The sequence below is a fragment of the Choloepus didactylus genome, chromosome 8, assembly GCF_015220235.1.
Source record: "Choloepus didactylus isolate mChoDid1 chromosome 8, mChoDid1.pri, whole genome shotgun sequence".
Classification (NCBI taxonomy): Eukaryota; Metazoa; Chordata; class Mammalia; order Pilosa; family Megalonychidae; genus Choloepus; species Choloepus didactylus.
Genome location: NC_051314.1, coordinates 43276615 through 43420793, shown reverse-complemented (window position 1 = coordinate 43420793; position 144179 = coordinate 43276615). Strand labels below are relative to the sequence as shown.

The following is a 144179-nucleotide window of genomic DNA, read 5'->3' as shown; positions in this document are numbered from 1 at the left end:
TATCACCTTGCAAGGTTGACTTTTGCTTGTTCTCTCTCATAAAAGAACGTATTTGTACATTTTATCACAATTGGTGAATACTCTAGATTTCACCAAGTTACACAGTCCCAGTCTTTATCTTTCCTCCTTTCTTGTGGTGTCTCACATGCTCCCCATCTTCCTCTCTCAACCGTATTCATAGTTATCTTTGTTCAGTGTACTTACATTGTTGTGCTACCATCTCCCAAAATTGTGTTCCAAACCATGCACTCCTGTCTTCTACCACCCTGTAGTGCTCCCTTTAGTATTTCTTGTAGGGCAGGTGTCTTGTTCACAAAGTCTCTCATTGTCTGTTTGTCAGAAAATATCTTGAGCTCTCCCTCATATTTGAAGGACAGCTTTGCTGGATACAGGATTCTTGGCTGGTGGTTTTTCTCTTTCAGTATCTTAAATATATCACACCACTTCCTTCTTGCCTCCATGGTTTCTGCTGAGAGATCCGCACAAAGTCTTATTAAGCTTCCTTTGTATGTAATGGATTGCTTTTCTCTTGCTGCTTTCAGGATTCTCTCTTTGTCTTTGACATTTGATAATCTGATTATTAAGTGTCTTGGCGTAGGCCTATTCATATCTCTTCTGTTTGGAGTACGCTGTGCTTCTTGGATCTGTAATTTTATGTCTTTCAAAAGAGATGGGAAATTTTCATTAATTATTTCCTCTATTATTGCTTCTGCCCCTTTCCCTTCTCTTCTCCTTCTGGGACACCAATGATACGTACATTATTGTACTTTGTTTCATCCTTGAGTTTCCGGAGACGTTGCTCATATTTTTTCATTCTTTTCTCCATCTGCTCCTTTGCGTGTAGGCTTTCAGGTGTTTTGTTCTCCAGTTCCTGAGTGTTTTCTTCTGCCTCTTGAGATCTGCTGTTGTATGTTTCCATTGTGTCTTTCATCTCTTGTGTTGTGCCTTTCATTTCCATAGATTCTACTAGTAGGTTTTTTGAACTTTTGATTTCTGCTGTATACATGTCCAGTGCTTCCTTTACAGCCTCTATCTCTTTTGCAATATCTTCTCTAAACTTTTTGAATTGATTTAGCATTAGTTGTTTAAATCCCTGTATCTCTGTTGAAGTGTACGTTTGTTCCTTTGACTGGGCCATAACTTTGTTTTTCTTAGTGTAGGTTGTAATTTTCTGTTGTCTAGGCATGGTTTCCTTGGTTATCCAAATCCCTCTGTAACTTTTTATCTCTCTCTCTCTCTTTGGCCTTGGGGAAACTGAAGACTGGTTTTAGAGGCTACAAGGCTTGCTTCCTCCCAGGCTTCGCAGCATTCTGGCTGGCTGGCTTGCATTCCTTGGGCTCCTTGGTTTTCCCATCACATGGTGATGTCCCCGCACACGTCCTCCAATTTATTCTTATACTTAGATTTCAAATTCCTTTTCTTGGTCTACAAGGCACTTTGTGAGTTGACTCCAACTTACCTCTTCAAACTCATGCTACTCTGCTCCTTGCTTACCATCTGTTGAAATTCGGCAGACTCTGGAATATATCAAGATCCTCTTACCAATACTGTTTCCTGCTTTCTGTTTCCTTTGCCTGGATTGCTCATCATTTCTGCTTTCTGCATAGATGGTTCAGTAGCATCCTTTAAAATGTAACATAAATATCACCTCATCAGAGAAGTTTCACCTAATCAATGGATCTAAGTAAGCCAACAAATGCTAAACTATAATTAGAGTCAAGAGTTGTATAGCCATAAAGAATTCAAATTAGGACATTTGCCTTCCAATTCTTCACTAAAAATAAAAACCAATAAACAGAAAGGTAAAGAAATGGTCAACTCCATCCCTTGAGAAAGCAGTGGTGGACACCTATATATCAGTTATGACAATAATATTAAAAGGGCTAAACATAACTATTAACTGTTAAAATACATGTAAAATATTAAAAACTGAACTTGTATATGTTTTCATGGAGCAGTTCCAAACCAAAATTGCATAATTAAAATTAAAAGGCAGATAAACTCTATCAGGAAAATGTAAATGAAAAGAATGAGAAATATGGATTTTATAGCTACTAAACTAAAATTCACAATGAAATCATTAAATGGAATTAAGATGAGCCCTTTTTATTGATGAAATATATAGACCATCATACAGTCATAATAATAATCCTATCTGAAATGAGCTTGGCACAAATACATTTATAATATTTAGATTTAATACATTAGTATCTAAAAAGCAAGTGAACAAAAATTTTTCAAGTTATAGAAAAACTGCATATCCATAAATTTGCCTTAAAATTGAAAAAGAAAGAAAAATATAAACTCAACAGCCTACAAAAAGCATTTTCAAGGAAAGCATGGAGATAAAAATAAAAGTAAATGCAAATTTTGGGGTACCAATAAGGAACAGAAAAATAGTAGACTTGTAATCTGTGCCAGTTTGAGTGTATTGTGTCCCCCAAATGCCATTATCTTTATAGTTTTGTGTGGGGCAGAAGTTTTGGTGTTGGTTAGATTTGCTTGGAGTGTGCCCCACCCAGCTGTGGGAGATAATTTTGATGAGATGTTCCCATGGAGGCGTGGCCCCGCCCATTCGGGGTGGGCCTTGATCAGTGGAGCTATATAAATGAGCTGACTTGGGGGGAAAAAAGTGAGTGCAGCTGGGAGTGATGTTTTGAAGAGGAGCAAGCTTGCTGGAGAGGAACGTCCTGGAAGAAAGCCGTTCTGAGGCCGGAGCTTTGGAGCAGACGCCGGCTGCCTTCCTAGCTAGCAGAGGTTTTCCAGACACCATTGGCCGTCCTCCGGTGAAGGTACCTGATTGCTGAGGTGTTACCTTGGATGCTTTGTGGCCTTAAGACTGTAACTGTGTAGTGAAATAAATCCCCGTTTTATAAAAGCCAATCCATCGCTGGTGTTTTGCATTCTGCAGCATTAGCAAACTAGGACAGATTTTGGTACCAGAGAAGTGGGGTGCTTTTGCTGCTGAGTTTGCAAATACCAAACATGTTGGAACGGCTTTTTAAATGGATAAGGGGGAATTTCTGGAAGAGTTGTGAGGAGCTTGATAGAAAAGGCCAAAACTGCTTTAAAGAGACTGTTTGTGGAAATATGGACTCTAAAGATACTTCTGATGAGGACTTGAACAGAAATGATGAATGTGTTGTAAACTGGAAGAAAGGCGATCCTTGTTTTAAAGTGGCAGAGAATTTGGCAAAATTGAGTCCTGGTGTCAGATGGAAGGAAGAATCTGGAAGCAACAACTTGGAATACTTAGCTGAGGAGATCTCCAGACTACGTGTGGAGGACGTATCCTGGCTTCTCCTTGCAGCTTATAGTAAAATGCGAGCAGAGAGAGATAAACTTAGAACTGAACTCTTGGGTTCAAAGAAACCAGAAGTTGATGGCTTGGAAAATTACGGGCTTCCAGTGGGTAGAATCCCAGAAGCTACAGCCCAACCTGAGGACAAGCCAAGATTGGATAAGGAGTTAAGCAGAAAGGATTTGTGGAAACTCCTATTGTCTGATGGCTTTGACCCCTGCATGCTTCATGCAAAGCCAACAGAATTTTTGCGAGATCTTTATAGACAGAGCCATTGCCGGTCTGGACTGGAGGAGACAGACAAGGAAAAAATTAAAGGAAAAATCTCTTCAAAGACAGAGCCATGGAGGTTGAGGTCTGGAGTCAAGAGGTTTGGGGCTGGGAGAGCGGAGCAGCCCACATGCATGGAAAGGGTGAGTTTGCCCTGGAGGTCGAGGGTGGGCCTTCTGCCTCGATGCTCTGGAAGAGTTTTGCCACCTCAGGTCCCAAAGAGGGTGGAGCACATTTCCAGGGAATTGGGGAGAGCCTGGCTGCCACCACACTGTTCTGAAGGGGTTGAGCGTGTGACCCAGAGATGGAAGGGAATCCGGGAGCTGCCCCGATGTTTGAGGAGGGTGGGGCCGAGAAGGTGGTCTCCCCAATGTGTGGAAATGTTGGAGCACTCACCTAAGTGTTTGGAGAGGAACGGGCTGCCGAAAAGGCCCTTGGGAAGGGTTAGGCTCCCGCTCTCTCAACCCCAAGGAAATGACTCTCGGACTTTGAAATCTAATGGACTTTGTCCTGTGGGTTTTAGGAACTGTTTTGCTCCTGTTAACCCTGTTTTCCTTACTGTTTCTCCTTATGGCAATGGAAATGTTCATCCTATGAATGTCTCTCCTTTGTGTATTGGAAGCATATAACTTGTTCTAGGTTCACAGATCCACAGCTAGAGGGGAATTATGTCTTAGAACTGACCAAGCCTAAACTGATTTTGATGGGATTTTGTACTTAACTTTTGTTACTGAAATGATTTAAGTTTTTGTGAAATGAATGTATTTTGTATTTGGAAAGATAATGCCATTTTGGGTTCCAGGGGGTGGAATGTGCCAGTTTGAGTGTATTGTGTCCCCCAAATGCCATTATCTTTATAGTCTTGTGTGGGGCAGAAGTTTTGGTGTTGGTTAGATTTGCTTGGAGTGTGCCCCACCCAGCTGTGGGAGATAATTTTGATGAGATGTTCCCATGGAGGCGTGGCCCCGCCCATTCGGGGTGGGCCTTGATCAGTGGAGCTATATAAATGAGCTGACTTGGGGGGAAAAAAGTGAGTGCAGCTGGGAGTGATGTTTTGAAGAGGAGCAAGCTTGCTGGAGAGGAACGTCCTGGGAGAAAGCCGTTCTGAGGCCGGAGCTTTGGAGCAGACGCCGGCTGCCTTCCTAGCTAGCAGAGGTTTTCCAGACACCATTGGCCGTCCTCCGGTGAAGGTACCTGATTGCTGAGGTGTTACCTTGGATGCTTTGTGGCGTTAAGACTGTAACTGTGTAGTGAAATAAACCCTTGTTTTATAAAAGCCTATCCATCTCTGGTGTTTTGCATTCTGCAGCATTAGCAAACTAGAACATAATCCAAGACCTAATTCTTTGGAAATAATATATTTCTAATATACTTCAGAAAAATAAGAGCATAGATGAATAGAAATTTTAAAGAGAAAATGAGAACATAATCAACAAAATAGAAGGATTTAAAATTATAAGATAGTACTATGTACACAAATCTGCATCAATACACATGAGAATTTCTGTGAATTGGGCAATATCATTCATTTTGGCATGCTTAGTAAAAAAAACATGACTTATCTGTGATCCTGAAAATATGTACTGTTATAAGTTTTGTATTACTGTATTACTATGTTGTCTACATATGCCCACAGAATAATCAATGATTTGTGGGAATTTGATATGTATCTCAGTTGGCTCAAAATATATTATCCTCAATTCTCTGCAAATTAAATTTTAATTTTTTTCTCTGATATGAGCCATCCTTTATGCCAGTGCAGTACCTATCTGCTGTGTGATAGGCAGAAATAACACAAAGAAATTAAAGGTATATTAATATCAATTTATTTTCTGAAATAGAGTTGGGAGTACCAATTCTTAATAGGCAAAGTAGATGCTTCCTGGGTATGTTAAACACCTTTTATAGTATATTTTTTTTTTTTTCTTTTCTCAAAGTATTTTCTTTGTCAGGTTATCATCCTTTAAATAGTCCTGATTTTTTTTATTATTCTCCCAAACATATATAGATTGATGCGGTTCTTAACTTATAAAATATCATTCCAACCCCCCAAACACTTTCAAATATTATTTATCCAGTATATAGCTAAGAGAGTACAATTGAGGTTAACCGAAAAATATAAAATCAGAGATTTAAAAATAACCGAATTCATTAAAGTTTCTTGCCCCAATCATAGCTAATTACAATTATCTGAATAAAGCCGTCATCCATACTCTATCTGTCCCTTCCACAAATCTACCCTATTCCTTCCTCTAAAATTAAAAATAAGAAAAAGGATTCATACTTTTGTCATTCGCATGCCAATAACAAAAGGAAAAACACATTTAGAGTATTACATATTGTCTTGTATTACTAAAATTACTAATAGTATTATAAACCTAGCTGATTCCTCATAGAATAATTCCGGCTTAAAAATGTAGAAAGAATTATAGAATTTGTAAAATCACTGTTTTATAACCCTAATGAAATAATTGACTCAGACAAAAACATGAATAAATATTAAAATAATATTTAAAAAAATAATGGTTAATGAGAAACCTTCTAATGGAATTGTTAGGCTATCACCACTTGAACCCACTGAAGACTCTTAAGTTTGTTATAAGTACGTCAGTGAGGTGTTACGCTGCCTCCTGCTGTGATACACCATGCAGCAGAAGTGCCTACACAGTACTCTTGTTAGCAAGTTCCACCTGCATCTAATCAAGGCCTTAGCTATAATTTCCAAAGTGTAGGAAGTATGGGAAGCAGACAGATACTTTGACACCACAAAGAAAAAAATCAGACAAATCAGAATATGATGCATTCTATGAGACAAGAAATCCAGTTTCTTCAATAAGTAATGAGGATAAAAAGGGGTGAAGGAAGGACGAGTGTAGTAGAAAAAAGGATCACTTTAGCTTAAAAAAGACATACAAAAACCTAACATAAAGTGCATCACTGGTAAATCACCAAACTGAATCAAAATGAAGTCTTCACTAAATTTTCCCTTTGTAAATTTTAACATGACTCAGCCCTGTGATAACCTGTTCTATGACTACTCCACCCATTCATCCATTGTTCTAAGAAGCCAAATGTATTCATTTCCTAGGGCAGGTGGAACAAGGATCCAAAAACTGAATAGCCTATTACAGAAATTTATTCTCTCACTGACTTTGGAGTCCAAAATCATGTGTTGACTGGTCCAGACACTCTCAGAAGGCTTTAGGGGAGGATCCTTCTGTACCTCTTCCTAGCAATTAGTGTTTGTGGGCAATCCTTAGCTTTACTTGATTCTAGACACATCACTCCAATCTTTGCTACCTCATGACATGGCCTCCCTCATGACATGGCATTCTCCCTGTGTTTATCTGTGTCTTTGTCTATTTTCAGTGTTTTTATAAGGTCACCAGCCATTGGATAGAGCTCACAATAATCCAATGAGATCTAATTTTAACTTGATTACATTTGCAAAGACTATTTTCAAAAATGTCACATTCACCGATACCATAAGTTTTCACTTGAACATGTCTCTTTGGGGGACACAAGTCAAACCACATCACCGTATTTCATGGTAGATTGTGCCAGTTTGAATGTATTATGTCCCCCAAATGCGATTATCTTTGATGTAATCTTGTGTGGGCAGACCTATCAGTGTTAATCAGATTGTAATTCTTTGTGCCCCACCCAACTGTGGGTGATTAGATAATTTCCATGGAGGTGTTGGCCTGCCCATTCAGGGTGGGTCTGAATTAAATTACTGGAGCACTATATAAGATCAGACAGAAGGAGCAAGCTTGCTACAGCCAAGAGGGACACTTTGAAGAAAGCACAGGAGCTGCAGATGAGAGACATTTTGAAGACGGCTGTTGAAAGCAGACTCTCGCTCAGAAGAAGCTGAGAGAGGACAAATATACCAAGTGCAACTAAGAGTGACATTTTTGAGGAACTGCAGCCTAGAGAGGAACGTCCTGGGAGAAAGCCATTTTGAAACCAGAACTTTGGAGCAGATGCCAGCCACGTGCCTTCCCAGCTAACAGAGGTTTTCCAGACACCATTGGCCATCCTCCAGTGAAGGTACTCGACTGTTGATGTGTTACCTTGGACACCTTATAGCCTTAAGACTGTAACTGTGTAATCAAATAAACCCCCTTTATAAAAGCCGATCAATTTCTGGTGTTTTGCATTCCGGCAGCATTAGCAAACTAGAACATAGATGATCACACAAAATTGACTTTGCCTCCAAATACCTCGGATGACTGAGCTTCTTATGATATGAGACAATTTAAATAAAAAATACAAATTTTAGAGGAATTTAATGATTAATCCATATGTATCCTAGCTAATGAAAGTGAAAAAAATTATTAGTCTATATTTAGCTAGCCTCTACTGCTGAGAAAGGCTTGCAATATTTATTCATAGAGAAGCTTATATCTGTTATTCCTGTTACATATTCTTTCTTAACAACCCAAGATCTACATCTTTTACAACCTAATTTATGTGCCCAGTACTCAGCACACAAGTTTAATGTCTCCTCATTGATTACCTCCTAACAATATACAAAACTCTTTTCTTGTTTCTAATTCTTTTTAATACTATGCTTTTACACTATTAATCAGCACCATCTAAATTTCTTCTTTCCTCTGCCAACATTTCCTTGCCTGTCCTCCATTAGACCTTTCTTTTTAATTAACTTTCCTCAACTCTTATACATATCTTCAACCAATGTTCAAGTTTAGATTTCCATCTCCTCTTTCTATAGGCATGAGTTTCCAACTGCCCATGTTACAATTTTGTTTGCCAATTACTGAACTCATCAGTGTATCTGGCTTCAACTTTAACATAAGTGTGATGACATTAAATCTTATTCTCTTACTCTTTATCTAATAGTCTCTTCATAGTAGAAATTCAGCAATTTTTCATAAACAAATGTGAAACTATTAATACTTGTTTTTATGCAATTATAAAAAAGTAAAATGTATTTTGGAGAAAAGCATTTTTTGGAACAATTATTTTTTTAAAAAAATATATAATTTCCTTCTACTTATTCCTAGACTAAGAAATCTGAAAATCTAATTAAGGAAGCCAGTCTTCAACTTATGTAAATGCTTTACATTATCAGTTCCTTTTATCTAATAAAATCATTATTAACATAGAAAATAGAGATATAGAACTTTCCACAAAGAAGAAAATGATATCAAATGACTGTACACAAAAATATATTCCTCTGAATATCAAGTTATATATTCTTGTTGCAAGAAAATTGCCTTATAGAGAGTAAACATAAACTGTGATAGTTATAACTTTTTATGGAAAAAAAACTACATCTAATTTATTTATAAATGCCTATTTCATATATAAAAAAATTTGATTTGAATACTTAGGAATTAAAGTCAAGTATCCATATTCTGTATTCATATAAGCTTTTAAAGAGTAATTATCTGTACTATTGTCTAATTAGAAATTTAAAGATATTCCACTTCATAATGTAGTTGAATGTAATACAGTCAAATGAACTCTCATTAAATCCAAGAACAATCAAAGTATTTTAAGTTCTGGACACAGTTAAATGAATGTTGAATTAATTATTTCTTCAAATGAATTCCCAAAGGATCTATAAAATACTCTAAATGTCTTCTTTTACTCCATTATCCACTTGAAACTTAGAAATCGTTTCTCATTTTGTTGTATACTATCAAGCTATAAGCTCCACTTTGAAAATTGGTGAGTTAAGCAGTTACCACTTGGAAGGATTTAATTAATTTTAATATGATTTGTTTTATTAATTGATAAGCTGTAGAACTAAGATATATGACTCCCTAAAGTTCCAAAGAAGATCATTCTCAAGTCTACATTTTTGTCTCATAAAAATATTTTTAATAATAAGAGCAAGAGCAAACCCAACACTAGGAGAAATGGCTAAAACTTATTGACTGCTTACTAGATGACAGACCTGGTTTAAACTTTACAAGTGTAACCAGAATTAATTCTCATAACAACTCTATACAGGAAGGTATCATTACCATCACGTCTTGCAGATGAGAATGAAACATGCAGTGATTTTCCAAGGTCCCAAAGTTTGTTAGTGGTAAAGCAGAATTCAAACTCAGGCCACTCAAATCTGGAATCTCAGCCAGTAACTATTAAATTCTATGAGCTCTAAACCACCTTATCCATTTTTCAAATATAAGCTCATATATACTATGTCCTCAATGTCAAAAATTATTTTTTTATTTTTTAATGTTTTGTCAATCTTGTTTCCTTTAGCCTTGAATATTTTAAAAAATTTTTGCTGCAGTATTTTAATGTAAATTCCAGATATCATGTTACTTTATCAGCACAAATTTCAGTACACATCTCTAACCAATAATGGTATTATTAGACATAATCACCGTATCATTAGCACAGCTAACAAAATTAACCACTACTTAGTAGTATCTATTATACACTCCATATTCAAATCTTTTGATTGTCTCAAAGATGCCTTAATATACTTGGTTCATTCCAAATCAAGAGAAAATAAGTTTCACATATTGCATTTGGTTGTATGCCTCTTCTAAGTATCTATTATTTCAACCCCTCCCTTTTTATCAAAAAATAAAAATGTTTTTGGGAAGTCAAAACAGTTTATCAATGATGAAGAACATCACTATAGCAATATAAGTGACTCTCACTAGTTATAACCATCTGCCACATGCCTATTCCTGATGATAAAAAAAATGTTTTCTCAAGAACTCTATTATGGGTATTGAACAGAGAAAGCACTTTTCCGTTTTTATACTCTTGAACTCTAAAAACCTCTATGCCTTACCTATAATCACGGTTATCATATTCTCCTCATAACGATAATGTATGAACAATATATACTGCAACTTGTCCAAGGTCATAAAGCTAAGAAGTGGGAAATCAAGAAAAAAGTGAGATCTTACCATGAATGCTATGGTCTTTCCACTACACCATGCTGTATCTTTCATGAGAGCAAATTTTCAACATTTTTTACTTTATATTCACCAGCAAAATTAATGATATCCATAGTACATGTTGATCCAGAAACTTAATTTGCCACTTAAAAAAAAGTGTGGAAACATCACAGAAAATAATGTGAATGTAATAGTACAATGTAGCCAATTCAAGAAATATTTTTTAAAAATGGAGACTGATCTAGAAGTCATAATCTAAAATGACTTAAAGGCATTTGGTTGAAAGATAGTGGCATTGTGATGATGATGAAACTAAGAAAATTCAAATTAGCAATTCTAACTACAGCTTCCCAAATAATACAACATGTTGGCCAAAATAATCCCAATGGTATTAAAGCACACACATACACACACATTCACATACATAACGTACAAAACTGTCCACCTTTCAAACTGAGACATAGTGCAGAGCTGCTTTTCAAAACACAAGTGAAAACTAAAACTACTGGACATTCTAACAATATCTATGAAATGAATATTTAACTCACAACAGTCTTGTGTTTAGTAAAATTAGAAAGGTTTTCCAAGACTATTCTGGTCAATACTCAGCACACACTATTCCATGAGTTATCTTTTTGGTTCATTAAACTTTTCCTGTCAGACAATGCCAAATAGAGGAACATTTTCCTATTTTTTGCTTTATTTCACTGCAAACATTGACATATCTATATAATTATCAAGAACCAAAGATTCCCCCCCCTTTTCATCTTCCTATTTCCAATTCCACCCTTGCTGAATCCTTTATGAAATAGCTCTTATTAAAAATTCTAATTGCTATATAAGTACTTGTTATATTTCTCCTTCTGGACAAGAGTAAATAAAGTTCTCATTTAAACTTGCATATGCCTGGTACATAATAGATATTAACAAATATGTCCTGAAGAAATGAATAAATTCACTTTAATATTTCATTCCACTTGTAAAAGATTATGTAGGAGGGTAGCAAAGGGTACCAGTTCACAGAAGCTCATGATGTTTCAGAAAAAAAGTGAGAAACAAGAAGAATCAAAGCTTTCAGCAGAGAACATCACATTACCTCTACCACATAAGACAAAACACCACAGAGAGCTAAAAATTTTCTCCACTCTGATATAGGTAATGTTTTCTTTTTAGGTTAAGGGATGTGGTTAAGGTACACAGGGCATATATTCCTCTGTCAGGCTGGAGGCTTGAGTACCCTAGTGTTCCAGTTTGCTAATGCTGCTGTTTTGCAAAATAACAGAAATGGATTGGCATCCATACAGGGGATTTATTTGGTTACAGAGTTGTAGTTTTAAGGCCAGAAAGTGTCCAAGGTAAGGCATCACAATAGGGTACCTTCACTGAAGGATGACCATTGTCGACTGGAAAACCTCTGTCAACTCAGAAGGCACATGGCTAGTACCCGCTTGCTCCCAGATTGTGTTTCAAAATGGTGCTCTCCAAAATGTTGCTCATGGGGCCTCTTGTTCTCTCTGCTGCAGCTACTCTTTGAAATGTCACTCTCAGTTGCTCTGAGGTCCCTCTGTGAACTCTTCTTATAGGACTACAGTGAACTAATCAAGAGCCACCCTGAATCGGCTGGACCAACCTCCATGGAAACAATCCCATCAACAGGTCACACCCTAATGAAGTGTTACTAGTCACATCTCCATGGAAAGAATCAAAAGGTTCGAACCTAATTCATTCTAATATGTCTGTCCCAACAAGATTGCATGAAAGAACACGTTGTTTTGGGGGACATAATCCATCCAAACTAGCACACCTAGGGTCCTAGTAAGAAGCAATTAAGATCTTAGAAACAAATTCAATTCATGCCATTGAGTTTGTTCCACTGGTTAAAGTCAACTTTAAAAACAGGTGGCTGATGAATTGACTTCTGAGAATATTATCTTGAAGAAAAATTAGACATCTCAATACAGCTAGTTTATTTCATCCTTAAAACCAAGTTTCACTATTTATTCTTTAGAAAACCTGTTTAATGGTTTAATGAAATGTCAAATTAATATTAAATGTATTTAAATCAAATTAATATTAAAACAACTTGAAAAATATACAGTACTCAATTAGAACTTAATCAATGCTGTGGTTTCCAGTGTGAGATCATTCTATTCTTTAAAATACGAATGAAATATGTATATAATTGTATAGGAACAAACATTTTTCCATGAAATCTTCCAGGAATTACATCATTGCCTTCCTATAAAATAATTGCAGAAGAAAAGCTTGAGACCAGCCTAATATTGGATCTTTGGTAAGTAGCATTTGTTTTCTGCCTGGATACGTATACAGGCTTTCTCTCTATTTTTTAAATAAAAGGGGAAAAAAGGAATAGTGTACATTTTAGGTCAAATTCTGTACCCCAGAAAGACATGTTCAAGTCCTAACTTTGTGCCCCCAACTTGTGAATGTGACCTTCTTTGGAAATAAGTTCCTTACATATGTAATTAACTAAGATGAAGTCATATTGGATTAGGGTGGGTGCTAATCCAATATAACTAGTGTCCTTAAGAGAAGAGGTTAAATTTGGACACAGATACACATACATACAGAAAGACAGAGGGAAGATGACCATGTGAAGATGAGGCAGAGATTGGAGCTATGTTGCTACAAGTGAAGGGACATCTGGGGCTACTGGAAGAGGCAAGGAAGGCTCCTCCCCTACAGGCTTTGGGAGACCTTGATCTCAGACTTTGAGCCTCCAGAACTGTAAGGAAATAAATTTTTAATCACCCAGTGTTTAGTACTTTGTTACTAAATCTCCATTGTAAAAGCCAACCCATATCTGGTATATTGCAATTTGTCAGATTTACCAAACTGAAACAGACCTCTTTCTCCTAGATTGTATGGTGTTTTAATTCATCTTTATGAGAAATGTTGGCGATTTAAAGGAAGACATATTAGCCAGCCTAATTTTTACCAAAAGGTGATGTTAAAAAAGATGTTTCACTTTCTTTCCCTCTTTAGAGAGATGATGTATTAACCCTCTTCTCTCACTTCCATCACTACTAATCTGCCATCCCCCATCTCAATGAATTATTCTACTCTTTCCTCATCAGGAATTTTTTGGAAGTATAATCAGAGAGTGAGATCAATTTGGAGCTTTAAAACTCTGTTTTCCATTTTATAAAGTAGGCCTTTATAAAATGTTTTTCTATTTTAATACTTCACAAAGGAATACCTTTGTAGTTTGCTGATGAACTTTTCATTGAATTCCAAGAGAGCTTACAAAATTCATTAAGGTTTAATTTAAAAGAGGCAAAACACTTTGGCAATAGCACACAAATAAAAATATTGATTTATTTATAGCACTATGTATATCTGCTCAGCTATAAAAGTCCAGCTGTTGAGATTCATTATTCATTGACAGTAGAATTCTTTCTCTTTAGAGATGTAAATGAGAACAAATGAATTTCAGTTCTCAAGCAAGTTTTATGCACCTGAATTACTAAAGTCAATAAAAATTAACATAGATATTAACCCTTAAGTGGATTTTAAAAGAATGGTTTATTAAACTACTCTTTCTTTTTGTTCTCAGTATACCATGTTTCGTAATCAGTAGACCATGATTAATTAAGGCAGTTATCTGTGGTAAAACTAGAGTTGGACTAAAAAAATGATGAAACTTGATTTCTTATCATGATTTTATTCATGAACTAGCAGTTATGAGCCCTTTGCTTCCTTATGTAACCTGCTGGGCCACATGATGCTGCCCTATCATCCCATTCAACACGCTTGCTCCCTTGTTATTCATTAATTTAGATACTGTACAACAACTATTGAAGCATATTGTGTATTAGGTCCTGTACTGGGCAATGGGGGGTGCATAAGCAAGCAAGACCCTAGATTTCACAGAGCATACAAATTCTCAGAGGTTAGAGAGACCATTTAAAAAGCATGGTAAAAAATAGACAAAAGTAAATGGTAAAGTAAGAGCTGGAAACCAAGGAGAAAAACAACCTAAGGGTAAAGGGAAAACTTTCAGGAGGAAGTGATTTCTAATATACTTCAAAGATCAGATGGTATTCGATAAAGAGTGATGAAGGGTCTGTAAAACTGTAGAGAGCAATGGCTGATGTCTGGAAGTGAGAAAGATCATGGTCTATGTAGGCAACTGAAATAAACTTCAGTGAGTCTACAGTGTAGAAACCGTCAATGGTGAACTTATCCAAAACTTTAACATTTCCCCTCTTATGCCCAGACTACTGGCCATTAAAACATTCTTTTTGGCTCGTACACTTGAGAAGTATGCTGTCATATACCTAATTTGAGGTACATTTTAATTTTTTTAGGATTCAGAGGTGAAATGAAAGAAAGAGTATAAAGTAAATCAAATGTAATAAATAAAAAAAAAATCCTTGGCTTATTAATACAATGTATTTGCCAAAAAGTATGAAATGACAGTCATTCATCCTACAATTTTGTAACATCTTTTTAAAATACACCATTTTCATAACATCCCTTCCCAGTTGAAGTCATCAGTAAAAGTGGCAACCCCCTAAATTTGTGACTTAACTTTTGTTATCTTATGGCAGTGACACATAGATAGTGAGAAGGTTTTGAAGTAGTAGAGTAGTTAAAAACAGAGTCAACAATTCCAAAACAAGTAAACAAACAGAAAGTAACCCAATTCCAAGGAGAGCTATTTACATTCAGTGACAGAATCACTGCATTTCAATGAAGATTGGACATATGAAGAAAGGGAAATAGAAAAGGGTATGAAAAGATATTTTTGTCCAATCCAAGAATACAGGTGAAAATGAGAAATACAGCTAAAGAATGGGGTGTTGATAAAAATGGATTATTATCCATAAGCCAGCAGATAGTTCGAGCTGATTAAGTCAACTAAATGTCTCTAATTAATATAGATGGTGTTTAAAGTTAATAATAATAAAAATAATAATATTCAAATAATATAAATGATGCTTTATTATAAAACACCTAGTATGTTCCAGGCATTCCACTAGGTAATTATCATTTGTATTACCTCAATTACAAATTGCGGTCGCAGTTGATTCGTTTGGCGGGGGGAGGTGGCGGCCGGTTACCAAATCCTAGGCTCTCAGGATTGCTTGGAGGGTACCGGCGGCGGGGGTTCTTTCCCGGAGGCGAGGGCGAGGCGGGGGACTGGGCCCGGTCCCTGGCGTAGGCGTGCAAAGTATGGAGGGCGGCGAGAAAGGAACAAGCGGGACACGGTTTTTTTAGGGTGAAGAAGCCAAGAGAGTTTATTAGGGGAGAGTACAAGCTTATATCGGGCGTTTAGAGGGCGGGGTAGCTGTAGAGGTTAAAGGCTTGGATTGGTTTTGAGAGGGCACGGAGGTTGATTGAAAAGGGGCGAGAGTTGCTCCGGTAACGGTGTCTGGCAACAATGTATGCTCACTGGTGGTGATGGGAGTTGCACTGGCAATGGGGAGTGTCCGGGCAAGATAAGGGGGTGGGGAAAAGGCGGTTCCCTCCGGCAAGCCTCCCCTAACAGTGGTATTTTGGGTGAGGAAATGGGGCCTGCCTCCGGCCTCACTTTCCCAGGCCCGGGGGGCTGCGGAGGGCGCTGTCGCCCGTGCCCACCACCCTCCCCAGGGGCTGATCAGGTCCCCCAGCCCAGGCCCGCCAAGTTGAAGCACGTAATCAGTGTCCCGCATTTCCCCCTTCTTTTCTAATTAAAGGAAGAAGCTTACCGGAGAGGCCCGCTAAGGGATGAGGGAAGGGGGAGGCCGGGGAGGGGAAAAAGGGGTTGACGGTGGCTCAGCGAGGCTGGAGCTCGGCGTTGGTGTGGCGCCCGGGCGCTCGACAGGGGCCTTGCTGCTTGCGGGATGGACGAGGGTGGGGGGTTTAAAGTTGGAGGTTCAGAGAAGCTGGAGCTCGAGGTTGGTGCGATGTTCAGACGATCGAGAAGGGCCTCGCGGTCGGCGGGTTGACCGGTGGCGGTGAGGTCGTGGAGGGTTGGTTGTCATCTCGGAGTAGGGAGCGTCAGAGGTGGCGAGTCGCTGGTACTGGACTTGCACGAACGAGGAGAAAATAGCATCCGTTTGTTTCCTTACAAGCTGGACAATTCTGCGGATAATGCAGGGTCCTAAGGTGAGAGCTAGAATAATCATTAGTAGGGGGCCGAGGAGAGGGAGGAGGTAAGGGAGGAGGGGGGTAAAGATGTGGGACCAATAGCTGGTGGCTTCACGGTCTCTTTTGCGTTGTTCCAGTCCCTCTCGGACCTTCTTTAGGCTGTCCTCGGCGAGACCCGTGGAATTGGCATATACACAGCACTCTTCTCCTAGGGCGGCGCAAAGGCTTCCTTCTTTGAGGAGGAGAAGGTCGAGACCTCGGCAGTTTTGGAGCACTACCTCAGAGAGGGAATTGACAGAATTTTTAAGATGGGAAATAGCGTCTTGTAGGTGACGAATGTCCTTGTCAACAGCCGCCCGGAGGTGAGTTAGGGCGGAGCCTTGACTGGCTAATGCAGCGATTCCGGTGCCAGCGCCTGCAAGACCTAGGAGGGAGGCAATCGTGAGGACGGTGATGGGCTCTCGCTTTTGCAGTGGGGCAGAAGCTGCAGTTGTTTCCAGGCGGAGGAAGAAGTCTTCCTCGCTGTGGTATAGGACCCTAGGGATGAGGACAATTAGGAGGCAAGTTTCATTAGTTGTATTGAGGGTTTGCACGTTAAGGCAGGGGGTAAGCCCTGTAGAGGAGCAGAGCCATTGGGAGGAGTTATGAGGGATGAGAAATTTTGCAGAGCTGCTGGGAGATGAGTAGTCGGCGCAAGTTGTGAGGTTGGGAGAGTTACTTGAGCGAGGGCGGATGCACTTTCCTGTAAAGGAGACTGAATGAAAGGTTAGGGGGACGGCAGAGGTATTCCAATTGCATTCCGAGGGGCTGTCCTCTGTGTTTTCTGAAAAGGAGAGGTTGGAGGCAACTGGCTCATACAGGGGGGAGGAAGTGGAGAGGCAAAGCCAACAAGAGGAGGTAAGATTGGGGTTGGAGGAATTCACTGAGGTGATGGCTGCTTGGATAAGGCTGAGGAGGGGAGAGGAGTAGCGAGAGGAGTAGCGAGAGGCGGGTAGAGGAGGTCAGGGTGGTGGGGTTGGCGATGCATTGTTTGCAGCTGAGGTGCGGCTGGTTGGAGCTGAGGTGCAGCTGGAGGGCTTTCGAGCGCAGGTTTCTTCGACTCTGGAGACAAAGGTGGCGAAAGGCTCTCTCGGCTCCTGGAAGAGCTTGGTGAATTTATTAGGCCGACAGGCAGAGCAGTTGGCAAACGCTCGTAAGGCGATTCCCCAAAGGATAGGCCAAAAGGTGGCGGGTGCATTAATATAAGCAGATGCATTTATAAACGCTCCCGTGCCTAAGTAGGCTTCGGGGTGATGATAGACTCCAGTGGCTGCGTCTTGCTCGCTTTGCTTAGCTGCTTCCGCCTGGAAGTGAGCACGCCAATCAACAAACTGGCCGGGGTTAAGAATGGAACGGGCAAGCGAGGCCCAGTCTTGGGGGAGGCAAAAGTCCATGGCGAGATCCTGCAGTATTTGGGAAGCGTATGGGCTACCTAACCCGTCCTCCTTGACGGCCCTGCGAAGCTGCTTGATAGTATCTGAGTCAATGGGATACCAGTCGTACGGTTTCTGCGGTGTGGGGGTAAGGTTAAGAGGAAAGCAGCGAAAAGCACGAGAGAAAGGAGGACGCGCTTGCAGAGGGCTTGGCGCGGGAGTGGGGGTAGGGGGAGCGTTGCCCCAAGGGTTGCCTTGAGGTGTAGAAGGCAGCCAGGGGTTGTTAGTCGGCAGGGTGGGAGGAGCGGTGGCAGCTGCCGGTAGCGGCTCCGAGGGGGAGCTCGCCGGAGGGGGAGGCGGAAGTGGGAGGCCCCAAGCGTCGCAAGACGGCGGCGCGGTGGGAGTGGCTAAGGCATAAGATGGTGGACTAGCTCCGCCCTGTGAAAGGGCGGGGTAAAGCGCTTGCGGTTTCCGGCCCAGCTTAGGGCTGACGTCATCGCCGGAGCACTTCCTCCCCTCGATGGAAGAAGAAGGAGGAGGAGGAAGTTCGCCATCTTGGCGAGGCTCAGTGTTATTTTGTTTTTTGGGAGTTACTTCGAGCGCGTTGTTAATCTGCTCGACTAAGGACTCTGTGTCCGAATCGTGGTCTACATTAGTATCGCTGTCTGAATCTGTTGACTGGGTTGATAGGGCCTCCTTGGATTTAATGGGGCCTCGATCAGGGGGGAGGGAGCCTTGAAGGCAGGAGCGGACGGTTATTAAGGTGGGGAGCAAGCCGGGAGGGAAGTGCTTGCTCTCATGTTCCATGGCATTGGTGACCCGATCAATAAGGTGATCATAAGTAACAGGGTCCCAAAGATGGCAAGTGGTGAGCCATGGGTTAAAGGGCAGCAGGAGGTCCCAGTATACTTGCAGCTGCCGGACAGACACCTTACAGCGATGTGTGTCTAGGAGACCAGCCAGAGCATGAACTTGGGGTGCTTGGCGTGCAGATAGACGATTACCCATAGCGGAGTGAGAAAAGAAAAAAGGGGGGTTGATTATTGAGTAAAGAAAATGAGGTAAACCGAGGAAACGGCGAGAATAGAAGGCAGGAGCCTCTAGTAGCGAGAGCAGTTTGGGGGGGGGCGGTCGCAAAGAGGCACACCGCGCGAAACAAAGAAACAAAGACACAAAGGACCACAGCAAAGTAATGGAGGGGAAGAGGGAAAGCTACTGGAGGAAGAGTGTTAGGAGGAATGGGGGGACATAGGAAGAGAAGACGAAAGGTAGTCGGGGGTAAGAGTTAGGTTAATGCGGGAAAGGAAGAGCGGCCCGGGCGCGGAGCGGCGTGGGAGAGGCGGCTCCGGACGTGGAGCGGCGAGGGAGAGGCGGCTCCGCGGGGCGGCGAGGGAGAGGCGGCCCTTACTTTGCAGGCGAGGAGAAGGGGAGCTGGAGAGGCGTCCGGGCGAGCGGGTGGTTTTACTGGACCGCTGCGTGGAGAGGACTTTTAATTCCAGGGGCCCCACGTTGGGCGCCAGTTGCGGTCGCAGTTGATTCGTCTGGGGGGGGGAGGTGGTGGCCGGTTACCAAATCCTAGGCTCTCAGGATTGCTTGGAGGGTACCGGCGGCGGGGGCTCTTTCCCGGAGGCGAGGGCGAGGCGGGGGACTGGGCCTGGTCCCCGGCGTAGGCGTGCAAATTATGGAGGGCGGCGAGAAAGGAACAAGTGGGACACGGTTCTTTTAGGGTGAAGAAGCCAAGAGAGTTTATTAGGGGAGAGTACAAGCTTATATCGGGCGTTTAGAGGGCGGGGTAGCTGTAGAGGTTAAAGGCTTGGACTGGTTCTGAGAGGGCGCGGAGGTTGATTGAAAAGGGGCGAGAGTTGCTCCGGTAACGGTGTCTGGCAACAATGTATGCGCACTGGTGGTGATGGGAGTTGCACTGGCAACGGGGAGTGTCCGGGCAAGATAAGGGGGTGGGGAAAAGGCGGTTCCCTCTGGCAAGCCTCCCCTAACAGTGGTATTTTGGGTGAGGAAATGGGGCCTGCCTCCGGCCTCACTTTCCCAGGCCTGGGGGGCTGCGGAGGGCGCTGTCGCCCGTGCCCACCACCCTCCCCAGGGGCTGATCAGGTCCCCCAGCCCAGGCCCGCCAAGTTGAAGCACGTAATCAGTGTCCCGCAGAAATGAAAAGATAAAATTGACTACTCAAATTTAGGCAAAATGGAGACTACCACCACTGCATCTTACCAGGAAATTGCTTAGACATAAGATACATGTTCCTTGATTACTAACTAGGTCAGAGAATTCTTACCTGAATCTGTGATTGGAACCACTCTCTCTGCCTTCTGATCCCAAAGCAGTGGTTTTCCATCAGTTATGAAAGTTCTATAGCATCAAACTGCATGCATTTATGCTATATCTTTTTATTGCAATCAAGAAACATCCCGAGTGTTTTATTTCTTTCTTTGCTTCCTCCCGCTTCTATCAGAGAATATCAACTGATCCTACAATGTTTAACATTGCATCTTAAATTGATAGCGTTTCTTGGATCTGAGTACTATCTTTCCTTTCTCTTTCCTGTTACATTCTGGCCCAGATTCTGTTTTTCTAACTTTCACCTCTAAATTCAGTCTTACAGATGTTCCATAGTGAGAGATATTAAGTCAGTGAGTACTGGATTTGCCCAAAGCATTGACCAGTCAATGGAAATCTTCTCAATGTTACCTTCCACTCAAGCTTGTCATGGAGAGTGAGGAATGAGCAGTCTTCCTTGGCAACAAACAATAAGTGGATGCAAGGTCTGTAGATAAAACAAAATCAAATCAAATAAACAGTCATTCTGCATTTTCTTTATCAACATGAGCCAACAATTTTATACATTGTCAGTAATAAAATACTTCTCCCTAAGAAAATATTTTGTTAGTCTAAGTTCCAAAAAATTTCTATGGTTACAGTTGATTTTGAAAATCATATGTATGCTACCAATTTGCACATTTTTGTTAGGTGCCTTTCATTAAATATTGTATTAAACATAGATGTTAATTCACATAATTCCTGATTAAGTTAGTCCCCAACACAATTGGATACAGACACAGTCATTCTTATGCCTTCAGGCACAGTTAATGTCTGCAAAAACTGTAGTACTGATATTACTGTTTTTCAATAGTAGATTCAAAATAAACAATGATATCTCGATGACTGTGTATGTGAAGAAATAGAACTTGAATTATTTCAGTTCTGTCATTCCATGAGACCACTGGAAATTTTGTTTGTATCTTGAAACCTAATACAGTGAAATAATGCATGGACTCTGAATGCACAATTATTGTTTGCTAAGTGCAAATTAATTCATTTATATTTTATTGATTTGAATATCTTTAAAATACAATTTTATTTTTTGTTTTAAAGCAAAAGTAAAAAACATGAAAATAAAATATCAAACCAGTGGAGCAATTTAGTAGTCCCCCAACTGTACATTTTGATTAAGATTTACTTTTAATGAAATGTTCATATGAGCTTCTGGAAAATTATTCACATAAAATCTCATTATAGCAAACTTTAGCCAAAGGATCAAAATCCCTGCTGTTCTGTAAATAAGAAACTATTGACTACATAGTTGTGCTTTTTTTTTCCCCTTGCAGGAACATGGAGGAGCCTGAAGCCATTTGTAGTACTATTGTGAAACTAATAATTCATAGTTATTCTAAGTTTTATAAAGAACTTTTTAAGTGGGGTATGCTTATCAACATGAAACAGCTTCATTACAGTGAAGCTCAAAAAAAAAATAAATTGGAGGTAGTTGCATCATTGAATGTATTTTGAAAAGTTTAATGCCTGCAATATTGGCTATATCTCAAGAATTTGCACATCCAAAGCACCTATAAAATAAATAAGGTAAGATCTAAATGATACAGGTAAAAGATACAATGAATTATTTTCCCCAAGTCCTGATAATGTTGAAGAGAAAGGAAATATTATGATGGGTCAGCACTACAACATTAACAGTATAATAATAACAATAATAACAATAATGGAGAAGAAAAATATACTTGCAAAGATCAAGACTTTGAGGAAGAAGATATGCTAAATTATATTTTCATGTATTCCAATGTCACTGCTGATCATTAATGGATCCAAGTGATTGGGAGTTAATCTGGTTAAGCAGAATAGTGAATCACTTCATAATGAAATTGCTAGGCAGTTGAATGTGAAAGAGAAAAGTACAAGAAAAGAAGTCACTCTTGACAACTTTATGGTCTTTATAATCTTTGTCATATGATGAAAAACTATTGAACGAATATACGTGTCATTTGGAATCAAAGAATTGTTTCTTTTGTTTTATCTGTTTACAGACAATGAGAGAAAATCTGGAATAACTAGCTTTAGAAGTGATTTTAAAACCTGGTGGAAGGTATACACTAAAATCCCTGACCATGAGAATTCTAAATCATCTCTTTGCTTCTTACAAAACAGAAGATTTTGCAAATAGGACTGAAACTCCAAAAATCCATTGATAAAAATCAGTCATGTGCACATGGCTAAAAAGAAAAAGACATTTTATAACATCTTTTGGATGTAATCATGGTTTCAGCCTCACAAAGCTTTCCTACCTCTGGTCACAAAAAGTGTACATCATCAACAAATAAAGGACATTGTTTTGGACTGAGGGAAACTACTCTCAAATTAGTTTGAAATAATATTTTATAAAAACTAGTCATATTTTTTTTTATGAAGAAAGATGGATTCAAATGAATTCATTCAACCTCTGGGAAATCATATCAAAGAACAGATTGTTACAGATATTAAAAATGCAAAACAGTTTGAAATCCTTGACATCATTCCCAAAGCTTCACACCCCGGTCGTTTGTACAACTTGCTCAACACATCAATATGGAGGATGGTCAAGACGTAATAAAGGAAATACTTTTGGACTTTTCCCCTATTTCCTGGAAGAATGAAACTGAATTCCTTGAAAGAATATTGAAACAACTGTGTAATGGTCAGGAATATGATAACACTACAGAGATGGCCAATATCCATAGTGGTGCTCTGGGAAAAAGTCAAATAAATGAATTCCAAGTTTTCACTTGCTCCTTGTTCACATTATTCCCTGAAGCTTCAAAGAATTCCCTCGTTTAGAAGCACTTTCTCATTTTGATATGTTTTGGAACTTTGCAAAAGTAAATTCATTCTTTCTGTTCTCATTTCACGTGATGGAAAATGTTGTAGAGTGTAAGTATGACCATGTAAATATTTTCTTTAACAAGATGGAGGGCTTGTTACAAAGTTTTGTGTACAGAAAAGACAAACTTTGAAAATTAATTCCATGTTTGGAGTAAAGGGTGATCCAAAGGGAAAGACAGCACAGGGGGATCATATCAGATGTTCCTTTTTTGCTATATATGGCTTTTCTTTTCTGAATAAGACTTCAATAATTTGCAGTGATACACTAAGCTTTGAAATCGATCCTTGAGGTTTGGCCCACTGGAATAATAAAGGCTGTTAACTTTGCAACAGAAAAATGTAAGAAAATGGATATTTGCTTAGAAAAAGTAATAAAATATAGCAGAAAAGTGCCAGGAGAATTGATAATAGATGGTGGTGTTATATCACCAGAAGAAATTAAAAGGGTGATGTTTGAATGCTTCTATTACCTTTATTAGTAACTAGTAAATTAGTGAATCAAATGAAGTCAATGTGTACTAACATTTAGTTACTTTCCCTGGAAAATAAAACTTCAAGCAGTTTTTCCTTTGTCAAATTTAATAGAAATACATTCAATAGATTTTGAAAGCTGCTAGAATTGAGCTTGAACTGATAAAGGCATGGACATTATGGGAATGTCTGGATTTTATTTGAAATGGAATTTTTATGAATCTCTACAAAACTGAAAGCTATATTTAACAATTTTCCTTTTGGATGACTGTGCACAAAATTAAAGACACTATATGGGAAGTAGAAATTTATAAAAATTATTTTATCAACTATGAATGAAGATGGATTGAAAAACCTGTCCATACCAATTATTGAGCATAATAGTTGAAGAGGATAGATTTCAATGAAGTCATTGACAGAAGTCAAAGTCTCAAAATTAAATGTAGTATCATTCATTACTGTAATGGACCAGTATATAGATAAAAATAATTTTTTTGCCTTTTATCAAAATACAGACTTTGTAATTAAAAAGTTTCAATCGTGACTTTTTCCCCTTTTTGTTGTAATATTTACTTTATTAAATATTTCATTTTAATAATATGACTATAAATATGAAGTTTAATAAGATAAAATCACTGCTGACTTTTCTTTTTTGACCATTATTATCATTTTTTAATTGCATAATTATTCCTGAAAACAATTTCATCATTTAGAGAGGAAGGGTGTTAAAAAGTATAGGCTCTGATCCCAGATATACTAGTATAGCACTGCTTTTGAAAGATAAAAATCATTAAATCTCTCCTGACCCCACCTCACACCTCCCAGAAACATTATCACTCATCAGACAACATCTATTTGCAGCCTAGACTCAAAATATTATTATTGCTCTGACTGGCTACCCTCGTGTATCAGACAAGTCTTGTGTACTCTTTAGAAATCCTCTTGCTGCAGCAAACATATACATAGAAGTCTCAACCAGCTTTTTGCAGGTACAATCCCATAGTGCCTTGCCTGCGGCCAAGGATTTTACAATGTGCTTCCTGCCCTATAGCTTCTCTGAGACCCATATGGGAAATGCCAGCCAGTGAACTTTCTCACACCCAGACACTCTGGAAATATGATGAATTAATGTTCCAGAGGCCTTCTTGTACCAATGAAAAAGGGGAATGAAGGACAAATACAGAGAACTGTTTTATATTTGGATTGACAATCCTGTGATACATTTCTATAAGCTCCTCTGATTGTCCTAAGTGTGAATGAGTAAGAGCTGCCTGTAAGGCATCCAACTCAGTAACACATCCTTGCATTGGTGTTTCCTCATTCCCTTTTCACTCTTCCTGCCTGCATTCCATCTACTCCCTGAGATCACATTCTGAATAAATTAATCTCACATAAGATTTTGATAAGGTGGGTTCTGGTTTTAGGTTCTACTCAAAGCTAAGGAGCATTTAATGAGTCATCTTGGCCATTTCTTCCTTTAAACGTTAAATTGCATTAGTTTTCAGGCATATTTCATGAGAAAACAGGAAATTCCTGTTTCTCCATCTAGAATAAGTGTTCACCTTATTCTCACAATAATTTTAAAGGTTTTTACAATGATCTGACCAAACATCCAGATGACAGCTCAGTATAGCTGTCAAATATTTAAATGGTTGGGCCCCCATTGCTTATGCTATTAACTCTCAATCTGCTACTTTAAGAGGTCACATAGTGATTTCTGCTGACCCACAGCTCCCTCTGAAAAAATTCATTCCAGTTTGTTGTCTGGCATCTCACCATTCCTCCTTTGTCAGATGTTTTTGTAATTTTTACTGTACCCAAATTCTGAAACAATTTTGACAGACTCAGGAGTTAGAATGATAGAGATGAAATGTCATCTTTATTACTGATATGAGTGAGGTCAGAAGTAGTAGTTTTGGTGTGAGGCAATAATGGATTTCCTAGTAATGTACCCAGTACAAATCTTCAATAGAGAAACTGGGATAATATATATAACCAGAAGATAGGGAAAAGCATTGCACCAAACTGGACAAATACCATTTTTCTCTGGTAAGCATTCGAAGTAAATATTTTAATTTTCACTGATTATTACTGTCTTGTTCTCTCATATTTTAATAATTATCCCTGCAAAATAGAAGAGTATTGGTTATAGATCTCTGATTTGGCCATATGTAACAGAAAGTGTTTTTGAAATATCAAAGTTTATTTTTTTTTTTTTTTAAATATGAAAGACATTTTATTTCATAGCTTTCCAGGCTCTTGGGGAACACAGACAAGTAAAAAGCTAATAATAATATAATGTGACTAGTCTTATGATGCAGTAAACATAGGGCACAAATGGGAAGTCAGGAAAAAGACATGCCATTAATATCTGAGCCAAGTTTTGAAATTCCAGGACCACAGTTATTTACCCAGCTACAAAGTGACAGAGTGGGTTCTGTTCAGAGGGAGCAGCACATGCAAGACTCAAATGATAGAGTAAGAGACCGTCAGGTAGTTCAGCATCTTGGAGCACTAAGTGGGGAACATGAAAGAGTTGAAGCAGGAGTGATTATATAAAAGGTGTATGTTCTCTGTAATCCAGTGGATGCAATGAGGAGCCACTGATAAAACTTAAGCCAAGGAAAAGACACTTCCATTCTTGACCTAGAAAGATCATTCCTGCCGCAAGGTAGAGGATTGGGACAAGGGAATTAGTTGAGACTTTTTCGGTAATCCAGGTGAGAAATGACAGAAATGGGGATGCAGAGAAGCAAACAAATTCCACAATCATTTAGGAAGTAGAGTCCATGAGGATGGGTGACTCATTATATAACTAATGGAGAAAAAGAACTGAGTAACTTTTTCTTCTTTCTAAGAGATCAAAGATCTCATTGGGATGTCAAAGCCAATTTATTCTTTTTTTTTTTATCATTTATTTACATTTATTTTTTTACTGACATCATCTTGTACATGCTTTTTTTTTTTTTTTTTTTTTTACAAATCGTACTTTCGATTGTTTACACTACCATTACATAGTTACATAGTTGTACATTCATCACCTAAATCAATCCCTGACACCTTCATTAGCACACACACAAAAATAACAAGAATAATAATTAGAGTGAAAAAGAGCAATTGAAGTAAAAAAGAACACTGGGTACCTTTGTCTGTTTGTTTCCTTCCCTTATTTTTCTACTCATCCATCCATAAACTAGACAAAGTGGAGTGTGGTCCTTATGGCTTTCCCAATCCCATTGTCACCCCTCATAAGCTACATTTTTATACAACTGTCTTCGAGATTCATGGGTTCTGGGTTGTAGTTTGATAGTTTCAGGTATCCACCACCAGCTACCCCAATTCTTTAGAACCTAAAAAGGGTTGTCTAAAGTGTGCGTAAGAGTGCCCTCCAGAGTGACCTCTCAGCTCCTTTTGGAATCTCTCTGCCACTGAAGCTTATTTCATTTCCTTTCACATCCCCCTTTTGGTCAAGAAGATGTTCTCCGTCCCACGATGCCGGGTCTACATTCCTCCCCTGGAGTCATATTCTACGTTGCCAGGGAGATTCACTCCCCTGGGTGTCTGATCCCACGTAGAGGGGAGGGCAGTGATTTCACCTTTCAAGTTGGCTTAGCCAGAGAGACAGGGCCACATCTGAGCAACAAAGAGGCATTCGGGAGGAGACTCTTAAGCACAAATATAGAGAGGCCTAGCCTCTCCCCTGCAGCAACCGTCTTCCCAAGGGTAAAACTTATGGTAGAGGGCTCAACCCATCAAACCACCAGTCCCCTATGTCTGTGGTCATGTTAGCAACCATGGAGGTGGGTTAGGCGAATACCCCTGCACTCTCCACAGACTCCTCAAGGAGGCACTACATCTTTTTTTTTTTTTTCCTTGTTTTCCTTTCTTTTTTTTTTTTTTTAAATTTCCCTTCTTTTTTAAATCAACTGTATGAAAAAAAAGTTAAAAAGAAAACAAACATACAATAAAAGAACATTTCAAAGAGACCATAACAAGGGAGTAAGAAAAAGACAACTAACCTAAGATAACTGCTTAACTTCCAACCTGTTCCTACTTTACCCCAAAAAAGTTACATAATATAGCAACATTTCTGTGAACCTGTTCCTACCATATGCATCAGAAATTAACAGACCATAGTCATTTCTGGGCGTCCCCAGAACGTTAAATAGCTTATCTGTTCTTCTTGGATTATTGTTCCCCCTTTCTTAATTGCTCTCTACTGCTAGTTCCCCTACATTCTACATTATAAGCCATTTGTTTTACATTTTTCAAAGTTCACATTAGTGGTAGCATATAATATTTCTCTTTTTGTGCCTGGCTTATTTCGCTCAGCATTATGTCTTCAAGGTTCATCCATGTTGTCATATGTTTCACCAGATCGTTCCTTCTTACTGCCGCGTAGTATTCCATCGTGTGTATATACCACATTTTATTTATCCACTCATCTGTTGAAGGACATTTGGGTTGTTTCCATCTCTTGGCAATTGTGAATAATGCTGCTATGAACATTGGCGTGCAGATATCTGTTCGTGTCACTGCTTTCCGATCTTCCGGGTATATACAGAGAAGTGCAATCGCTGGATCGAATGGTAACTCTTTATCTAGTTTTCTAAGGAACTGCCAGACTGACTTCCAGAGTGGCTGAACCATTATACAGTCCCACCAACAATGAATAAGACTTCCAATTTCTCCACATCCCCTCCAGCATTTGTAGTTTCCTGTTTGTTTAATGGCAGCCATTCTAACCGGTGTTAGATGGTATCTCATTGTGGTCTTAATTTGCATCTCTCTAATAGCTAGTGAAGCTGAACATTTTTTCATGTGTTTCTTGGCCATTTGTATTTCCTCTTCAGAGAACTGTCTTTTCATATCTTTTGCCTATTTTATAATTGGGCTGTCTGTACTATTGTCATTGAGTTGTAGGATTTCTTTGTATATGCAAGACATCAGTCTTTTGTCAGATACATGGTTTCCAAAAATTTTTTCCCATTGAGTTGGCTGCCTCTTTACCTTTTTGAGAAATTCCTTTGAGGTGCAGAAACTTCTAAGCTTGAGAAGTTCCCATTTATCTATTTTCTATTTTGTTGCTTGTGCTTTGGGTGTAAAGTCTAGGAAGTGGCCGCCTAATACAAGGTCTTGAAGATGTTTTCCTACATTATCTTCTAGGAGTTATATGGTACTTTCTTTTATATTGAGATCTTTGGTCCATTTTGAGTTAATTTTTGTGTAGGGGGTGAGGTAGGGGTCCTCTTTCATTCTTTTGGATATGGATATCCAACTCTCCCAGCCCCATTTGTTGAAAAGACCATTATGGCTCAGTTCAGTGACTTTGGGTGCCTTATCAAAGATCAGTCGGCCATAGATCTGAGCGTCTATCTCTGAATTCTCAATTCGATTCCATTGATCTATATGTCTATCTTTGTGCCAGTACCATGCTGTTTTGGCAACTGTGGCTTTATAATAAGCTTCAAAGTCAGGGAGTGTAAGTCCTCCCACTTCATTTTTCTTTTTTAGAGTGTCTTTAGCAATTCGAGGCACCTTCCCTTTCCAAATAAATTTGATAACTAGCTTTTCCAAGTCTGCAAAGTAGGTTGTTGGAATTTTGATTGGGATTGCATTGAATCTGTAGATGAGTTTGGGTAGAATTGACATCTTAATGACATTTAGCCTTCCTATCCATGAACATGGAATATTTTTCCATCTTTTAAGGTCCCCTTCTATTTCTTTTAGTAGAGTTATGTAGTTTTCTTTGTATAGGTCTTTTACATCTTTGGTTAAGTTTATTCCTAGGTACTTGATTTTTTTAGTTGCTATTGAAAATGGTATCTTTTTCTTGAGTGTCTCTTCAGTTTGTTCATTTCTAGCATATAGAAACATTACTGACTTATGTGCATTAATCTTGTATCCCGCTACTTTGCTAAATTTGTTTATTAGCTCTAGTAGCTGTATCGTTGATTTCTCAGGGTTTTCTAGATATAAGATCATATCATCTGCAAACAATGACAGTTTTACTTCTTCTTTTCCAATTTGGATGCCTTTTATTTCTTTGTCTTGCCGGATTGCCCTGGCTAGCACTTCCAGCACAATGTTGAATAACAGTGGTGACAGCGGGCATCCTTGTCTTGTTCCTGATGTTAGAGGGAAGGCTTTCAGTCTCTCACCATTGAGTACTATGCTGGCTGTGGGTTTTTCATATATGCTCTTTATCATGTTGAGGAAGTTTCCTTCAATTCCTACCTTTTGAAGTGTTTTTATCAAAAATGGATGTTGGATTTTGTCAAATGCTTTTTCAGCATCTATTGGGATGATCAATTGATTTTTCCCTTTCGAGTTTTTAATGTGTTGTAATACATTGATTGTTTTTCTTATGTTGAACCATCCTTGCATGCCTGGAATGAACCCCACTTGGTCATGGTGTATGATTTTTTTAATGTGTCTTTGGATTCGATTTGCAAGTATTTTGTTGAGGATTTTTGCATCTATATTCATTAGAGAGATTGGCCAGTAGTTTTCCTTTTTTGTAGCATCTTTGCCTGGTTTTGGTATTAGATTGATGATAGCTTCATAAAATGAGTTAGGTAGTGTTCCCTTTTCTTCAATGTTTTGAAAGAGTTTGAGTAAGATTGGTGTCAGTTCTTTCTGGAAAGTTTGGTAGAATTCCCCTGTGAAGCCATCTGGCCCTGGGCATTTATTTGTGGGAAGATTTTTGATGACTGATTGGATCTCTTTGCTTGTGATGGGTTGGTTGAGGTCTTCTATTTCTTCTCTGGTCAGTCTAGGTTGTTCATATGTTTCCAGGAAATTGTCCATTTCTTCTACATTGTCCAGTTTGTTGCCATACAGTTGTTCATAATATCCTCTTATAATTTTTTTAATTTCTTCAGGATCTGCAGTTATGTTACCTTTTTCATTCATTATTTTGTTTATATGGGTCTTCTCTCTTTTTGATTTTGTCAGTCTAGCTAGGGGCTTGTCAATCTTGTTGATCTTCTCAAAGAACCAACTTTTGGTGATATTTATCCTCTCTATTGTTTTTTTGTTCTCTATGTCATTTATTTCTGCTTTAATCCTTGTTATTTCTTTTCTTCTACTTGGTTTAGGATTGGTTTGCTGTTCATTTTCTAGCTTCTTCAGTTGATCCATTAGTTCTTTGATTTTGGCTCTTTTTTCCTTTTTAATATATGCATTTAGTGCTATAAATTTCCCCCTTAGCACTGCTTTTGCTGCATCCCATAGGTTTTGGTATGTTGTGTTCTCGTTTTCATTCATCTCTATATATTTAGCAATTTCTCTTGCTATTTCTTCTTTAACCCATTGATTGTTTAGGAGTGTGTTGTTTAACCTCCAGGTATTTGTGAATTTTCTAAGTCTCTGATGGTTATTGACTTCTAATTGTATTCCATTGTGGTCAGAGAATGTGCTTTGAATAATTTCAATCTTTTTAAATTTATTGAGGCTTGTTTTATGTCCCAGCATATGATCTATTCTGGAGAAAGTTCAGTGAGCACTAGAAAAGTATGTGTATCCTGGTGATTTGGGATGTAATGTCCTGTATATGTCTGTTAAGTCTAATTCATTTATCAGATTGTTTAGGTTTTCAGTTTCCTTATTGGTCTTCTGTCTGGTTGATCTATCTATAGGAGAGAGTGATGTGTTGAAGTCTCCCACAATTATTGTGGAAACATCAATTGCTTCCTTTAGTTTTGCCAGTGTTTCTCTCATGTATTTTGTGGCACCTTGATTGGGTGCATAGACATTTATGATTGTTATTTCTTCTTGCTGAATTGCCCCTTTTATTAGTATGTAGTGGCCTTCTTTGTCTCTCAAAACATCCCTGCATTTGAAGTCTATTTAATCTGAGATTAATATTGCTACACCTGCTTTCTTTTGGCTGTAGCTTGCATGAAATATTTTTTTCCATCCTTTCACTTTCAGTTTCTTTGTGTCCCTGTGTCTAAGATGAGTCTCTTGTATGCAACATATTGATGGTTCATTTTTTTTGATCCATTCTGCGAATCTATATCTTTTAATTGGGGAGTTTAATCCATTTACATTGAACGTTATAACCGTGAAGGCATTTCTTGAATCGGCCATCTTATCCTTTGGTTTATGTTTGCCATATTTTTCCCTCTCTCTATTAATATCCTTTATTGTACCCATACCGAATCTCTTTAGTACTGAACCTTTCTCCAAGTCTCTCTGTTCTTTCTTTGTTTCTCTGTCTGTAGGGCTCCCTTTAGTATCTCCAGTAGGGCAGGTCTCTTGTTAGCAAATTCTCTCAGCATTTGTTTGTCTGTGAAAAATTTAAGCTCTCCCTCAAATTTGAAGGAGAGCTTTGCTGGATAAAGTATTCTTGGCTGGAAATTTTTCTCACTCAGAATTTTAAATATATCGTGCCACTGCCTTCTTGCCTCCATGGTGGCTGCTGAGTAGTCACTACTTAGTCTTATGCTGTTTCCTTTGTATGTGGTGAATTGCTTTTCTCTTGCTGCTTTCAGAACTTGCTACTTCTCTTCTGTGTTTGACAGTGTGATCAGTGTATGTCTCGGAGTGGGTTTATTTGGATTTATTCTATTTGGAGTTCGCTGAGCATTTATGATTTGTGTATTTATGTTGTTTAGAAGATTTGGGAAGTTTTCCCCAACAATTTCTTTGAATACTCTTCCTAGACCTTTACCCTTTTCTTCCCCTTCTGGGACACCAATGAGTCATATTTGGACGTTTCATATTATCTATCATATCCCTGAGGTCCATTTCGATGTTTTCAATTGTTTCCCCATTCTTTCTTTTATGCTTTCATTTTCCATTCTGTCATCTTCCAGGTCACTGATTCGTTGTTCAACTTCCTCTAGTCTTGTACTATGAGTTTCCAGAGTCTTTTTAATTTGGTCAACAGTTTCTTTAATTTCCATAAGATCATCCATTTTTTTATTTAGTCTTGCAATGTCTTCTTTATGCTCTTCTAGAGTCTTCTTGATTTCCTTTATATCCCGTACTATGGTCTCATTGTTCATCTTTAGTTCTTTGAGTAGCTGGTCTAGGTGCTGTGTCTCTTCTGGTCTTTTGATTTGGGTGCTTGGGCTTGGGTTATCCATATCGTCTGGTTTTTTCATATGCTTTATAATTTTCTGTTGTTTTTGGCCTCATGGCATTTGCTGAACTTGATAGGGTTCTTTTAGGGTTTGTAGGCCTATTGAAGTCCTTATCTCTAATTTATCAGGTCTACAGCTTCGTGGAGTACACTTTCTCTAACTAACCAGCAGGTGGCGTCCACGAGCCACCTGTTCTCCACAAGCCAGTTCTCCCCTGCTTAGGCTTTTTGGTGAGTGGGGGAGTGAGTCTTGTGGGGCCCAATTGGTGTACCAAGCTTGCGTGTGTAGTTGGTGTTGCCTGCCCTGTATGTGGGGTGTGTTTCTGGGCAGTCGGGGAGGGGGGGGTGGCCCTAACAATCAAATCTCCCTGGTGATCCTAGAGTTTTAAAGCTGCTGCAATAGTCTAATCCTTCAGTTCAGTCCTGCCACAGTTTGTCTCTGCCACTGACCCACAAGTCCTTGGTATTGGCGTTTGGCTCCTGAGGCTTGCAAGTGGGCCCCTCTTCCAGGCTGTGTACCCCGGGTCCTCTGTTGAGGGATGACTGTGCTATGTCACAGGTGAGTGCCGTCCCCCCAGGGCAGTTCTGAGCTGCTGGGCTGGGTAGGGAGGCTCCCAGTCTGCTCAAATGATGGCTGAGTGGGGCTTTGTTAATTCACACTGCTCCACCTTCCCAACTCTGGGACAATCAGCTGAGGTTGCAGGGAAGGCTAATGTCCATGCCCAGTTTTGTGGTGTGTGCCTGTTATTTGAAGCACTTCCGTCACACTGGGTTGTCTGAGGCAGCTCTGGGCTATGGGGCTGGTGATGGGCAGGAGTGTTTCCTGTCCACCAGGATGGTGGCTGTGAGCAGACACCCCCCCTTTTCTTGGGAAGTTGTGGTGTTTAGTGAATTTTCTCAAAGTTTATTTTTAAGAGAACAGTTTTATTTTCTGGAAAGCCTGCTTTGAGAACAATAGGCTTGGGGAATTATTGGAACATAAAATGACTTTCATTTTCTCAGGTAGTGTCTCTCTTATTATGCCTCTTGATCTCCCTCCTAATTTTGACGACCCTCTTTGTTTATAAATCACCTCTCTTCTACAGGGATTTATGCAACTTTTGAATTTTGGAAAATCAGATTTATACAAAAAGAGAAAATAGAAAAAGAAAAAAATGAGAATACCTGGAAAGACGTGAAGTGAAATCATAGTTGGCTGTAAATTCTGAATCATTGGAATCATCTTCTTAAAAATATGATTCAACTTAGCATTTTCTATAGATTAAATAAGTACATGCACGTAAAAGAGCAGATACTTTTTAATAGGAACGTCTTTTCCCCATTGTCCTGAATGAGAGAAGACCCCCTACCCCCAGCACCAGTTCAGTTTCATACATAAGTAAAGCAGGCCTTGGTTGAATTCCATTTGGCTTTTGAGAACCAAAATCTCTACACACACACAGCGCCTAACCTTCATGTTAGCATGACTTCATTACTATTACTCTTGCTTTGTTTTGTTCCAGAAAACCATTAATCAGAAACATAAAAGATGCAAATAATATTATTGTTTGTCTCAGTAACTTCCAAAGCACTAATTTAAAAGAGCGTATGATTGCTGAACTTTCAATAGCATTCTTTTTGGAAACTTTAATTCAAAACCTTAACTTTGCACTGGTCACCAATCCTAAACTATTATATCATAAAACTTACTTAATTCTAATCAAGCCCTCACATTGAAAGACCTGGCTTAAACTATACCCACAGAACCTCATAAATATCCCAATATTAAACAAATATTGCCCTCCCCTCTCTGAAACATTATTGAGGCAATCTGAAGAAAGTGTTCAGCCTCCCTGTGCCTATCAACAAGTTGTTTTGGGTGGAATTCAGTATTTTGAATGCTTTAAAACATTAGTGAATTAGAATTGAATTAATGAAAATTTCTCCTAATTTTTATATTAGGCCAAATTTTCCATTAATTCTGTTGTTGGGTGACAATTTTCCATTGGTTTCTTGTATCTCTCCATTTATTCTGAGCAAAGGCATTAACATATTTTGTTCCACCTTATCTTCCAAAGATAAAACAAACAGTCTTGGAACTTAGAGTGCTTCCCCTCAGAGAAGAGGGTAGATTAGTTTGCTGACCATATTAACAATGATAGATGAAATCTCTCCACAGGGCATATGTTGGATAGGTTTGCTAGCAGCCTGGTTAAAAAAATATTACATTTCCTAAGCTCAGGTTTCTTCTTCTTTAAAAAAACCCATTTCATAAATAAGCATCACCTGGGCCTTGCCATGCCACCCTGGGAGATAAGCAGGCAAAATTGATGTTATTCTGACTACTGCTGTTCATGTGAGTAATAAACTGTCCTTTGTCTCTGAGAAGGCTTCTTGGATCTTTTGCCAACATCCATGAATGTACCACAGGCTAACTGATTAGCTTATAGGTAGGGTAAAATAGTAAACCTTTCACAGTTCTTGATATCTGCATTAAAGATGGCAGCTTTAAAATTAAATTCTTGGCAATTACCGAGCTTAGAGTTAAAATTTATTTTATAAGTTACATTTACTATCAGGAAAGAAAACTGTAACAATGTATAGATTATTTTCCTAAATAACTAATCACTGTTATATTTTTTTTTTCCTAAGAAAAGGCCTTTTATTGAATGCATTTTTTTTCTTTATTAGAGAAGTTGTGAGTTTACAGAAAAATCATGCATAAAATACGGGATTCCAATGCATGACCCCACCAAAAACACCTTGCATTGGTGTGTACCCATTGTTACAATTGAGGATAGAACATTTGTATAATTGTACAATTAAAGTTTATGGTTTAACTTATGGTTCACTGTTTCTGTAGTATAGGTCCATGGATTTTTTTTCTGTTTTTATTCTGTTACTGAATATATAATCTAAAATTTTCCCTTTTAATAATATTCAGATACATATTTCAGGGATGTTAATTATGTTCACATGTTGTGCTACCATCACTATCAACCATTACCAAAACATTTCCATCATTCCAAATAGGAACCCTGTACACTTTAAGCCTTAACTACCCATTCCCTATCCCCACCCTGTCGCCTGGTAACCTAAGTTCTAGATTCTGATTCTATGCGTTTACTTACTGTAATTGCTTCAAATCAGTGAGATCATACAATATTTGTCCTTATGTGTCTGACTTATTTCATTCAACATGATATCTTCAAAGTTCATCCATGTTATTGCATGTATCAGGACTTTATTCTGCTTTATGTTTGAATGATATTCCATTATATATATAAACCACATTTTATTTATCCATTCATTGTTTTTTGCATACTTGGGATTCTTCCATCTTTTGGCAATTGTGAATAATGCCTCTACAAACATCTGTGTACAAGTATCCGTTTGAGCCTCTGCTTTCATTCCTTTTGAGTATATACCTAGTAGTGGGATTTCCGGGTCACGCAGTAGCTTTCTGAGGAAACAAACTGCCTTCCACAGTGGTTGCAACATTTTACACTGTCACCAGCAATGAATGAGTGTTCCTACTTCTTCACATCCTCTCCAACACTTGTTAATTGTCTGTGTATTTTTTTTTAATAGCAGCCATTCTAATAGGTGTGAAATTGTATCTCATTGTGGGTTTGATTTGCATTTCCCTGATGGCTATGATGATGTTCCACGTGTTTCTGACCATTTTAATATCTTCTTTGGAAAGATGTCTATTCAAGTCTTTTGCTTATTTTCAAATTGGGTCATTTGTCTTTTTGTTATTAAGTTGAAGAATTTCATTATTATTGGATATTAATCATTTATCAGATATGTGGTTTTCTAATTATTTTCTCCCTTTGTACAGGCTGTCATTTTACTTTCATGATAAAGCCCTTTGAGGAAAAAAGTTTGTGTTTTTTTTTGTTTTTTTTTTTAATTTTGATGAGGCCTCACTCACCTATTTTTTCTTTCATTGCTTGTGCTTTGGGTGTAAAGTCTAAGAAACCATTGCCTAACACAAGGTCCTGAAGATGCTTCCCTTCCCTACATTTTCTTCTAGGAGTTTGATAGTTCTACCTCTTATATTTAGCTCTTTGATACATTTTGAGTAGAGGACCACCATCTTTTTTGTTGTTGTTGTTTTGTTTTTGCAAATGGAGGTCCAGTTTTCCTAGCACCATTCTGGAAGAGACTATTCTTTCCCAATTGAGTGATATTTCCCACTTTGTCACAAATCAGTTTGTCATAAATGTGAGAATTGATTTCTGAGCTCTCAATTCTATTCCACCGGTCTATGTATCTGTCCTTATCCCTGTATCATGCTATTTTGATAACTATGGCTTTGTAATAAGTCTTGATATCAGTAAGTATGAGTCCACCACGTTCATTCTTCTTTTTTAAGATGGCTTTAGCTATCTGATGCCAAAGTACACTGTGTAGGGGAACAGAAAGGGCACCAAAATCTCCAACAGCTCCCTGGACTACCCAGCAAAAGCAGGCCATTCAGATGATTGTACCCCACAGCCCTGAGGAAGCACTGTATCTTTAAACTTTCATTTCCTCCACCCCTGTCCAGGAAGAGTGGAAACAATGGCTGGTGCTGCCTTTGTCCAGAGTAGGGTTGAAACAGTGGTTGCCCTCAGAGCTGGAACGCCTGCAATCTGAATTTGCTAATCAAAAGCCATTGTCAGTTATCAGCTGTGACCACCCCTGTTCTTAAAGGATGAGGACTTTTGTGTTCCTTTCTGTTAGTAGCAGGTAGCCAGGCAGCATGGCAGCCCGATGCTAGAGCCAGGGATGGGTTGCTGGTGGTCCCATTCAGAGAGAGTCATTTACAGTTCTTTGCAGTAAATTATCAGTCCCCTCTCCCAGCTCTTCCCCGGATGCTGTACAGTGTTCTTCTGGTCTCTGGAGTTTCAAAATAGTTCTTTCAATAGCTCCTGCATGTTTAATAGTTGTTGTGGTGGAAGGACTTAGTCCTGGAGCTCCCTACTCCTCCATCTTCCCCAGAAGTTCTTCATAGTGACAATTTAATGACCATTATCCATGGACCAGGCACTTTAAAATGTACATTAGAGAAGAAATGTAATTCTATTTTCACAAAAAATCTGTTTTTTATGTTATGCCAGATATAAAAATAAGGAAACTGAGATATTAAGAACTAAATAGGATGTTCAAAGTCACATAGGTGGTAATTAATAGGGCTAAATTAGTCTTCAGGTATAACACACACACTCAAAAACAAATTCTATTTCAATACCCCAACACAGGTTCCACTATTCAACATCATAAATTCAGGTCTTCAGCTAGACTTTGATAACGATTTTGCCTAAGCTATTGAACAATTGCTGCTATTTGTCCTTTCCTATATAAATAACACATTGAACTTAATACTATCCAATAAGAAGAGATTGTGAAAGTCAAGGTAATAAATACACTGGGTTGGAAAGAAACAATCTGTGATAGAAGAAAAAAGAAACAAGGACTAATTTTTCATAAATGTCCTTCTCTTTTTGTTTCTGAAATGTTATTACCCTGAAATCAGAATTATAGCTACAGAAGACAAAGACATGTGAAGAATTTTGAGATCCAATGGATAACATTAAAACATCTTTAGAATTGTGGAAGGGCCAGAGGTAAAGACATTAAAATGTCTTTAGAATTGCATCCAGAAAAGATTATGGGCACAAAGGAGAATTAAACAGTAAACAGAAAGGGTATGAAATGCCATGTACCAAAACAAATGACTTTAAAAAATTGTCCTGCCTCTGCATCAGTGCCCAGGGGAGAACACTCAGGGTATAGACCCAGTTCTAGTAAAGTGGCTTCACATTTATGAATGATAAATATATCAATAATTACAGAAAACCTACTAAAGAAAACAGTACTATGGTTTCTAGTTTTCCACCAAGGAAACTCAGCATGCCCATTAGTAAGTTACGAGATAATTAAGATAAAATGAAGTGAGTCAAGTCTAGAGCACTATTACCTTATTGTTAAATTTAGAATATTCAATGCATTTTGTTATGTAACTTCTTGTATTTTGGGGAAGATAGCATATTTGATACTTTATTTTAGCCAAAATGTTTAAGATGATTTGATTCTCTTTCATTTTCATTTATTAGATTGATAAATTTGGATTTATGAAAAGTCTTTAAAAGGTCTTGGGAAAGAATTTATTAGAATTGTGAGTTTTCTCTGTCATGTTTCTGGCATTCCTAGAAAGAAAATAAAATGTATTTCATTTTTAAACTCAGGTAAAAAAAAGGTAAAGGAATTTTGTTAATTAAAATTATAAGTAGAATGTTTACTTTTGGTTATCTTATTTTGTTACATTTGACTTAACGGATATTATTAAAAGCCTTTTTAATAGTATTTGTTACTTACCACCTATAAAAAGTGAAGCAATTTTTAAGTTGAACTTAAAGATTCAAAATACACTATATTTGTATGATATATTTTTTCTTAACATATTCATAAAATATTTAGTAATTCTTTTTACTACTTGTGGTATATTTATACAGGATTTTGATATGCTATCCAGTCTTACAATCTTTGTCATTTAATTGGAGTAATTTATCCATTTTAATTTTATGTAGTTACTGATATATTTAGATTCAATTTACAATGCGGTTGCTATTTGCTTCCTATTTGTTCCATTTATTCATTTTTTTCTTTGATTAATCATTATATGTATATTATACAGAAAAATCATGTAAAAAAATACAGTGTTCCCATATACCCTCCCCCATTGTTGACACTTTGCATTAGAGTGGTACCTTTGTTACAACTGATGAAAGAATATTAAAATTGTACTATTAACTAAGCCTATAGTTTACATTAGGTGTATTTCCCCCGTATATTACCTTATTATCGACACCTTGCATTAGTGTGGTACATATGTTATAAAACAGGAAAGAATATTTTTATACTGTACTATTAACTATAGTCCATTATTTAGAATAGATTCTAACTCTATGAGTTTGCTTATTCAAATTATTTCATATCAGTGAGATCATATAATATTTGTCCTTTTTTGTCTGGCTTATTTTACTCAGCATAATGTCTTCAAGGTTTCTCCATGCTGCCACATGCATCAGGACTTCATTCCTTTTTAATGCTGAATAATATTCCACAGTATGTATATACCACTTTTCTTTATCCATTCATGGGTTGATGGACAATTGGGTTGCTGCCATATTTTGACAATTGTGAATAATGCCACTATGAACATCAATGTTCAACTATCTGTTCTAGTCCCTACATTCAATCATTTTGCAAATATACCTTATAGATGTATTGCTGGGTCATATGGTAATTCTATTCCTAGCTTTCTGAGGGAACTATCAGACTGTCTTCTACTGTGGCTACACCATTTTTCATTGCCACCAGCAATGAATGAGTGTTCCTATTTCCACACATCTTCTCCAACACTTGTGATTTTCTGTTTCTTTTTTTGACAGTAATTCTGGTGGGTGAGAAATGGTATCTCACTGTGGTTTTGATTTGCATTTCCCTGATGGCTAATGACGTTGAGCAAATTTTCTTATGCTTTTTCACAATTGTATATCCTCCTTGGAGAAATGTCTATTCAAGTGTTTTGCCAATTTTTAATTGGGTTGTTGGTCTTTCTAATATTTTGTTGTAAGATTTCTTTAAATATTCTAAATATTAAAACCTTATTGGATACGTGGTTTCCAAATTATCTTCTACCATTAAGTAGGTTGCCCTTGCACTTTCATGATAAAGTCCTTTGATGCACAAAAGCCTTTGAATTTGATGTGGTACCATTTACCTGTTTTTATTTTCTTTTGTTGCTTGTGCTTTAGGTGTAAAGTCTAAGAAACTATTGCCTAACACAATATCCTGAAGATACTTCCCTACATTTTCTTCTAGGAGTTTTATAGTCCTAGTTCTTAAACTTTGGTCTCTGATCCATTTTGACTTAATTTTTGTACATTGTGTGAGATGGGAGTCTTCCTTCAGTCTTCTGGATATGTTGAAAAGACTATTCTTTCCTGATGAGTGAACTTGGCAGCTTTGTCAAAAATCATTTGGCCATAATAGATAACACTTTTTAGGTTTTAATGTATTGGAATAGCTAGAAGTAAATACCTGAAGCTATCAAACTCCAATCCAGTAGCCTTGACTCTTGAAGATGATTGTATAACAATGTAGATTACAAAGGTGGCACTGTGATTGTGAAAACCTTGTGGATCACACATCCTTTATCCAGTGTATGGATAAGATGAGTAGAAAAATGGGGACAAAAACTAAATGAAAAATAGAGTGGGATGGGGGGGATGATTTGGGAGTTCTTTTTTATTTTTATTTTTTATTCTGATTCTGATTCTTTCTGGTATAAGGAAAATGTTCAAAAATAGATTGGGGTGATGAATGCACAACTATATGATGGTACTATGAACAGTTGATTGGACACCATGGATGACTGGTATGTGAATATATCTCAATAAAACTGAATTTAAAAAAATCACTTGGCCCTAGATGTGAGGGTTTGAACCATCAATTCAATTCCATTGGATTATATGTTTATCCTTGTGCGACTACCATGCTGTTTTGACCATTGTAGCTTTCTAATAAGCTTTAAAATCAGGAAGTGTGAGTCTTCCAAGTGCATTCTTCTTTTTCAAGATGTTTTGGGCTCAACGGGAACTTTACTCTTCCAAATAAATTTGATAAATGGCTTTTCCTTTTCTGCAAATTAGGCTGGTGGAATTTTCATCAGGATTGTGCTGAATCTGTAAATCATGTTTTGGCTACATTTGACATCTTAATGATATTTAGTATTCCAGTCCATGACCATGGAATGTCCTTCTATTCATTTAGGTCTTCTTTTATCTGTTTTAGCAAAGTTTTGTAGTTTTCTTTACATGCTTGGATAAATTTATTCCCAGATAGTTGATTCTCTTAGTTGCTATTATAAATGGATTTTTTTCTTGATTTTCTCCTCAGATTGCTCATTTTTAGTGTATAGAAAAACAACTGATTTTGGTGTGTTGATCTTGTATCCCACCACTTTGCTGAATTTGTTTATTAGCTGTAGTGGCTTTGTTGGAGATTTGGGGGGACATTCTATATATAGGATCATGTTATCTGATAATAGTCAAACTTGCACTTTTTCCTTTCCTATTTGGATGGTTTTTAAATTATTTTTTCTTGCCTAAGTGCTCTGGCTAGAACTTCCAGTAAAATGTTGAATAACTGTAGTGACAGTAGACATCCCTGTATTTTTCCTTTTTTAGAAAGTAAGCTTTCAGTCTTTCACCATTGAGTATGATGCAAACTGTGAATTTTTCATATAGGCCACTTATCATGTTGAGGAAGTTTCCTTCAATTCCTATTTTTCTAAGTGTTTTTATCAAAAAAAAAGATGCTGGATTTTGTTAAATGCCTTTTCTGGGTCAATTGAGATGATCACGTGTTTTTTTCCTCTTCATTTTGTTAATATGGTATATTACATTAATTCATTTTTTATGTTGAACAACTCTTGCAAATTTAGGATAAAACCAACTTGATCATTGTGTATAATTCCTTTAATGTACTGTTAGGTTCAATTTGAAAGTACTTCATTGAGGATTTTTGCATCTATATTCATAGGAGAAATTGGACTCTAACTTTCTTTGCTTGTAGTATGTTTATCTGGCTTTGGTCCTTTTTATTGCTGTGGGTAAGTAGTAATATCCCTCTTCTCATTTTTTAATTTTATTAATTTGTCAGTCTAGATAGGCTTTCCCAAATTTATTGATCTTTTCAAAGAACCAACTTTTTTTAATGCTTTCAAGAGTTTTTCTATTCTCAATTTCATTTATTTCTGCTCTGATCTGTTATTTCTTTCCTTTTCCTTTTTTGTATTTAATTTGCTCTTCTTTTTCTAGTCCCTCTAGGTATGTGGTTACTTGATTTTAGCTTTCTTTTCTTAACATAAGCATGTAGGGCTATAAATTTCCCTCTCAACACTGCCTTCACTGTAAGTGTTTATATGTTTTGTTTTCATTTTCATTTGTCTCAAGATATTTATGGATCTCCCTTGCAATTTGTTCTTTGACCCACTGATTTTTTGAGTGCATTACTTAACTTCCATATATTTGTGGATTTTCCAGTTCTCTGTCTGTTACTGATTTCCAGCTTCATTCTATTATGGTCAGAGAAAGTGCTCTGTATAATTTCAAACTTTTTAAATTTATTAAGACTTTTTTTACACAAGTGGTGGTTTATCCTAAATAATGACCCATAAGCCTTGAGAAGTATATATGTCCTGCTGTTTTGGTGTGCAATGTTCTATGTAAGTTTGTTAGGTCTACTTTATTTATCATATTATTCAAGTTCTCTGTTTCCTTGTTGATCCTCTGACTAGATGGTCTGTCTATTGATGAGAGTGGTGTATCGAAGTCTACAACTATTATTGTACACGCATCTATTTCTCTGTTCAGTTTTCCCAGTGTTTCCCTTAGGTATTTTGGGCAGCTGATTAGGTACAGAAATATTTATGATCGTCATTTCTTCTTGATGGGTTGTCCCTTTTATTAATTTATAGTGTCTGTCTCTTATAACAGCTTTTTATTTGTCTATTTTGTCTGATATTAATAAAGCTACCACAGTTTGTGTGTGTGTGTGTGTGTGTGTTTTACTATTTGCATGAATATCTTTTTTCATCCTTTCACTATCAAAGTATTTGTATCTTTGGGTCTAAGGTAAGGCTCTTGTACATTCAGTGTTATTACTCTAACGACAGTACTTCAGTCATTTTGTCCTTTGGTTTTTATATGTCGTCTTTATTTTTTGTCTCTCTTTTGCTTTATTGTAACCTCCTTTTCTGTATAGCTGATCTTTTGTGATATTTTTGACTGCTTCCTTTCTCATTTCTGTTTCTGTAAATTTTAAAAATAATCTACTGGTGATTATCCTGGAGTTCACATTGCAAAGCCTACATCTATAACCTACTAATTTGAAAGATACCAACTTAGCTTCAAGAGTATAAACAATTCTCTGCCCCCATATCCATATGTCTGGCCCTTTATGTTGTTTTTGTCCTTCTCTACCTCTTCGTATTTTCATCCCAGTGTCCGGAAATATGCCTTTTCCTTGTGAATTTTATTCTGACTCATAAGATTTAAAGAGTAGATTTATTTATTGTAGATACAGAATTATTGGGTTTTGCCTCTACCCTTTCAATTACCCTTACTGAAAATCTGCATTTCTTTACACTACTGTAAGCCACTCTCTCCTGTCTTTTCCTTTCAACCTGCAGAACTCCCTTTAATAAATATTGTAGGGCAGGTCTTTTGTTGATGAACACTGTTTCTGTTTATCTATAAATATTTTAAACAACCCCTCAGTTTTGAAGGACAATTTTGCCAGATAAAGAATTTTGGGGCTGGCAGTTTTCCTCTTTCAGTTCCTTAAATATATCATACCACTGCCTCCTTGCCTTGATGGTTTCTGATGAGAAATTAGCATTTAGTCTTACTGAGGATCCCTTGTATGTGACAAATCACTTTTCTCTTGCTGATTTCATAATTCTCTATTTATCTGTGGATCTTTGGCATTTGACATTCTGATTAGTATGAGTCTCAGAGTAGGTCTGTTAGGCTTTATTTTGCACTTCCAGGACATGTATAATTATATTTTTCATAAGAGTTGGGAAATATTCTGCCATTATATCCTCAAATATTCTTTGTGTCCCCTTTCCTTTCTCTTCTTGTTCTGGAACATCTGTGATACATATGTTTGTGCACTTCATGCTATCACTCAAATCCCTATGACATTGCTCAATTTTTTCTATTTTTTTTCTGTCTGTTCTTCTGATGGTATGATTTTGATTGTCCTGACTTCTAGTTCACTGATTCTTTCTTCTGCCTGTTCAGTTCTCTGTTATGTATCTCTGGTGTATTTTTTTTTAAATCTTCATTTTCCTGAGATATATTCACATACCACGCAGTCATACAAAACAAATCATACATTCGATTGTTCACAGTACCATTACATAGTTGTACATTCATCACCTAAATCAATCTCTGACACCTTCATTAGCACACACACACAAATAACAAGAATAATAAAGAGCAATTGAAGTAAAAAAGAACGCTGGGTACCTTTGTCTGTTTGTTTGTTTCCTTCCCCTATTTTTCTACTCATCCATCCATAAACTAGACAAAGGGGAGTGTGGTCCTTATGGCTTTCCCAATCCCATTGTCACCCCTCATAAGCTACATTTTTATACAATTGTCTTCGAGATTCATGGGTTCTGGGTTGTAGTTTGGTTCTGGGTTGTAGTTTGATAGTTTCAGGTATCCTCACACCGATTAGAATGGCTGCCATTAAACAAACAGGAAACTACAAATGCTGGAGGGAATGTGGAGAAATTGGAACTCTTATTCATTGTTGGTGGGATGGTATAATGGTTCAGCCACTCTGGAAGTCAGTCTGGCAGTTCCTTAGAAAACTAGATATAGAGTTACCGTTCGATCCAGTGATTGCACTTCTGGTGTATTTTTAATCTCTATTATTGTGCCCTTCATCTCCATAATTTATATTTTCTTTTTATACATTCAGATTATTTTTTATGCTCACATATTATCTTCTTAATATCATTTAGCTCTATATCCATATTTTCCTTTTTGAACTTTTTAATTAGTTGCTCCAAATTCTGTGTCTCCTGAGAAGTTTTAATTTGTTCCATTTACTGAACCAAATCTTCCTGTTTCTTCCAGTAATTTTTTTGCTGATGTTAGGAATCTGATTATCTTGATGAGTTATTTGAAGGTCAGTTTCTCCCTCTTGTGTAGGGTTTTACTGTTGACTACATTTGTGGTAATGCTCTTCTTTGATGTTTGGTCCAACTTATTCTAGACCTTTAGTATCCCATATTTAACTCTTCAGATTTTCATAGCTTTCCTTCATCTGATTCTTGTCCTATATTGGCAGTCCGATTTTTAAGATTGCACTTCTTGTGTAAGTTTTTCACCTCTGGAAGAAATCTTCCTTTCCTGTTCCTTCTCTGGGAGTTTTGACCTGTTCTGTTTGATTTTGTACAGAATTTTCTACCCTTCTCCTATAATTTTAAAAAATTCTCTCCTTCACTCAGTGCCCCATTCCTTATATTCCTTACACTTTTCTATTCTGTGACCCATCCAGTCTTACAGCAGCTCATTTTAAACATCCCCATTTTTTCCTCAGAGAAGATTTTTATTTTTTTGAGACACAAAACTTAATTTAATGGACATTGTGTTAGTAGTTTACATTCTATGAGAGCTGAGCTGGAACCTGCTGCCCTGCTCTGAAGTGGCTCAGTGCTAGGGGCAAAGGAAAAAGGGATAGGGTTGGAGGGATCAGAGTTCAGGTCTAATCCTTCCTCAGTGCTGGAGGACTGGGGATGTCACCCTCTTTCTTTTGCTCCCTGTTGGACTATGGGAAGGAGAGCATATGCAATCTCAAGCCTGGGGCTTCTCTTCTACACACCCCCACTGCCCCCAGGCTGAAGGGGAAACTAAGGAACAGGAAGGAAAAAATTTCAATCAAGTAAGATGAAGACCAGTGGGTAAGGGCTGATGGAGAGAGCATCAATGACAAGACACAGAAAAAAAAAAGAAAGAGAGAGAGAGAGAAAGGTGGAGCAAGGAGAGAACCCTCCGGGGAAAAAATGAAAAGTTCTCAAGTCTCATAGAGACATTATTTGGAGCACCCAGCTCTGTGGTGGGCACACTCAGGCCTCAGTCCAGCCCCAGAGGTGGGCAGCATGGCCTCTACTGCTTGTCCTTGGTTTGGCCAGTGGCAGCATTTACCTCCTCTTCCTCCTCTTTTTTCTCCTCTTTCTCCTTGTCCTCTGCTTCCTCCTGCACTTTGTGTTTCTTCTCCTCCTTTTCCTCCTCCTTTAGCTTCTGTTCCTTGTCCTGCTTGTCCTTCATGAACTTCTCAGAGGCCTTCATGATGCCCCATGTCTCACTGCCAAACCCCTTGGCCTACACCTTGTCATTGGTGATGAAGAAGTTGTCAAAGATGGTGCCAGACTTGACCTGCCAAAGGTCCAGTTCCAGCACAGCAAAGTTGTCATAGGAGTAGAAGTTGGCATTGGGGAAGTGTTCAGGGTTGCTGATCTCCTGGTGGATTCACTTGACTTTGTAATTTGGGTTGTCTATCTGCCAGGGCTTCTCCTTGCCCTTGTACTCAGGGTTCTGAATCACTGGTGGTTCCCACTCTCCATCCATCTCTTTATCCCAGTCCTTGGGCTTCTTAGCATCAGGGTCAGGGATGTGCTTGGGCTTGTCCCAGTTCTCGGGCTTGGAGACTGTGGGGTATTTATCTTGGCCCACTCATCCCAGTCTTCTGGCTTGGCACTGTTGGGATCCTTTATCTTCTTGGGTGGCAGGAAGTCCCAGTCATTGTCCAGGTTGCACAGCTCCACATGGCTGTTGTTGATATTCACCTCGTACATGTTGTCTGGCTGCACAACCACCATGTACAGCTGTGTGAAGTTATCATTCTTGTCATGGATGTCCTTGTGTATCAATACATTCTTGCCCTCGTAGTTGAAGATGACATGAACCTTCTTGGTGCTGGGGCCACAGATTCAGGCCCAACAATGATGCTGTACTCTAAGTCACTGTTCATACCCAAGTGGTCCACACATTCAGGAAACAGGCTCATGTAGCCGCCCCCACAGTCAGTGTTCTGCTCATGCTACATGGTGAACTGTACTACCAGCATCTGGCCCTTGTTATTGAAGGGTTCAAATTAGGCCAACAGAGCATAAAAGCGGGCATCCTGGCTTGTATGCAGCCCTTTATCTTTCTCCTGGTCACCACAGAACTTGCCGGAACTGAGAATGAATTTGCCAAAATCCAACTAGTGTTTGGATTCAATCCAGCAGTCAGTCCACCCATCTGTGTCCAGAAGTAAATGCTCCTTGAAGTAGACAGAGGGCTGGGCAGCGGCCAGGCCCAGGAGGTCGAGCAGCAGTGGGACGGATGGCAGCATGGTGATGGTAATGCCTATACACATTAAAGAAATGACTGACAGGATAAACAGCTCCTTATTTTCTTGTCTAAAATGACTTGCAGAGATAAAGCACCATCCTATCACTTTTACTGAGGTAGTATCTATGGATATTGTAGAATCTGACATGAACAGACCAGCAATACAAGTTGCATAGTAGACTGGAAAACCTATGAATCTCCACATTGAAAAGATATATGCTGGGTTAAATCAACTGTAAAAATTGTGTTTTATTCCTTATACAATTTACTTCCTGCAGTGGTGAGGAGCTTCCTTGTTGTCCAATTTAGAATTAATTTTCAGTTCATATAAAACAAGTAAAATGAGTTAAAAATAAAAAAGAGCAAACCATTAGGATTGCAAGTACTATTTCAACAGAAAGTCAGGCAATGGAAGAAAGAGTTTTTAGATGAAATACTGTAGCAAGAGAGAGTCCTTTCTAAGGCAGAGTAGAGTCAGCAGGGCTGCTTCTGATGGAACTTTATCCCAGAACACAGACTTGCATGGCCAAAAAAGATAGTGATTCAATGCCAGTCAGAAACTGTGTGGTGAGCTTGGCAACACAGAGAAACACTTTTAGCAAGAAAAGAGACAAGGAATGTGGCATCCCATTTACCTCCATAGGGAATGGATAAATAGCTAGGAGACTAAAAACAGACAATGCCAAGTTTTTTATTAATTAAAAATAAAATAATACCTCTCTTTCTATTTCCTTTGATGAATATTAATCACTTCTTGCTATTTTACGATTTGGAGCTGCACTAAATTATATGTGGTACACTAGGAAACCAGGTCCTAATTTTCTATATTTAAAGTACATGAGCTATAAAATATTTTCATGTTTTTATACACTTCGTATCATTCTAAATAAATTGATATAAGCACATATATACTTGTATAGCCATGAAGTAAATATTTTGTGTATATTTTAACTTTAAAAATTATGGCATACCTCAAAATCTAGTTTTAAAATACAATTTTAATATGATAGTCATTTACATGCAAAATCCATTAACATAATTCTAAATCATAATGTCCTTTCCAAAATGAGTAATGCATTTTTATTAAGATAAATTCTATTTCAAGCACTGCCAATTGTTTTTTTGTGTGTGTATTTATTCACACCTTCTAATGAAATAACAAAGGAAAGAATACAATTAATAAAAATATTAAATTGATGTGACTTTTTAAGTGCTGTATTTCAAATTATGTGAGAATGATATATGTCCGAGAACCTTAATATGTTGAGTAAAGGTGGTTTCAAAAATAATTATTTAAGTATATTTAGCATGTTTATGATCATATTAATAGTATTTCCATATCTATAAAGCTCACACTGCCAAAATTTAAGAAGAACAATATAGAGAAAGCAAAGAAACAAATGCATTTTTATAATTGTTGAGCCATTTCACTATATCTGACTTTCTTTTCAGGTCAGAGAGAAATTGTCCTTTCTGCACATCTACCTATAATAGATTTTGAGGGATCACATCACTATGGTAGTTTTTAGCTATTGACCTGTGTTTCACACACAGAAATGACATATTGTGAATGTTGATAATAATGAATACACAGACTTGATTTTGAGACTAATTGTAGAAATGAAAGCCAAAGATAAAATATATTGGCTAATTTGAGTTAGAACATGAGATGGTTACATATCACTGAAGCTTTAAATAACATTGTTTTACCCTGTGTTACAATTGAAGGAACTGAGTGAGCCTTAGGGATGTCGAGCAGTGTCAGACAGTTGGTAAATGACAGAACTAGTATTTAAACTCAGACATCCGAGGTAGTCTGCAATTTTTGCCTTCATGTTATACTAGTGGTTAGAAGGAGGGCTATTTACTGAAGATTTGGAAAAATGAGGAACTCACAAGGGCTAGGGTTATGTTGCTCACAGGCTATGAAATGAGCATTTCACAGCTCATTATAGGTGTAAATAGTGGAGTTTACAACTTTTGCAGAATAAGGACTCAGACTAGAGCTGCAGCAAAACAATAAAGCAACTAAGATGGTAGCCAATGAGATGATGAAGGTTAGAGATTTTGGTTGTAATCTCTGAAAATGAGGCAGAGTGTTATAAAACAAATCAATGAACTGGAGAGCATAACTGAACTGAATAAAAGCAAGCACTACTGAATTTCTTTCATAAAGTGAGTGATGCTACTAACACATCACAAAAGGAAACTACCCTACTGGATTTTAAGCAGAATCATCTCTTTGCTAAAAAGGAAACACCAACATAGTAATCATTACCTTAAATAAAATTTTATATTCATAATCTTTAATTATGTTCAATGCATGACATTAAAAAATAAATCCACAAATTTGTTTACAGAACAACAAAACTTTCCATCTGTATTTAAAAGGAAAAAAGTTTATGGAGAAGTAATTTTATCATCTTATAAGTACTGCAATTAACCTCCAAATCATACTTTTATTTAAAAATAATGTAAATAAGCAACCATTACAATAGTTCAACTTAATTAACCTTAATTTAATTGCAACATGTCACTAAATGTAATTATACTGCATCATTCATGGGGTTATATTTTATAATGCATTAAATGTCATGATTGTTTGTGGGCACTTTATCCTCAGTAAGTAAGCAGTATTTATTTATGGTTATTTTTATGAGATGAACTAAACAACTCCTGAATCTTTTTCTAAGGTAATTTATTTGAATGGGCTTTTGAAAAAGAATTTTTATAGCAATAGAATATCTCCAATGGCAGAACTATCACATAAAGAAACCTCTATGTTACTATTGACAATCAAGTTGGTTTCTTTTTTTTATCTTCATTTTATTGAGATATATTTACATACCATGCAGTCATACAAAACAAGTCGTACCTTCGATTGTTCACAGTACCATTACATAGTTGTACATTCATCACCTAAATCAATCCCTGACACCTTCATTACCACACACACAAAAATAACAAGAATAATAATTAAAGTGAAAAAGAGCAATTGAAGTAAAAAAGAATACTGGGTACCTTTGTCTGTTTGTTTGTTTCCTTCCCCTGTTTTTCTACTCATCCATCCATAAACTAGACAAAGGGGAGTGTGTTCCTTATGGCTTTCCCAATCCCATTGTCATTCCTCATAAGCTACATTTTTATACAACTGTCTTCGAGATTCATGGGTTCTGGGTTGTAGTTTGATAGTTTCAGGTATCTACCACCAGCTACCCCAATTCTTTAGAACATAAAAAGTATTGTCTAAATTGTGCGTAAGAGTGCCCACCAGAGTGACCTCTTGGCTCCTTTTGGAATCTCTCTGCCACTGAAGCTTATTTCATTTCCTTTCACATCCCCCTTTTGATCAAGAAGATGTTCTCCATCCACGATGCCTGGTCTACATTCCTCCCTGGGAGTCATATTCCACATTGCATGGGAGATTCACTCCCCTGGGTGTCTCATCCCACGTAGAGGGGAGGGCAGTGATTTCACCTTTCAAGTTGGCTTAGCTAGAGAGAGAGGGCCACATCTGAGCAACAAAGAGGCATTCAGGAGGAGGCTCTTAGGCACAGTTATAGGGAGGCCTAGCCTCTCCTTTGCAGCAAGTCTTCCCAAGGGTAAATCCTGTGGTAGAGGGCTCAGCCCATCAAACCACCAGTCTCCTATGACTGTGGTCATGTTAGGAACCACCGAGGTGGGGTAGGCCAATACCCCTGCATTCTCCACAGGCTCCTCAAGGGGACTCGATGTATTTTTTCCCTGTTTTTTTTTTTTTAATCAACTGCATGAAAAATAAAAAAAAAAAAACAAAATAATTAAAAAAACCCATACAATAAAAGAACATTTCAAAGAGACCATGACAAGGGAGTAAGAAAAAGACAACTAACCTAAGATAACTGCTTTACTTCCAACATGTTCCTACTCTACCCCAAGAAAGTTACCTAATATAGCAACATTTCTGTGAATTTATTCCTACTATATCCATCAGAAATTAACAGACCATAGTCATTCCTGGGCATCCCCAGAACGTTAAATAGCTTATCTGTTCTTCTTGGATTATTGCTCTCCCTTCCTTAATTGCTCTCTATTGCTAATTCCCCTACATTCTACATTATAAACCATTTGTTTTACATTTTTCAAAGCTCACATTAGAGGTAGCATATAATATTTCTCTTTTTGTGCCTGGCTTATTTCGCTCAGCATTATGTCTTCAAAGTTCATCCATGTTGTCCTACGTTTCATGAGATAGTTCCTTCTTACTGCCGTGTAGTATTCCATCATGTGTACATACCACATTTTATTTATCCAGTCATCCATTGAAGGACATTTGGGTTGTTTCCATCTCTTGACAATTGTGAATAATGCTGCTATGAACATTGGCATGCAGATATCTCTTCGTGTCACTGCTTTCTGATCTTCCAGGTATATACCGAGAAGTGCAATCGCTGGATCGAATGGTAACTCTATATCTAGTTTTCTAAGGAACTGCCAGACTGACTTCCAGAGTGGCTAAACCATTATGCAGTCCCACCAACAATGAATAAGAGTTCCAATTTCTCCACATCCCCTCCAGCATTTGTAGTTTCCTGTTTGTTTAATGGCAGCCATTCTAATCGGTGTGAGATGGTATCTCATTGTGGTCATAATTTGCATCTCTCTAATAGCTAGTGAAGCTGAACATTTTTTCATGTGTTTCTTGGCCATTTGTATTTCCTGTTCAGAGAACTGTTTTTTCATATCTTTTGCCCATTTTATAATTGGGCTGTCTGTACTATTGTCATTGAGTTATAGGATTTCTTTATATATGCAAGATATCAGTCTTTTGTCAGATACATGGTTAACAAAAATTTTTTCCCATTGAGTTGGCTGCCTCTTTACCTTTTTGATAAATTCCTTTGAGGTGCAGAAATTTCTAAGCTTGAGGACTTCCCATTTATCTATCTTTTCTTTTGTTGCTCGTGCTTTGGGTGTAAAGTCTAGGAAGTGTCCGCCTAATAGAAGGCCTTGAAGATGTTTTCCTACATTATCTTCTAGGCATTTTATGGTACTTTCTTTTATATTGAGATCTTTGGTACATTTTGAGTTAATTTTTGTGTAGGGGGTGAGGTAGGGGTCCTCTTTCATTCTTTTGGATATGGATATCCAACTCTCCCAGCCCCATTTGTTGAAAAGACCATTATGACCCAGTTCAGTGACTTTGGGGGCCTTATCAAAGATCAGTCGGCCATAGATCTGGGGGTCTATCTCTGAATTCTCAATTCGATTCCATTGATCTATATGTCTAGATTTGTGCCAGTACCATGCTGTTTTGACAACTGTGGCTTTATAATAAGCTTCAAAGTCAGGGAGTGTAAGTCCTCCCACTTCGTTTTTCTTTTTTAGAGTGTCTTTAGCAATTTGAGGCATCTTCCCTTTCCAAATAAATTTGATAACTAGCTTTTTCAAGTCTGCAAAGTAGGTTGTTGGAATTTTGATTGGGATTGCATTGAATCTGTAGATGAGTTTGGGTAGAATTGACATCTTAATGACATTTAGCCTTCCTATCCATGAACATGGAATATTTTTCCATCTTTTAAGGTCCCCTTCTATTTCTTTTAGAAGAGTTATGTAGTTTTCTTTGTATAGGTCTTTTACATCTTTGGTTAAGTTTATTCCTAGGTACTTGATTTTTTTAGTTGCTATTAAAAATGGTATCTTTTTCTTGAGCGTCTCTTCAGTTCATTCACTTCTAGCATATACAAACATTACTGACTTATGTGCATTAATCTTGTATCCTGCTACTTTGCTAAATTTGTTTTTTAGCTCTAGTAGCTGTATTGTCAATTGCTCTGGGTTTTCCAGATATAAGATCATATCATCTGCAAACAATGACAGTTTTACTTCTTCTTTTCCAATTTGGATGCCTTTTATTTCTTTGTCTTGCCGGATTGCCCTGGCTAGCACTTCCAGCACAATTTTGAATAACAGTGGTGATAGCGGGCATCCTTGTCTTGTTCCTGATCTTAGAGGGAAGGCTTTCAGTCTCTCACCATTGAGTACTATGCTGGCTGTGGGTTTTTCATATATGCGCTTTATCATATTGAGGAAGTTTCCTTCAATTCCTACCTTTTGAAGTTTTTTATCAAAAAGGGATGTTGGATTTTGTCAAATGCTTTTTCAGCATCTATTGAGATGATCATTTGAATTTTCCCTTTCGAGTTGTTAATGTGTTGTAATACATTGATTGATTTTCTTATGATGAACCATCCTTGCATGCCTGGAGTGAACCTCACTTGGTCATGGTGTATGATTTTTTTAATGTGTCTTTGGATTCGATTTGCAAGTATTTTGTTGAGGACTTTTGCATGTATATTCATTAGGGAGATTGGCCGGTAGTTTTCCTTTTTTGTAACATCTTTGCCTGGTTTTGGTATTAGATTGATGTTAGCTTCATAAAATGAGTTAGGTAGTGTTCCATTTTCTTCAGTGTTTTGAAAGAGTTTGAGTAAGATTGGTGTCAGTTCTTTCTGAAAGTTTGGTAGAATTCTCCTGTGAAGCCATCTGGCCCTGGGCATTTATTTGTGGAAGATTTTTGATGACTGATTGGATCTCTTTGCTTGTGATGGGTTGGTTGAGGTCTTCTATTTCTTCTCTGGTCAGTCTAGGTTGTTCATATGGTTCCAGGAAATTGTCCATTTCCTCTACATTATCCAGTTTGTTTCCATATAGTTGTTCATAGTATCCTCTTATAATTTTTTTAATTTCTTTGGGATCTGCAGTTATGTCACCTTTTTCATTCATTATTTTGTTTATATGGGTCTTCTCTCTTTTTGATTTTGTCAGTCTAGCTAGGGGCTTGTCAATCTTGTTGATCTTCTCAAAGAACCAACTTTTGGGGATATTTATCCTCTCTATTGTTTTTTTGTTCTCTATGTCATTTATTTCTGCTTTAATCATTGTTATTTCTTTTCTTCTACTTGGTTTAGGATTGGTTTGCTGTTCATTTTCTAGCGTCTTCAGTTGATCCATTAGTTCTTTGATTTTGGCTCTTTCTTCCTTTTTAATATATGCATTTAGTGCTATAAATTTCCCCCTTAGCACTGCTTTTGCTGCATCCCATAGGTTTTAGTATGTTGTGTTCTCATTTTCATTCATCTCTATATATTTAGCAATTTCTCTTTATATTTAGCAATTTCTCTTGCTATTTCTTCTTTAACTCACTGATTTAGGAGTGTGTTGTTTAACCTCCAGGTATTTGTGAAGTTTCTAAGTCTCTGATAGTTATTGACTTCTAATTGTATTCCATTGTGGCTGGAGAATGTGCTTTGAATAATTTCAATCTTTTTAAATTTATTGAGCCTTGTTTCATGTCCCAGCATATGATCTATTCTGGAGAAAGTCCCATGAGCACTAGAGAAGTATGTGTATCCTGGTGATTTGGGGTGTAATGTTCCATATATGTCTGTTAAATATAATTCATTTATCAGATTGTTTAGGTTTTCAATTTCCTTATTGGTCTTCCGTCTGGTTGATCTATCTATAGGAGAGAGTGATGTGTTGAAGTCTCCCACAATTATTGTGGAAACATCAATTGCTTCCTTTAGTTTTGCCAGTGTTTCGCTCATGTATTTTGTGGCACCTTGACTGGGTGCATAAACATGAATGATTGTTTTTTCTTCTTGTTGAATTGCCCCTTTTATTAGTATGTAGTGGCCTTCTTTGTCTCTCAAAACATCCCTGCCTTTACAGTCTATTTTATCTAAGATTAATATTGCTACACCTGCTTTCTTTTGGCTGTAGCTTGCATGAACTATTTTTTTCCATCCTTTCAGTTTCAATTTCTTTGTGTCCCTGTGCCTAAGATGAGTCTCTTGTATGCAACATATTGATGGCTCATTATTTTAAATCCATTCTGAGAATCTGTATCTTTTAATTGGGGAGTTTAATCCATTTGCATTCAACATTATAACCATGAAGGCATTTCTTGAATCAGCCGTCTTTTCCTTTGGTTTATGTTTGTCATATATATTTTTCCCCCTCTCTATTAATATCCTTTAATGTACCCATACTGAATCTCTTTAGTACTGAACCTTTCTCCAAGTCTCTCTGTCCTTTGTTTGTTTCTCTGTCTGTAGGGCTCCCTTTAGTATCTCCAGTAGGGCAGGTCTCTTGTTAGCAAATTCTCTCAGCATTTGTTTGTCTGTGAAAAATTTAAGCTCTCCCTCAAATTTGAAGGAGAGCTTTGCTGGATAAAATATTTTTGGTTGGAAATTTTTCTCACTCAGAATTTTAAATATATTGTGTTACTGCCTTCTCGCCTCCATGGTGGCTGCTGAGTAGTCACTACTTAGTCTTATGCTGTTTCCTTTGTATGTGGTGAATTATTTTTCTCTTGCTGCTTTCAGAACTTGCTCCTTCTCTTCCATGTTTGACAGTGTGATCAGAATATGTCTCGGAGTGGGTTTATTTGGATTTATTCTATTTGGAGTTTGCTGGGCATTTATGATTTGTGTATTTATAGTGTTTAGAAGATCTGGGAAGTTTTCCCCAACAATTACTTTGAATACTCTTCCTAGACCTTTACCCTTTTCTTCCCCTTCTGGAAGACCAATGAGCCTTATATTCAGACATTTTATATTATCTATCATATCCCTGAGGTCCATTTTGATTTTTTCGATTTTTTTCCCCATTCTTTCTTTTGTGCTTTCATTTTCCATTCTGTCATCTTCCAGGTCACTGATTCATTGTCAACTTCCTCTAGTCTTGTACTATGAGTATCCAGAATCTTTTTAATTTGGTCAACAGTTTCTTTAATTTCCATAAGATCATCTATTTTTTTATTTAGTCTTGCAATGTCTTCTTTATGCTCTTCTAGGGCCTCTTTGATATCCTTTGTATCCCATACTATGGTCTCATTGTTCATCTTTAGTTCTTTGAGTAGCTGCTCTAGGTGCTGTGTCTCTTCTGATTTTTGATTTGGGTGCTTGGGCTTGGGTTATCCATATCATCTGGTTTTTTCATATGCTTTACAATTTTCTGTTGTTTTTGGCCTCTTGGCATTTGCTTAACTTTATAGGGTTCTTTTAGGATTTGTAGACCAATTGAAGTCCTTATCTCTAATTTAGCAGATCTACAGCTTTGTGGAGTACCCTTTCTCTAACTAACCAGCAGGTGGCATCCACGAGCCACCTGTTCTCCACAAGTCAGTTCTCCCCTGCTTTGCCTTTGTGGTGAGTGGGGGAGTGAGTCTTGTGGGGTCCAATTGGTGTACCAAGCTTGCATCTGTAGTTGGTGTTGCCCGCCCTGTATATGGGGCATGTGTCTTGGCGGTCAGGGAGGGGGGTTGGCTCTAACAATCAAATCCCCCTGGTGTTCCTGGAGTTTTAAAGCTGTTGCAATAGTCTAATCCTTCAGTTCAGTCCTGCCACAGTTTGTCTCTGCCACTGACCTACAAGTCCTTGGTATTGGCGTATGGCTCCTGAGACTTGGGAGTGGGTCCCTCTTCCAGGTTGTGCACCCCCCAGTCCTGTGTTGAGGGATGACTGTGCTATGTCACAGGTGAGTACCGTCCCCCCAGGGCGGTTCTGGTCTGCTGGGCTGTGTAGGGAGGCTCCCAGTCTGCTGAAATGATGGCTGAATGGGGCTTTGTTAATTCACACTGCTCCACCTCCCCAATCTGGGACAACCAGCTGAGGGTGCGGGGAAGGCTAATGTCCACGCCCAGTTTTGTGGTGTGTGCTTGTTATTTGGAGCACTTCCGTCACACTGGGTTGTCTGGGGCAGCTCTGGGCTATGGGGCTGGTGATGGGTAGGAGTGTTTCCTGTCCACCAGGATGATGGCTGTGAGCAGATACCCCCCTTTTCTTGGGAAGTTGTGGTGTTCAGTGAATTTTCTCAGCCACTGGATTATTGCCTTTTGTCTCAGAGCTTTCTTAGTTCTGCTCCTGTCTTGACCTGCCCAAATTGCAAGTCTTTGAGGCTTTCTGTATTGGGCTTCTTAGAGTAATTGTTTTAGAAAAAGAAAAAAAGATTAAAAAAAAAAAGGGCCCTCCTCACAGATCTAATGGGTTATTGAAATGGAGAGATCAGTTTTTCTTTGGGATTTGCATATGATCCTCAGGGCCTGAGCTCTGCCCTTCCCCTTTCTACGTTCACCAGAATTCCAAAAAGTCTCCGCTTTTATTTTGGAGTTTTTCTTGCTGTTTTTTTGCTATGCCTGTCTCCTCTCTGCTGGGCTGGCTGCTCTCAGATTCTCTGGTGTCTGGTCTCCGTCTATCTATGGTTGGAGTTTGGATCAGTAGAATGAGTTTCCGATAAGAGCTGCCACTGCAGTTCTCCCTTCTCCTTCCCAGCGCTGACGGCCTCTCCTCCCACGGGACTGAGCCTGGCAGGGAAGGGCATGGGTCCCCTGGCCGCAAAAACTTACAGATTTCACTGATCTCAGCAGTTCAACGTGTTCATGAGTGTTGTATGAAGTATGCCCAAAGTCAAATTGTTCTGTGGTGTCCAGTCCACGCAGTTCCTGGCTTTCTACCTACTTTCCTGGAGGAGTAACTAAAACATACAGCTCACCAATCAGCCATCTTGCCCCACTTCCTCCCAAAGTCTATGTTTAAACCTGTTTCTGAAATAACTGCATCATCTAAACACTTGAGAATCCTGTAGCTTTCCCAAATCTAATTTAACCTGACTGATATTAGACTTTTTCTCACTTTCTCAAGCCCCATCCACCACCCATGGGAGTAGGTATGTGCATACTATAGGTCAACAGAAATTGAACAGTTCTTGAAAAATTTAGAACTCCCTGACCTGAATTAAATTGCTCTTGTATTTTCACACCAAGCAATATTTCATTTTTATAATATTCTTGCACAGTTCTTAATCCCTTCTGAAGTTGGCAGTAAGCTTAGCTGTCACTTGTTTGTTTACTATCTTTGTGACTTTAATGGTTGTCTCAGACCTAGGACAATAAAAATTAATTAATACTTTAGATTAAAGTGAGAGAAAATAGACCCAAAGTATGCATCTAATGGTCAACCATGGTATTTAAATTGGGCTAAGCCATTGTAAGCCCTGGTTAAATGCAAATGTCTTTTAGCTAAAAGGCACTTTGGGCCCTTTTGATGAACCTTTTAGTGGCAGTTTCTAAATGTTATGTTTTTAATCCTAACAACTCAATGTGAAATTATCACTTTCTACAATTAGTAGACTAGAAAACTAAGGTTCATAGATACAAGTTCCCAAAGTTTATACAATACATAAGAAATAAATCTTCATTCAAAGTGGATCTGTCCATATAATTAGGCTATGTCCTGTATTCTATGCCACCTCTCACAATAATAATGGCATCAATTACCACTGTCTATTAACAATAGTTCCAAATAGAACAATTCAAATAGAATCAATTTAGTTCAGTTTAATTCAAATCTACAAATATGTATCGAGCTCCTTCTCTTGACTAATGATTATATTTTAGACATCTGGAAAGTAGATAAGTAAGACATAATTGAATATTATCTAATAGGAAAAACAAACATGAAAGCAAAATTTACCACAGGCATTTAAAAATGTAATAATAAATAGAATATTAAAAAAGCACAGTGGATACACAGAGAAGGGGTGATTGATTTGGCCTTAGAATGAGGTCAAGACGGAATGTATAGTGTTTGAACAAAACCGTCTTAAAAGAAATGGGTTGATGAAGAAAACTTGAGGGCACTATATTGAGTGAAATGAGACAGACACATAAAGGCAAATATTGCAGGTTCTCACTGATATGAACTAATTACAATATGTAAACTCATAGACATGAAATATAAGTTACCAGGATATAGAATGAGGCTAAAGAATGGGGAGCGTTTGCTTATTATGAGCAGAATGTTCAACTAGGGTTAACTTAAATTTTTTGGAAATGGACAGGGGTGATGTTAGCATGTTGTGAAAATAACTAACGGTGCTGAAAGGTGTGTGAATGTGGTGGAAAGGGTAAGCTCAGAGTCATGTATGTCACCAAAAGGAAAGGTGGAGGTTAAAAGATGGGAATGTGTAAAACAGTGAATCTTGTGGTGGACAGTGTCCGTGATTAACTGTACAAATATTAGAAATCTCTCTCACGAACTAGAACAAATGTATGTCACTATAACTAGAGGTTAATAATAGAGAGGCATATAGGGAAAAAATATATACCTATTACAAACTATATACTACAGTTAGTAGTATTTTAACATTCTTTCATCAACAGTAACAAATGTACTATACCAAAACTGTGACTCAATAATGGAGGGGGAGGCATGGTTAAGGGTATGGGAGGATCTGAGTTTCCTTTTTTTTTGTCTTTATTTCTTTTCTGGAGTAGTGAAAATGTTCTAAAAATTGAAAAAACAAATAATTGTGTTGATGGATGCACAGCTGTATGGTGGTGCCGTGGGCAATTGATTGTATGCTTTGGATCTTTGGATAGTTGTATGGTATCTGAACAATCTCAGTAAAAAAAATGTATATAATTATATATATATATATATAATTATGTGTATATATATATATATATATATATATATATATATATATATATATATATAATGGGGTCAAGAAAGTATTCCAAGCTTGCTTTTAGAGAGCATCTCAAATTTGGGTTAGAGAAGGAGAGGAAATACTACTGGGGTACAGAAGGAGGGAATACTATTGTTATGAGCAAATGGTACTCAGGACAATTAATATAAATGAATAAAGAGAAGACAGGAATCTTCCAGAGCATAGTGAGCTGCCGAGAAGATAGTCTCAAATAGTATATTGCTTTACAGCAAGGATTGGCAAACTATGGCTTATAGGCCAAATCTAGTCTATCCCTTCTTTTCTATTGGCCCAATGAAGAATGATTTTACATTTTTAAAGGCTGAAAAAAAAAACAAAGGTCAGAGACTGCTTGTGGCCCCACAAATCTAAAATGTTAAATACCTGAACTGCTATAGGAAGATCTTGCCAATCACTGCTTGACTATAAGAGTGAAAGTACTTAGGGAATCAGTGAGGGATTGGAACAAAAAGAGATAAGAAAGCAAGAAAGAACGAAGGCAAAGTCAGGAAAAGAGTTCAGGTGCTGCTAAAGACAAAAACACCTAATTCTTAGTGTTTCCTATAAATCAGGGATTAAAGAATAAAAAGAGGATTAAATATTTGTTCAATTAGGCCAAAAAGACATTCTAAAGAGAATATCAAGTAATATTATGGATTTTTTTGCATCAAACTTTATTTAAAATGATGTCAATAATTCTCAAAGTTTTATATCCAGTTACTTTTCCACTGCGCTCCAGACATACATAGCCAATTGTCTATTTTACCTTTTCTCTAAGATCTCCACTCTGTATATCCAAAACTGAAATCATGCTATCACCTGCTCCAAAAACATGCTAATCCTCTGGTATTTAATTGGGTGAGTCATACTACCCATCTGTAATAACTACAATGAAATTTTTTCTCCACAATTTCTTCTCTCTTTCATCCCCATTTCCAAATAATCATCCAATCCTAATGATTTTATCTATTAATATCTCTCAAACCATGTTGCTCCATGTCCTCCATCATTCTTTTAAATCAACAAAAGATTATATCTCATAACATTGTAATATGCTTCCATTAAATGTAATAAGGGCAATATACCAAAGCTAAATGTGTATGAGAGGGGGATATAAGGGAGGGATAAGGGATTCTTGGCAGTGGTGTTATTGTCTGACCTTGTCATTATATTCTATTGTATGGTATTTTATTTTTTTTTAATTATTCTTTAACAATTTTTTTTCATAGTAATGAATATGTTCAAATGCTGATTGTGGTGATGAATGCACAACTATATGATGATACTGTGAACAATTGATTATACTCTGTGGATAATTGTATAGTATGTGAATATGTCTCTATAAAATTGTAGGAAAAAATATAAATAGGGATAAAAGTGCTGGAGTAAAACATGGAGAGAGGGATGCACCTATTTACTATTGGTGGGGAGGTAGAATGGCGTAGCCTATCTGGAGGAGAGTGTGGCGGTTCCACAAGAAGCTAAGTATGTGGGTGCCATAAGGTCCTGCAACCTCATTATGGGGTATATACTTGGAAGATCTGAGAGCAGAGAGGGGAATGGACATTTGCACACTGGTGTTTATGGTGGCAGTATTCATGATTTGCAAGGGGTGGAGGTGGCCTAAGGGTCATTGATTGTTGAACAGAATGGTGAACTCTGGTATATGCATACAATGGAATATTGAGCAACTGCAAGAAGGAGTGAAGCTGTGAGAAATGCAACAAAGTGAATGGATCCTGTGGACAGCTTTTTGAGTGAAGTATGCCAGACATGAAAAGACAAATATGATAATGCCTCACCAATATGGACTAAATACAGTATGTGAACACTGAGAATTGTCTTGGAGTATAGCTTATCAGGGGAATGCTTATTGTAATGGTCCCTAGATTGTAAGCTCTTACAGCAGTCACATCTATTCCTGAATTGTAATGGCTATCTCCAAATTCTGAGATGCTGATTCCTTTGTGTATAACCTGGTTGGTGTCTGGAACTTTGGGTATCTGTGTGATACCTGGAACTCAGAGCTAGAACTCAGAAGCTATGAATGCCAATATTACCACCTACAGCAACTGTTAAAAAGCTGAAAAAGAGTCCAGACTTCAGTTAGAGATGTGTATGAAGCAGATCTGGTTAGGACTAGGGCAAATCAGTCCACAGGGTAAAGGATGATACTGATTGTGTTTTAAAACTTCAACTTCTGTGTGAGACCAAGGGAAGAGATGTTTATTTGGTGCAGGATATACATCTTCTACAGCACACTAAATAATTTGACTTGTACAGTTAGTTTATTCAAATAGCATAATTACATGGAACTTTGAATAGGAAGTCAGATCTGGTAGGTTTGTACAGGTTAGTGTGAAATAGCGATACATTCCAAAGTAATTTGGGCAGAGAATAAAAATATATTTGCTGGGAAAAATGTGGAAATGTTGGATGTCCCCACCTGGGTTATTACTGATAGTCTCACAAACATTTGAGGACTGACAACTTGGAATGTCGGGCCCTTGATCTTGGGGCTTGCACTTACAAGGTTTATTACTGCAAAGGAGAGGCTCAACCTACCTATAACTGTGCCTAAGAGTCTCTCTCAGAGAACCTCTTTGTTGCTCAGATGTGGCCTTCTCTCTCTAGCTAAGCCAACTCAGCAGGTGAACTCACAGCCCTCCCCCTGACTCCCAGGGGTGTAAATATCTCTGGCAATGCAGGATATGATTCCCATGGATTAGCCTGGACCTGGCATCATGGTATTGAGAAAATCTTCTTGACCAAAAGGGGGAAGCGAAATGAAACAAAATAAAGTTTCAGTGGCTGAGAGATTTCAAATGGAGTCAAGAGGTCACTCTGGAGGGCATTCTTATGCACTATATAGATATCCCTTTTTAGGTTTTAGTGTATTGGAATAACTAGAGGGAAATACCTGAAACTGTCGAACTGCAACCCAGTAGCCTTGATTCTTGAAGATGATTGTGTAACTATGTAGCTTACACTATGTGACTGTGTGATTGTGAAAGCCTTGTGGCTCACACTCCCTTTTTCCAGTGTATGTATGAATGAGTAGGAAAATGGGGACAAAAATTAAATGAAAAATAGGATGGGATGGGGGGAATGAAATGATTTGGGTGTTGTTTTTGCTTTTATTTTTTATTCTTATTTTTATTCTCTTTGGTATAACGAAAATGTTCAAAATTTGGTTGGTGTGATGAATGCACAACTATATGATGGTACTGTGAACAGATGATTGTACACCATGGATGATTATATGGCATGTGAATGTATCTCAATAAAACTGAATTTTAAAAAGAAAGATTCTATCTTATATTGCCCTGCATTTACCTCATCCCTGGTATTTCTGTTTCTACTGCATCCTTCAATCCATTCCATAAGCTGTAGCCAGAGATATTTTCAGAAGGCATGCAACGATATCATATCTGCCTTTCAAAAATTCATCAACAAGAAAAAGTGTATCTACTGAAAACCTACATCTAATATTATACTTACTGATGAAAGATGGAATGCTTTCCTCCAAGATTAAAGATTTTGGCGAATATGCCTGCTCTCCTTACTTTTATTCATCATTTACTAGAGATCCTCGTCAGTGTGGTAAGGCAAAAAGAAGTAATAATGCTCATAATAATGTTTAGAGAGTATTAAAGTGGTTTTATTTGCAGATAGCAGCTGGAACTAATAAGTAAATTTGAGAAGTTTGCAGCTTACATTTTCAAAATAAAAAATCAATTGTATAACAATGTATTAGCAATGAACAGTTAGAAAGCTAAAAAATGCAAACAACAAATTCACTTACAAAGGTATAGAAAAAAAATACTTGGAAATAAATAGAATTAAAGATGGTCAGAACCTATAAACTAAAAACTACAAAATATCACAAACAGATTTTTAAGAAACCCTAAATAAATGGAGAAATGTTTCATGAACATCAATTAGAAAGTCAATATTTTAAAATTGCAGTTATTCTCCAGTTGTTCGGTAGATTCAATATAATCCTAATCAAAACTGTAGCAAGCTTTTTTTTTGTGTAAATTGACAAGCTGATTTTAAAATCTGCAGAGAAAGGCAAAAAAAAAAAAAAAAAAAAAAAGAACAAGTTAAGAAAACTAACACTAATTTCAAGATTTACTTTAAAGCTACAATAATCAATAAAGTCTAGTATTGGCAGGAGGAGAGATCAGTGGAACACAGTAAAGAGCCCAGAAATAGACTAATGCCTATATAATTAATTGATTAGAGAAAAGTGCCAGTTATTCAATTAGGAAAGGATTGTTTTTTAACAGCTGGATAGATAGATAGATAGATAGAGATAGATAGATAGATAGATAGATAGATAGATAGATAGATAGATAGAAAATATTCCTCAACAAGTACCTCACATTTTCAAAAAAATAATGCTTCAAAATGGACTATAGACCTAAATGTAAGAGCTAAACTTATTAAATGTCTAGAAGAAAACTAAGGAAAGAAACTTTGTGACTTTGGGATAGGGAAAAAATTTCGAAGAGGGTACAAAATAGACAAACTATAAAAGAAAAATAATACTAATGGTTTTCACGAAGAATAAAAACCTTTGCTCTTTGAAGAAAAAATGTATTGGCTAGCTATAGACCTTGCAAAACTGTTTGAAAAACATGTATCTGATAAAGGACTTATATCAGAATCGATTAGTCAAGATTCTTTAGAGAACCAGAATTGATAGGATGTATACACTATGAGATTTTTTTTAAAGTAATTGGTGACTTTGGGGATGGCAAGTCCAAATTCCATAAAGCAGGCTGCAAGTAAGGAATTCTGATGAAGCTTCTCCATGAATTCCTCAAGAGAATCTGGCTGGCTGAAGTAGAAATGGAAATTCTCCCCTGTAACTGCTGAAATAATCACTTCTCCTTTTAAGGTCTTCAACTGCTTGGATGAGACTTCTCTCAGTGTTGAAGGTAACCTCATTAGATGATTGTAGATAGAATAAGCCATAAATGCACTCAGCATACTGATGATTTAAATTCACAAAATACCCTCACACAATTAGGCAAGTGTTTTCTGGACCAAACAACTGGACACTATAACCTGGTCAAGTTGACTCATGAACTTAACCATCACACTGAATATATAAAGAACTATCACAACTCAGTAATAAGGAAACAAACTACTCAATTTTAAAAGGGCAAAAGGTTTGAACAGATACTTCGCAATAAATCATATAAAGCTGGCAAATAAACACATGAAATGATGCTCACTATCACTAGCGATGAGAGAAATGCAAATTAAAATCCCAGTCCCCTTTTTATCATCGTGATTACTTTTCCACGATCTTCATCTTTCTCTATGATCCAGCACTGCCTACATCGAGTTCCTAAAAATCTAGCTAAATTTCCTCAAATATTTACATTTTGGTAACAGTCTGTCTACAGGTTTCTTGCAAAACCCAAGGAGTCAGAACAGCGGCTTAGTGCTCAGTAAGCAAATAGGATGGGTCAGCCAGAAACTGGATATATTGATAAGAATGCTTATAGGTGATTCAACACCAGGTTCAGGAGGAAATTTAGACATAGAGTTGGAGCCTGGAATCCAGACTGTATGCTTACAGGTAATCAACAGAAATCAAAGTAGGTTTTAGTGTTCACAAAGAAGTACTAGAAATGTATAATGGTCGGAGTTGCAATAAGAAGTATAGGGCATGTAAAAAACTCTTAAGGAGGAACCAGGAGTTGATGCCATGCAGAGATTCAAATGAACTCACTGGCAGGAAGGAAGGCAAGTCACTGGACCAATAGCAGGAAACAAACTCCGATTTGCAGAGGTTAGTAAAAGCAAAGCAAAATCCCTGATCTTACAGAAACTAGGAATCTAGCAGAGTTAATTTAGCCTCCTCAGTTATCCTCACCCACATATTTCTCAGAGAGATAATTTAAACTGTTTTGATAGAATAGGGGTGTACTACAGTAGTTTCTAAAACATCTGGGTCTTCCTTTATTAAGATCATTTTAAAGCCTTTCAGAGATGTTCCTTTACATATCCTCCTGTTGGAACCATGCATTTATGTTGGGCAAGGAAAGAATCCGGTTGTTTTCTATTTAGGCAATATCTTGACATGACAATTAAACCTAAATAATTCAACTTCCTTTAAATTTGTTCTCAAAATTATAACCCCTGTGTCTTTCCCTCAAATTTTCAAAAAATGGAAAATTTTTTTCAAATTTTCCCTCAAATTTTCAAAAAATGGAAAAATGATTGCTAAATGAAATGTGTGTGCCAATGAGTCATAATGGAATATATTTTTCTATTAATCACATCTTCTCCTTGCATAACTTTTTTTTTGTCTCTTCTGAAAACATTTACATAAGACAAAAGTTAATAAGTACTTGTAAGAGAAACAAAGAAAGTTAATATTTAAAATACTCATCTGCAACTATATATGTCTTTAGTCACTGGAGAGAACAACTAAATAAGGATTCATGTTTATATGTTTGTGAGTATGTGTGTCTATGTTTGTGTGTGTTTAGTTTGCTTGCTGTTTTGTGACTATTCCCAGGGCAGTTTGTGTGGCATACCCCCAACTTCCCACCTTTTTTAAGAATATTTTTTCAAATAATACAATGTTAAAATTCAAAACTCTAAAGTGTAAAGAAAATTGCATTTGAATTACCCAGGGGTATAAAAGCTTGACTCTGTATAATTACTTTCAATTTATTTCTGTCAAACACATTACAGGTGAGTTAATCATTTATATATGTTTAAAATACTAATAGAATATAAAATACAAAAGTTACCTAGATTTTTACATAAATATATGCTATTTTCTGAAAAGACTGTTTGAGTTGGACTTTTTAGTTCAAAAATAATTTCCCCGCATTGATTACAGAATATCATTTATATAGTTTTAAAAGAAAAACTTGCAAATTTACTGTAGTTTCAATTTACACTAAATTTTAAAAATTCAGTTGCTTTTTTTTCATTTGAATGTACTCATTTATTTTTGCTATTTGTAGGTATTTCATTCAGATACTGTGAATTGTTAGACAACAACAGTGATTTTGTTACTACATAGTTTTAATACATTATGTTAATCCATTAACATTTGTATGACTTAGTAACAAATACTTGATATATTCCCCAGCTCTAGTATTACTGTAGCTATAGTTGGAAGATAAAATATTCTCTGATTACTATCAGAGATTACTCTCACAGATAGTAATCATCAACACGTCTGTGAGAAAAGTCCACAAAAGAAGTTTAATAAAAGTAATCCCTAAACTGGATTACAAATGGAGTTTACGTTTATGCTAAGACATTGCTAATTTCAATTTGTGTGGAACTTTTGTTTAGAGATTATTTTTCCCTTTTATTAATATTTATTTATTTATTCATTTATTTATGTTAGAAAACTTGTGGTTTTAGAACAATCATGCATCAAATACATGATTCCCGTATACCACCCTATTATTAACACTTTGCATTGATGTGGAGCATTTGTTACAATTGATGAAAGCATATTTTTATAATTTTACTATTAACTATACTCCATGGTTTAAACATTCACTGTGTTGTACAGTTTCATGACTTTTTTTTCTTCTAATACTATATATATAACCTAAAGTTTCCACTTCTAACCAAATTCAAATATATAATTCAGTGCTGTTAATTACATCCACAATGTTGTGTTACTATCACCATTATCCATTACCAAAATGTTTCCATCATTACAAATAGAAACTCTGTATATTTTAAGTCTTAATTTCCTATTCTCTACTCCACCCCATCCCCTGGTAACCTATATTCTAGATTCTTACTCTATAAAAATTACTTTTTTCTAATTCTGTTAAAAATTAATTAAACCTAACTACTTCTAGAGACATATACTTGCTTAATTTAGAACAAATGAACTAAATCAATTTATAATTTGGAAGTTGTGGTGGTTTGGATGTATTTTGTTCCTCCCAAATGCCATGTTCTTCAATGCAATCTTGTGGGGGTAGACGTATCAGGGTTATTAGGTTGGAAACTTTGGATTAGGTTGTTTCCTTGGAGATATGATCCACCCAACTGTGGGTAATTCTTTGATTGGATTATTTCCATGGAGGTGTGGCCCTGCCCATTTGACATGGGTCCTGATTAGTTTACCTGAGCCCTGTAAGAGCTCAGACAGAAGGATCTCAGAGCAGCTGCAACTTAGAGAAGCATTTTGGAGTGGCCATTGAAAGCTGACACTGATATTTTGGAGAATGCCATTTTGAAACTCAGCCTAGGAGCAAGCAGACACTAGCCACGTGCCTTCCCAGCTAATAGAGGTTTCCCAGATGCCATTGGTGTTCTTCAGTGAAGGTACCCTACTATTGACACCTTTTTTTGGACCTCTGTGTAGCCATAAGACTGTAATTTTGTAACCAAATAAACCCCCTTTATGAATGCCAATCTATTTCTGGTATTTTGTATAATGGCAGCATTAGCAAACTGGAACAGAAGTCATTATTAAACATTTCATATTTTGAAAATATTGTAAACTGTATAAAATATTTTCTGTGAGACTAACATTAATGAAAGTGTTTTTCTACAGAACCTTCATTAAACATATTTTAGTAAATAAATGGTAGAGAATCCTAACCCACAAGAGGCCCAAGAAACAGCAAGTCCCTAGAGGTGAAGAATGTTCTAGTGTGTGTGTGTAAAATGATCCAAAATTTCTGTGAGAGCTTTGTCAGGATAATACTTTTTCTAGATATACATAGTAAAAAACAGTTACAAGTACAAATGTTTGCATGTGATAAGAACCTATGAAAGACTGTTAATAATAAAAATGAGACTGGAAACTGTAAATGCCCATCAAAGGGCAAATGGTTAATTAAATGATGCTATATTGATGTGCTAACCTTATGCAGCCATTAACTTTAATAAAGACTTGTGTAGTATAAACATTCTTGAGAGTACTGGGTGTGTGCATGTGTGTGGGAGGGGGCGAGAAAGAGATTTAAAAAATAATCTTTATAACCAGTATAAATGTATTGGCTGCATATTGTTCATCAGAAAATGGTAAAGTTATGTGTGTAAAATGTAACTGTAAGAAAACTGGGTCATCTCTGGAGATTATCTCTGGAGATAAGAGCAGATATTAAAAGAACACACTATGGTGAAGAAACACAGAATGCTTCTCCTTGGTAACACACCCAGGTCTTTTGACAGTGATTATTGTTCTTTGTTATTCAGAGTATGACCACTCTTGTGCCCCAAAAGGAATTCAAGAATTCATAATTTTAGAGAAATATAATACTGCTTACTCTATCTAGTCACAGAGCCATTCCAGAGTTTTCACATATATTAAATACTATTACTAACTCTCTTCTCAATTTTTTTACTGCACAGATTCTTCTTATTAATAACTCCAACTATTTGTTGCCTTCTGCATTGTCTTATCTATATGTCTCTAGATGGTGCCATTCCACTGGATTTTCCTCTTTGTTTCTTACATTTAAAATCTTTCAAAGAATGTATATGGTTGGGTTGAAAATCACCATCTAGTGTATTGTTCTCACAACAGGTCCCATCAGGGTGTAATGATCAGGCAACAGATATCCAACTTTCATTCATTTGTTGACCTCTGTTTCTAATGACGTGTACAAACAATTAGGGCCCATGGAATATAATCATAATAGAAACCATATTTTTTTCTACCTCATTTCTTTATGTACATGTGTTTTCATTTCTTTTGAATAAATATGTAGGGGTAGAATTATTACATGTATGGCATGTATGTACTTAATGTTCAAGAAACTTTCATACTGTTTTCCAAAGGATTATGGTTACTTAACATCCTCATCAATACTGACCTGATCAATCTTTAAAATCTTGCCATTCTAATGGGTGCATAACTATATTTCATTGCAGTCTGATGACTACTGATATTGAGATTCTTTCTGTATTCATTGTTCAAACCATTTGCCTGTTTTTAACTAGGTTAAATTATCTTCTTCTTGGTAAGTTGAAATATCTTAACAAAATATTCTGTATACAAGTCCTTTCAAAGATTATAAATATATAACTGTGTATAACTGTATATATTTATAGATATAATTATACACAATTATATATAAATGCATTATACATTATCTTATATATGAAATAGATTATATATATACATGTATACATGTGTGTGTATGTGTGTGTATGAATGTGTATAGTATTTATTCTTAATTTACCACCTGCCTTTTCATTTTTTAAAAGTGTTATTCAAAGAGCAGAAGCTTTAAATTTCAATAAGTATATTTTTAAAATGTTCTATAGCTTGTTTTTGTAAAAATATCATCTTTTCCTGACCCAGTATCACAAAAATTTTCTTTACTGTTTTCTTCTAGAAATGTTATAGTTTATAGTTTATATTTAGGTCTATGATCTATTTCAGGTCAATTTTTGTGTATATGTTATGATGCACGGTTCAAGGTTTATTTTGTCCATATGAATGCCTACATGTTCCAGCACAATTTGTTCAAGAGAGTATCCTTCCCTTCACACTTTGGCACATTTGTGTAAAATCAATTGACTTTATAATTGTGCATCTATTTCTGGACTTTCTGCACTGTTTGATTGATTTATATATCTATACCTATATCAATCCAAAGACTCTCTTCATTGCTGTAGTTTTATAGGATATCAGTGAATGAGAGAGTGTAAATTCTCTAAATCTGTTCTTTTGTTTTTGGAATTGTTCTGGCTATAAGATACCCTTGGAATTCCCATATACATGTTGGAATTAGCTGGCCAATTTCTATAAATCTTGCCAGGATTTTGAATAGCATTTTAAGGAATTCATAGACAGATGTGGGGAGATATTATATGTAAACAACACTGAGTCTTCAAATTCAGTAACAAGGAATATAATGATTCATTATATATATATTACTTTCTTTCAAAAGTATTTTCTAACTGTTATGTATAGTTCTCATACTTGTGAAGCTAAATTTACTACTAAATATATGTTATATAATGCTACTTAAATGTTTTTTTCTATTTCAATTTTCAAATGATTGTATATATAATTGATTTCCTATATGGACCTTGCATTTTTTGACATATCAACTTGACTTATAAGGTCCAGTGACATTTTTTGGTAGATTCCTTAGTGGTTTCTATGCAGTCTGCATGGTCTCTCTCTTACTCTCAAACCCTCCCCCTCATACGTGCCTGTGTGTGCACACACACATATATGCCTTTTTGCTTTCCCTTTCTGCTTTATTGCACTGTCTAGGACTTCAGTACAACATCGACTAGAAAGCATTTCATATTCACCATTAATAATCATGTCAGCTCTAATTTGCTGTGGATTTTTGTTGTTCTTGTTGTGCTGTTACTTAATCTACCTTTTACTGTGTTGAGGAAGTTCCTGTCTTTTCCTAATTTCTGAGAATTCTTGTCATGAACGCTTGCTGAGTTCTGTCAAATGATATTTTCTGCGTCTAATGAAATGATCTCTTTTTGTTCATGATTTATTTTGTTAATATGGTGGATTACATTCCTAGGTTTTCAAAGTTAAAATAAGTTTGAAATACTGGGATAAACCCCACTTGGTCATTATGTGCTTTCATTTGTATCCGTTAGAGGATCCTATTTTCTAATATTTTATTGAAAGTTTCAAAGTTTTAATATTGGGCTCTAGTTTACTTGTGACATCATGTCTGATTTTGTTCTATCATTTAACAATGAGAGGACTATTGCTCTCCAAATTTGATTATAATTTTTCTATTTCTCCTTCTAAATTTGTCTAATATTATTTTTATTTTGATATACTTCTAAAAATACTAGTTATTTTACATATATTATTTGTATGTTTATCACATGATTTTACCACACACATTGTCAGCTAGCTTAAATACATTTTTTTAATCAATCCCTTACACCTTCATTACCACACACACAAAAATCACAAGAATAATAATTTAAGTGAAAAAGAGCAATTAAAGTAAAAAAGAACACTGGGTGCCTTTGTTTGTTTGTTGGTTGGTTTGTTTCCTTCCCCCATTTTTCTACTTACCCATCCATAAACTAGACAAAGGGGAGTATGGTCCTTATGGCTTTCCCAATCCCATTGTCACCCCTCATAAGCTACATTTTTATACAATCGTCTTCAACATTCATGAGTTCTGGGTTGTAGTTTGATAGTTTCAGGTATTTACTGCTAGCTATTACAATTCATTAGAACCTAAAAAGACTTGTCTATATTGTGCATAAGAGTGCCCACCAGAGTGACCTTTTGGCTTCTTTTGTAATCTCTCTGCTACTGAAGCTTATTTCATTTCATTTCACAGCCCCCTTTTGGTCAAGAAGATGTTCTCCATCCCACGATGCCAGGTCTACATTCCTCCCCAGACGTCATATTCCACATTTCCAGGGAGATTCACTCCCCTGGGTGTCTGATCCCATGTAGAGGGGAGGGCAGTGATTTCACCTGCCAACTTGGCTTAGCTAGAGAGAGAGGGCCACATCTGAGCAACAAAGAGGCATTCAGGAGGAGGCTCTTAGGCACAATTATAGGGGGACCTAGCCTCTCTTTTGCAGCAACAGTCTTCCCAAGGGCAAGTCCTGTGGTAGAGGGCTCAACCCATCAAACCACCAGTCCCCTATGTCTGTGAGTACATTAGCAACCATTGAGGTGGGGCAGGCCAATACCCCTGAATTCTCCACCAGCTCCTCAAGGGGCTCTGCATATTTTTTTCCTTGTTTTTTTTTTTTTTTTTTTTTTTAATTAACTCCTTTTTTTTTAAATCAACTGTATGAAAAATAAAAAAATAAAAAAATTTTAAAAAAACATACAATAAAAGAACATTTCAGAGAGACCATAACAAGGGAGTAAGAAAAAGACAACTAACCTAAGATAACTACTTTACTTCCAACATGTTCCTACTCTACCCCAAGGAAGTAGCCTAATATAGCAACATTTCTGTGAACTTGTTCCTACTATACCCATCAGAAATTAACAGACCATAGTCATTCCTGGGTAATTCCCAGAACGTTAAATTTACCCACGATAGTTTATCTGTTCTTACTGGATTATCTTTCTGCCTTCCTTAATTGCTCTCTATCACTAGTTCCCCTACATTCTACATTACAAACCATTTGTTTTATATTTTTCAAAGTTCACATTTGTGGTAGCATATAATATTTCTCTTTTTGTGCCTGGCTTATTTCGCTCAGCATTATGTCTTCAAGGTTCATCCATGTTTTTCATATGTTTCACGACACTGTTCCTTCTTACTGCCACGTAGTATTCCATTTAAATACATTTTAAATTTCAATATTTATCGTAGGACTTCTGTATTAAATATTTGCCATTGAGAAACAAAAAAATATCATTTCGTACTACCTTTCCACAAAATGTGTTTATTAAAGTTATCCGAATATGAGATAGAGTTTGTCACCACAATTCTTTAGAGTATTGTGTATAATAATAAAGTTATTTGGTAGGCAAAAGTCATAGATATCGTGGTATGGGAGTAATAGGAAAACCCCATGGGGTTGAGCTTAGGTGAAATTCAAATTAATTTTCACACTTTAGTTGCTGGGTGGTCTCGGATGACATGGCTGTTTAATCTTAGCTAGTACAGGTGTGAAAGTCATAATATGAAAACTGACACATTTAAATAGAAAAAGAGACAATATTATAATTAGGCTTCATGTTCATAGGGAAGTGTGAAAGCAAAATACTTTTTTACAAAATCTCTATGAATTATAGAAAAACTACAGGAGAACATTTTAGAAGATAAATATGAACATTATATAGCTTCCATTCTCTGCATACTCATTTTTAAAAAAGCTCTTCTTGGCTGATGTTTATATTCAAGAATTTTCATTTTACCACTGTCCAAGATCAATTTTTAGAGACATCCCAGTGATGGAAATGTGCCTAATTGCCTGATGCAAGAGCCGTTTTTTGTTTTTTTTTCTCTATGGAGAGTGTTGTTTTTAAAATAGATTTCATTCTGTCCCTTTTCCTATCTAATTAAAATATAAATATCATTTTGTTTCCTCATCACAAGAGCGGCTGCAGAAATATTCATTAAGTACCTATGAAGAGTCTTCAAAAACAAGGTTCTAGTCACTGTATTTATAATTGATAATATATATTGAACATTTTTATTATTGGATAAACAATTATATATACTGAGTATATTGTACTATGTAAGCATTCATTATGTTATGGCCTAGAGTAAATACATAGCTGTATTGGTGTTTACTTGAGCAAAATAACATTATAAAATTGAAATATATTTTATTCCATTGATGACAACTATACATACAGGATTACTGTAACTAATAATCACATTTAAAAATCCTACAGAAAAGGAGAAAAAAACTACAGTAATATCTATTGCCTTCCTCCCATTCAAACCCTTGTACTCACCTATGTGATTCATTCCTGCATGTGCAAGATACAATAAATTTATTATTTTTCATAGCAGAGGCTTACATTATATTATCACCTATATCATAAATTCCATATGTCTTAAATTGAGGCTTTATCAATAGAATCTGAAGTATAAATAACACATTATTTGCTAACAAGACTAGTCTTGTGAGTTTGTAGGCTAAAGATGACATTCAAGTATACAAAATAATTCTAATTCTTTACTATTGAAGATGTCAAACTTTGAAAATACATTGAAATTGTCTCCTCTCCAAGTCTTCATATTATGATTTCATTAAATTTTTACAAATTGAAATAAGAGGAACTTTTACAATTTCTGCTTATTTTGTAGAATGTTGAAATAGCTTCTCCTTTATTTAAAAAATAAGACCAACAAATTCAATCTTTGTTTACCTACGAGTTATCACACATATGGAAAGTTATGAATTAGAGTAAAATGTTGGCATAAAATCTGTTTAACAAATACACGCAATATTATTGTAGGATGACACATTTTGCTTTATAATAATATTTAAAAATATATTTTTAAAACAAGATGATTTTACTCTTACTAACCTTTCTATAAGCTATCATATTTTTAAATTTAAAATACATCTCCTAAGGACACTTAGTTTCATTATATTATACTGTATATAAAATCTTAGCTAAATTAAATCAGATGATATAAGCTTTGGATACATAATGCTAGCCCCTGTATATATATAAAAAAAAGATTCCATAATTTATACTGTACAAGTTGATTACTATTTCATGTAACAATCCCATATGGTTGCCAAAGGGAAACCATGCCCTTTCTATCTTGTAAACCTGTTCTTCTTAACACTTGGCAGTAGAGATGGAAGAGAGAAATAGAGGGTTGCATGAAGGAGAAATATCAATCCAAATTTAGTGAGAGTGTATAACCTGTCTTCTGACATTATGTTAAACAGAAATTCATTATTTGATGTTACCACCTAACTGTGTAAGAGGAAAGGGTAGGGACTGGAAAATATCATGTTTCTGTATTCCCCGAAGGAAAACAAAACATGTTCTGAGAATACATGGTGCTTTTTCTGTCACAAATACCAAACAAAGAAGCAGGAGGCTCAAACCCATATGCTTAAAATGTGTGTTACAGTTTGGGAGACATTTTCAGGGCAGGAGTCCTGTTGCAAATACTTGGATAAGTTTGGCAAGAATGACAAGAATAACATAATTGATAAAACAGTTATTCACTTGGGCTTTCTCATTTCAGGAAATCAAAATTAGCTTCTCAAACTGTAGACCATGAGAGCTCTACATTTCGAGACAGTGTTAAAGGCTCATTATCACTATAAAGTAGTTCATGGTGGTGGAATCACTTTTTTTTTCCTAAATTTGTTTGGTGTTTCTTCAATGAACAAATCAACTTTGCAAATTGAAAGTATTTCTTTCTTTTTTATTAATGTCAACCAAACATACAGGATCATTGTGTGTGGTTGGGTCTTGCATCATGGTTATACAAAATGATATTTTTATCAAAATGTCAAACAATTTTTCGTAATTACTTTATTTACTCTCCTTATTTTATAAAATCTTAAAACCAGAAGATATACTAAAACTTGTTAAATTCACCCATATACTACCTATAGCTACCATTAGAGGTATTTAAACAAAAATTATGAGATTTATATCTGAATGACTAATACTTTTCCAGTGCCCTAGCATTAAAATATAAATACCATCTCCCTCTGAAATAGCCTTGCAAGCCACTGAATGTAGATGAAAATTAAAATTAAATATTTTTTGTTACAGTTTTATTCAATATTGAAAATTTGGCTACCAAAATGTCCAACTTTTCTGTGTATTTTATGGATAGGCTCTCACTGTGTTTCACTTGAAACAAATATGAAGAGTATACATACTCTTGTAAAAAAAAATTCTCTAGAATTTTTCAGTCTATTTCTGTGATTCTAAGGTTTATAGAAAAAAAAAAAAAAAACAGAAAATTTCTTAAACGACCTGTCAATAAAACGTATCTCAGAAAGAACCTACCAGGTACTAGGGAAAATATAAATGGATACTGAGGTGATTATTTCATAAAGAATTCTTCATCATTATGACCAACAGCTCCTGACTTGCAACCATATTCTGGGTTTCTTTTCCCAGGTTACCTCGAGCAGGGTATGTTCATGCACTTAGGGAAAAATAAAGTAGGTTATCGCAAAGGTGTCTGAGAATCACACCTAACTTTAACTGCAAGTGCATGTAGTACATTCTGTTACTGAATTTGAAAGCTGATAACTAATTTTAAATTCACCGCTTTGTTACATAATACTAAAGCAAATTCTATTAATACATTTATCAGAAACGTTGCTGGGTATTTTATTAAAGGTCATATTTATTTTTGAAAAAAAAGTGATCAAAGTAATTTGAGGAAATGCAAGTTACATGGGATGCTTTGAATGCCTTTACAGGTGAACCAAAGAAACAAACACAATTTTACACAAAACATATTTACATATAGTCCACAGATTAAAATACCAGGATGGTATCTAGATGTTTGATGTTGCTGGATAGAGTGGTGGGGTGACAAAGAAAATTGAAAGGTGTATCAGGTTAATTCACAGTCATGAATTTCCTTGGTTAGTACACCAGATGTTAAGCTCATTTTTTTGAGATCTCAGAAGAGCTTTATATACTCAATATTATTCTCACTTATTCATAACCAAGCTTCTAATCACAACACTAATTTCATTCCATAACATTTTATATTAATGTATTTTCCAAGTTCTAAATTTACAAAGCCAGGCTCAGTAGAACTTTAATAGCAGCTCAAAATGTGAAAAAAAATATGCTCTTATCAAATACATTTAGAAAACTATGGATAAACACAAGTAAACTATTCCTTTACTAGAAGATACATCAGGATGCTCCTGTGTATTGCAAATCCTCCAGACAATTAGAATGAGTGGGAAGCGGTAAGAGATAGAGTAAGTAGGTTCTCTCAAGCTTATTTGGCCACAAAATCCTTTTCAAGGTCTACCTGTGAAATTTCCCATCACAGTATTCCTTGGATACAATTTAGAAAGTGCCTTACTAATTCAATAGCATTCTGAAGGTTATAGGGCACTGAAGTTTGAGAAAATCACTGAGGGTGTCATAACCATTATTCCTCAGATGTTTTCAGCATATGACAGGATTATATTTCTTGGCCTTTGTTGTTGGGTGAAGCCATCGGACTGATTTTTGTCAATAATTTGTGGAAAGACAAGTCTAAATGATTGTATTATCCCAAAGTATTTAAATGTGAGCATGAGATTCCCCCTTCCCAAAAGCTAAATTTTTCCCTCTGCCACAGAAAATGGCAACACTCCAGATGATGACTACAACATCAGTTTGAGTCATCAGATGAGGTCAATATCAAGGGGAGTCCCAGCTGACCATTATAGGCAGAGTGACGAAAAAGAAACCTTGTGATTCTGTGGTCGTTTTTAAAGCAGCATAATTTAGCCCATCCTGTCTGAAACAGAATCAGTACCTTGAAGTGGGGTGCTGCCTCAAAAATTAAACTTTAATATGCACAGCAGTGTTTTAGGTATTAGACAGCAGATAGTGAGGAAAAAAATATTGTCAGAATAGAGGAAAGCAGCCATACTTTGCAGTGGAAAATAGTTGGAATACTACACCAGCAATAAATTACAAGACAGATATATACCTAATGAGACCAGGGAATGGTTGAGTGGGATTAAAAACAGGATGTTGGTAGAATGTTTTTGCTATTAGCTGTGTTTGACAAGGCATTACAAGAAAGTTATAACTAAGAAAAAAAATGGTCATTTTGAAAACAAGATTGAAAGGGAATAGAGAAAGTCAAGAAATTTAGGCGTTACTATGGAAAAGGTAATTGATACTTTGTGAAAAGTTAAATGATAAAAATGAGAACTGTTTTTAATAAAGAAGGCACCACATGGAATCTATCCTTCCTTGAAAGATTAAAACAAGGCCGTGGCCATCATTTGACCCAATGTGTAAAAACTTAAAATGGGTTGTGGTGGTGTGCAGAAGCATGGAAGGAAAAGAATTATAGTTGTGGCAATTGGCCAAAGAAACTAATTGGGGAATGAAACAGGTAAGAGGCCCACTTATTTAAAGAGCTAAACTGCTTACAAAACTCCAAGATTGGCCTCAAAAAATATATTACAGTTTAAAACATAAATGGCCTTAGATTTCCAATTTTCTTTTTCAGGAAGTGAACTGAGAAGGTTGTTTGCAGTGCATATTTTCCATTTCTGTACTTCAGATGTGAATAAGGAAGATGATGGAAAAGGAAGAAGCCCTCAAAGGTCAAAACTAGGATCATGGAGATAAATGGCCTGGGTGACTCTTTCAAGGAGCAGAATGAAGCTTAATTAGAGAACATTCAACAACTTCAAGGCAAGGTGATCTCTTAGAATCTCTTAGAATGTAAGATTTCTGTGGACCTGGGACTGTAGAGGCCTTTCATTCTTCTCTTTTCTGAATGTGTTTATTTTGGTTAAGCTATCTCTATTCCTCTACTATACGTTGGGCCGAGGAGACAGATAATTTTCTTAGTAGTTTATACAAGAAGAACAAGAGGAGTCACCACATGCAGACTGGATATCAAGACTATCACACATCGCCCTTTATGGTAAGCAGATAATGTTCCCCAAAAGTGCCCACACCCTAATACCTGGACCCTGCAATATGTTTGCAATCATAATTTCAAGGAAGAATTATGATTGCAGACAGAATTAAGGTTGCTAATCAGCTGTTCTTAAAATAAAGAAATTATTCTGGATTATCCAGGGGCGCCCAATATCACAACAGTCCTTTAAGAAGGAGGAGGCAGAAGAGATGGTCAGAGTCAAAGAGGGATTTAAAGATGCTACACTGCTGACTCTGAAGATGGAGGAATGGCCATGAGCCAAAGAACGTGGGTAATCTTTAGAAGCTGGAAAAGGAAAGGAAACAGTTTCTCCCCGGTACGTTTAGAAAGAAAACAGCCCTGCTGAGAGACTGATTTTAGCCCAGTGAAACTGATTTCAGAATTCTGACCTCCAGACTGTAAGATAATAAATTTGGCTTGTTTTAAGCCACTAAATTTGTGATAACTTGTTGCAGCAGCAAGGGGAAACTAATACACCTAGGGATTTGAATACAGCAACAGGATTGGGTGAGACTTTTGAGAAATCTGAATTGGGAGTAGATGAGTTATTTTGTCTGAGAGAGACAGAGGGAGAGGACAGACTGTGGTAACCATTGGTGTTATTCACATCTATGGGAAGACTGTATCTCCTGGCTGCTGTGTGTTGAGGGATGGCCATGAAGATAGTATAGACCAATAAGTTGTGAGTGGTTGTGATGTGTTTGACTTTGGGTTGAATATATAATTATCAGCTTAAGTATGACCAGTGCTCCAGATAAGTGGAAGCTCTATCAACAGATGTATCAGTTTAGGAAAAATGTCGAGCAGAGCTTCTAATTGACCCATGATAGACATGAATTATGAGTAAGAGATAAACCTTTGTTGTTTAAGCCACTGATACCTAGGAATCTAGCCTATCTTGATTGAAAATAATGAACGGGCAATTAGAAATGTTCACTACTATGTTCCCTGAGTATAATTCCCTGGCTTATGTCCACTCTATGTCTTCCAGTACATTAATGAAATCTCTGCTATTGTTATTCCCAATATCATTCTAGTCTGTACAGAAGTCTTTTAACTTGAAGTAGATAGTCATGCCTTACTCATGCAATCCTATATTTTTTCTTTTCCTGAGTTACAAATTATTAACTAATTTAATAGTTAATTTAATCACCAGCAGGGAATTATTTACATGAAATACTCAGACAACATCACACCAGTCACACCAGATTAAAGGAGAAAAACTTCAGGAACATCTCAATATATAAATGATAGATAGATAGATAGATAGATAGATAGATAGATAGATAGATAGACAGATAGATAAACAAGCATTCAAAATGTTAAATCATTTGTTGTAAATGCTATACAATCATTTATGTTAGCTAATAAACATTGAACATAATAAACATAGATTCAGCTAAACTTAAATCAAAATATCTTTCACAGCTTCAAATAGAAATGTATAATTTCATCCCAAGCAGAATCATTTATCATTGATTGTATCAACATACTTACAACAAAAAGAGTCTGAGTCTCCAAACTAAAGTAATTTATGTGCATGCATCAGCATTAGGCCACTTTGATCAAATTCTTTAAAAATACATCAAATGTAGCTGCAATTAGCTCTCCTCTTCCCTGAGGGTACAAGGTCACAGTATTTTTCTTACTTATGCAGTTATGCATGCAAGTATAAATGCATTTACATTTCTATAATATTTGTGTATAAAACTGGAAAGTATTGAGCTCAATTGTTGCTTTTTCAAGAATTACTACTCAAAGAGCTATTGTAATTGAATTTAAAATGCAAATTAAATTTAAATTGCAAATGCATTTTCATTTTTTTAATTCTTGGTTGATATTAAGAACTTATTATAATAGGAAACATACATCCTTTATGCCATATAGAAATCTCTACTTTTAACCCAAAATAATGATGAAATTAAATAAATGGCAGGATTATATGCAGACTAACTAGTACAAATGAATTATCAATATATCCATTACATAAGAGAGTCTATTTTGTACTATACATTTTGTAACTATTTAATAAATTAACTTATTTTTCTATCCATGCATGTATTATCAATCTGATTATAATTGTGATTACCTTGTGTTATAAGATTTTAAAAATATTGTTAAGGAACATAGCTAATTTTTCAAAATAAAATCATCAAGGCTTATTTCCACACTGTAAAAATTCATCAAGAATTTGTGTGCCCAGAGTATGATCTTTGGTGACTCGAGATTACAAATCCAATAAGAAAAAATATAAAAAATAAATATATTATTTTGGAAGGAACCCCCATGGTATCTTCTGCAAGAGAAACTATGACATTATATATCAAACTTATTTGTTTACTTGTTTTTCTTCTCCAAAAGTTATCTTCTAGATATCAAGAATATAGTGTCTTATTTTAATGAATGAGTGAATATTTGACCAAGGAGTCCAAAGCATTCTCTATATTGCTTCTTTCTCACCCAAAGCATCTGAAAAGGCCTTTTCAACAGAGTTAGAGATAGCTTCTGATATTCTGGAAATGGAGGCTTTTCAGAGCAATTCTCCAAACAGGGAAGTGACTACAAAGTGACATTCTGTGACAGTTTTACTAGGGTAAGGTAGTCACAGTGTTTGCATGCCTAAACTAAGTGCATACTTCAGAAGAGCAATAGTTTTATCTACTATTCCTGTGTGTCTGTTTTCCTTGCACAGTGATCATATTTCCTTGCATTGATCAAAAATGAATGCATATAGGAAAACACTCAAGAATCCAGTGTTAGCAATATATGAAACATGTTTAAAGAAGTAAGGATGTATTGATGACATGAAGTAATATGGGGCATTTCATCCTACCAAGGTTGGCATGATATTCCATGCATATCTACCAAGCTAATAGCATCAACGTATTTGTCCACTTTGAAAAACAAATCATTTGCTGTTTAGTTCAATTTTTCATCTATATTTGAATTTATTATATGAAACAGATGACTTTATACAAGACTTCAACACAAAACAATAAAGTTTAATGTATTTTACCATTTTTCTGTGAACATCTCTGGTAGACAAATACCATGCAGAAAACAGTTCATTCTCAATCAAGTCTTGAAATAATTTTTTTAAACTGAAATTCATATTGATATGAATTTCCTTTCATAGATAATATTTTTGGATGTACAAAGTAACTATAATTACAGCATTACATTCAAACCTACACTGAAATTGAATAAGTGCTTTGCTATAAAATGAGCTGTACTTCAGGTCCATTACATATTACCATTGAACAGAATCACCAGGTCATATTTTCCATTAGGAATATTATGGTGATGCTGCCTTCTCTATTGATTAGGTTACTTTAATAATAGAGCAAGGCACACTCCAGAACATCAGTCAAAAACACATCACACAGTAGAGATCAAAATAACAGCTGTAGAATTTTATATTAAAATTAAAATGCATGAACTCACAAATATACAAAATTCATACAAGGCAACTTCTATTTGATTTAGAAGAAATAGTTATTTTTATTTTAAATAGTAATATGTTCACTCTATTGCTGAAATGATATTTTTTTTTCATAGACAAAAATAAACTCATTAAGTATTTTCTTAAGTTAACTTTTTCTCTCCAGGATCTTTTATCTTTATATTAAAAGCAACAACAACAACCACAAAAACCTGATACCCTTGCTTTATGGTAGCAGAGCCTTACAACCTTATTCACCTTATCAGGGAGCATTGCATAAAAGAAATGCTTGAAAGGGTAATGGCATTGCCGGCATTACTAATCTATTCCATCAACTGCTGATTAGCATTGAAATTGATTTTTAACTTCTTGTGACTAAAATGACATTAATTTAGCCTTTGCTGTTAGAAACATAACACCTATTTCATGTTAGCAGGTGATGACACATCATTAATTTGGTAACTTGATGATTCCAACTCTTTACAAGCCATGAAATTATTACTCCAAAGAATATCTATAGGGGAAAGGAACTGTAAATGTCTTTGAATATTAACTTCTGAAGAAGCCCACCTTTTTTCAAAAGTATTTGGTTTAGACAGGTTCAGTGTACATATCCAACCCTGGAATTCACATCAGTATCTTCTTTATATAACTCAGGGGTTCTCAACTGTAGCACAGGTTAGTATTACATAAGGAACTTTAACAAATATTGTTACCTTGGTCCCAATCCCAGAGATTCTGACTTACTGGGTCAGGGCAACAGTATTCTTTAAAACCTACTCAGGTTAATTCTACCTGCAAGTCAGATTTAGCTAAGAACCAGTTTTAATCTAGCATTTAAATACATCACTGATCTATGCCTATTATTGTGGAATAGCTGGAGTGTGTAACAAAACATTCTATAAACAATAAGTAAAAATATTAAATATTTTGGTTCTTGGGTCTCATGAATGAATTTTATGCAAGTGAAAAGGAAAGAAATCTCTATACTGAAATCAGATTTGCCTTGGAATAGCAATAATAAGTAGTGCTTCATTTTAATGCCAAAGGTTTTTAGCACTTCAGTAAAATTATTTTTATTTAAGTAGGGAATATATTAGTATACTTTTTTTCTGAATCTGCAAAGATTTATGAAAAACCACACTAACAAAAAATATTCTCTTTACCTGTAGAATTAGGATGAAATATTCATTCTCACTATTCCACATATTTCTCTTTAAAACTTTTCTTTTTTTTTCTGTTACAAATATTAAGAGTATTAAATGGAGAGAAAAATCTAGGGATACAAACAACTATCTTTCTTAAAATACATTGATCTAGATACCAGAGGATCGAGATTCTAGAAATGACTCTGCTGCTCACTTATTATAATATCTAGGTAAACTTTCTGTTTCTCTCCATGTTTATAAAACATAAGCTTTACATTAGTTTAATTCCAACTTCACTTTGAGACATTTATTTCCCTTAAATCCATTCCTAATGCAAAAGGAAAATTAAATTCACTTTAGATCTATAGCTGAGCCACATTGTTTGATTTGCACTGCAAATGTACTCAAACACATTTGTGAAATAAATGAATGAATGTTTCCCTCACTCTACTAAACATTTTACTTTAAATTCCAATATTTTCCAAAAAGTAAGGCTTCATCTTTAGCTTCTGCTACCATCTAAAATATTGCTGTGCAGGCTCCATAGTCAAACCTCATTTTAATAATACCACTATTTGACTATAATTATTTATGCTACTAATAATAACAATAATAACAGCCATGCAGCTTTACATAGTACCTCATGATTTTAACATGCTTTCTTATGTATACCTGGCCATGATGTACATAATGGTGTTTTGAAGTAAACTTCATTTAACAGATTGGGAAACAGAACCTGGCTGTCTAGAATATCTTATTTAAGGATATATTTCCCTTAAATATACAGCCAGAACTTGTCTACAGAGTCTTTTTCCTTTCTTTTTATTTTTTTCTACAGTCTTTTTTTTTTTTTTCTTGCTTTGATAAAGCAAGCCACCACATCGTAAGTTACACTGGGGAGAGGTTCACTTGGCAAGGAACAAAGGGCAACACTGGCCAATAGCCAGCAAGGAATTGAGGCCCTCATTCCAACGGCATATGAGGAATTGAAACCTTCCAATGGCTGTGTAAGTGAGCTTGAAAGCAGATCCTTCCCTAGCCAAGCCTCAGGATGGCTGCAGCCCTGACCAAAACCTTGCAGACAGCTTTGGGAGTGACCCAGAGCCTAGAGACCTAGCTGAGCTATCCCCAGATTCCTGACAAACAGAAATTGTGAGATAACAAATGCTCTGTTTTAAATCACTAAGTTTTAGGGCAATTTGTTATGCAGGAACAGAAAATTAATATAATAGATCTTCTAAGTCTAAGTAATTTGTCTCTCCACTGTGGCTCTAATTTCCATGTGCCAATCAGTTGCTCACATAACTCTCCTCAACTATTATTTTCTTTAAATACCCATTTTTATTATTACAGATGGTGCACAATTAATTCAAAAGATCAACAGAGTGGACAGAAAAGAGGAGTATCATTCAGAAATTATGTTCTCATTAAGGTTAAAGGGAATCATTATTCTTTCCACTCTCATGCCCATTTATCCTTGAAAGAAAGGTTTATTGAAAAGATAGCTCTGAGTCACTTTCTCTTTGTAACCACTGCTTTATCGCTACATCTCCTCTGGGGTGGAAGAGTAGTCGACTTAATCAGTGAAACCCCAATATCATCTGATTACAATATTACCAGTGGATGAGGTCGGTGCACTGCTATAGCAACCAAAATCTGTCTCTGATTCTCTAGTTTGTGCTGATTTATGGATGAATGTCTTATAAGAGGAGGAGGCTTCTTTCTGGTCTATGCTACCAAATGATTTGTAGCGTTGGGGTAGCTTCAGGCCTCAGAAACGATCTTCTGGGGTGGAGATATGCCATCCTCTATTGGCAGGTAATGGAACTGGTGAAGCAAAACCAAGATGCTATGTGAAGATGTCTTAGTAAATGAACTCTGAGACTCCATACAGAGGAAAATTTCCTCTGATCTCAGTTCTAGATTTGGGACCTCTCGTAAGAAAATCCCATTTTGGCCCAAGCTCAAATTTGTGTCTGTAACTTGAATTTAATAAGGAGCAATAGACTTTTGAATTTTTGGACTGCCATTAATAAAATCAAATGGTAACACTAATTTGGTTCTTTGAGTATCATTTCTATATAGTAGAAACTTATGGTGTTGTTGAGTGATTGTAAAATGAATCCCCAACAAATTCTAAATGCATCACTTGTCAGTTCTGTAATATTAGGCAAGTCCTTGGTTTCCTCACCTGTAAAATGCAGCTGACATGTCTGTTTATCTAATCTCACAGTGATATTGCAACAAATGAATATGTTTGTGTCTATAAATATATGTTAAGTGCCATACTACAAATTAGTATTACATGATGGACTAAGGAAAATCAATAGTAAGTGTGAGCGAATACATAGCATATATAGTGTTGTAAAAGACATCAAACTCGTTTCTTAAAAATGGGAATAATAAGGGTATTCATATCTCAGTCTCATTCCAAGCCCCTTTCTGCTTACTCACACTGCTCTATATTCAATCCCACCAGCCTTCTTTATGTCCTGTAAGCAGCTGTCTTCATTCCTACCTCGGGGCCTTTGTTCTTGTTCTTCCTTCTAGCCTGCTCTTCAATCTGAGGGCATGCAGCTCTTCCCTCAAACATCTGCCCTGTGTCCATCTGGGGAGAGCTCAAACGTCACCTTTTCAGAGAGGGATTGCTTGACTATTCTTCACAAATGATTACCTTGTCCTCACTCCCATCAATCTCTGTCCCTTTATCTTGCCAAATGTTATTATATAACACTCATCACAATTATATACTATATCATCTGTGCTTAAGTTTATTGTCTTTGTTCTCCCCCACAAAGGAGAACTGAATCTTACAAGACTAATGACTATCTATCATGTTCAATATGTATTTCTACCACAAAATACAGAGCCTATGATGTGCACAGAGTTGCTGAAAATATACATAGTGAATGGATGAACAAGCTACTTTCATTAATAGAAAAAGGGTGACTAAAGCATATCTTATCTCTAACTACCAAGTTACTGTGAACTTCCAGAGTCAAACCAGGAGAAGAGACTTGATGGAGCAGTTAGTAGGTGGAGACATAGGCTGAGACAAAAAGAGTCAGAAAGCATTGCAATACTATGTCCAAATAAACTGATAGTTGTTTTAAATAAAGGAGGACAGAAGTCAAGCCAGTAGTATAAAGCAAAAGACAACCTGTCAGGAAATGATATTCAGACACTATGAGTTAGCACAAAACAGATAATTTAAAACAGCATAAAACAGGGATGAACAAGGGGTACAGCAGGCAAGAGCACCAAAAGGCACTCTGAAGAAACAGCATCCAAAGGGACTTCATCAAACTGGCAAAACACAAAGGCAAGGAGAACAAAAGTCAAGGGCAAAAGACAAGGGAAGGAAACCACAAAATTTAATCATGTTTGGCAGCTACTGAAAAATGAAGTCACTAGCTCTCAGGATCTCATGACATCCGGTTTAATTTGACACCGTAAAGAACCACATATATTGCTTCTGATGCTATTTTATTTTAAATGAAACAATTTTTTCCCTAAAAAGTCAAACCAATCATGGACACTTTTAGCCCTTCCTTAAATCCAGTTGTTGACACAGTGCCTGGCACATTGGAGATGCTCAATAAGTGAGGTCTTTATAGATAGGGACAATTTATTTTCACTTCTGATGTTGAGGACAATGCACTTTTTTTCTGAGAAGTCATTTAAGTATTGTTTAAAAAGCATAGAATAGAAGAATTAACAGACCGAACATGTGCTAAAGATTAAACTCCTTTAGAAAATAAATTCAAGGCAGACAGTTGATTTTCAAACAACCTGCCATATAATTTTAATATTGTTTGATTAAATAGCATATTATGTTATTTAATCTCCTATAATAATACAGCCACTTCAGAAGATCAATATGTGTTTTACTTGAAAATGAAATACCAAAGACTGAAATACTAGCTTACTGTAAAAAACAGATTATTCTGACAATGCATTTGCCATATTTGAGGTGAAAATAATGGCAAGGGTCTATGGCACTGCCATTTTAAAATAAGTAAACTAGTAAAAAGTAATGAAAGAATCCTACAGAACAGCTTGGGGACCATAAAAATAAGAAAGCAACAGTAAAAATCTCAGGAAGACAAACACATAAGATAACTTTCACTGAAGTAAAAGAAAAATGAAATTCAAGAAAAATCTCTACAGTATGGCCATGACCTTTAAAAGTAGCTATAAAAGGAATAAAATGAATAAAAACAAGTACTTGTGTCATTAAATATTTGATTCCTCTCTAAAAAAATATGTGTGTGTGTGTAAAAATGCAGGTGTATGAGAAAAAGAGCTTCCCAATTGCCATGGTGTGGTGAAATACAAAATACATGATTGCAGCAGTCTGGCATGGTTGATAATGGCCTCTATGATTTCTGTGATTTTGAGTTTTATCATTATAAAAATGAGGGATGTTGTAGAACTATAGCTAAATAGAACAGTTTATAAATAGCAGTATACATTTGCTTTCTGATATAGGGTCTCTGCATTGAGGCCAAGAAGCCATGTTCTGTGTCCCAAATTCCTACTTTAATATTTGAGACATAGGTAAGTATTAAACTGCATTAGTTTAATGACAGAAAAATAAATTATTTCACTGACAACAATTGTGTGTATATACAGATATATGGAGAGAGAGAGAGAGAAATATATTAAGGCACCAGGCATGGCCCTGAAGGGCTGGGATCTTGATCATCTTGCCTGTAATTTCCCAATTTATACTACTGGATTATCATTGATCTCATTTAAATATTGAAAATATTATCCTATAAATTTCAGTATCAGGGTAAAAGAACCAAGAGAAGAAAGTGAAGTATTCTCTATGAAAGCTACATTTCCTTGGAATGGGTATAAATTAATGAAATATTTCAAAACTACTAGAAGAAATAAATACTAGAAGTGGAGAACATGAAAATTGTATGAATGCTGAACATAAACAATATCAATCTAAAGAAGTAAATATAAATACAATTTAATACTTTTCAACAAGAGATGATAAAATCAAGAGCTTTCTAGAGAAACTGCGAGGTCACTGTCACTTAACATTTGTTTTAGCAAACATTCCTTTAAGATTTTAAGTGTTCAAGCATGTTAACATTTTGTAAAAAACTTGGAATAATATTTCCACATGACTTGAATTTCTGGAAATTTATTTAATATGTTTGGTTTTATTTTATGGTGGTTTTGGTCAAGTAATTTTTTAAAAATGAAATTGAGTACACTGTATACAGTTTCGATTGCTGTTGAATTTTAAGTAATAGCTGGAGAAGATTCTCTACTCTCTGGTTAGAGACAAATTCACCCATATTTTCTTCTAATAATTTTATGGCTTCATTTGGTATATTTACATGTTTGGCCCAAAAAACATAAATTGGGAATTTAAGTTGTTATGGTATGAGAATGGACTTAATGTTATGTTTTTTTTTCCTAACATTGCTTATGAAACATGCCTTTCTTTACCCACTGGTTTGAGATATTGCCTTTATTTTATGATAAATTTCCATAAGCATGGTGGATTCTTTTTCTGTTAGTCTCTGTTTATGTGCCAGGCATTCTCTTTGTCCTTCATATTCCAGGGATTTCTGGATAATCTTACTTATTTGTTCTACCAAGTAAATTTTCTAACCAGCTTGTCCAGCTTAGGGATGGAGTCAAAGGCATGATAATATATTAATTAAAATTTAAAACATTTATAAATTAATTTAGGAATAACTGAATTTTATTTTCTTGATTTTGAATCTTTCTATCCAGGTAAATAAATTTTTCTATTTTTAAGTCTATTTTGTTTCTGAATGAGTTTTATAGTTATTTGTATAGGCATTTGATATCACTAATTAAGTTTATGCATAAGAATATTATTTTATTTTTGTCATCATGAATATCTCAGTATTTCATAATTCGTTTTTTGTATAGATGAAGGCTATTTAATTTTAGCATATTGATTATAAAACTAAACTTTACTATTGTACCTTAATATGCATTTTAGTTATTGATTTGAGGGACATGACTAGATTTATACTCAGATCATAAGTCAATAGAGATAATTTTATGTTTTCCTTTCAAATTCTAATCACTCTAATTATTTTGTCTCAATTGCATTAGCTAATATCTCCAAAAAAAAAAGTGTCAAGAACTATGAGGGGTCCATAGTTTACCCTGTTTCCGCACTAACAAATTAGCTGGACAGCTCCAGTGAGGCTGACAGAGGACGAGTCTCCTTCATTAGACACAAAGGATTTGAATACAACACAACAAGCAACATGAGCTTCATATTTGTATTGGTTCACCTTACTCTCCAAGTTCCGGATGGGTGATATGGAACATACTAGGTGGATACAATATACACAGTGGGTTTGTGTCACAGCTGATGAACTCCAAAATAGGATACCCCTTCCCCAATCTTTTAAGGAGGCTACAACAAACCTGTCCAAACTTTGTCACAGGGAGAGACATTAACTTTACTCTCCTGGTCAGTAAACAAATCTGCTCTCTGCTCTTTGGGATGACATTGTGACCATCTTCCAATTTATTTACTACAAAAGACCCTTGAGAATATATTCCAGAAGAAAAATTGATGCAGAAGGGCCATGGAGAATTTTCTTGCAACACAAGGTTAAATAGTGAAGATAACAGGCACTCTAATTTTGTTCCTGTTTAAGTGGAAAAGCTTTCAGTGTTTCCTCATTAAGAAAGTGTCTGGTTTTGTGACTGAGATATAGTCATCAACCTCATATTACTGACTGTTTTTTAATAAGAATCTGAGTAGTTTGTTCAAAGGACTTTTAAGAATCTACAGAGATGATCATATGCTATTTTCCTTATCTCTATTAATATGCAATAATGGATAAATTGCTCAATGAAGAGATTAATGGATTTATTAATATTCTTCCATTATTACTGTGGTAGGTAGAATACTACAATGATCCTCAATGACACATGAGCTTGTTTAAACCCCTCCAGGAGCTATAACTTCATTCTCATCAACAGAATATGGTAACAGTAATGGAATATTAATCCCACGATCATGTTCCATATATGGGAAAGTAAAGGGATTTTGAAGATATAATTAAGGCCCTTAATCAGTTGACTTTAAGATAATAAAAATGGAGATTATCCTGGGTGGGCCTGATCTAATCAGGTGAGCTATTTTAAACAGAGTCTAGAGGTTTGAGACAAGAAGTTAAAAACTAGTCACAGAAGAGATGTACTCCTGGCCATACAGAAGTCAAAAGCCATGTTGATATCTGCCTTTGGAGAGAGGTGGCCTCTTAGAACCGAGAGTGTCAGTTCTAGAACTGCAAGGAAGTCAATAATGACAGCCATCACATGATCTCAGGAAAGGAGCCCAGGCCTCAGATGAATCACTGATTGCAGCCTCATGAAACTAATATCTAAAAAGTATGCTTTTAGCTGAGTTTAGCAGTCTATTTTTTTGTATTTGTTCCCAGAAGGACATTAACCAGACCTTCTCAGTTCTGTTTACAGGAATAAGATAATAGAATACCATCAGGGACACCCTGTGGCCCAGTGAATCAGTGACTTCCTCCTCAAAAGACAAAATTTGAAAAGAGTCATGGAGACCTTGCATGTAAGAGCTCACACATCAGTATCTAAATCCAATCACTGAAGCTAAAACAAGACGCGCTTGAGACAACATAGGATTGAGAAATTGCCCATGCCCTCCTCACAAAACTCCCAAGTCATCACTGACCTGACAAGAATAAATCATGGAGCCATTACCTGGTTTTTGACCCCTACCCCTTTCCCTTTATCTATAAAAACGCTAACTCACATCCCCACTTTTAACTGGTTTGGGGAGGATTTCCTCCAGTTCCTTGCAAGTGCACTTGCAATAAATCACCTTCACACTGAGAGACATGTTTCTCCTTTGTAGCACCAGGTCAGGCAGGCCCTCTATCGGAAATAGCTGTGCTTGTGGTATCAAAACCCTGAGCTCCAGACATAGTTAACCTCTGCCCAAAATTATAAGCCATGAAAACCATGAGATAATAAAGGTGCATTGTTTTAAGCTGCTAAGCTTATGGTACTTTGTTATCCAATAATAAAAATTAGATTATATAGTGAATTTGCTCATGGATATATTGATAAATATAATGGATTTCCATTAACACTAAAATAAACTGAATTTTTAATGTTTTATTTTTAATATTTGATAATACATTTGATTTCATAATATATTATTTAATGTATTTACATAAATATTTGTAAGTGATTTCGGTTTTTAGAACTTTTTTAGGGTTGTAGCTTGCATATATTTTGGATGAATAACACTCTTGATAAATTTGATAATCATGTATTTACTCTATTGTTATGTTTATATTTTCCTTTGATGCAAAGGAACAAAAAGAATTTGGTTTAATTTTCCAACAGATCTACTAGCTAATTCCCTTTCTTCATAAGAGAAAAGATAAAATTATATGCTGATTGAAAACAGGTTTTCTTAGGGTCGCCATTAAACTTCTCACTCTTTCTCCTTTTGTAGTGTGGTTACTACTTTGTTTTGCTGACTACATAATTTGGTAATTCTTTCAAGTTAGCCTGTTGATAAATCCCTTGAATCTTTGAATGTTAAAAAAGATATATTTGTTTCACTCTGCCATTTGATTACTCATTTAGCTATAGGCTTTTAGGTTCAAGATGACTGATGAGAGAGGGCAGAGTGAAATAAGGATAGGTGTTTTTCTGTTTTCTTCATGGATGTATTCCAAGTACCTGGAACTATGATTGAAAAATAGTAATTGCTCCATAAAATTTGTTCATGAACGAATGCATGATCATTGCATCAATGTTTTCTAGTGTTCTGTGTTTGTTGTCTATGGTTAACTTTATTCTCACGCCTTTCTAGTTTCTCCACTTAGCATTTGTGTATATATGTATGTAAGCATATAATTGTTTGTTTATTTTTTGTTGTACTTTTTAGAACTGTGTAGAGTTATGTGTCAAAGTCTTTATAGTCATCCTGTTCACCACTTGGATGATATTTTCCATCTGAAACATATCTTTCTTCAGTTCTGGGAAATGATTTGTTTTTATTTCTTTGGCAACATATTATTTTTTTCTTTCATTCTCATTGTTGTAGCTCACCTTTATATCTTCTATTTTAACTTCTCCTTCTTACTTTTCTATCTCTTTATCTCTTTATCTTGCATTATTCTAAATTTCAGAAAAATCCCTCGGCTCAATCTTCCAGCTCATTATTGCTACTGTGTTAATTCTGCTGTTTACCTCATCTGCTAAGTACGCTACTAAGATTGTTATACAAATTTCTGGGAACTCTAATGGCCTCAATTTTATCTTTCACTTTGAATCTGTTCTTGTTTTTAAGGTGAGATGTCCACCATATGAACAGTGGATAGTAACCATATACTATTAATTAATTCATTCATCAATTATATATCAACAGCTTACAACATTCCACATCATCCTAAGACTTTAAGCTTCTGTACTCCAGAGGAAATACAGTTCTTGCATTAACTCAGCTTAATTCAAAGGAGAAAAGATAAAAAGAAATAAATTGTACATGTGTGTGTATGTGTTTGTGGGTAATATATATTTGGAAGGGGTTTTAACTGATAAGGAAAAACAGAGCAGGTAGAGAAGATAAGAGTTACGAATGGCATCAGTGAGGGTCTGCACTTTTATGTACAATGCTCAAAAAAGACTGTCCGAATAGGTAACCCTTCAGCAACTTTCAGCGGCAGTGAAAGAACAAGTCATGCAGAAATTGGAAAATGCTTTCCAGTGAGAGCGGACAGCATATGAAAAGGCCTTTTTAATTTATATAAGCAAGAATGTTTGTAAACTTCTATCTTTTACAGAAAATGTTATTAACAGTTTCTTACTGGCGTATTAATTTGACATTCTGAACAGCAATCTACCCTAAAACTTAACGGCTTAAAACATCAACTGTTTTTTATTTCTCATGAGTCTATGTGTTAGCTGGTTTGTTCTATTGATCTGTGTGAGGCTCCATGGATCTCTAGACTTATTTAGGTGTTTCAGATGAGCTGGTGGCTCAGCTGGAGACTCCCTATATTAGGAAATCTTCAATTAGGATGATATGGCTGTACCTACCCCCTGTTGTTCGTTATCTTCCTTCAGTCTAGCTTGAAATTGCTTTCATGACACTCACGAATGGAAAGGTGCAAGTGCTTCTTCATGACTCTGCTTGTATCAAGTTTGTTACTTACTGTCTTATTAGACAAAGCATGTCACATGGCTGAAGCCAGAGTCAGAGTGACAGCGGACTAGAAGGTTGTAGAACAAAGGACATAAATCCAACAGGACACATTAATATGGCCATTGGTATGATCACTAGTACAGTTAAATTGAGTATTACTTTGTCTGCTTGAGATCTGGAATGCTTTACAACCACCACTTACTTGGTGCTTCTAGGCTACCTATCTCAGATTTTCTGTTCACCCAGGTGTAGATCCTGTTTCTGTGTATTATGGCCTCACACTGTTAATTCTGGGGAAAGCATGCTGAGTTGTATTATGAATCTATTCTGTCTTGAGTTAATTTTTGAAATTAATTTTCTTTCCAAAGACTTCATATTTCAGTCAAGGTGGGTAAGCTTGTATTAGACTGACTTTACCACTGAAAACAACTATAAATACTAGAAAAAAAATAGACAAAATATTTTGGAAGGCTTTGGAGAACAATCAATACAAACAATTTGAACATCTACAATCCTTGAGGAAAGTAAAGCATATGAAACAATCTACATATTTACCCTATGTTTTTCCTTGAAGGTAGTCATTCTCAAAATAATTTCACATAAGAATAGACTACACGCAGGACATAGCAGTCTTATTGGCTTGAAGAAACAGAAGTTGGGGCTTGGTGACCAAAGCAATGGTGGAAGGAGAAGGGTCATGCCCAAGAAGTAGGAGTTACATAGTAAGAGTAACAGCTATACTTCAGCTATAAAAGCAAAATGAAAATAAACTAACCCTAGGAAGTCTTTAGAATAAAAAATGCTACAACAAACTTAAGCAAGGACTGATTAGTCCATAGCCATGGCTGAAAGTAGCTATCAGAAATTGTTGTTCAGTCGATCAGTGGCAACTCTTGACTTTAACAAGCCAATCAGTCAGCTTCAGTATCCAGCTTATGATAGCTAATCAGGGACACATCATTTCAAATATGCCTCTAAGTGAAAACTAATGAACAGTCTCATCTGAGTAACTACATTCATACAGTTGGAGTCTGCCCACTTATGCTTCTGAAAGTCTGCCAATCCATAAATTCCTCACTTACCAAAGACCCTACAGAGGACCAGCTTTCAACTCTACTTGGAAAGAATGTAACTGACAAGCAAATTCTCCCTTAATATAGCAAGCAATACTTTCAGCTTTGTCTTTTTATTTCAGATATCAAACTGTGGCCTCACCATACTCTGATGGTCCAAAACCAAGCCATGATAGTGTCAAAGTGATCCACTGCTACACTATTTACCTGACAGAAGAAAAATTCATTCTCTATGAAAAATGATATAGTCACTTATATCCTCTAAAGTTTTATCCACTATAGCTGGGGTTCTATCGAAAATTTGGAGGCTTGAAAATAAATATGACCAAATGACCAAGAAGCAATAAAAATCAGCCTTAGGAAAGAGACCACAGGTGATTCATATACTAGAGTTATCAAAGGGTTATTTTCAAATATTGAATATAATTTTCAAGGAAAGAGAGGGAATAAGGGACAAGATTTGAAAAGATGAAGATTTTCAACAGAGAATGTCAAACAATAAAAAAGTATAAAAGTACATTAAAGAACCGAAAAAATGCAATATCTGAAAGTAAGTCCTCATTATACGGATTCAACAACAGTTTGGAAATGACAGAAGATAAAATTAATGGAGTCAAAGGAAGTTAATTTGCTAGAATAAGTACAAACACTTTGGGCAACTATTTGGCAATTTTTTCCACAGCTAAACAAAGTAATTCCATTTCTAGGTATATATCTAAGAGAAATTAGTGACCATATCCACCAAAAGACATGTTCAAAGAAATTCACAACAGATTTATTTATAATTGAAAAAAGAAAAAAATAGGAAAAAGAATACAAATATTCATTAGCAGTAGTGTTGGTAAATAAATTGTATAAAATTAAAAGGAAAACTACACAGCATTGGAAAATGCTATTTTTAGTTGTACTATTGTTATGTACAACTAAATGAATATATCTCACAAGCATAATGAGTGAAACAAAACAGACACAGAGAGTACATGCAGTGTGATTCTTTTTACATGATGTCCAAAAGTAGAATTAATCTATGGTGCAAAGTGGTGTATATTTTTAAAAGGGGGGAAATGGAGTCAAATGACTCATGGTAAAATCACCCCAAAATCTTCAGAGTAGAAACACATCTACTTCTTCTTATACAAAAAATGAAGGAACAAAAAAAAATTTTTTTAAGAGAAAAGTAAAAAGTAAAATAAAGGAACCAGAAAGAAAACATCCTGTCTCCTCACTTTAATTTTGTTTAGTGCTTAACCTCTCCTGAAACCTAGCACCCAACTAAATGAGGATTTAAGGATACATCTGAAGTATAATATCTGAACGATGAAAAAAATCTATTTTTGAATTTCATTTTACATGTTTTCATAGAATACATAAAGATTTAGGGGAATGCTAAGTTTTATTTCTTAAAATGAATTTCTTGTGCATAGTGTTCAAGAATTGTGATATCAATGACCAAGTTCTGTATAGAGGTGATGTCCCAGGTGGTCATCTCAAAGGACTCAAAAATGAAGCAGCTGTTTCCCATTGTCATCAGCCTCTGAGGTACAAGAGTAACACTCCTTCACCATTCAATATTATCAGGTGGTAATTAGGTGCTGCACTCTTCTTTTACCATAGACGTTGCAAACCATTGTGAAGATTGATTCAACCTTGTTGATTATATTACTTCCAGTTACTAAAGTGGCAAATTGTTTTTTGAAATAACATTATACATCTGGCTTTGGTAGAGTAACTAAAATATAAGCTCATTTGAATTTTGTGCATAAATTAAACTATTGAGCGGTAAGACTGTAGCCTTAAAAATGTTTTAGAAGTTTTTTTTCCATGAAAGCTCTTTTTTAAAAACACATATTGTAAATGAATATTGATCTAAAATGACAGTAAAATCATTGGCATTCCATTACAATCACTCTGAATATAATTATATTTAAATGAAGGTGTCTCAGGTCTTATACTTTTTTAATGTAAATCCCATTAAAAGTAATGAAAAGGCTGGTGAAGTCTTACAGCAAAGTTTGCATATTGTATTAAAAATTAAGAAAGGGAATTATGCTTCTTATATCCTAATATAAGTACAAAATCAAACTTTACAAAAAATAAAAACCTTTAAAAAGGACTTATGAAATCCTCCTATGATAATAGTAATAGTTTGCACTTATATTTTTGAAAAAATAAGAGTGATCTTTTGGGGATGTACTGGTTGCTCTTATGTGTGTCTGTGTATTTGTGTATATAAATTGTATTAACAGATGGCATGTTTATTGGATAGTTAATAAAAAGGTAATTATAGGTGTCTGAATTGAAATAAAAGTACAGGATTAAGAGAACTATTATTGTTTCAAGGGATCAGTTCCCATGAGAAAAGAAATAGCTCTTGAAATAGAAATTTGTGTTTATATTCTCCCCTAAACTGAGAGACAATTATGACAATGGATGATGCTATTTTTCACTTACTTGCAAAGATTCTTCTAGTGTGGTTCTTTAAAATCTCCACTAAAAAGGCTTTTATTCTCAATAGAATTTTTAAAAGTTCATTTGGTAACATGTTTGGTTATGCTATGTACATTGTACTACCAAATTTTCAAAAGGCATTTTTAAAGGAATATTCACATCTTTCCATTGGTGTAATTTATGGATAGAAATCCAAATGAGCTCCTCTTTCAGTTAGCCAAAAGCCATATATGTCACTTTCAGACAAAGATATTGAAACGTAAGGGGCAATTCCTAGGACAGATCATCTTCTGGCTGGTCTGATAGAAAAGGTTTTGTCTTTCCTCAAAATGCTACAGAAACTGGTTCAGGCTCACAGCTCAATGAAACTCAATCCTGATATCACAAGGTATGGACACCCAGACCCCAATCCTATTCCATCATCAAAGGGAAAGATTTGTGCTTCATCAAACACGAAGGGTGATGTGGTGAAGTCTGCCACTGGATTGCTCCCTTACATGGTTGGAACCACAAGGATTGTACCCAGCACCCTGAAGGCCATTGGAGGACTGGTTGTCCCTTTAGAACTAATGCTGACCTATAAGAATGAAGCTGGAGACAAGGTTGGGACATGGACATTGCTATTGTGTGCTAGCCCCGATCACATGAGAGGAAGAGCCAATACTTCCTCAATTAGGCAGCTCAAAGCTACTCAGCTACAGGTTGGGTCCAGCACTTCCAGAACCCTAGAATGCAATGAGCCACATTGATTATTAGACTTCCCCTTCCAAAATATATGGCTCTTTAAATAGATTATATCACATATGCTAAAATTAAAATGTATTATAAACTCCTCGTGCAAGCAGCTTTGCAAAAATAGCATCATGAACTCCTACAATTAAAGGAACATATTGAAGGAAAAATAATGAGTACCAGTCAATTAATAACATATCAAATGACAAATACATTTAAAGATTTTTATCAATATGCATTACATATAAAATTATTTAACAATAAAAAGTATGTCCCCTAACTGTCCTATTTGTTTTGCCAATTGATCTTAAAAAAGATATACATATATAAATAATACGTTATATATATGTGTGTGTGTATGTAAAGTATTTACCAATGCTGCTTCTTTCTTTTAATAAACCAAGAAGACTTACTTAGTCAGATATTTCCAGAGCACCTAGCTAGGAGAAGAAAAATAAAATAGATTTTTCCAGGCAGGGCTGTTTTATTATTCCAGACAGCACTTTGTATTGATCCTCGTCTATTTATTTCTAATTTTGTTGCCAATGATTGAGTTGAGCTGTAAATCTTCTGATGGCTTACTTGCTGTTAGGATTCAGCGTTGCTACCAGAAGCACAAGGTAGCAATGTTCTCATTTCAAACTCTAATTTGGCCTTATATGCAGCCAATTAAAGTGTCTGGTATAGCATTTTAGAAACAAAAATGCTTTATCATATTCCTTTCTTTACTAACACTCACAGAAAACACAGTGTATGTTGTCAATACAAATTTGTGCATTTGCTAACTGGCATAGGAATTGTGAACTAGATAAACACACAGAAATTGCCAATCTGTGCAATATACATAGCAAACAATGTGTGCCTTTATGGTAATATTTCAAAATTTCTATGTTTAAAAGTTGCCAGAATAATAAATTGTGCTACGAAAAGGGTTGAAAGTTATAACTATCTAAAAGATTTCCTCTTATCATAGACCCTGAACCTCCCTCTTTTGGATGTTTTGTTTTGACAAGATCCCTCATTAAAAGACTATGATGGGTACATTTGCACATGGACACACATTTAGAGGTTTTGATTTCTCACATTAGAAAGTTCCAGAATACAAAAACTGAAGGAATGAAATTTATGAAAAGAACGGACTGATGAGAAAGCAAAAGAGCCTAGCAAGGGGCCAGAATGTAAGCTATTATCTTAAGTATTTAGGTTGGGCTCTATGCCTATGTGGTACAGGTATTTGCTAGGAAGAAAAATACGCAGTAGGAAAAGAGGAAAAAAATAGTCTTATAGAATTATACAAAATATTGTTAAATATGTATTATGAAATAATGGCTTTGTATTTTGTCTTTTGATGTGAAATACAGGGGCTGCTACACTGACTTTGTTTTTGTTGTTTAAATTCACTTTTATTTTTGAGTGGTCTTATTTACCTTTTGTAGAGCTTTTAGCAATTTCAATTTTTTATCAATTGAAGCCAATGGTCGTATCATAATCATTTTGTACCCTTAAAACTAGCAAAATATAACTTAACTATTAGGTCAAATTTGCTCCAATTGATGTATTACACAAAATTTTTAGTTTATCGGTCTTCCTTTTTAGGAGAAAAAATCTAACATTGGGAAGTTTGCTAGAATTCTTATTGTTCCACTTAATAAATATCTCAAGCAAATCTAATTTTCCTACATTCATTATTCTTGAACAGTGATGAACAAATTTTGGTACAAGGTAACTCATAATTTACAGCTTTCAGCTACAAAAGCTTTTCCAGTGTTTTTGTGTGGCCCTCATTATAGCTTAAGGCATCACTTCATATTACAGTTGTGGGAACTCAGGCCTGGAGAAGGTCAGACCCAAACTAATTAACCTTTCTCATTCTATCTCCCTTAATTTTATCCCCAAATCTTTCATACACTTCCACCACTAGTTTTGTCTGCAGTACCCTATTGGCTGATTTCAGTGGAACAAAACATATGGTGAATCGGAGCACCAATGTCATCTCTGGGAAGGGAGGTAGGTAAAAGATAGATAGTCAGACATGCTGTATGATTATTTTGGTCCGTTTTCTAAATACAATTAGAAGCTCAGCCATAGCTAGTGTCAAGGAGAGAAAACCGGCTGAAACATTTGTGAAATTTCTAAGCAAAATGAGACACCGTAAACTGAAAAGAGGTTGTTCAGTTTTTCTTCACCCCCTGTGCAATGGAAACAGAAGTCTTATTTTAAAGTATGTGTTTGAAGAAACATTATGAGGTAAGTTAGATTTTGCATGCATCTTATGGAAGGGAAACACAATAACCTAATTTAACAACAAAATGTGTTCTTGCAAATAACCTTTCTATATTGCTGTCTGTGCTAGTTATAGTTTCTGAAAATTCAGTGAAAAAACAAAGCATTTGGTGACTGAAAATAAATGAACACTCAAACACAGCTGCAAGTCTAATACCTCTTGATGTTTATTTTTCATGAGGGATGAGAAAAAATATTTTTCTTTTACTTAATTCATCCCAGGCCTCCTTTGCATTTTTCTGAACAAAGCATGTGCTCATGTAATTCTTTATTTATACAATTTTAATATTCACTAATATTGAAAAGTTCAAATCCAGTTCAGATGTACTTCTAACAGGAGAACTAGAAGTAAAATGATCAGAAAGCTTCATTTGTCTTTTGTGATTTTTTTATGTTGATATTTATTAACCTTACAAATATTTCTATTTCATGAAAAAGATGACATTTATTATTTTGTTTAGATTTATTGTCAATTTTTAAATGACCAAAGATTTTTAAACATGACATAAAATAAAAAGTCTAATTTTTAAGTAAACTATCATACACATACACCAACACAGAGTAAATATGTAAGAAAACTCACAAATAAAACTTCATAAGAGCAAATGAAGACAAAAAACCCATTAACTAATTTATGAATCACAAAATGAATGCTGGCTACTGGAAAAAAAATGGAAAACTCTAATTATTTGAATGTCTTTTCTTTTCTTGAAATTTTTCAATTTTATGTGTCCATTGGCTAAGCTGTAGTCCTGTTAGGCAATCACACACTAATGTAGGTGGTGCTGTGAGGTATTTTGTAGATATGATTAAAGTATATAATCAACTTAAGTAAGAAAGATTAACCTGGATAATTATGATGCACATGACCAATCAGTTGAAAAGCTTTAGGAACAGAACTAAGGTCTCCCTAAAGAAGAAGAATTTTTGCCTGTGGACTGTAGCTTCAGCTCCTGCCCGGGATTTCCAGCTTGCCCTCCACGATGGCTTGCCCTGCAGAGTTCAGCCAGCCTCCATAAGTGCATAAGCTAATTTCCTACAACAAATCTCTACACCTGTACTTATCCTATATCAATATCTAAGCCATCATTTCTATCATCTATATCATCTTTAGCATCATCTTTAACTACCTATGTACCTATTATCCATTGATTGATCAATCGATTGAACTATGTCCTACCGTTTCTGTTTCTCTGGTGGAACTCTGACTGATATAGGAGTGCAAAGGCTTTGAAGTTAAAAATGAGTATGGTGTGTTTAAGGAACTGAAATCAAGTGAGTGTGACTGGAGCACAATGAGGGAGAGGGAGAGAACTAAATAGGAGATAGGGCCTATGCATCATTTGATTGAATCTAGACAACTCTTGGAGAGAGGTATTATGATCTCTATTTCAAAGAATAGTGAAGTTAATGCTGCTAAAATTAAGTGTCAGGTAAATTGTGCACACCTGGGGTTTGAAACCCACATTTATCTAACACCATAGTTCAAGATGTTGTAGTTAATGATTGGTTACCTCTTGATCATATGTAGGAAAATATTAATATGACAATGATAAAGTATGACCAGTGCAGTCAGTTCTTGAACCTAATGTAAGTTTAGGTTCCAAGTCCATGTGTCCCTATATCCCTATTCCTTTGAGGGTTGTGACACCTAAATTGTCACCTATATCACCCTATTATTCATTATGTCTGTCATTTACCACACTTTTCCCAAACATAACAAAACTATAATCTCCTTATATGACTTTAACATCCAAATTAATCATCTATTTGGCACCATATTTCCTTGATTTTCTGAACCCCAATGAAAACAAATTCATGCCACTTCATCCACATCATGAGATTTGTCCTCGCCAAGGCCTGCACCACCTCTGAAATCTTAAATCAACTTTTTTCATTCTAAGCACAGTATTTCTAGCTCTTTCACTCTATGACACAATGTCATAAAATCCCAAAGTCCTTGATACTTCTAAGCCCCTCTTATATATCAGCTCCTTTCTATCCTTCTTGCCTTTTTCTGTGCAAATTAGGCTTTATAAGGAGCATTTTTATTTTCCAACATAAGTCTTCTCTTCTGTTGATGTTTTATCCAAGTATGCATAATAACCATCCAAGAGACTTCAAAATGTATGCAATCTTAGGTCCTACTTCTGGGCTACTAAACACTATTGGAGATAAATCATTCACCTCTCTAGTCCAGACTTTCTGAAAGAATTGCTTGCAATGACGAAAATGTTCTGTATCTGTGCTGTCCAATGCAGTAGCCATTGTTGAGCACTACTAATGTGTCTAGTCTAACTAAGAAACTAAAGTATTAATTTTATTTAGTTAGAATTTACTTACATTTTAATAGCCACATACCCATTGAGGTGACTGACTACTGTACTGGGCAGCACAGATCTAGAGAGATGCTATCATAAAATTGGTGGTTCCAATTTATCTGGGATTTCAATGCAGCGAAGAAATCTTGCCTCTTCCTTTCTGAGCTTCTCTCCCAATCTCCACAGCTCTAGTTCAGACCTGGGTTTCTCCAAGTTCTTTAAACTTAACTTCCTAGTTGTTCCCCACTTTCAGTAAATGACTTTGACTTTTTAACACACATATTCCATTAAACTATTGCCACAAACACTGGATTTCCTTCACACACTCTGTTTCTTATCCATACGAGTGGAGTTTCAGTTAGATTATAGTTTCTAATTCATTAATGTCCCAATGGATAAAATGACCTTAATCCTCCTGAAAATTAATCCTTTACCCATTCTTAACATTTTAACATACTCATTTTTCTCTCATCTTGAAAAAAACTATTCTTACTCAACTCCACATTCCACTCAACCCAGCATTCTTCCTCATTTTAAAATTCACAGTCAGATCTTGAAAATAAATCATCAGCTAAATAAATCAATATTTTTCAATCCTTATGATGTACCCTTAAATTTTTGACCTAGCTCCCAAACTTTCCCCAAATTCTAGTCATCTAGATCTAGTTTTTGGACTCTCTTTCCTCTGACCATTCATTAAAATGTTCCTCAGGGTTCTATCATCAGTTCTCACATCTTTCACTTTTATCTTTCTATCTGAGCTTCAAATAATAATCCCTAGTTTGTGACAGACAGAAATCACGCTCAAATCCCTTTTCACAGATGGATTTGTGGCCCAGCTGTGGGGAGGGTGCTCCTGAGACAGTTTCCAGCTCTCAGGGCTTTCAGATTCTGCCACAGCTGCAGAGACTCACCCTACCTATGATCATATTAGAGATAATCCTTGGTCCAAAGTTCCCTACCATTTAGGTTGAGGCTTTCTGAGGCCTGTATCACAGTTCAGTTTCTTCCATCCAATTCTATTTTCTTCTTGTATACAAATAGCCAGTTACAATATGCAATGGAAGATAAAAACCCATTTAAAAGAGCATTGAAAAGATACCATGCCAGTGAATATACATAATGAAAAATATACAACAGAACACATATGAGAAGGAAAAAAAAAACTACTGAAAGGCTTATGTGTATATGAGAACAACTGGAAAGCCATCCCTTGTTCGTGGATAAGTTTATACAACATGAAAATGATGTCTAATTAATGTTTCTCTCTTTAAAATAGTTAGATTTACAGAAATACAACCCTATGCAACTTAAATACAATTTGTTTATGTAAATACGATACGAACCCATCAAAATCATCAACACAATCTCTATGCAAAAATATCTTCCTTCACCAATAATAAAATAATCCCAATGCAATTGTTGACAGACTGCTTTTTGTTGTCTTTAGGAATAAGAAATATCAATAATGAAGTTCTAATGAAAAACCAAACACACAAGAAGAATTTAGGAAATCCCTAAAAAAGAAGAGTCATGTGTGGGAGTAGAATGGATGGTGTAGATATTAATGACTGCTATTAGTGCCCATTACACTCCCACCAACAGTGCATAAGAGTGTCTTACTCTCCACAGCCATAACTTGCCATTATCACTGTATTTAATATTTGTTATCTAATTGGTCAAAAACTTGCATATTTTCAATTGTTCAGGTTGAGTAATTTTTCATATTTACTCATCACTTGTTTCCCTTCATCTGTGAACTGTTTTACACACATATATATATATTGCCCATTTCCTGTTGAAGTGTTCAATTCCTTCTTTTATAAATTTAACTGTGTTGAGATTGTTCACATATCATACAATTATCCAAAGATCCAAAGGGCACAATCAGTTGCCCACGGTACCATCATACAGCTGTGCATCCATCATGACAATTATTTTTTTCCAATTTTTAGAACATTTTCATTACTCCAGAAAGGAAATAAAGGCAAAAAAGAAAACTCAATTCCTCCCTTACCCCTACCCCTCCACCCCCCCATTATTGGCTCATAGTATTGGTATAGTACCTTTGTTGTTACTGTTGAAAGAATGTTAAAACACTGTTAACTGTAGCACATAGTTTGCAATAGGTATATTTCTCCTCTATATACCCCTCTATTATTAACTCCTAGTTGTAGTGTCATACATTTGTTCTAGTTCATGAAAGAGATTTCTAATATTTGTATAGTTAATCATGGACATTGCCCACCACAAGATTCACTGTTATATACATTCCCATCTTTTAACCTCCAACTTTCCTTCTGGTGACCTACCTGACTCTAAGCTTCCCCTTTCCACCACATTCATATACCATTCAGCACTGTTAGTTATTCTCACAATAACATGCTGCCATCACCTCTGTCCACTTCCAAACACTAAGGTTCAACCGAGTAGAACATTCTGCTCATGATAAGCAACTGCTCCCCATTCTTTAGCCTCATTCTATATCCTGGTAACTTATATTTCATGTCTATGTGTTTACATATTATAATTAGTTCATATCAGTGAGACCCTGCAATATTTGTCCTTATGTGTCTGACTTATTTCACTCAATACAGTGCCCTCAAGATTTCTTCAACTCATTTTTTTAAGACAGTTTTGTTTACGCACCATACTTTCCATCCTAAGTAAACAATTGATGGTTCCCTGTATAAGCACGTATTTATGTGTTCACCACCATCACCACAATCTATACAAGAACATCTCCATTTCTTCCACAAAGAAGGAGGAAGAGTCAAAGAAGGCAGAGAGACAAAAGAAAAAGAAAGAAAAGAAAAAAAAATGACAGTTAAAAAGCAACAAAAGGAAAGACAGAATTAAACTAAAGTACAATAAAAGAGTCAGACAACATCACCAATGCCAAGAGTCCCATACCCCTCCCTTATGTCCCCCTCTTATGGGCATTTGGCTTTGGTATATTGCTTTTGTTACATTAAAGGAAGCATAATATAAAGTTTCTTTTAACTATAGTCTCTAGGTTGCATTGATTGTATTTTTTCCCCAATCCCACCCTATTTTCAACACCTTGCAAGGTTTACATTCATTTGTTCTCCCTCATGTAGAAACATATTTATACATTTTATCACAATTGTTGAACACTCTAGGTTTCATTGAGTTATAAAGTCCCAGCCTTTATCTTTCCTCTTTCCTTCTGGTGTCCCACATGCTCCTAACCTTCTTCTTTCAACCATACTCATAGTCATCTTTGCTCAGTGTACTTACATTGCTGTGCTACCATCACCCAAAGTGTGCTCCAAACCTCTCACTCCTGTCTTTTCCTTTCTGTCTGTAGTGCTCCCGTTAGTATTTCCTGTGGAGCAGTTATCTTGTTCACAAACTCTGTCATTGTCTTTTTGTCAGAGAATACTTTAAACTCTCTATCATATTTGAAGGACAGTTTTGCCGGATACAGGATTCTTGGTTGGCAGTTTTTTCTCTTTCAGTATCTTAAATATATCACCCCACTGCCTTCTTGCCTCCATGGTCTCTACTGAGAAATCCACAGATAGTCTTATCAAGCTTCCCTTGTATGTGATGGATTGCTTTTCTCTTGCTGCTTTCAGGATTCTTTCTTTGTCTTTGGCATTGGATAATCTGATTATTAAGTGTCTTGGCATAGGCCTATTCAGATCTATTCTGTTTGGGGTATGCTGTATTTCTTGGATCTGTAATTTCCCGTCCTTCATAAGAGATGGGAAATTTTTGTTGATTATTTCCTCTATTATTGCTTCTGTCCCTTTTCCCTTCTTTTCTCCTTCTGGGACACCAATGAAATGTACATTCCTGCATTTCTTTTTGTCCTTAAGTTCCCGGAGATGTTGCTCATATTTTTCCATTCTTTTCTCTATCTGTTCTTTTGTGTGTAGGCTTTCAGGTGTCTTGTTCTCCAGTTCCTGAGTGTTTTCTTCTGCCTCTTGAGATCTGCTGTTGTATGTCTCCATTGATTTTTTCATCTCTTGTGTTATGCCTTTCATTTCCATAGATTCTGCCAGTTATTTTTTCTAACTTTCAATTTTCAATTTCTACCTTATGTTCACCCAGTGTTTCCTTTATAGCCTTCATCTCTTTTGTTATATCTTCCCTGAACTCATTAATTCGTTTTTTTATTTCATTTAGAATATTTGTTTGAAAATCTTTAATATATTGTTTCATTAAGGTGAAACCATATCTAAACTGTATCTTGACTGAGGTGTAAGTTTGTTCCTTTGACTGGGCCATATCTTTGTTTTTCCTACTGTAAATTGTAATTTTCTGTTGTCTAGGCATCTGGTTTCCTTGATTACCTCAGTCAGATTTTCCAGACCAGAATGGGTTCAGGTCTCAGAATGGGTCTATATTCAGGGTGTATCTTAGAGGAATGACAGACTTTCCTGTGAGGTATATAGTCACTGTGCTTTTCCTAACCTGCCCAGCAGGTGGCACCTGTCAGCCTGTTGCTCCCAACTGGTGTAAGGAGGTGTGGCTACTTCAGTTTCTGTTATGACTGTTTTCCCCCCAGGCTCTGGTGTCTGGTTCTGAAGGGAAAGCTGAGTCCCACCTCCTTACCCTTAGAGAGGATAAACCCCCTCAGGGAGTTTTCCTCTGCATTTGAATTATTGTCTCTCTGACTCTGTTATCTCCTCCTCTGTCTGGGTCAGAGCACAGAGAACTGAAAATGGCTGTGGCTCTCCCTCTTCTGACCACCTCAGGTTGACAGAGAGAAAAAGGGACAGAAAGCACCCTTCTGGAGTCAGTACATGGCACCCCAGATTCACTCATCAGCCAGAGGTGACACCTGGACTTCTGGGCTCCCCCTCCCAGGTCAGATGAGTCTTCTGTTTTTTGTTTTTTGTTTTTTTTAAGGTCAATTGTCATTAAAAGCTTCTGCCTACTTGTTGGGGATTTATAGCTTGTATTCAGAGGTCCATATTTGTTAATTAACCCCAGTTGGAGCTCAGCTGGGCTATATTTGCTCACTTGGAGAGTGCCTCTAGTTTCTAGCACAGTGAGGTTTTGCAGCTCAGCCTGCTATGGGGGAAGGGCTGTCAGTGCTGTTCCACAGCTTTTACTTACAGATTTTATGCTGCAGTCTCAGGCATTCCTCCCAATCCAGATTGGTATATGATGTGTGGACAGTCACAGTTGTCTCCCAGCAGTTATTCCAAATTATTTACTAGTTGTTCCTGGTTGTTTATTAGTTGATCCAGGGGACTAACTAATTTCTGCTCCTCTCTGTGCTGCCATCTTGCCCCTTCCCTGTTCAGTTCCTTTCTATTCATTTATAATGTGTAAATAGTTTACATATTAACTTTTGTATATTATAGAGGCTGAAAATATTTTTCCAAACTTTTAACTTTATTTTAATTTTATAATGTCTGTTGTCACATGTAATTTCCACACTTTTTAAAGTTTCATATTTTGGTATTAGTAAATATGATCATCATTTGATATATAGCTTTTGAGTTTATGTATTGCTTTGAAAGACCTCCTCACACTAATATGATAGAAATGTTCTCCTGATTCCTTCTAATAATAAATATACTCTGTACAAAAAAGCCACTATTAATCTCTGTATAGCAATATTTATACTGTTGACATTTGTATCATGATCATGTGTCCTTGTTAAACACACTTATTAGTTTTAGAAGGTTTTGTTAATTCTTTAGGATATCCTATATAGACAATCAGGTCTTCTATGAATAGGTTCTGTTTCATTTTTTCCTTTCCAATTATATGCATTTTAGCTTTCTTTTGCCTTATTGCCTTGGCTCAATCTTCCACCAAAGCACTGAATAGCAGTGATGAGACAGGGCATCTTGCCTTGTTCCTGAACTTAGGAAAAAGTATTCAGTCTCTCATTAGAAAGAATGATGTTAGATGAAAGTCCTAAAGACAATCTACTCAATGAGAGAAAATATTTGGAAACCACATATCCAATAAGTGTTTAATATCCAGAATGTATAAAGAAATCCTACAATTTAACAATAAAAAGACAAATGACCCATTTAAAAAATGGGCGAAAGACTTTAATTGACATTTCCCCAAAGAAGATAAACAAATGGGCAAAAAGCACATGAAAAGATGCTCAACATCTTTAGCCATCAGGAAAATGCAAATCAAGAGCACAATGAGATACTATTTCACACCCACCAGAATGGCAAAAACACATAAAATTATAAGTATTGAGAAGGATGTGGAGAAATAGGAACACTCTCTTTCGTTGTTGGTAGCAATGTAAAATGGTGCAGCTGCTGTGGAAGACAATTTGATAGTTCCTCTGAAAGTTAAGTGTAGAATTGCCATATGACCCAGCAATATCACTTCTAGGTAAATACTCAAAAGAATTGAAAGCAAGGTATCAAATAAGTATTTGCATACCAATATTCATAATGGAAAGCAACCTGTGTCCATCAACCAATGAATGGGTAAACAAAATGTTGTATACACATACAATGGAATATAAGTCCTCATGCATGCAACAACATGGATGAAACTTGAAAACATCATATTGAATGAACCGTCAGACATAAAAGGACAAATATTGTATTATCTCCCTGATATAAAACAACTAGAGTCAGAAAACTCATAGAGTCAGAATCTAGAATAAAGAGACTGGACTAGGTTTGGGAATGGGGAGTTAATGTTTAAATTAAGTTTCTATTTGGGTTGATTATAAGGTTTTGGTGATGGATGGTAGTGATATTAGCACAACTTGTGAATGTAATTAATGGCACTTATATGTGTAATTACATACGTAAATGTGATTAAAGGGGGAAATTTTAGGTTGTATATATGTTACTAGAATAAAAAATTTTAAAACATAGGACTGTGCAACACAAACAGTGAACCCTATTGTAATGATGGACTATATTAATAGTACAATTATTAAAATATCCTTAGTGAATTATAGCAAATATGCAACACCAATGCAAAGTGTAATGATAGGGTGGTATATAGGAACTCTCTGTTATATGCATTTTATGCATGATTTTTCTGTAAACCCACAACTTCTCTAATAAGAAAAAAGAAAAAAGAATGATGTTTGCAGTAGGTGATGCTCTTTACTAAGTTTAAGTTATTCCATTTTATCCCTAGTTTTCTGATTATGTTTATCATAAGCAAGTGTTGAGTTTTGTCAAATGCATTTTCTGCATCAATTAAGATGATCATATGGATCTTTAGTTTATTAATATTGAATTACAGTGATTGATTTTTGAATGTGGAATCAATTTTATATTTCTTGATGAGTCCCACTTGGTGATATATTATCCCTTTTCTATATTGCTGGATATGATATGCTAATATTTTATTGAGGATATTTGCATCTATTTTCATAAACCATATTGATCTGTTGCTTCCTTTTAATGGCTTTGTCTGGTTTTGGTATTAGGAAAATACTGGCTTCATAGATAAGTTTGAAATTGTTCACTCCCCTTCTATTTTTGAAAGAGATTCTTTAGCATTTGTGTAATTTCTTCCTTCTACCAGCTGTGATGGGTTTCTACAGTGCCTTAAGGCTGCAGTTTTTACTGCTTTGTCCTTGAAGATTAAATCTTTTGTTTTGAAAGGGAGATATATAATGTGGGCATGGGCAGAGTTTCAGCAGTGAACACTGTTCCCTTCCTCAGCCAGAAGATGGGAGGAACTGTCTTAGAGTTCCCCCCAATTGTTCCTGTGACCTCCTGGTCAAGTTGATAGAAGAAAAGTCTGCAAAAGGATATGAAAGCTTCATCTCTGCAGTCCTCAGAGGCATCACATGTTCATCCAGCCCATGCTTGATCTTTAGCAATTTGTTGAAAAATTGTACCTGTGTTCTTTACCCACTTATATGGTGTATGGCATCATCAGACCCCAGCAAGCAAATGCTAGGGTCCTGTCTCTTGCTGCAGGTGGCTATCTCTCCTAAGATTGCAGATTACTTAATTGCACTGCAACTTCAATTCTAAGATGGGTTAAAGGAAAATAATTAATATGCAGTTCAGCCATGTTTATAAATTTGTATGGATGAGACTGACACTCTTTCTCAGCTCTTTGCATCTCTGAGCTGAAACTAAATGGACTTTTCAAAGGGAGGAAATCTGATCTTTAAATTTGTCTTGACAATTTAAAGAAATATAAGACCCATCAAAATTATCTATACAATCTCCATGCAGAAATCTCTTGCTTCTCTGTTTAATCACTTACAAAATCTTCAAAACAAGTTTCCCTTCAATATTGAAATAGCTTAAAAAAATCTATTAAATAACTTTCAAAAGAACTGAAATCAAAATTTGAGTAGAAGTTATTTTAAAAAGTATTTTTATTATATTTGATACTTGTATGTTAATATTTTGTAATTTAATATACGTGATTTGCATACACTTAAATATAATAGCCTTGAGTGTTCAAATTTGATTAGGGTTATTAGAAAACCTTTAGTTTTTTTAGAAACATAAATCCTCCCTCCATTAAACATATTTCTTTCATGGCTTGCATATTTCCTTTCTTACATGTTCTTTGATGCTCATTATTTACAAAAATTGAGAACAGCTTATTGCTGTCCAAAATATTTCCATTCAGGTATTTTAATGTAGTATGGACAATACGTTGAGACATTAACCTTTGCTTTAGTTCTATCTATATCATATCATATTGTACTATATTATAATTTCCCTTTCCCCAATTCAAGGATTTAGTTGATGAGATAGAAAGCAGAAAAATACATGTGAATCCTCTAAGGCTTATTTGAGTAGGAAAATTTAGATGATGATAAATAAAATAGATTATAGACAGATATAGAGACAGAGCTTGAGATAGAAATTCAGAAGCAGGTACAGATATAGATATAGAAATAGATACAGACATATGGATATTCCAGGTACAGACACAGAAAGTGTGGCTCATCTCTGAATTGGAAGAAGATTCCCCCAGGGTGTTCTTGGGGTGGAAAGGATGGTGGAAGAAGAGATAAAGAAACTAAACCATGCTTCTGAGAAGTGCAAGCAAATGCAGTAAGACATTACAGTCATGTGGATGAGGTGGAGACTCACAGTGTGTTAAAAGAGTTCACAGAGAAGTGACATATGCTATTTAGCCAGGCAGAACCACCTGTAGTCTTATGAAGTTTCCCCTGTCCAAACTTGAAAGAGACCTCAGACTGTTGCTGAAACTGAATGTTTTTGTTGACTGTGATGATGATTTCAAATGATACTGTTTGTAGACAAATAACTTTTACTGGGTGTGCTGGTTTGTATATATATTATGTCCCCCAGAAAAAGCCATGTTATTTGGTGCAGTCTTGTGGGGGCAGAAGTATTAGTGTGGATTGGGTTGGAATCTATTGGTTCAGTGTCCACGGAGATGTGATCCACCCAACTGTAGGTGATAATTCTGATTGGATAATTTCCAGGGAGGCATGGCCCTGCCCATTCAACATCAGCCTTGATTAGTTTACTGGAGCACTATATAAGCTCAGACAGAAGGAGCTCACCGCTAGCTGTAGCTGAGACAGACATTTTGAAGATGGCCATTCGAAGCTGATGCAATTTTGGAGAATGCCATTTTGAAACTCCAACTGGGAGCAAGCAGGCACCAGCCACTTCCCTGCTAACAGAGGTTTTCTGGATGCCAATGGCCTTTCTCCAGTGAAGGTACCCTTTGTTGATGGACACTTCATGGCCTTAAGACTATAACTTTGTAACCAAATAAACCCCCTTTATAAAAGCCAATCCATTTCTGGTGCTTTGCATTCTGGCAGCATTAGCAAAGCTGAATACCAAGTATCTCTGTTCTTTGAAATCCCTGCTGAAATTTAATGCAGGCCTGGACAGGGAACCCTAAAACCCCAAGGTAATGCAGTGGAATAGGTATTCAAAATAGATATTAAATTGTATTTTAGAAAGTACAGTTTTCACTCTGGATTGCTAAAACATCAATGCTTTCATTGACTTCAGACTATGAACAGGGTAGGAATTTATTACAATTGTCTGAGGTTATGTTTCTCACCAGCATGGAACAATGTGATCTCAAAATTAAAATTCAGTTTTAGAAAATGAAGTTACAGTTCCTACTCTTTGGTTTCAAAACTATTTATCTGTTAAAACAAAATAACACAGTATTATTTCTCTGGGTTTATATTAGGCAGTTAACTTTTTCTTCTATGTATTCCATAGTTTTTACTTTTTCCATTTTCCCTCCATAGTACCACTTTAAAAGAGCCAGAAGAGAATAAAAGAAAAATGCAATATTTGTCATTTTCCCAATGGTATTGATTGTCAAGTCTCTCATTATTCACATTACTCTACTGAAGAATTTAAACATTTTTCTAAATTAATTGCAGTGACAAATATTTTTTTAGGGTTGTCATTGCTTCTCCTAATAAAGATTGATAGCAAAGTTTTTATTAATTCCCACATATTCTTAAATGAGAATTTTATTTTTATACTTTCAAGTGCATACACTTTGACTGGTAGTTTGAAATGTTAATGTTAATATTTAATGCTGGATTTGCACTTTCTAGAGCCTAATAGAACATCAGAAAAATATAGATTAGGAAATTAAGTAATTAAAACATATAATTTAAAAAATGTTTTCTATTCTTGTTTCCTATAAAATAGGAACATAGACTGGGCTATGGGTCAAAGAGGAATTAACATTTCTGTGAAATATTTCATTTATTTTAATGATTAAAATGTCTTGAAGCAAATATGACAATTTTCTAAAAGTTGTTTATTACAGTGATGGGGACATAGGAGCTTTGCTATATTAACTTTAAAATATTCTGTATTGTTAAAATTTCTCAAGCAATGTGTTGGGCACCACAGACAATAACTAATGAGGACACATATCGTACTTTGGATTCTAGATATCATATATGTTCCAAGGGAGTCATGATTTTAAGTGTTTGTCCTATTTTCTGATAATGTGTCAAACTATTCTCTCATTTTTAAGCTCTTTACTGACATATAATTTACAGTTTACAACAATAAAATTCACTTTTAATGTGCACAATCCATTGATTTTTAGTATATTCCTAGGCCATGCAATCATCACCACTATCTAATTCCAGAATATATTCATCACATCAAACTGAAACCATACCCATTGACAGTCATTCCCAATCCCCATTAACTCCCACCACTCCCACTCCCTGGTCCTGGCAACCATTAATCTACTCTCAGTCTCTACTAACTTTATGGAATTGCTATTCTGGCTATTTAATAGAAATAAAATCATACAATATATGGTCTTTTAAAAATTTTTTAGTTATTTTTTATTAAAGAAATTGGGGGCTTACAGAACAATCATGCATAAAATACAAGATTCCCATACACTGCTCCACCCCCAACAGCTTGCACTGGTGTGGAACATTTGTTATAACTGATGATTGATGAAGACACTTTTTTATAACTGTACTTCTTTTTAACAGAGATTCTTTGTTCTAGGCACTGTCTGAAGCAATTTACATGGATTACCTCATTTGAAACATCCAATACAAAGGCCTGTGGAATATGTCCTATTTTTAAATATGTCCTATTTTCTTTTTAAATGAAAGAGATTGTAGGTTTATTGAAAAATCATGCAAAAAATACAGCTTCCCATATACCCTCCTATGGTTGATACTTTGTATTATTGTTGTACCTTTGTTAAAATTGATGAAGGAATATTAAATAGTACTATTAACTATAGTCTACAGTTTACATTAGATATATTTTCCCATATATCACTCTAGAATAAAAATGAAAAGAAAAATCATAAGACTGTATAAGTCAGTGAACCCTATGTAGATGATGGACTATAGTTAATAGTACAAAATAAATGGATGTTCTTTCATGAATTATAACAAATATGCAATCCTAATATAAGGTGTTAATAATAGGCTGTCATAGCCTTTTATAATCATAATTTTTAGTTATTATTAAATCACTAGCATCATTTCAGGTGCTTTTTAGCCAATTGTATGCCTTCTTTGGAGAAATTTCTATTAAACCCCTTTGCCCATTTTTAAAATTAGGTTGTTTAACTTTGTATTGTTGATTTATAGGATTCCTTAATATATTCTAGATATTAAACCCTTATCAGATATTGATTTCCAAATATTTCCTACCATTTAGTAAGCTGTTTTCTCACTTTTGTGACAAATTTAATAAGCTGTTTTCTCACTTTTGTGACAAAGTCCTTTGAGTCACAAACATTTTTTTTTTTAATTTTGGTAGGATCCAATTTATCAATTTTTTATTTCACTGCTTGTGCTTTGGGTATAAAGTCTAAGAAACTACTGCCTAACACAAGATCCTGAACATGCTTCTCTCCATTTTCTACCAAGAGTTTTATAGTCCTAGTTCTTCTATTTCAGTCTTTGATCCATTTTGGGTAAGTTTTGTACACAATATGACATGGGGGTCTTCCTTCATTCTTCTGCATATGAATACCCAGTTCTCCAACACCATTTGTTGAAGAGACAATTCCTTCCCAACTGAGTGGACTTGGCAGCCTTGCCAAAAATCAATTGGCCATACCCCTGTCTCTAAGACAACTTGGCAAGTAAACTTACTGCCCTCCCCACTACATGGGACATGACTCCCAGGGGTGTTAGACTCCCTGGCAAAGTGGGACGTGACTCCCAGGGATGAGCCTGGACTTGGCATCATGGGCTCAAGAAAGCTCTTGACCAAAATGGGGAAGAGAAATGAAGCAAAATAAAGTTTCAGTGGCTGAGAGATTTCAAATGAAGTTGAGAAGTCATTCTGGAGATTATTCTTGTGCATTATATAGATATCACTTTTCAGTTTTTAGTGTACTGAAATAGTTAGAAGGAAATACCTGAAACTGTTGAACTGCAACACAGTAGCCTTGATTCTTGAAGATAATCATACAACTATATAGCTTGTATGGTGTGGCTGTGTGATTATGAAAACCTGTGGCTCACACTCCCTTTATTCAGTGTATAGGCAGATGAATAGAAAAATGGGGACAAAAATTAAGTGAATAATAGGGGGGGATGGAAAGATGGGATGCTTTGGGTGTTCTTTTTTACTTTTATTTTTATTCTTATTTGTATTTTTTTGGAGTAATGAAAATATTCAAAAATTGATTGTGGTGATGAATGCACAACTATATGATGGTACTATGAACAATTGATTGTACATTGTGGATGACTGTATGGAATGTGAATATATCTCAATAAAACCGAATTTTAAAAAAAGTCAGTGTACCATCATCCATTGTTGGTGGGAATGTAAAATGGTGCAGCCACTGTGGAAACCAGTTTGGTGGTTCCTCAGGAAGATACACAGAATTGCATACAACCCAACAATTCCACTCCTAGGTATATACCCCAAAGAATTGAAAGCAGAAACTTACAACAGATCCACACAACAATATTCACTGCAGCATTATTCACAATAGCCAAAAGATGGAAGCAACCCAAGTGTCTATCAACAGAAGAACAGATAAACAGATTGTGCTGTATACATGGGATGGAATATTACTTAGCCATAAAAAGTGAATTGCTAATACATGTTATAACATGGATGAAATCTTAAAGACATCATGTTGAGTGAAATAATCTAGTTACAAAAGAATAAATATTGTATGATTTCTCTCATATGAAATACTTAGAATAAGCAAATTCGTAGAGACACAAAGCAGAATAGTGGTTGCCAGGAGTAGAGGAGGGGAAATGGGGAGTTATTGCTAAATGAGCATGAGTTTTGGTTTGGGATGATGAAAATAGTCTGGAAGTAGATGGGGATTAATTACACAGTATTGCTTGTGTACTTAATGTCAAAGAATTGTCCACTTAAAATGGTTAAAATTATTTTTATGCTGTGTATATTTTATCAAAACTAAAATAAGTAAATTATTTTTAACACACACACACAACACAAAATCAATTGACCATGGATGTGAGGATCTAGTTCTGAACTATCAATTTAATTCCATTGGCCAATATATTTATACTTGTGTCAATACCATGTTGTTTTGACCACTCTAGCTTTGTAATATGATTAAAAGTCAGGAGGTGTGCATTCTCTGACTTCGTTCTTTTTCAAGATGTCTTTGGCTGTTTGTGGCTGCACACCCTTCCAAATAAATTTGATAATTGACTTTTCCAATTTGGGAAGTAGGTTGTTGGAATATTGATTGGGATTGCACTGAATTGGTAAATCAGTTTGGGTAGATGTGACATAACAATATTTAGTCTTCTAATCCATGAATATGGAATGTTCTTCCATTTAGTTAGGTCTACTTTGATTTCTTTTAGCAATGTTTTTTAGTTTTTGTTTTGTTTTGTTTTGTTTTGTTTTGTGTGTGTGTGTTGTGTGTACAAGTCCTTTATATCCTTGGTTAAATTTATTCCTGGATATTTGACCCCCCCACTTTGCTGAATGTGTTTATTAACTCTAGTAGCTTTGTTGGAGATTTTTCAGCAATTTCTATATATGGAATCATGTCATCTGTAAATAGTGAAAGTTTTACTTCTTCCTTTCCAATTTGGATCCCTTTTATTTCTTTTTCTTGCCTACTGTTCTGGTTGCAACTGCCAGTACAATGTTGAATAAGTGGTGACAGTGGGCATCCTTGTTCCAGATCTTATAGGGAAAGCTTTTGTCTTTCACCATTGAGTATGAATTTAACTGTGAGTTTGTTATATATACCCTTGATCACGTGGAGAAAAATTTCTTTTTATTCCTAATTTTCTAATTTTTGTTATGCTGGATTTTGTCAAATGCCTTTTCTGTGTTGATTGAGATGATTATGTGGCTTTTCCCTTTCATTTTGTTAATGTGGTGTATTACATTGCATACCTGAGATAAAACCAACTTGATCATGATGCATAATTCTTTTAATATGCTGTTGGATTTGATTTACACTTACTTTGTTGAGGATGTTTGCATCTATATTCATAAGAGAAATTGGTCTTTAATTTTCTTTTCTCATAGTATCTTTAGCTGACTTTGGTATTAGGATGATGTTGGCCTCATGAAATGAGTTGTGTGTGGGGGGGGTTCCCTTCTCTTCAATATTTTGGAAGAGTTTGAGCAGGATTGGTATTAATTCTCCTTGGAATGATTGGTAGAATTCACCTATGAAGACCATTTGGTCCTGGGCTTTTCTTTGTTGGGAGGTTTTTGATGACTGATTCAATCTGCTTGTAATTGGTCTGTTGAGATCTTCTATTTCTTCTACAATCAGTGTGGAATTTTTCTTTTTTTTGGTGTATTTCTATGAATTTTTCCATTTTATCTGACTTGTGTAATTTGTTAGGATCTTTTTTTATTTCAGTGGAGTCATTAGTAATGCCTGCCTTTCATTTCTGATTTTATTTATTTGCATCTTCTCTCTTTTTCTTTGTCAATCTAGCTAAGGGAATGTCAATTTATTGATATTTTCAAAGAACAAACTCTTGGCTTTGTTAATTCTCTTTATTGCTTTTTCCTCAATTTTATTTATTTCTGCTCTAACCTTTGTTACTTCTTTCCACCTTCTTGCTTTGGGATTAATTTCCTGTCTTTTTCTAGTTCCTCCAGGTGTTCACTTATGTCTTTGACTTTAGCTCTTTCTTCTGTTTTAATGTGAGCTTTTAGGGCTATTAATTTTCCCCTTAGGTCTGCCTTTATTCATCCATATCAAGATGGTTACTGATTTCCCTAACAATTTCTTCTTTGACCCACTGATCATTTAAGTGTTATTTAACTTCCATGTATTTGTGGATTCTCCAGTTCTCCACCAATGATTGATTTCCAGCTTCATACCATTATGATCAATCTTTTCAAATTTATTGAGTTTTTTTGTGACCCAACATATGATATGTTCTGGAGAACGATCCATGAACACTTGATAAAAATGTTTACTTTGTCACTTAGGGATGCAATGATGTGTTTATATCTGTTAGGTTCAGTTCATTTATCATTTTATTCAAGTTCTCTGTTTCTGTATGGTTCCTCTGTCTAGTTGTTCCATCTATTGATAAGAGTGGCTATTGAAGACTCAAACTCTTAGTGTACAGGTGTCTATTTCTCCCTTCAGTTTTGCCAGTGTTCCCCTCTTGGGTTTGGGGGCAATGTAGTTAACTACATAAATATTTAGGATTGTTGTTTCTTCTTGGTTGATTGACCCTCTTATTAATACATAGAGTACTTCCATGTCTCTTATAACAGTTTTTGACTTAAAGTATGTATTTTATGATATTAGTATAGCTACTGCAACTCTATTTGGGTTAGCTTTCGCATGGAGTATCTTTTTCCAAACTTTCACTTTCAACTTACTTGTGTCTTTGGACCTAACTTGAGTCTCTTATAAACAATATATATCTGTCCCATGCTGTTTGCCCATTTGAAATCTGTGTCTTTTGATTGAGGATTTTTAAATTCAATTTCATTGAGGTATATTCACATATCATACAGTCATCCAAAGTGTACAATTATTCACAGTACGATCACATAGTTGTACATTCATCAACTGAATGTGTTTTGAACATTTTCCAGAAAAAGTGAAAATAAGAATAAAAAATAAAAGTAAAAAAGAACCCCAAAATCATCACCCCCTCCCTAATTTCCATTTAGTTTTTTATCCCCATTTGTCCTCATATTTCAGACACTGCAGAGGAATCTGAGTTTGGACACACATCATACAACATGCATGAGCATGTGGCACAGCTGAGATCAGCAAAATCTGTAAGTTCTCATGGCCATGGGGTCCATGACCCTCTCTGCCAGGCACAATCCTGAGGGAGGAGGGGCCATTGGTGCTGGGAACCAGGAGGTAGAACTGCAGTTGTGGAACTGATTAACAAACTCAGACTGCTGAACAAAAACTCCAACCATCAATAAACTGAGACCAGACACTGGAGAATCTGGAGGCAGTCAGCCCAGCTGAGAGGAGATAGGGCTAGCAAAAGCAGCAAGAAAACAAAAACAAAAACAAAAATATAAACAGAGACTTTTGGATTTGGAAGTGAACATAATATGGAGAAGGGCTGGGCTAAAAGAGAATCAGGCACCTTTGCAAACCCAGAGGGCCAGGGCACTTCTCTGAAAAGCCAGTTTTTCTGGTCTCTTGATTGTTCCTCAATTGCTCTCCAGCTCCTGGTCTTTTTGCATTTCAATAGCCCATCAGAACTGCAAGGGCTGAATTAAAGGGCTTGTATTTAAATAATCTATACTGGGCCCTTCTTTTTCTTTCTTTCTCTTTTTTTTTTTTTTTCTTATTCTCTTTTAAAAAAAAATTCTAAGTAGCCCATTACAGAAAGCCTCAAAGTCTTGCAATTTGGGTGCAGGCAAGAGCAGAGCTAAGATAGCTCTGAGAGATGAAGCAATAAGTTTAATGGGGGAGAAAATTTGCTAAAGACCATAACTTCACCAAGAAAAGGGGGTGTGGCCCAGCTCCAGTGGCAGCCCTCCTTTGGGGAACTCAGACCCAGGGGCTTCAGTCAGCCATGCCCCCAACAGGGTCACTAGGAGAACTAAAGCTCCATACCTCCTCACACTGGTGGAGGAGCTGTGGGCTAGCAAGCACCACCTGCTGGACAGCTGAGGAAAAGCCAGAGTCTAAAGGCCTCACAGTAGGGTCTCATTCTCAAGGAAACTCCACACCCTCCTCCTGAGACCTGGGCCTATCTGGACTGGGAAAACCTGACTGGGTTGACTATATCTGAGGAGACTCTCACATGAAAAGGCTACAAAGGCAGGGCAAGAGACAGAAAAACAAGAGGTGAAAAACTCCAGTCAACTAAATAGAACCTAATTTAGAGGCCTAGAATAAGCTGAACTGAACACCAAAGGTTAGAGAACAAAGCCAACCAACAAGAAAACCCTATGTAGAAGAGTGAAAATGAGCTCCAGAATAAATTAATCAAGAAAGTCAGATGTCTAGACAGGTCAAGATAATGGGCCATACTAGGAAACATGAAAATACAGACTAGCCAAAGGAACAAACTAATAGTTCAACTGAGATACAAGAGTTGAGGCAACTAATGCTAAATCAATTCAATGGACTGAAGGAAGAACTAATTAAAATTGTTCAAAAAATCTCCTAAATCAATTAAAATTAAGTCAATGAACTGAAGGAAGATATAGCAAAAGAGATGAAGGGTATAAGGAAAGCACTGGATGACCATAAGGAATAATTCATAAACTTGAAAAAACAAATCACAGAACTTATGGGAATGAAGGGCATAATGGAGGAGATGAAAAAGACAATGGAGGGATACAACAGTAGATTTGAACAGGCAGAAGAAAGGATCAGTGAATTGGAATACCAGACATTTGAATTCATGCACACAAAATAACCGATGGTGAAAAGAATGGAAAAATATGAGCAAGGTCTTAGGGAGATGAGTGGAAACACAGAACACATGAATATACAAGTTATGGATATCCCAGAGGGAGAAGAGCAGGGAAAAGGGGCAGAAAGAATAATAGAAGAAATATTCACTGAAAATTTCCCAACTGTTATGAAAGACAGAAAATTACATATTCAAGAAGTACAGCATACCCCAAACAGATCCTGATAGACCTACCACAAGACACTTACTCACCACATTGTCCAATATCAAAGACAAAGAGAGAATTCTGAAAGCAGCAAAAGAAAAGCAATCCATCACATACAAGGGAAGCTCGGTAAGACTACATACAAATTTCTCTGCAGAAACCATGGAGGTGAGAAGACAGTGGTATGATATGTTTAAGATTCTGAAAGGGAAGAACTGCCAATCAAGAATTCTATATCCAACAAAACTGTCCTTCAAAAAAGAGGGAGAGATTAAAATATTTTCTGACAAACAGACACTAGGAGAGTTTGTGAATAAGAGACTGGCACTACAAGAAATACTGATGGGAGTGATAACAGGATGATAGGAAAAAACAGGAAAGAGAGGTTTGGAGAAGAGTGTAGAAATGAAAATTATCAGGAAAGGTAAAAGGAGAGAAAGGAAAAAATAAGACATGACATATAAAATCCAACAGACAAAATGGTAGAAGAAAGTACTGCCCTTACAGTAATAACACTAAGTGTTAATGGATTAAACTCCCCATTAAAAAGACACAGACTGGCAGAATGGATCAAAAAATGGGACCCATCTATATGCTGTCTAAAAGAAACTCACTGTAGACACAAGGACAAAAATAGTCTGAAAGTGAAAGGCTAGAAAAAGATATTTCATGCAAACAGCAACCAGAAAAAAGCCAGAGTAGCTACATTAATATCAGACAAACTAGGCTTCAAAATAAAACTATTAAAAGAAACAAAGAATGACACAGGTTTCCCTCACATCATTGCATGTCTCACAGCTTCACTCCTTCTCCAAATTGCTCAATATTGCATTATATGCACACACAACAGTTCACCATTCTGTTCTTCAATTGATGTACCCTTAGGCCACCTCCACCCATTGCAAATCATGCATACTGTCTCCATATACACCAGTGTGCAAATGCTCACTCATGTCCCTGCTCTCAATGCCCCCTAATGAGTATGCAGGACCTTATGGCACCCACATACTTAGCTTCATGTGGAACCACCCCATTGTCCTCCAGAAAGGCTACACAATTCTGCCTCTTAATGAAGAGTAGATATGTACATCCCTCTCTCCATGTTTTCTCCAGCACTTTTTCCCTGTTTATATTTTCCATACAATTTTACAGAGCTATATTCACATACCATATAATTATCCATAGTGTACAATCAGTTGTTCATGGTGTCATACAGTTGTGCATTTACCACCACAGCCAGCATTTGCACATGTTTATTACTACAAAAAAAAGTTTTTTAAAGAATAATAAAAAAAGATAATAAAAAGAAAAATAAAATATGATACGATACAATAGTTGGGTCAGACAACACCACCACTACCAAGAATCCATATCCCTCCCTTATATCCCCCTCTCATAACATTTAGCTTTGGTATATTGCCTTTGCTACATTTAGTGGAAGCATATTACAACATTACTCTTGACCATAGACTCCAGTTTGCTTTGATTATATTTTTCCCCAATACCATCCCCTGTCCAACACTCTGCATGGTTGACATTCATTTGGTTTCCCACATGAAAGAACAGTTTTATATTTGTACATTTAGTCACAATCATTGACCAATTCAGTTTTTGCTAAGTTAAACAGTCCCAGTCTTTATCTCCTCTCTTTACCTCAGGTGTCATTCATGCCCCTGGCTCCCCTCTTTCAACTTTAAGTTGTCAAAGTCTTCTGTATGTTTACATGCTATCTTCTTAACATGTTTTAGCTCTACATTCTGATTTTTCTTCATTTCCATGAATTGATTTGGAAAATTTGAGCTCCTTTGTTTAGTTGTTCCAAAGCCTGTGTGTCCACTGAAGTTTTAGATTGTTCCCTTGCCTGAGCCATATCTTCCTGCTTCTTCACATTGTTTGTAATTTTTTTGCTGATGTCTAGGCATCTGGTTTTCTCAATAAGTTAATTTGAAGGTTAATTTTTCCCTCTTGTCTAGGTTTTTATTGTTGATTGGTTTTGTGTTAAGGCTCTTCTTTGATGGTTGGTCCAACTTATTCTGGACTTTTAGAGAACCCTGTGTTTAACTGTTCAGATTTTCTCAGCTCTTCTTCATCTGATTCTTACCCTCTTATGCAGTACAATTTTTATGATTGCATCTTGGTGTAATTATTTCACCTCCAGGAGAAAGCTTCCTTTCTTGTTTCTTTTCTGGGAATCTTGATCTATTCCGTTTTTGTGCAGAGTTTTCTCCCCAGCTCCTATAATTTCTTTAAATTCTCTCCCTCACTCAGTGCCCCCTTTTCCTTACACTTTTCAGTTCTGGGATCCCCTGGTCTTTGCAGCAATCCATTTAAAAATGTCTCCTTTTTTTAATTCTCTGTGAGACTTTTCTGACTCTGATTTTCCTCCCCAGAGTTGCTAAATGGGGTTAATCTAGAATGTAGGGTTGCTCCAGAAAAGTCCATTTTGCACTAAAGGAGCCACCAATAGTAACTGGATTGAATGAGTGCATTGTTTGGCCAGCACCATTCTGCTGTGGTTTTTCATCCATTCCTTCTCCTCAGAGTCACTTTTGTATGCAGTACTCCACAGTGGCTTTTGTTCTGCCCTGGATCTCTGAGGGCGTGGGTCCTTGTGCCTGGATATGTGTGAGGTTCTAACTTACTCTACAAGCTCATCTGTATAGTCTGTGTTGGATCCAGACCATTGCTTCAAGAGAACTCCTAAGCTTTGCATGGGATGAAGTAAGGGGGAGGGAAAGAGGACTAGCTGGTCATGGAGACAAATTTCATAACTGATATTTTTCTCTTTTATCAGTTCAGTGTATATGGAGTCCTTCTCCAGTCTATACCATCTTCCAGGGTTCTAAGCAAGTGGAATTTCTCTTTTATTTACTGAATCTCTGTAGAGTTTTTTTCTGGGGATTTCTTACATTGCATATTGATGATATCCCCTCCTATGGGGTCTTTTTTTAACTGGTTTCTTCACTTAGCATAAAGTTTTAAAGGCTCATTTATGTTGCAGCATGAAACAGTACATCATCTGTCCTTCCCCACCAATTATTGATTTAAGAATTGTGGAGAAAGTATAGACACCCCATGCATACAAACCATAGTCAAATGTGTGATGGTATTCATCTTCAGCATCAGAAACAGAGCAGAGCTAAATGAACACATCCAGAAATGTTAGTGGCAATTTCTCCACTAATAGAACGACACCCATGTTCACTTTTGTTTTCTCTACTATCTTGGAAAAATATGTGTGGTTTGTAATTTAGTCAGTTTTATCACTTCTAATACTTTCCCTACCCTACCTCTTCCCTAATCCTTACCCTATCTCTTCCTTTAATTCCTTCCCTACCTCTTTTCCTTTGATATCATGGAATGTGCACTTAATGACATGCAGATACAGGCTCTCTATATATTACCATTGTTATATTTGTGTTTATTATCTTATCTTCAATTTCTACTTCTCATTCTTTAGTATTGCTCTATATAATGGTTCTACCCATATCAAAACATGTCCATATTCTAAATAATTTCCATACATACTTCAAATTTTTATTATATGTCAATGATGTGCCAAGTATTATGTGAAATTCTGGGAATACCCTGATGAATGTAACTTAGTATCTGACCTCCTTGGATTTAGAGTCTGATGAAGGAGACAGATACTTAAACCAATGATTTTAAGAGTGTGTTAATTATCATAATAAATCATACAGCCCCACTTGATAGGAGATCATTATCTAAGATGAATTTTATCACATTTTGAAGCACAAGTAGAATTTTCCTAAATATATGTGTGTGAAGGGAATAAAAGTAGTTCTGTGGGAGGGAACAGCATGCCCAGATACAAAGAGATAAGAAAAGGCATGTATGTATTCTGAGAACATTACATAAGGTTCTATGTCTGAATTATTCCCCAAGCTTCTATCAGAGAGAAGCTGTACTCAAGAGAGAAGGTTAGAGATGGAAGACAGCCCTATTAAACCAGTGTTAAAACATCCCCAGGGTACATTCATCAAATCAGTCTTTTTACCTCTTCAGGCTTGACTAAGTTAGGAAAATCTATCATTCTTGCCTTCTTTTGCCCCTGACTTACCTCATAAGGCCACCTCATGACTTTTTCCTAAGAGCTGTCACTGTTATTCATTGTTAGTTTAATGTCAACTGCATATAATTTGCAAAGTTACCATTTTTGAGCACTCATATTGTTCCCTCAATAAGAATTTTATGGCTGTTATTTCAGTTATCTTTTTGTCTGATGCTAGACTGACTTCATCAGAACCACTCTGAGGGCTTTTAGAAAAACAATCCCAGATGCTGCCCTGGAAATTTTTATTCAATAAGTCCCAAGTGGTTTTGGAATTTGTGTTTTTAAAGTTCATCAAGTATTTCTAATGCACGAACAGTTCTTCAAGGAAGATAGCCCTCTGAAAAATGTCATTTTCCATATTTTAAAGATCTGCAAGTCAAGGCTTATCAAGGTTAAGGAGCTTTCCGAAAGTCACAGAAATGTCTAGATCAAGGATCAGCAAATCCAGCTGGCCACGTGTTTTTATAAATACAGATTTTGGGGGGACACAAACATGCTCATTTGTTTATGCCTTTTCTATGGCTGCTTTCATATTACAATGGCAGATTTGAGTAGCTGCAATGGAGATCATATGGTCCACAGAGCCTATCTGTGCCTGTATGTTGGCCATAATTACTTAATCAAAATTTGGAGGGGAAAGGTATATTTCTCTCTCCTTTAACTTAATTTCCTTAACTAAATTTATTTATTTACACTGACCTAATTCACAATGCTTTCTATATGACTGACTTTCTAATATCCAATACCCTAAGATTTTAAAATCTAACTTTGCCACTTGTTTTGCATCCACTGTCACATCATAAATAAGTACTTTCACTCATATACTAAACTTTATCTAATTTTCTTATGCTTGTAACCCCTCAGCAAAGTGGCTTTGGTTTCCTATTTTACTAAGAATGTTGGTTGGAGCCATTAATCATTAATTTCTAATCAACTCATAAATCTTCCTTCTATTGAATACCTTAATGATGTTCAACTATCAACTTAATGATGTGACAACTATCAACAGTATATAAGCAATTACTACTAGCCAGCAATGAGAATCTCATATTTATTGTTTTATGAGATTATTTCACCAGCTCTGCAATACAGGGATAGTCAGTGTACTCATTTCTACAATTTGAGATGAGTTAACACTTATAATTGGTATTAGAACCAGGATTTCTTTCCAGGAAGGTTGATACTAGAAGTTCCCTTCCTTCTTACTTAAAGATTCTATTTATCATCCTTTTTTTTTTCTGTGGTTTCTGCCTAAAGAAACATCTTTACTTTTTTGCTGGATGCATTCCATCACCCATATTCTTGACCCTGGGCCCTCTTTTGGAACTTTATCTAATTTGATGTGCATAACCTCAGTCTTTAAATCATGCTTTCATTAACTGTTTCCAACAGAGTTTATCCCAATGGCTGGTATCAGGCACATGTAAGAGTTGATTCAGTAAATGAGTTAAGTTTGATTTATTTCTACCTATTGAATATGCAGTTTCATGACATCCCTAATGAATTTACTATGGATATCTTTCAATATGAAGTATAAAATAAGGAGTAATGGAAACTATTTCTCATTAATTTTGTCCTGCTCACAAAAACATGCATTTTTTAACCATGTTCAAGGAACACAGCTTTTCTTCATGGGATTTGGTTTTGTGATATGTTTGAAACTACAAATAAACAGAGAGGATAGTTAGCTTGATTTTATTCTATAATAAATGTCTACTTGTTGGATTTATGTCCCTGTTAAGTGTGGACTGTTGGATACTGTTGGTGGCAGGAATGACAGAACCTCAACAGCAATTAGGATCGGCTCAACATGTCCCCATGAGTAAGTGTAACAAACTGGCTTTCGCCTGGTCACAAGTGGCTACTATATCTTTGCTCCTCTTTCTTCTTTTTTTTGCTTTCATTCCTCTTCTTTCCTGAGAGGAATCTAGGGACAAGATGGAGAGAGAGAGGGCCTAGAATGACTGCACCAGTGCATCCTAGGTAATTATTGCAGGATCTAATATGTTCTAATGTGAAAATTAAGTTTTATTTTTCTTTATTTTTCCTCCTGCCTTGGAATTATTTGACTTATCATAACTTGTACTGAATTAATCCATCCTCTTAACCTTTGGGAAGTATTTGAAATCTGATTCCTCCTTGTGATTGAGGAACAGAAAAAAAAGTTTATTATTTGGTTGGCTATGTGGTTGATCATTGACAACAATTTTACTTTATTGTCCAAAAGTCTATAGTGAAAACAGAAAAAACATAAACCTGGTGTATTTATGGATACATATACATACCTATACTTATTTATGTGGGTAAGTAAGAAATAAAGGGGATAAGAACATCTTGGAGGGTTTATTAATAGGGTTTAAGAAGCTGGACATCTGAGGCTGACAGAAGTGCCAAAAGACTGGATAGGGGTGAGGCTACCTAGGAAGAAGAGTATGCCAGAAGAAGCACTACTCTGAACCACTAAATATTTTGAGTTTGCAGAATTAAATTGGGCAGAACTCCTCACCAGTGAGGACCTTAGTAGAGACTCTTGCCTCTCCACCCTATATCCTTGCTGTCAGCCAGTTTATCGAATCATCTACTCCAAAGTGAAAACTCTACTCCCTAACCACCAGAGACTTACCTTTGAATACCAGGCAAAAGGGATGCCCATTGGTGAACCATAAACTTGTTCAGGACCCATCTGATTACTGTATTATGTTGCCCTCTTACCCATTCCTCAGGACAACTGTAAGCCCCAAGGGACTCTGGGTATCAGACAGGGTATTGGAGAGATGGTTTTGCCACAGTACTTGGAGGTTTACAATGGAACAAATTCCAAACCTCTTTGTAATGATGAGATTTATGCCATTGTAAACTGGAAGCAACCTCAGATTGCTGGTACTGACATTGGCCAACTTGGGACACCACACACCAGAGACGGGAGAAAGGATGAGTCATCTTCCTGGGTGGAGTACATAAAAGAGGGGCAAGATTCACAAAACCCTAACATGACAGAGAGGCATAAAAGTGTTTTTCACTAAGGCATAGGCACTGAGGGTTCAAAAACATAGGGTTCAAAACATAACTTCAAAATAGCTAATACTTATTTTTAGATCTTTCAATCTCAGAACTTTTTCACAGTCCTTTACTGAAAAGGTATATAAAATATTAGTGTGTTTTGAGGATTAAATAATATAATAAGCACGTTTAGTATCTAGCATGTCATTTCAATGCATGGAACATATTATTAATAATTATATAATTATTATATAATACTACTAAATAATAAGTATATATTGGTTTTATAATATCACAGTATCACAGTAGTGTTGGTGGTTTCTATTCGAAGTCCAGTGTTCTCTAAAGGCACGCTCCTTTATTAATTCCCATTTCCTAAAGCTACCGCTATCAATCTTCATCCTGCTAGTTACTGAGGCAAATCTCTAAGTGATAGAATTCATACAAAGTTGAGCAAAATGAAATAGCTTCCAGAATCTATGCATATTTATGTGCTAAAGGAGTACCTTGTTATATCAAATTATTTATAACTACTACTATGGTGGGAAATGAGGAGCTGGAGGCAATATTCATTTTTTTTCCTCCACCCTCAACTTCCAAAACAGAAAATTCATGGGTGTTAGAATCTGACGACTATGATGTAGAGGCTTATCACCTGATTCTTTCATTTCCATGAGTTTCAGTGTACCTAATAAAATACTCCTTGAAAAGTACACTGTGGATATTTGATACTGGATTTGGGAACCTGAAAATACCATTGATCTTCATAAATAAGAACATGTGTGTTTCTATGAGTAAGTGTTTACTGGCTACCCTCTTTTCCTAGCTCTTTTCCAGACTGTAAGCAGTTATGACTTACATTAGTAAAACTGGAACCTCAAAGTCAAAGGATTTCATTTCAGGTGCTGCTCTCCCAAAGTGAAAAAGCTTCTGGTTTATGCTAAGTGTTATTTTGTTAAAAGTTACAATTCTTTGCCTATTGTTTTCACTATTCTTTTCCTACTGATTCTTGTTGTCATTTTGATCATTCTAGCCACTCTACTGAAAAACATTTGTATATATCCAGGCCCAGTACAATTATGAAGAACCAATTTTCTCTTGGCATCTTCTTATATATAGTACCTAGCACAACACTGTTTTTAGGAGGTGCTCATTAAATGATTTATCCTTTTTTGCATTTCAAATATAAATAAAAATCCCTGGAAACAGGGAGGACTATGCTTAGAATTCAGAGGTTCCTCTAGGACTTACTATGTCTATGTCTGATGCAAAAGTTAATGAAAAATCTCCAACCCAATAATGGCAGATTTTTTGAGGATTCAGTCTTTGAGAATGAGGGCTTGAGTATCCCAGTCTCTGACAGGCCAAAGTGCAGGCTGAGGACAAAGGGATATAAAGTAGCAATGGAAGAATGCAGCAATATTAATTACTCTCTTATGACCAGTTGTATTAGCCTATTATTTCTTTTTACCTTCTATACTTGTCCAAATATTTTATATAAGAGTAGGAACATTTTCATCTTATATAGTCCTAGTGGTTCCATTAATGATATAGTAGCTATTTTAAAGTACTTTGAATTTTTAGTATAAAACAATATTTGTACCATTTCCATAATGATAATACTCATTTTAACTATTTTATTTGAATTTATGATGTAATGCAAGTATATTCTTTCTTAATAATTTTCTTATTTCAATACTTATTTTATAGGCTATTTTATAATTTTTGACAGTAGAATATTACACATTATGAATGACATTTTACTCCCTGGAAAGAAAATATTCTCACATTGCCATAGACCTTTCAAGATATGGTCAGAATTTTGAATTGCCCTATTAAAAGGGCATAGTTGCATACAAAGCTACATATTTTTCTGAAACATAAAATAGATTAGTTCTTCATTCTATGTATAAAGCTGTTATTCACTACACAATTATTGATTGATTATAGATTGATTTAAGGGGGAAATTACGTGCTTTTGTAAGAACAAGGAGAAAGAAAATTCTACAAAAGAAAAAAAATTAATAGGAAGTCACATGAGCAAGAAAATAGAATACCAAGCATGTGCCATAAGCTTAAAGGAATTTTTGCTAGAGTGGAGATTAAACTAGACTAAAAGGCATTTCAAGGTTGCTCACATTCACTATTTTTTTAAAAATTTTATTTTGAAATAAATTGAAACTTACAGGAACAGTTGCAAAAACAATACAAACCCCTTACACAGAACTCCAGCATACTCCAACCCTCCTCCCCCGATACCCCGATCCACCAACTTTAATATCCTGTCACACAACCATTTCTTTCTTTCCCTCCATCCCTGCTTCCTTTCCTCCCTCCCTCCCTCCCTATCTATCATCCATCATCTACTGCTCTGTCTTCTGAACATATGAGAGCAGGCTGCACACATCCTTGAACAAACAATAAAATTCACATATACATTTCCCATGAACAAGAACATTCTTTTATGCATTCTCATTAAGCGCAGATAAGAAGTTCAAGAAATTCAACATCAATACAAAGCTTACATTCTATATTTCCTTTTTTTTTTCTTATGTCCCAACTCTGTCCCTTGGAGCCTCCTCTCCTCCATTCTCAGATCCCATCCAGGATCATCCTTGGCATTTAATTGTCATTATCTATTTAGTCTTCCTTTTTTTTTTTTCTTTTTTCACTTGTGGAAACATATATACAGCCTAAATCTTCCCAGTCCAACCCTTCCCTAGCATTCCATTAGTGGGATTAATCACATTTAGAATGTTGCAGTGCTATCACCTTCCCACCCTCCATTACTAGAAATTTCCCTTCACCTCAAACAGCAACCCTACACTCATTTCTTAACTCCCCATTGCCCCTTCCCCCACTTCTCGTAACCCATACTCCACTTTTCATCTCTATGGTCATATTCTCTGATACTTTCTTTGTGTTTACCGTGGGTCTTAAATTTAACCTCTTAAGTCTATAACAATCTTGTTTTTCTTTGATACCAACTTAACTTCAACAGGACACATAAACTATGTTCCTTTACTCCTCCATTCCCCCACCTTTATGTAGTTCTTGTCAAAAATTACATATTTTACATTGAGTCCAAAACCATTGATATATCATTACACTTTAGGTATTTTAGATCCTGTTAGAAGTAAATAGTGGAGTTATAAATCAAAAATACAGTAGTATTGGTATTTATATTTACCATGCGATCTTTACTGGAAATCTTTATTTCTTCATGTGGTTTCAGTCAATTGTTTAGTGTCTTTTCCTTTCAGCCTGCTCAATTCCCTTTAGCATTTCTTATAGGACTGATCTACTGGTGATGAAGTCCCTCAGCTTTTGATTACCCAGGAATGTTTTGATCTCCCCCTCATTTTTACCCTCCAGTTGTTTGTGAATTTTTTGTCTCTGATGGTTATTGACTTCTATTTGTATTCCATTGTAGTCAGAGAATGTGCTTTGAAGGAATTCAATTTTTTTTTTTTTTTTTAATTTATTGAGGCTTGTTTTATGTCCCAGCATATGGTCTATTCTGGAGAAAGATCCGTGATCACTAGAGAAGAATGTGTGTCCTGGTGATTTGAGATGTAATGTTCTATATATGTCTGTTAAAATTCTCTATATCTCTCTCTCCTTTCTTTGTTTCTCTGTCGGTAGGGCTCTCTTTAGTGTCTGAAGTAGGGCAGGTCTTTTATTAGCAAACTCTCTCAGCATTTGTTTGTCTGTGAAAAATTTAAGCTGTCCCTCAAATTTGAAGGAGAGCTTTGCTGGATAAAGTATTCTTGGTTGGAAATTTTTCTCTCTCAGAATTTTAAATATGCCATGCCACTGCCTTCTCGCCTCCATGGTGGCCGCTGAGTAGTCACTACTTAGCGTTATGTTGTTTCCTTTGTATGTGGTGAACTGCTTCTCTGTTGCTGCTTTCAGAACTTGCTCCTTCTCTTCAGTATTTGAGAGTCTGATTAGAATATGTCTTGGAGTGGGTTTATTTGGATTTATTCTATTTGGAGTTCGCTGGGCATTTATGCTTTGTGTGTTTATATTGTGTAGAAGGTTTAGGAAGTTTTCCCCAACAGTTTCTTTGAATACTCTTTCTAGACCTTTACCCTTCTCTTCCCCTTCTGGGACATCAATGAGTCTTAAATTTGGAAGTTTTATTTTATCTATCATATCCCTGAGATCCATTTAGATTTTTTAAATTTTTCCCCATTCTTTCTTTTGTTCTTTCATTTTCCATTCTGTGGTCCTTGAGGATGCTGAGTAGTTGTTCAGCTTCCTCTAATCTTGTATTATGAGTATCCAATGTCTTTTTAATTTGGCCAAGTTTGTTTTATTTCCATAAGATCTTCTATTTTTTTATTTACTCTTGCAATGTCTTCTTTATGCTCTTCTAGGGTCTTCTTCATGTCCTTTATATCCTGTGCCATGCTCTCATTGTTTGACTTTAGTTCTCTGATTAATTGTGCCAAGTACTGTGTCTCTTCTGATCTTTTGATTTGGGTGTTTGGGTTTTGGTTCTCCATATCATCTGGTTTTATCATATGCTTTAAGATTTTCTGTTGTTTTTGGCCTCTTGGCATTTGCTTTACTTGATAGGGTTCTTTCAGGGTCTATAAAATACTAATCTCTAATTTGTCAGATTTACACCTTGGTGGCGTACATTTTCTCTATCTAACCAGCAGATGGCATCCACGAGTCACCTATTCCCCTCAAGTCAGTTCTCCCCAGCTTTGTCTTTGTGGTGTGTAGAGGGTCTGGTTCTTGTGGGGTCCCGTTGGTGCACCAAGTTTGGGTGTGTTGTTGGTGCTGTCCACCCTGAATGTGGGGCATGTGTCTGAGCAGTTAGGGAGGAAGGGCAGCTTTAATAATCAAACCTCCTAGGTGTTCCCAGAGATTTAAGGCTGTTGCAAGAGTCCAAGCCTTCACCTCAGTCCCACTGCAGATCATCTCTGCCACTGACCCAGAAGTCCCTGGCACTGGCGTAGGGTCCCTGGGGTTTCCAAGCGGGTCCCCCTTCTTAGCCGTGCTCTTCCAGGACCCCTGCCAAGGGAAGGCTATACCACATCACAAGTGTGCACCGGCCCTCCAGGGAAGCCCTGGGCTGCCAGGCCATGCAGGGGCATTCCCAGCCTGCTGTAAAGATGGTTGAATGGGGTGTATTAATTTCCCCCTCTTCGCACAGCTCTGCCTCCCCAGCTCCAGGACAATTATCTGTGGGTGCCCTGAAGGCCACTGTCCATGGCCAATATTGTGGCATGTGCTTGGTGCTATGGGAATTACTCCCCGTCACACTGGGTTCTTGGTGTGGCTCTGGGCTGTGGATCCGGCCCTGGGCAGAAACATCCCCAGGCTGCCAGGGAGATGGTTGCAAGGGGCTCAGTTTCTTTCTCCTTTTGGCTCCCCTCTGCCCCCTTGGCCACAAGACAATCAGCAGTGGGTGTGTGTAGGGCTATCCTTCATGCCAGACACTGAGGCATTGGGAGAGCCCACTCCTGCCGTGCTTCACTTTGCGGTTCTCACTGCTGTATCCACAGTTGGTCCCAGGATTTTTTTTTAAAGAACTAGTCCATCCCCAAATGCCAGCCCATGGTTTCCCCACACTGCAGCACAGTTGCCAGACTTTCAGCTGGCTCACTCACTTGTTTCAGAATGCAGACTCCCAGTTTCACCAAATGCACGGTCCCTGTGGATTTAGCAGACCTTGTTCTGGTGCATTGCTGGACTGGTGTTCTGGGTCACTTTCTGGCTTTTACCTAGTATTTTTCATGGAGGTGTTTTTTTGCCCTGTCTTACTTATCCACCATCTTGGGTTCTCCCCTCATTCACTATTTTGAAACAGGTACTTCTGAGAATTGATGTAGATCCAGAAAAATCTCCAATAATAGCTCTTATATGGAGCCATGAAGATAAATTGTAAGTAAGCAAGCAAAAATTCATAAATGTTTCCCTGATTTGTGACTTCCATCACAAGTAAAGAGTGAAATAAATCAGAAGCTAATGTAGCAAGGATTTCTCCAGGGCTAGATGATCAGGAAAACTGAAAGTCTGAAGGCAAGGTTTCAAAAGATAGAAAGAACTTCCAAATCAATAGGTGACAGGGCTTGTTTTGGTCAGAAATTCAAAGCAATAGCATACCTGGGAAAAGACAGTAAGGTCAGAAGAGAGAAACTATTCCTAAAATATCAAAGGAAAAACTTTTCTAATATATATTAATTATGATTTACCCTATCTACCCTTCTGAATTTTAGACTCTTTTCCTTTAAGCAGTGCTATTCTAATGTGTTTTATGCCCTGAAACCAACATGAAAATTCTTAACAGCCAGTAAGCCATGAGATAAGTATAGAAAATAGAGAAAGTATTTAGAAACTTTTATGCCAAATTGACATTCCTGTGACATTTTTGTTGTAATTTATCAAAGTGTCAATCCTCAATATATTGGACATTTTTTCAAAAATACATAATACAGAATGAATCATGGCCATTTACCAGAGATATTTTGATAAGCACTGTTCTAAAACAAGTAAAAACAATTTGAGCTTCTCAAAGCTGAGTTCTAACCACCATCATTTTTCATCTTATACAAAGTTTGAGAACTAAAATGCCTTCCAGAGAAATGCAAATAATATAATGGATGAAACTCTACCCATAGTAAAGGTACAGTAAGTAAAGTTGGCCTAAATGGAGAATACATATCTTGCCCCATATCATGCATGCTTATTTTTAAACACTGTATTAGCCTATTAAAACATGTCTGTAGACTCAATAGTTGAGATCACCATTTCCCTAGAGAACACTGACAAATACAGTTTGGTACTGGGAGTGTTTCTTGAGAAACAGAATCTTAAAATGGGCTTTTACAATTGGTTTTCTACTCTGATTAGATTCAAAGGCACTAATGACTCTATTTCCAATATTCAAGATGTCAATGGCAGTCCATGGCATGAGTTGGCAATACAGATATGCAAAATATCACCATTTGATTCTCCTAATCACACTCTTGTATGAGGCAAGGGTCTGGGTGAGAGTATTTTTGACCTCATAACAGAGTTTTGTGGAGTTAAGGGGGACTTGGAAAGAACATGATTGGAAAATTGGTGACAAAGAGGTCTGGGGAAGAGGTATGTTGATAGACCTTCCTGAGTGGGCAAAAAACATGAAGATATTTGTGTCCCATGTAAATGCTCACCAAAGGGTGACTTCAGCAGAGGAAGGTTTTAATAATTAAGTGGATAAGATGACCTGTTCTATGAACACCAGCCACTCCTGCCATTGCACAATGGACTGATGGACAAAGTGGTCATATGATAGGGATGGAGGTTATGCATGGGCTCAGCAACATGGACTTCCACTCGCAAAGGCCAACCTGGCCACAGCCATTGCTGAGTGCTCAATCTCCCAGAAGCAGAAACCCATTCTCAGTCCCCAGTATGGCACCATTCCCCGAAATGATCAGCCTGCTCCCTGGTGGTAGGTTGATTACACTGGACCACTTCCATAATGTAAGGGGCAGCAATTTGTTCTAACTGAAATAGACACATACTACAGTTATGGGTTTGCCTTCCCTGAATGCAACTATTCTGCCAAAACTACCATCTGTGGACTTATGGGGTGCCTTATCCACCATCATGGTATTCCACTGTCAGTTGGTTTAAACAATGGGAATTTATTGACTCATGGTTTTGAGGCTAGGAAAAGTTAGAAATCAAGGCCTTAGCAAGGTGATGCTTTCTTCTCAAAGACTGTGGTGTTCTGTTGCTAGCTGCCTACCATCTTTGGGTTCCTTGGAAGCACAGAACACTGTCCTTTCCTTTCTCTTCTAGGTTCCTGTTAACTTTCAGCTTCTTGCTGATTTCCTACTTCCCACTCACTTCTGGCTTCTGGCTCATCCCAGCAGCTTTCTCTTTACAAGGCCTCCAGTAATAGAATTTAGACCCCTCCTAATTCAGTTGGCCACAAGTTAACCAAAAGCAACATCTTCAAAAGGTCTTAATTACAGTGGGCTCACATCTACAGGAATTGGATTAAGATTTAAAATGCATACTTCTCAATCTGCCACAGTTCATAAGATTCCCAAGAATGTGATTTAGTTTGGGTCATCCTCAGGCATATCAATAGTGGTACCAGGAAGGAAATATACCAACATGATGATGATTATTTTCACTGGATTTTAGGTGTGTTGGTGATTGTTTTGGGGTTTTTATACTTTTGCTTCTGCGTATTCCTCAATCTCTTAAAATTTAACATATATTCCTAATATTATCAGAAATAAAATTACGTCATTCAAAGAAAATAAACTACATATAGCAGATGTATTATCATTTTATATATGAATCTATTTCACAAAATTGTTAAATTTATATAGTTAGTTTTTAGTCTCTGGACTTGAATTGTTTGTGCAACTTTTCCTATAATATTCTGTTGGTTGACATGAAATTAATGGTGCCAGAAAAGACAATCACTGTGTGACAGACATTTGAGTTCTGCAAGAATCTTGTTTGAATGAACCTGTCCTTATTATAAGCAAAAGCTTAACTGTGACATTAATGAGAACTAATCATGCTAATTTTCTCAGCCTACTGAAGCATAACACTGACCTGTTTTATCAAAGAGATGACTGTAAACAGATATCTAGCTATGAATCATACTATTGAAATTCTGTGCACTTTATCTCCTGTGTGGGATAAAGAACTGTAAATTAAGTAAAACACTTATAGCCTTTTAATCTTAATAAAAAGCATTTTAAACAACATATATTAAATGTGTTTACTTAGTAAATCTAGAAAAATTATACTGTGTTCAAAAACCACTTGTCCTCAAGGGCAGGTCAGTTTATTTCTCTGAAATATAATAATCTAACACAATACAATTCAAAAGTTTTGTAATATGTTGTGCTTGCATTTGTTTTAAATTATACACACTCACACACAAAAAGAAATAGAGCAACAGAGTGGGAGAGATTGAGGAATACAGAAAATAAATGCAAATATGTGTTTCTTTTCATCTACAACTTAAAAAAAAAAAAAAACAACAATCCAAAAACTTGTTACCAGACAAGTTCAAGAATCATACAAGATGTGTATGGCAAAAATTAAAGCAGAATTTAGCACAGTACTATCAGTATGTATTTTATGTCAATATTTCATTGATTCATTCAGCATAAATCAATCAGTATTTACTCAATGACTATTGAGTAACTGACATGAGCTAGATGCTGTGGATGCAAAGGAGAAAGACCCAGAAATGGTCCCTGACTTCATGAAGCTCAAATTTTAGAGTGAGAAATTTAAAGAGAAACTGAAACCAGAAAATATAAATTACTAGCAAATTGTTATAGGTGATTAGAATGAAACAAAATATATTAGCAGGAAATGAGTGGAGCTCTACCTTTACTCTGGTCAGTCACAGCTTCTTTGAGGAGGGGATAAATAAGTTAAAATCTGAAGAACGAGAAGGACTGAAGGCACATCAATGCTAGGGGAAGCATACTCAAGACTAAGTGACAATAAGATGGTAAAAACCTAATTGAGGAAATAGCTCTGTGTGTTTGAGAACCTTTGGAGACCAGCACTCATGAGTGAGTGAGTGACACAAGTTGCAGTTTCAAAGAGGCCAGGATTGAATCATGCCAGGCCTCATGGGACATGTTAAGAAGTATATGCTTTCTTCCAAGTTTAATGGGAAGTGTGCTGGTTTGAAGCTGTTATGGACCCCAGAAAATGTCATGTTCTTTTAATCCATTCTTGTGGGTGCAGGCCTATTATGGGTGGGACCTTTTGATTAGGTTGTTACAATTGAGAAGTGACCCACCCAATTAAAGGTGGGTCTTAATTCTTTCTATGGGAGTTCTTTAAGAGAGGATAAAGGACAGGGGGAGCCCAGAAAGCAGAGAGAGAAAAGACCCAGAGAGCTTGGAGAGAAAGCCCCAGAGGAGCTGAGAGAGCCACTGAAGCCAGGAACCGATGGCAATAAAACCCAGAAGAGAAAGACCAGGAGATGTCGGCCATGTGCCTAGCTATCTGACAGAGGAACCTCAGATGCCAGTAGCCTTTCTTCGGAGAAGTATTGTCTTGTGGATGCCTTAATTTGGACATTTTAATGGCTTTAGACCTATAAATTTGTAAACTAATAAATCCCATTGTAAAAGCCAACCCATTTCTGGTACATTGAATTCTGTCAGGTTTTGCAAACCAAAACAGGAAGTGATCTTTTAAGGAGAAGACAAAATGATGATACAAATTTGTGTTTTAAAAATATCATTAAAGAGACATATGTAAACAGAGCAAATTCAAGGAGTACTCCAAACACAAAGACAAGCTGGAATACTTGTAACAACAAAAACAACACCAGGATATGTGCAAGCTCAAAAATTCAAGGGAAATTATCAGATGCAAGAAATGTAGAGAAATCAAAACTAGTATCATAGTGACCCTGCTAAATTGTCGTATTTGGTATAGTCATCATGCACTTGTCCTAATATCCCAGAAGACACAAGAGATACAGTCCTGGATTCAACAAAAGACAGAGAATCTAATACCAATCCCTGGATCCCTCTAGTGCCCCTTGCCTCACAGACTAGAAGATTTCCACCAACTAAGCAAAAGAAGAATCTGAAAGCTTGGTGTTATTCAGGACATAATTTGAATTTGAAGACATAAAACCTGAATCCTACTACCTGAGTTTATGCATATGCTACATTCTTTGCACAAGAACCACACGATAAGACTTTAACATACAAACCGGTTTAAGGTCATTGAAACCGCTGGGGCCCTTGGACAAAATGAACACCACATTGCTTGGCACTGACACTTTAATATCCTAGGCACAGAGAACACTCACATAGTAGTATAATAAATAGTGCTTGATGAAAATGAGCTTATAATAAAAGACCCTAAATACATAAGAAGAGTGATAATTATGGGCATAAATGCAAATGGCATTGATTGTATCAAAACAATCACAAAATCTGTGGGATTAGAAAAAAAGAATTGAAATGTCAGTCAATCCAAACATATTAGTTAAGAAAGTTTAAATGGTTTTAAGTGTTCTAAATCCCTTGTATTGTTCATGAAGAGCACTGAAATATTTAATACCTCTAAACCTTAAGTATGAATGTTGGAATTTATAAAACGTATAGAATTATAGAATTAATGGAAAAAATCATTAAAATACTGAAGAATGCTCAACTTCCAAGTTTGATTGTGGGGTAAAATGGAATGTAATTAATTCATTCATTCATAAATGACAAGAAAATGAGGAAAAGATACATAGAACAGGTGAGATTTAAGTCAGGATAGTGGTTGATTTGAGGGACATATGGAGGAAATTGTGAAGAAGGAGGAAAACATTGGGATCTTCTGGAGAGCTATAAAGGTCTTATTTCTTTAAACTATTCTTGTAATTATATATAATTCTACCTGTGGTTTACATCACAACAAAAACTAAGAATTAGAGATACTGAAAAAGTTTTAAAGATTAAGAGATTTGATAAAAGAACTCATAAATTCAATATACATATATCAAAGAAGTTCCAGCAGGACAAAATAAAGAGAATGGAGGCAAATCAATATTCAACAAATTTAGAGGAATTTAGAGGACTGAAGAACCACCTTGAGTTAAATGTAAGATAAAGAAAGACAAATAAACTGATCACATATGCGATCTCAAAATAAAGACACTTTCAGGCACAGAATGATATGGATGGCCTCCCACATTTGATCCTTGAATGATTTACTAAAGCAAAGCTTCGCAGTGTTAGGTGATGCAAAGATATGCTACAAATAGAGTGCCAGGGTGCCAGGATACTACTATTTTTATTTCTTCACCCTCTGGGTCTGGTTTGCATAGAGCCCGAAGACCAGTCACCTTTGTCCGTGGGTATCCTCATCTGAGTATGCACGCCCTATAGAAAGCAAGCACAATGAGACATCCGGTGCTTACTACTCTGCTTTGAAATGCAATATGGATTCAAAGACGGGAAGTCAAATGGAGTAACTGTCTCTTTTGTAGTCCGACTGGCTACTGTTCATGGAAGCAATCCTGAATCTTGGTCTTCACATATAGCAGAGATTTGTGTCTGCTGATGGTTCATGTGCTTTTCTATTAGCCTCCTGGCTACCTGCAAGGTGACTGATCTAGCAATACCATGTGCTGTTTTCAAGTCAGAGCTTGATAATTATTTTGAAATATTTCATAAGATTAAGTTCAATTGGATTCAAAGTCTATTTTCATTACCTTTAGGCATATTAACATTATATATTTACCAATGGAAAAAAAAAGAATAGTTCTTAAATTTTAAAAATAAAATGTCAGGATCTACCCTTCAGAAGTTTTCAGCCAAGATTCACACTCTTTCTTTCATGCAGTTTCAAAATCTGGCCAATGTCTTTAAGGCAAACCAGCTATGTGTTGAATCCAGCCATTTCCCCCAGCAGGTCTTTGTTTCCTGAGTATCTTAAGACTACAGGACATTTCAACCTGCCTTTCAGAACATTTTTCTTAACTCTCTGTACTCCTGCATAATCCCAGAACTCAGAAAATGTCCTGTGGAGAGAACCAGTCAAGCATTTGAAGCTCCTTAGTTTTCCACTTTATTTTTCCAGTCCTGCATGTCATCTAATAGCTTTCTGGTCTCTCCTTTCTCAGCAGTCTCTCTGCTTGAATAAATCTGATCTGCAGTCTGTGCCCAGAATCAGCAAATGTCCACAAGGGTCTAAAAAAGACTAGTTTATCAGTTCACCAGGAAAAGTTATTCCCTCACTGGAATTTTAATCTAGATTTCATTACCTCTACAACTGTCTCATACCTTTGAAAACGCAACTTTTGTAATTTATCTAAATTTTCCTAGTTTCTGCAGCAGGAGCAGCAGCCTGCTACTACTTGCTAGAACATACCTAGATACAGAAGTCCTCAGTAGTCTTTTAAGTTGCTATTTTGCTGCCTGTGGTGGTGGGACTCCATTATCTCTCACTTGTTCATCCTTCAGTAGTAGCTCTCAGTACTCAGTTTGGTAGCAAATGTGTGGGTATTCTGCAGTTGTCAAGTAGTTATATTTCAATGAGACACTTAACAACTAGGGAAAGAACCCAAAGTACAGTGGTGTTTATACACTGCTGACACTAAAATGTACTTTGGACAGAACTCTATTTATCACTTGATCCCCATACAGCACTACTTTCCCTTTTGGCATTTTGATGCAACAGGGATTTGTAATATCTCAAGACCAGTGTTCCATAATCCATATAATACCTAGGAATTTCCCTTCCCCTAACTCACTACTACTCTGTTTAATATATATTAGCTCTTTTGGAGAAGCAAATAGGAATGCATACACCGTGTACTTCAGATATTATCATAGATGTCCCTCAATGTACCATCTTTATCATCAATGAAGGGGCTGTAATTCTTTGATCTGACCCACATCTGGGAACTGGATGGAGATCCATTACTACAAGTAGCCCAGTTCAGGCCTCTGTTAGACACATTAGCTACTCTGTTGTTGCTGCTGCTGATATTGTTTTGGTTATATAGTTCAAGCAAGGCTTTAGTTTATGGCCCATCCGTTTTGTCCCTGGAGACTTCATAATGAGATGACTGTAGTTACAAACAAGATCTGTGCTGCTAAAACCACTCATATTACCAAATCTAAGAACTTTATTACAAATGAACTGTCAGATTGTAGCAGTGGAAGAGAAAGAGCAGTGTTTATTAAACAGAATAAGTGCTGTGCAATGCTATTGGAGTTGTGCGAAATATAAAACTATGGAGAAAGAAAAACCTCTGTATTTTTATAACTTGTGGGTGAGAAGATGACTGCACAATACATCACCTGTGGGAATTGGGATATATAAATAGCTAGTCACTTCCAGAGCTACTCCCATATTAGCTGTGTCACTTGTCCCAGGGAAGGCGAGAGGGTATAATCAAAAGGAAATATAGAAGCCAGAGGTCAAATTCCTCTCAGAACATCTCTACTGTTTTCTAGTCTCAGGGACAGAAAGGTTGAGAAGGTAAGGGGATAAAGTTGATAAAAATTTACCATGACTTCAACAAAAGGAGAAGTATTCTTTATAGTGGTAGAAGATAAAGAGAAAAACAGAGGTAAGCAACCAATTATCATGAATGTGAATGGGAAAGGAAATGTTGCCAAAAATAAGACAAACTGTATCTTCACTGACCTTCCTCAAAAGCGTGCCCAAGGGGAGCAGTTGTTTCAAGCTAAGTTTATAACTGTGAGTAAATCTGTTTTAAAGTCTATGCTGTCTGTCTACTTGCAGACAGCATTGACCTTGAGATTCTTCTATTTGTGCAAATGTATTAGGAAAAAATTGAATTAAAATGAACATTCAAAGATTAAAGAGTTTAAATTAATGAGAATATAATATTTCTACTGGTAAATTGGTAAGCAATTTATTTCTGATACTTCATAAATGATACACATAAAAATAGGTTTATATGTTTGAGGCCTTGTCAGGTGAATATTGGGAATGACTACAGATTTTTTGAAATACTAAGTTTTGTTATTAGTAGGCAGCTACAATTTCCTAGTGAACTAAATTAAAATAGACTTGTGGCAATTAAAGCAAACAATTCCACAAATTTTGTGATATTTTTGTTGTATTAAATTGTATTTCTCATTATGCATGCCTTCATGTATCCATGCTGCTTACCATGTGAATTATTTTTACAAAGGAGATGTTATCAAATGTGACTCAAGAGGACCTTTAAGTGTGTCCAAGTAGATGGGCTTCCCACCAACATTTTTGCCATTATCTTGAAAAGGGTTTCTTCCAAGTAGAAGCCTGAACCTCAGAAGGAGCACATGCAGTTCTACCTTAGTCCAAACTGTACTGAGGAGCCAAGCCCAGCCAAACCCAGGGTATAAAGAGGAGCCACCCTACCAAACCTAGCCAAGATTAGGTGATTCACAATAGCACTGGAGACTCATGAACATGAGAATAAATGTTTATTTTTGTATGCTACTGATGCTTGGGTGGCTTGTTACTCAGCATTATTGAGGCAAAAAAAGATAGCAATGCTGCTGTAACATAAACTGGTACTGAGGACTATGTGCCAGTTTGGATGTATTATGTCCCCCCAAAATGCCATTATCTTTGATGCAATCTTGTGGGGGCAGACTCATTAGTGTTGATTAGATTGGAATGCATTGATTGAGTGTTTCCATGGAGATGTGACTCAATCAACTATGGGCAAGACCTTAGATTGGATAATTTCCATGGAGGTATTACCCCACCCATTCAGGGTAGGTGTTAATTGGATCACTGGAGGATAAAGATATTCACAGACAGAAGGAACTCGGAGCAGCTGTGAGTGACATTTTGGAGAGCAACTGAGAGTGACATTTTGAAGAGGAGCTTCAGCTAAAAGAGGACAAAATGCCCCAAGAGCAACATTGTGGAGAACGTCATTTTGAAACGCAATCTGGAAGCAAACAGACACCATCCACATGCCTGCCAAGCTAACAGAGGTTTTCCGGACACCAATGGCCACCTTTCAGTGAAGATACCCTACTGTTGATGCCTTACTTTGGAACTTTGGACACTTTATGGCCTTAAGACTGTAACTTTGTAATCAAATAAACCCCCTTTATGAAAGCCAATCCATTTCTGGTGTTTTGCATAACAGTAGTATTAGCAAATCAGAACAGACTAGATAACAGGTTTTGAGAAAACTATTATAGGGTCTTGGAAAAAAA

At 36.2% G+C, this 144179-nt stretch overlaps 1 pseudogene; it reads right to left on the bottom strand.

Moving 5' to 3' along the window:
• Nucleotides 1–46421: 46421 nt before the first annotated feature.
• Nucleotides 46422–141444, bottom strand: LOC119542612 (annotated as a pseudogene).
• Nucleotides 141445–144179: the final 2735 nt, after the last annotated feature.